The 111,852-nt window shown below is 41.7% G+C and overlaps 1 protein-coding gene across 1 annotated transcript; it reads left to right on the top strand.

Annotated features, from left to right (window-relative positions):
* The first annotated feature begins 16,895 nt into the window (after positions 1-16,895).
* Positions 16,896-99,492, top strand: tspan4a (tetraspanin 4a). The gene is made up of 7 exons (XM_079736114.1): positions 16,896-17,856; positions 60,937-61,128; positions 67,672-67,746; positions 83,447-83,548; positions 87,373-87,504; positions 98,104-98,187; positions 98,907-99,492. Exons 1-7 carry the CDS (start codon positions 17,533-17,535, stop codon positions 98,973-98,975), a joined length of 978 nt encoding a protein of 325 aa, XP_079592240.1. The 5' UTR covers positions 16,896-17,532; the 3' UTR covers positions 98,976-99,492.
* Positions 99,493-111,852: the final 12,360 nt, after the last annotated feature.

The raw sequence follows: 111,852 nt of genomic DNA, 5'->3' as shown, positions 1-111,852 counted from the left end.
TAGATTAAGTCACTGGTAAGTAATTTATCATTTGAATGCATTGTCAAAGTCAATACACACAGAAGCTTCATATCGCTCTTGCAATATTGGCTGTCATTCCCTTTGATTCAACTCTGTATAGTTAACAGGGTTTTATATTTAAATGTGTACTAAAATGTTCAGATTATTATGTTAATCATCTATCACTTGGTGTTTATCTACTGAAGTGCATATTCATGATCGGGTAGTAAATTATGTTTTGGATTATTGGACTGGAGCCCTGACACAAATAACAATTCGCTGAAATCGGCAACTACTCATTCAGAAATGTTTTCAAATGATACAACATACTATTCATATTATTAAATTGAGTAGATAAAGTGAACCAATTGTGAATGGTTCTTCGTTTGGTTCAGGGCGAGTGAACAGGGATGTTGATAAAAAAAGAAGAGAAAAACATGGAGAGCAGAATAACATTTGAAAAGTACCAAACATTCCAGTGGCTATTCCCCTCAATCCTTGGTGGGGTGGGACTGTGTGGTTCCCTGGGCCTCAGCCACTAAACCATGCCAAACGCAGTCATAGTTTACCATCTCACATGTGTCTTACTCCACAGCAGTCTCTTGAGCCATGCCTATCACACAAACACACACACACACACACACACACCCACACACACACACACACACACACACACACACACACACACACACACACACACGCCATGGTTCTCAGTATAGACCCTTTTCACAGAGGTGTCATCGAAAGGACAAACACAGGTGTCGCCCATAACACAAATTATGGGTCTTCTACTTTCTTGGCCTAGGGAACTGAGTAGCCGACTAGTGAAGATAAGTCTACTACCCATGCCCTGGTACATAAAAGGAGCATAGTCTGAGCATAGTCTGAAGGGCAACATCTGTGTTTGTTTTAGGACCTCTTTGAAAGGGGTATATTACAGAAAGCTGCACTGATCGATCACTTCAATAAAAAGGGAGTGGATGTAATTATCCAGTACAGTGAAACAATCATGTTGTTTGTTTGTCGTTTGACACGGCTCATGATCCTGCAATACTGCTCAACACAGTAGCTGGATACAGCACAGTTGTATGTTCTTGTATTGTGTAATACAAGAACACAACTTCCTTTATAAAGACCCAACACTCTTCAGAACCTCATAGACCTTCAGCAGAACCCTGGCCATTTGCAGCCGAAGCTGTACAATAGCGATATAGTCTGAAGGAAAACAAGTTTGGACTCAATGTTTCCTCCCAAGTTTTTGTTGCAAAACAACAGCAGTGCAAATGATATGGACGCATATAGAAATAGCTGTGGTCGGAGTGGTAGTGCAATTGTTTCCTTCAGCTCCTGTTAGTGGTATTTTAAAGGCAAGAACTGTGGCTGCGTTGTGTAGCTCACTCTAGGTGTGGCAGCTCCTGATAATTACGCTGAACACTGGCTCCAAAGAAAGTGGACATAAATGTACTACACAGACGAGCCTTATACTACCAGTTCCTTACTGTGTGTGTGTGTGTGTGCGTGTGTGTATTTTCCTCTGCCCATATGTTCATTTCATCCGCTGGTACTGCAGCTCTCGTCTGCCCGGGTTCCCTGTGTTTTTAACCTGCCTTTGTGAGCCTGATATTTATTCAGCCCCACGCTTCTTGGTTCTGCTGAGTGAATGCCCTATAAGGAGTGCTGGAATGAAAGGTATGTTGGCAGGAAATATGGATTTAAGGATAAACGGAGGAGAAATAGCAAAGCTTAAGATTAGGGTGGCAAGGACACTTGGATACCCCTCCTCCTTCTCATCTTCTTCATCCTCCTACTCTTCTTCCTCTGCCTACACACACACACACACACACACACACGGGCACGCACACACACATACACAATTACTCAACAGAGATAATAAAACAGTATCGTCACAGTATTTTATTACATATTGATTTGCTGTATCTGTACGACAATGTACGACATCGGTGTAGAACGTAAAAAGCATAGCTAAACTCAAACAACCCTGGTCTTGGTTTGTCTAAATGTTTAGTATATAATAATATAATAATAATATGATAGTGATGTTTAGTATATAATAATATGATAAATAATATGAACTAAGGAGGTAACAGTATCTTCAGTGCCACAGCCCTGGCATTAAATGCAGCAGCCAGCTCTCTCAGGCTACTTTCTTCATCTCCTCTTTGACACTATTTCATTTCTCCCCTCTGCTTCTGATCTTCAGTATATTGGATTATATTAGCTCAATGGCTTATCAGTCCATGTAGAATCTGTGTGAATAATAGAGACATTGCTATTTTGAGGGGCTTAGCAACTGCAAATGTAGACCCAACATGTATTTTAGAATTGTTCATGGGAATATTCATTCACATGAAGGTAATTCCCAAAAGGTCAAATATATCTATATTGTTTGCAGCCTAAAGGGGAGCTTTTATCGTGCAGTTATTCACATTTGTCTTACAATTTATCAAATCAAGTTAATTTCAAAGGTAATGCTAATTGTAAGTCTGATCTCATTGGTTATTATATCACCAAGTGCTTACTGTGGCTGATGTTAGTATCCCAGGCGTAATTAAACCTCATAATCTTTTTGGGATTGTAGTATCGTTTGCAACATTCATTCCTCCCTGGATCACACACACACACACACACACACACACACACACACACAGTATTTTTTTGTTTTTTACCAAAGCCTGAGGATTAGTTGCCATGGAAACAAAGCTTTCGGAAATCAGGATGAAAAGTTTACAGGGTACTTGAGTGCGTCTATGTCTGTTTAAGATGCATTAAGTGGAAGTTTGAAGAGCTTGAGTGATTGATGCTGCTTGGGGGTATCTCACAGTATAATCTGCGCATATTGGTGCTTTGCTCCTCCCGTAGTCCTTCTGTTTCTGATTGGGGAGGTTTGGTTGAGGCAGTTATTATTGTTGGCCTCTCATTATGGCGTATATGAAATTGTAGTGTTGCAGGAGGATACTAGTAGCCTGACATCGCCAGACAAATTATTCCATGGGGAGATATGATCTGGCGCAGAGCAAAATGCCGCTGGACGCATTTAGATAGACCTATCACCAATCGAAGCAAAGAAATATTTGATACATCAATGGCATAGGCTGTGATTGTTCCTCCAACAACACATTTCCGGAATCCCTTTTCCGATTTGACTCCTCTAAGAACAACAACACTGCGTTTCATTTTGAATTCTCCTTGTCTATTCTTTGTGTTAACTTTTGTACTTCTTTTGCACTTTGTTTATTTTGCATCTTGTTTACTTTGCACATTGTGATCGGTCGGCGAATTGCATGGCGTATCCGACATCCCGACGGAGAACTTCAAAGGCTCGAGGGGTCTCCGTGGTTACGGAGTCGGATTACGGATTGCGTAGTCGGAGTAGTATACTTTAGCCTTTACTCGGGAGCGCGCAGTGTTTAGGTTGTACTATGCATGTGCCCTGTGTTTTCCGCCGATTTGGCGATGCTGGATTGAAAAGCCGCGGTCACACCAAAAGATACATTTGTCCTCCGTTCGCGTTGTCGCCCAAGTTTTGTCGCGCAACAAATCATAATCTGTCGCTGTGCAAGTTTTATCAGGCGTATTTGTCGCGCACATCTTTTGACCGCCAACGGTGCTTCATGCCAATTCATTCTCAACCATGGCCGAGATAACCACCATTGCATGTCTTTACCTGTTGTGGATGAGGGAGAGACGTCGGAGAACCCGACGCAGTCTATTCATAATATTGTAATGACCATGGAAGAGGCAGTGAATAAAGTATTGATTAGACAGCGATTTATTAGATACCGCCGCTAATAAACCGTTGGAACGCACAAGACCGGTAACCACAGCAAAGCTGGTAACTACAACAAACCCCGCGAAGCCCAATCCCCACGAGAGCTCCCCCGCTGCGCGCACAGCTTTTTGCCATGACATATAATATAATATAATATAATATAATATAATATAATATAATATAGTATAATATAATATAATATAATATAATATAATATAATATAATATAATGTAATGTAATGTAATGTAATGTATAGAGCTTTCTCTCTCTATGCTGCGGTTCACTCCGGACTACAATGCAGGGAACGGGTGGCAGGGGACTGCAGGGAACGCTGATTGGCTGTTACGTTACGTCACTCAAGGGAGTGAACGCTGATTTGCTGTCGTCACGCGAATGTCGCGTTGCAAATCCTCATGAATGCGCTCGCCCGTGCAGGGCGAAAGTATCGCGCTACAAATCAAATCTTGTCACCCGATTCACGTCTCTACGTTGACTTTGTATGGAGTCGTGTTGCGTTTGGTGTGAAAGTACCTTAATGCTGTGGTGAGCCTTAAATAAATACTAAATAAGTTGACTCAGGACAATTATTGGAATTTAAAATGGTAGGAAAAGAGGCTACTTGCCTCCGGGTTTCAACGACGGAAAATCCTGCAAGAATTGGAATAATGAAGTCGCATTGTGGAAACGTGTTCCGGACTTGGACGAGAAAAAACAGGTAAACCTTCCTTTCACAGTCCCCTAATTACTCTGTATTTACCCTGTAGATATATGAAATATATCTGTAATATACCTGAAATACTAAGAAAAACCTCTACTATTACCAATCAACTAAACTAAGTACAGTGTAGTTGTGAAACATGTCAAGTAAAACATGACAATTTACGGAAAAGGGAATAACCAGTTGCAAATGATATGGTAATAGCCTGGTAATACCATGAAAAAAAATAAGGTTTCCTATCACGTCTCTGGTTCTTCCATTCCCTCATCAATCCGAAGTAGACTTAAACGCGACATGGAGGAGAAAGGGATTGTTACCCGCGGTTACATGCTGCCAGTCTGACATGCCTCCATTCCGACCATGCCGCCATTTCGACATGCCCCCATTCCGACACCTTTTAGTACCGCCATTCCGATAGTCTATCAGTCAGTGGCGCCGACTTCAGGTCAACATTGGGGGATCATAAATATTTCGTTCAAATGTGTAAGTAGCCATTTCAGTATTATTTATCTGTAATTAATTTGATTAATTCCAAATTTTGGTTGGGATGATGCATGAAATAACCCATTCCATCAATTGACGACTGCATTTTACAAGTGTGTAACGAGCGCGGGGCGTGCACTTATTTAACATGCCCTGGGAATGTATAAATATTCTATGAAACTTAAAACTGGACCATTTATTCGTTAGAGTTGGATTTAAACTCAGTGCAGGACCACTATTGGAGTGGATTGGACGAACATTGGAACAAAATTAATTGTTTGGAGTGCCGCGGCAGAACGAATCAAGGAATAGGCGCAGTTAACTTCATATCAGCCCAAAGGCAATACAATGCGCTTACAAAGGAGAAAGGCAAGAATATAGCCCCCCCCCCCCCCAGACCCACCCCTTTCCACTAAAATTCTCGAAGGGGATCAATAAAAATAAACCCAAAAACAGTTTTTGCCCATAGAAGGCAAATCCGTTAAACATTGACTGTTATATTCTAAAATATCCCCCAACTTTTTTTTTTACCTATAGGTTTCCACTAAAAGGGCCAGTAAATATTCCCTCGCGGGCAAGATCCGTGCGTGTGTGTGTGTGTGTGTGTGTGTGTGTGTGTGTGTGTGTGTGTGTGTGTGTGTGTGTGTGTGTGTGTGTGTGTGTGTGTGTGTGTGTGTGTGTGTGTGTGTGTGTGTAAGACGTCAACCTAGTAGAGCTTCGAAAACATGACCTCAACACAGAGACAAACGCTCTTCAAATTAGCCTACACATATTTGTAGGAGTGAATTTGCTCCAAAATTGATTTGTTTGCCGACAGCCTGCTGCTGTGGAATTGCGGACAGGTGTCATCAAAATTGGCCCGTGTGATAAGCAACGCCTTTAAGGTGGGAACGGTGCGGTTCATCTTGTCAGTTCAAGTATTGTTCATGATGGAATAAAGATCTTTTCAACGGGAGCATTAGTGCCAGCAGTGATGCCAGTAACGCGTTACTTAGTAGCGCGTTACTGGCCTCGGACCACTTTTTTTCAGTAACGAGTAATCTAACGCGTTACTATTTCCAAACCAGTAATAAGATTAAAGTTACTCATCAAAGTCACTGTGCATTACTATTTTAATTTTTTTTTACCTGATCACCGATTGGCGTTGAGAGCGATGGAGTGGTGTGTCTGTCTGTCTGTCTGTCTGTCTGTCTGTCTGTCTGCCTGCCTGTCTGTCTGTTTGTGTGAGAGCGCATGTGCATGTGAAGGTAAGTCTCCAAAGACTTCAATCTATCAGAGGCGAGTGTCGAGAGGCGACGGGGGGGTGGGCAAAGCCGGTTGTAATTTTTCATTTTGAGGTGGCGGGGGTGTTGTCGCAGCTAAATATAACAAATAAAGTAACTTGTAATCTAACTTAGTTACTTTTAAAATCAAGTAATCAGTAAAGTAACTAAGTTACTATTTTAGGGAGTAACTAGTAATCAGTAATCTGATTACTTTTTTTTAAGGTAACTGTGGCAACACTGAGTGCCAGGCAGCCCACGACAAATTATACATCTCCGGCCAGCGCTCGTCCCCCCAGTGGACGAGTGCTTTCCACTGTGCAGATTAAATCGTGCAGCATTCCACTGTGCGATTATCCCTGTTGCGTATGCCCTCTCACATTGTTGAAATCACATGCTGGATGCTTTTATCTTTCTATGTGTTTTTTTGTTAATGATCAGGCTATTTCACAGTGGATGGTGGAAACCAGGTCATTTTAGCGTCCCTATAGGCTTTTGCTGGGACTCGGGACACGCAACTCAAAATCGGGACTGTCCCAACCACCAATGACAAATGTCAGTGTAGGACACTACAGCGCATGCAACTAAGAAATAATCGTCTTAATTAATTAAAGCACAATGATGCTAGTAATGCAATATCTGTTTCAATTCCTGCCCATTCCATTACCACAATCCTTCTTCACAGCTCTCAATAGATATGTCAGACAATTTTTATGGAATTGTAAAGCACCCCGGGTATCAATGGGAAAGCTAACATGGGACTATGGCTCAGGGGGACTTCGACTACCAAATTTTAAAAACTACTACTTGGCAGCTCAAGTGAGGTCATCTCATACTTTTTTGAGGGCAGTGACACTCCTTCTTGGATAAAAATCAAACTGTACCCCCTGAAAGAAAAGGTCCACAGTGACATCGTTTGTAAGCATAATTCTAGAACTGTACACAACAAGACAGATAACCCTATATTGAGGCATCTGATAAAAGGACTTTTGTGAGGTTCACAAAAGTCTTGGATTGAAGGTGGGACTGTCAACTAAAACACCTTTAAAGCAAAATGAACTCATACCCATGACTCTTAATAATAAGATTCTGGACATATGGCATCATAAGGGAATCCAACACTTGGAGAATTGCTTCGACAAAGGACTCTTTATGTCATTTGAGCACCTGAAGAGGAAATATAACTTGCCCAATCAAACCTTTTACTGTTATCTCCAACTAAGATCCTCTCTGAGAGCTGCTTTGGGTCCTGAAATGACCCTGCCTGTCATGAATGATGTTGAAAGATTTCTTTACGATGGGAACACGCATACATTTATTTCTAAAATGTATCGCCTACTGTTTATTGAGGGCCCAAAGCCAGGTGTGCATAAGTCTAGAATGAAATGGGAGTCAGATCTCAATGTTACAATTGATGAACAGTTTTGGACAAAATTATGTCAATATAGCTTGTCAACTTTTATCAATTCCCGGTATAGATTGATTAACTATAATATTCTACATCAATTGTACCTTACCCCAGAAAAATGACATTAATTCAAATCTAACCTGTCAGAAATGTGCTTCAGACATGATACTGAAGTTGGTTCCTTTTTGCATTGTACTAGGCTGTGTGTGAAAGTTAGGCCTTTTTGGCATGATATAAGTTCCACTTTAACCAGGATCAAAGGAGTCAATGTTCCTGTAGACCCTTTGTTTATTGGGGAACTTCACAAGTATTCGTCGTTCTCTAAACAACTCATATTCATTGAAATGGCTCTATGTGTGGCTAAGAAGTGCATTGCAGTGTCATGGAAATCTGACTACTCTCTTCTGATTGACAGGTGGTCTGTTGAGATGAATAGCTGCATCCCCCTGGAAAAAAAACTTTTATTGTCTCAGAAAAAAATATAACACCTTTTAGAAAATTTGGCAGCCATATTTAGACCATATCGGTACATCTCTTACTCCAAGTACTTAATGTAATCGTTGGTATTGACCTTCACACTGACTTCTTTCCTGTTTTTTTTATTTTTATTTTATTTTATTTTATTATTATTATTTATTTATTTTTTTGGGGGGGTTATAGGGTGAGGGGGGTTTATCCTCCACTTAGTTATGTCTCTTACTGTTGGTATACTGATATGTATATACATTGCATACAAAAACTGAAAAAATATTTCTAAAAAATTAAGAACAATAAAAAATGTTGCGGGTCATGTACTTCAGGAAGTCGAAGCCAAAGTTTCTTTTCCTCAATTCCTTGTCAACCATGGCTGAGATAACCCCCACAACAGTCTCATTGTGGAAATACCAGAGACGTCAGAGAACTCGACATGTTAGGCGCCGTAACACCAACAGCAGGACGGTTATTCAAATAACAAAGAAGTGTACAGCACTTGCGTTACAGTGTGTGTATTCACACACACACATGTGGCGCTCGCAGTCATAGCTCATTTGGCAAAGCAGAGAAAGAAAAGGTAACATTTCCCCATATGATGACATGCAAGGAAAAATTTCCAATCGGCGCGTCTGAGCTTTGTTTTTTCAAAGGCAGAGCAGGATTGCTAGTGCTCGTTTTATACCTAACGCAATTTCTAGCTACGTGGGCACCAGAGGCAGGCTAGGGGAACTCATATTAAGGTCAGAAAACCTCACAAAGTGAATTTTTCATGCCATGGGACCTTTAATACAAATAAAAAGAAAATGTACAACTTACTGTATGTAGGATGTGTTTTGATTGTCTTTGTGTGCATTTCCCTGTCCTGGACTTTGGGAACACGATCCTGAAGACTGCTTGTCCTGCAGATGTTGTAGGTTGCGATCCTCACTTTTATTTCAGGTTAAAACATGATTGCCAAGTATAACCTACAATTATAGAAGGTCAAAAGTCAATGATCCATTTTGAAGCTTAGGAAAGTTGTAGTGTTCGAATATGGTATTTTGTATTTTTTAGGAATTCTCTCTTGTATTAAAAATGTGCCGTAATGATTTATAATGCCTAATAACATTACGGTAACATAACAGCTGTAATAATCATGAATCCAACTCAACACAGTAACCTTAGGGAGCAAGTTAGCCGAGGCATAATACAGCTGATGTCATGGATAAAACCCATGGTCTAATACTCAAACATCTAGTATTTGAGTATTTGAGACCTCTCGTAAAAATATTACAAACTACGAGAGGTCGAGAAGGACTAGAGTTGAATGATCAAGGCTTTATTGCGACTGCAAAGAGTAACAACATCACCTGAGTTTGTTTGCAAAATAACTGGGCTATACGGCCCGGGATTTCTGAGGTAACTACAGCTCTGTGATTTCCAAGACCAATCACAGAGCTTCTTGAACCCTTCCCAATTACTATTTATCTTTTACTTCCCACATGGACACATACATTCATACATTCAAGCATTAGATTCAAAGAGTTACATATTGTAGTTTACATATTATGCATTAGAGTTTGTGGTAACCCGCTTCCCAATGTGCCGGGTTCCAGGTACGAACCACACGTTGAAAGAGGGTTAAGCCGCACTCGGCATTATTGCAATGATCTCCGACAGGGAACACAATCACTATCTATAGGGTCTCCATGAGCCTCTAGTCGATTGTGGTCTCGAGCGCTTCCTACTTGCCACTCGCTCCCGTTCTCCCCTCTCGTCAGTTCTCGTGCTCCATTTAAGATGGCTCCCGGGCCTTTTCCTCCCTCCGGCCATGTGTCCCCTATCTCGCTGATTGGGGGGAGAGAAGTGATGCTCTCTGTCGCCGGTTATTGGGTGGCGGCAGTATACGCCTTCCAACACTAAACCTCAGACCCGCCCGGGCCGAGGTTTAAGGGGCGGGATGCCACAAGTTATATGAAGTGAGGTCTTTGATTAAAATCTATTCATTGCCTTATTTATTAACCTGATCTTAAATCACCATGGCTTACCACATGTGTATAAGAGATGAGCCCTGTGAAAGCAATATTCATTTAAACAGTAAAATATGTATTTGTAATAGTTAAGGCCACTTTATTTGTCTTTGGCATATACAGTCATAATCCTAAAGCTGGTAGTGTCTGAATTTAACGGGGGTATGAATTAGTTACCTTAACTTTAATTTAAGCTTACAGAATATACATTCCCAAACTACAGACGAGAACCCATAGGGGGTAACAGGTGTTTCTCTAAGAGGCCATTTACATAAGGCGTCGGGGGTTCATCGGAATGCAGGCATTAGTTTGACACAGGAAGGCCAGGCAATATCAATAGTGTTTAACATTTGGCTCCATTGTAAATATATTGACCTTATATTCTTGTATAATTTATACTTAAAGTTAACCTTACTTATACTTGTATCTAAGGGAACTGAGAGATAGACTGACGCCATTGACTACAGAGGGATGTCTGTCTGATCCTCTGAGGTGTTGAATAACAATGAAACGAGGTCTGGCGCCTGCCCCTCCCCCCAGGCTGGTTCATTTTTCTCCACTAATATATTTAAACATTTGGTAAATATCCTTTTAACCTTCATTATTTTCTACCACACTGACAAACCAAAACCTAAAAGCACAACAACATGAGCTAGAAAGCCGAGACCTACAGCTGATTTACCAAAACATTACACACAATGACGTCAGGTATCTTTCGCATAGCTCAGCTACAACCAACCTACGAACACTCGTTAGTAGCTACCTTCTTTGTTTTAAACAGAACAAATCCACAACTAATAAAGCATCCTAATTCCCCTTTTCCACTGACAGTACCAGCTCAACTTGCCTCAACTCGGCCCGCTTTTTTTTGCGTTTCCATCGGCAAAATGTGGTACCTGGTACTTTTTTAGTCTCACCTCCGTTGAGGTTCCATGAGAGCTAATCCAATACTTTTGTGTGACCTAAACAGGCTGCTGGCCACTGATTGGCCAGAGAGTTACGCCACTGGACGAGTGCGAAGTTCGAGCCTGACACCCGAAACCAGGTGTTGTGCCGAAAATGGAGTCTGAAATCGCAGCCCCTCTCCGCATTATAGCACTGTTTATATCATATCATCACAAGATCAGCGACTTATCGCAGAAAGCGATATGTAAGATTTCTTCTTCTGACGAAAAGAAGGTTTATAGTTTGTAGCATTGTTTATATCATCTCATCATAAGATAAGCAACTTGTCACAGAAAGCGATAACTAACCCTACATTTTATAGGCGACCCACAACCTAAGATGTCTCATTCACGATAATGAACTACGAGGGCACTAAAATATTTAATAGTTTACATGTCATACAGGTATGCATGATGTGACTCTAGAAAGCACAGACGAAATAAACGAAAGCGCGTTCACACAGAGAGGGGGTGCGATTTCAGACGGGGATTCCATTTTCGGCACGACACCGGCATCTTTAAATACTAGCATCAGCGTTCAGCAACAATATATAATATATTGATTGATTATATATATATATAATCAATCAATAGTGATTGATTATTGAACAACGCAGGATCAGCACGCAAGAACACGTCGTGGACCGTGACAGAGGTGGAGACGCTAGTGTGTAGCCCTGTCTGTTTATGTGTTGCGTAGATAGCATGCGCAGTTTCACGCATGCGTGCAATGCAACCCGCCCACGCTGAAGAGGTACTATTGTAGATGGAAACACGACGTGCCTGGAACCAAACCAGGTCACACCACGCCAAGTCGTGGCGAGTTGAGCTGGTACTGTCAAAGGAAAAGAGGCATATGAGGATGTGATCCTGAAGTTCCAGGTTGGGCCAAAAAAGTGGTAACTGCCCCGTCTGTAACAACTAATCGAGGCAAACATCCTACATCGCCTAGTTCTCAGCAATATGAAGCGAACACAATAAAAGGCTGGGGCGGTTCTGTGGAGGATGGTGGTAAAAATGTACCACTCATTATTCAAGTCGTCTTCTTTGAGAATTAGCTTTCGCATAGGGAACATCTTCTCGACATGGCGAAAATTCCAATGGCAACTAGTGTTGACTCGGTCGCGAACGAATCAGTTCGAATGAACGAATCGTTGAGACGAACGAACTGAACTGGTTCCTCTCTCTCGTTCGCCTCGTTCGTCTCGTTCGCCTCGTTCGCCTCGTTCGTTCTCAGAGTCGACTCCTCCCAGACCCACTAGTCGCTGACTCGCTGACAGCTCGTTCACTCACTGTGTGAGTGGTGAGGAGGGACTGACTGAGAGACGTCACGACTCACGAGAGCCAGCCAATCGTATGCTGTTCTAGGACTGAGTCTAGGACGCTCTCGTTGAATTTTAGTCAATGAGAGACAGAAAGCGACAGGTTTAATGGGGAAAAAACAAATGGGCTTAGTGAGCGAGCTATTTATTATTCACATTGACCATCTGTTGCATGAACGTATTTAAAGGATGCATTGTACATATTTATAATTCGAAATTCGTCCCAGCCTTTATACCACATTTTTCACAACCTACCAGCTCTCGTTGTGAAGACTACTCACCGCGCAATTCGTTTCAATGGAAATCGCGACAGTATACTTTCAACATAAAGTGTACATATTTATCATTTCAAATTCGTCCCAGCCTTTATACCAGAAACTCGAGAGTCTATAGTGTAGCGACCCTGGGACATTTAAAGAGTTTGTGTGTTATGTGTTGCATTGTATTTCGTTGTCCGTTATGCCAGTTGTTCTCTGTGCATGCATTGGATGTTCTTCTTCTCAATCAGTGTGGGGGGCGAATCATCAGGTCAGCTGGGGGAGGGCCTTGGGAGAACAGGAGGGTGGGGGCTTGCACGTTGAAGGGACCGGGTTGGGGGGTTGCCCGGGTAACCGGTTGTTGTTAGTGTGGCTTTTTGCCGTTGGTTACGGGTTTTCAGTGACCTGGTTTGTCACCGGCGAGGTCATTACAATAGCGTATAACTGCGTTGTCTGATGACAGTTTAGTGCATTTTTCACAATTAACCAGCTCTCGTTTTGAAGGCAGTGTTAATTTTGGCAGCTAGATTTAGTCTTTGGCTGCACAGGGTTCTGTTTATGGGAGCCTAAAACACCCGGGACACCCACCATCATTGCTAAATCAAGTCTATTATTTTGCTGATATGTCAAACATCCAATAATCAACTACACCCCCCATCCCGCTGCGTTTGGTTAAAGTTGTAATGTTGACGTATGAGAATGAGAACGAGGGAGGCGCTGAGTCTGAGCCGTTCATTCCATGATTCTACCGGAAACTCGACTGAACGAACGAACGAACGAACGATTCGCGAACGACTCCCCTTGGCGAACTGAATCAAGCGAACTGGTTCGCGGAAACGAATCAATAAATCCATCTCTAATGGCAACCGCCGTATACAGCTTTGTATGAGGGCGTGGCTAACAGCCGGGAGGCGGGAATTCTGCTCTTCAGCCCCTCCCACTGCAAAGTCTGACGTCAAGTGGCTAAAGGGGCAGGAGGGAGGAGAAGGTGTTTACCTTGGGGTCAAGTAGAGATCCATTACATGGCATATTCCACGTCTCAACCGCCTGCTCTAATACACTGTCAGTAATGGTGAGTAGGAGAGTACCACTTTGTTATTTTAGAGAGGGATGAATATAGTAAGGCCTGAGGGGAGGAAGGGGGCTTCACAATAAGGCCAAATAGGATTATAGCCTTAGATTGAGAGGAAAAATCGCAGATAGTAATGAATTGTAGATGGCCTTTGAGATAAAGCAGGCTAATTTACCAATCCTGCTTCAAAGGACACCCAAACAAAATCTATTCCTAAAGAATGTTCTTGCTGCTGTAGCAGGAATAACATCTGATAAATCAGACGTATCTAATTTAACTTCATAGTTTCCCCACCAAATCTCTATCCAATCCATTTCAGTAGCTCAGGCACAACCCAGGGGGAACATCATTGGCGTATTCACACCAGGGAAGTCCTTTAGTTCGCTCTCGTTGGTCCGGCCCAAAATACAATGTTTCTTTTTTGGTTTGGTGCGGTTCCTTTTCACATTGCAATTTTAGCAACATTCCCAGAATTTGTCAACAAACCCACATGTGTGCACAGATCGTTCAATCATTGGACAAAAAGGTCTGGGGTGGGGTAAAGCGGTAAAGAAAAAAAAGGGGGGGGGGAAAGTGTTGGTGAAAGTAAACAATCATGGATATTCAGCCGGCTGCACTCGTTGTGCTGATACTGATTTGTTTCATACAGTTGTGGACCGGTCCAACTCCTTCTCCCTCATCCTAGTGCTGAATGTGTTAAATACATCGTAATTTTCATGTGTGTTTTGCAGCATGCTTTTAATGTGGGCGTCTGTCCAAATATCCAACAGACGTTCCGCTCCTCTTTGCTCCATGTTGAGCCACGATTCATTTTCAATCGACGGTCCGAAATGTGCTGCTAATCTTGGATTAACCGCTAATCAAACAGTATTTCCCATAATACGCGCGGCTGAGTGGGAGCCAGTTACGTCCAAGGAGGCCTATGAATTTTAGAACTGGATCGGAGCGAGGTGCGGCGCTTTCACTTCTCAAGCGAACCGCACCAGGGTTTGTTTGAAATCGAACCGACTGTGCGACTGTTTGGTCCGCACCAGAGTTCGATGGTTTGGATTCACAACAGCCCAATAGGTCCGCACCAGCAATTTTTTTTGTAACGTTCGAACCAAACAAGGCAGGTGTGAATACACCCTATACATTGTTTTGCCAAATGTCAACCATTTTTATCTATGTGTGTGGAGCTGCAGTGGGTGTGGGGGTTGAGCCTTTTTCAGAGTACAAATTATTTTGATGAGGCCAGTTAAAGCATTAATTTAACTTGCATTGCATCTAGCCTCTCTACAATCTATGCTTTTTTTTAATTTTGGCAATCTCCAAAACACTGACTCAGAGGGTACCTTACTCGGTTACATGAAACAATAAATGAATAAACTATGTTTATACATCCCATAGCCAGCCATCTCGAAGTAAATCCCTATAGGAAGAGAAAAGGTTGACACGGGTATGAGGCAAAAACTAACTCTATATCTTTTATAAATAATAAATCAATACCATCTCCACGCTTTAAAAATACCTCAGTGAATTCATAGCCACAGACCCAGAAAGACCCATGGTCGGCTAGGAATTGCATTGGCATTTGGTAGAAATGTAAACTCGTGATAGGCTCCAAGCTATATGTTAATGCATACATATGAGCGTGCTATTGACTACATGCTGCAGAAACCAATGCTGAGTGTTGGGGGGGCTGGTGGGAGAGTTAGGGGGAGGGACTTCTGCCTCACTCCTCCTAGGGGCTCCTAGGGGACAGGAAGAAAACATGAGCAGAAAAAGCATATCGAGTGCAGCCATGTGTGTGTGCGTGTGTGTGTGTGTGTGTGTGTGGTTGTGAGCAACCTTACAATTTACAATGAGTCCCATGCAGCAGGCTGCACAGCATATATGGAGCTAGAGAGAGACGAGTAGAGGGATAGCAGGAGGGAGGGATGTAAAGACGGTACTACTCTTCACCAGGTGTGTTGTGTGTGTTGGTGTGCAGCCGAATCAGTGCATCTAGTTAGACCAGATATCTGTGTGCACGGAGGAGGATGGGCTACCAGATTGTGATTGGCTGTCCCCGGTAGTAGGGTGTGGCTTGCATATGAATGACCCCCAGCCTCTCTATCGTTTTCGGTTTTGGTGGCAGTTACCATGGAGGGATGGTGGTTGAGACTGTCCATGTTCAGTAGAGAGAGCACCATATATTGCGACGCCAAAGGAGAGTGTGTGCATGAGAGATGGAGAGAGAAAGATAGAGAGTAAGCAAGCGTGTGAGCTTGGGTGCATAAGCAGCAGAGAGAGAGAGAGAGAGAGAGAGAGAGAGAAAAAGAGGGAGAGAACAAGAGAGGGAGGGGGAATTGAGTGAGCAGCAAGCTGACGGGCTGGACTATTTCTAAAACACTGCAGTGTTTCTTCATCTCCTGTAAAGAAACTGCCTATGTATTTTCTCCCTCATATTTTCTTTTGGACACTTTGATCTTGTTGCCTACCTAGACCAGAGAAGGGAAAAGAGACGCCCGGCCGACACTTTGCCCATCTGATCAGAGTCTGGAATTCAAGGAAACGCCATCCAGCCGTGCAGACAGGAGACGACAAGAGGAGAGATTGAGCACTGATAAAACAAGAGGATCAGAGCGAAAGAGAGAGAGAAGCAGAGAGAGAGAGAGAAGCAGAGAGAATAGAGAGAAGCAGAGAGAATAGAGAGAAGCAGAGAGCGAGAGAAGCAGGGAGAAATAGACGGAGAGAGAGTGAGAAGGACAATACGGACGCATGGAGGAACCAATGCCTTTATTCCCTTGAGACTTTGAGGGACAAAAGGACAAGTTTGGACAGCACTGGAGGGGGGAACAGGGACGCGGGAACGGAGCGGACCAATACAAAGCAGAGTCAAACTCACGAGACGCTAAAAACAATTCCTGGCGCACACGTGAATGCTGCATGTTGATGCCTCGGTTGAAGCTTTCTTTTGATATGCTCCCCGACTTTGATTCAATCATGACACTGCCTTCCCGCTTTGTGCATTCCGAGCAGTCCCCTTTTTTTTAGGTGCACTTTTTATGCACGTCAGCGAAAGCGGGGGGACATTGAGACGGCCGCTGACTGTTGGGGGGGGGGGGGGGGGGGTGGGGGGTGGGGGTGCATTTGCACCTGAATGATGTGATGTATTCTCCATGTGTTGTCATATTTCTGCACGAAGAAGGAATTACGGGGAAAAATGCACCTTCTCAAGACTAGCTTATGTCACCAGGTAGGATTAAACAGTAATTTGCTCGATCTGGACGTCTCTGTAATAAAGCCGGTTTGGGTGAACTGGATTGAGTTGGGTTGATTGGGGCGGAAACAGTTTTTTGTCACAGAAGGACACCGCCAGTGCTCTAGGGATAAAGCAGAGCAAAGCTGCGTCTGTATTTTCGAATCATCATTGATGTCCTGAACACACCAGATATCCAGGTGTTGGGATTATGGAAACTCTGTAGGTTTATGTAGGATTACAGCAAAGGTTGACGGTTGACCCGCCCCCCCATCCCATCATCTTTCAAATATGAACTAGGATCTTTCTTTTTCTCTTTACCTTTTCTTTCACCGACTCACTATGGTGCATGATGGTGCGTTGTGGTCTCTCTAAGGGCCAGCGTGTTGTCTTCTAAACCAAGGAGAAAGGGGGTCTGAATCCAAGGCGTTCAACCTCCTGCAGAACATTTCAGCGGCACCTGTAGGACTCCACAGAACTCCCCCTCAGTCTCTGGTGACCGGAAGACCGCGTGCAAGTCTGAATACCATAGGGACACTTCTGAGGACTCTGCGCGTGTCGCAGCAGGCCATGAGGCGCTCGAGCACGGACGAGACGCCGTACCGGCGCAGTCCGTCCCTGGACAGCAAGGCCGGCACGCCGCCCTTCTCGTCCGGGTTCCACCGCTACAGCGGCGAGTTTGAGTACAAGCGGCCCCCGTTTGCCTTCGGCTTCCACACGGCGAAGGGGCCGCAGGGATCAAGCGACGGCCGCTACGGCCAGGGGAAGAAGTACGTGGTGTTTTACCTGGACCTTTCCTTCATCTTCCTCCTAGAGCTGCGGCGCTGCAGGATGGCCGAAGGTTGCATGATGGGCCTGCGCTACGGCATGGTCTTCTTCAATCTCCTCTTCTGGGTGAGTGCACTTCGCTCATTCTATTAATTCTCTGAGTGTGTGTGTGTGTGTTTGTGTTTGAATTTTAAATGGGAGTTTTGAGAAGCTTAGGCTTGTGTGTGAGCAGGTTCGATACAATTTTGTGTGTGCTTATTTTGAGGTTCTACTGCAACTGTCGCGAGAGAGAGAGAGAGAGGGAGAGTTTTTGATAACATGTACTAATCCCACTGTGTGTGGGTGAGCCAAGGATTTGTGTAGTTACACTATAAGCTTTGACATGTGTGTATTTTGTATCAAGTTGTATTTTTACAGTAGATGCTGGAAGTAGTCCATCAACTCCTACATCCCAGTGTTCTCTTCCCTGCCAATTATCAGTCCTTCCACCGTGTGTCAGTCCCTCTTTCTGTGTGGCCACTGGCCAAAAGTAACTTCACATTTTCCAGCGTTGAAAATGTGTGTGTGTTTGAATGTGTGTGAATAAGTCTCTGATTCATACAAATGGACAAAAATCGGATCATTCCCCATCACATACTTCAAAGCTTTTCAAGTGTGGCCCGCCGTGGCAGATACAAAGGGAGATATATAGCACCAACTCAAGCGCCTGAACTCTTTTGGGCAAGCATGACTCTCATTTTGCCAGAGCGAATCCAATTTATTATACACTCCTGCTTTCCTCCCTGGTGTTGCTGAGATAACTTGACCGTGGAAAAAGCGGTCTGTTTGTCCAGATGTATTCTCCTTGGGGTCCTGAGTGACCTTCACTCAACCCTGCGTCCACCACTCACACTGAGGGGCCATTTGTGATTAGTAGGCATAATGTGAGTGTGGGTGGGTGGGTTGTCAGGGTTTGTTGAGATTCTGTATTCTGTATTTTGTGGAATTTTACATGAGCAACTCTCTCATTTCAAAATCACAAAACGTATGTATCCTATTGAATATTGAATAATTGCTAATTCTTGTTAATCATGTGAAATGCAAACGATCCCAGAGCACATCCATCCATTTTCTTAATCCACATGTACAGATTATCGATTATTGATTTTATACATTCTAGGCAATTTATCTCTTTATTGTTTTTCTTAAAATTGCTGAAAGGCTGTTTGTATGGCTTATTTATTTAAAAAATAAGGTGAGCTAGGCAATATTTAAATATAATCAATCCTCATCTGAGCTCATTAACTCAGTCGCTAACTCAGAAACTGACATGATACCGACAACAAATATGAATATGTTTGTGAATCCTTAGCAACCATTGTTTTATGAAATATGTCAGGACACATGTGTAACACTAGAAAATGCATTTCCTGCAGAAAATGAGGTGAGTGCTGTAGTGCAAAATGAGGTTGAAAATATATTTTATTAAAACAACATTGTTTAAGACATAAAGAAATGTTAAATGGCTTAAATCAAGTGAAGGGATGTTAGCAGTCTAAATGGAGTAAACAATGTAAACATGCACACCATTTAAAACATTTGGTTGGAATGGTTGGAAACAGATAAAGTGAAGAGTTAAACAAATAGCCTATGTGATCAAGTTTGAATAAATTTTTGATAATATAGAATAGCTGAGCTTTTCTGTTGGCAATTTTCAGCACAACTGTAGACTAAAAACCGCCCAATCAACCATAAACCTGCCCAAAACGTATATTGCCAGAAATCCGATAAATTATATACTTCTGCAATGGCAAATACACAAAGACACACCTAAACGCAACCTGATTATTAACTATGATGTTATTTGGTATAGACCTCTGAAGAATAAGTCCCACCCGGAAACTAAATGGAAAAAGTGTGTCGTTCAAAACGTTACGCAACTTTTACTTCTTCGCCAACTACAGAGTTTGTTAAGTACGATCATTCAAAAACGCCATATCATTTCCCAAAGACATTTGACCGATGGAACCTGAGCCTCGGAGGCTGGACTAATTCTCATCTATCTCTCACACACAAACCTCAAAAGGTCTGTGTAAAGAACACACTGACAGTCAATACGATTACATTAATACACCACACACAAAATAGGCATGTAAAATACCAATGGTGAGCACAATAAACACCTGAATGCGATCAAAGTGACTCAAGAACTTTTACGTTACACACACGCACACGCATGTGCCCACACGCACTCCGTGTGCAGGGACACAGCCACAGAAAATGCATGTTTGGTACATGAGCAAAAATAAAACGACCTTTCAAAATAGTCATGCATAAAATTATCTTACACTTATGTAGAACTTCAACTTGAAATAATCTTACAAGAACTTAAAGAACATTAACCTAACAGTCAACGCCAGGTCGACTATGCATCATGAATCAATTCTCCTTACGACTGGCGCAGAGTTTTGAGTGACAGGTCTGATGGCCATCCTTCACCCCTAATTACTATTGGACAGGAAAGCATTGATTTTAGCATTTAGCTTCTACCTGGAGTACACCTGGATATGTAGCAAGCAGCAAGCCTTATAATAGCCATATAAACTGGGGTTCCCACTGACAAAAGCCTGATATATAACAATCATATTTCCAATCGATTAATCATTTTAGTGCCATTAACAAGGAATAACGTAACCGTTTAAGCTTGACATGGGGTTTTTAGGTTAAATATTGACTTTTTTTTAAAGTCAGTAAAAAGTCAATGGTTAGCTTTCATAGCCACCCTGGACTATCACGCTCCAGCCTCACCACCCAATCTGGCAACACTGCCTGAACGTCCTCGCATTCGAGCCTCAACGTAACTCAATGAGACCAACTGGAAATATACGAAGCGGGTAGGGAAATTAAACTTTTTTGTTTTTCATTATTATTGAAGATACAAGTATGTTGAATTGTTAAACGCTTGAATGAAGGTTAACGATAAAAAAATTACCCAGTTACGAAGTCTGAAGTAGTTGAAGTGTCAGAGAATGGGCGGACGGCTCGGCCGTCCTTCCATTGACTTCCATTGTAAAAAATAGTATTATAAAGTATTATATCTTAAAAAGTATTAAAAAAAATTGGATTCTGAAAAGAAGCGCGTAATTCCAAGCCAATCTAAACATTTGAAAATTGGAATGAAGTCTCTAGATGAAAAATTGAGGAAGGAGATAGGTCCCAAGGTTTGTAGAGAATAATAAAGAAAGAAGAAGAACAATAGTTGAGTGGAGCATGCAGCACTTACCCAATAAAGGGAGCTGTAAGTGAGAGTCAAATTACATTAAAATGTTATTTGTTTTTCAAATATTAGTTACTATAATCCTCTGTACAAATATGACTAAGACCTATCTGAAAGGATGATTGAATCAGGTAAAATCTGTTCACATTAACAGTTGCATTGCAGAAAAAATATCTACGTCAAGGATTACTACATATCTGTAGTTCTTTGTCACTAAGAATCATTTGCCAACCAGTCAAAAATACTTTTCCTCTTATTCTGCAATATGGCCATTCAATGTAAAGACAGGGATTAAATTAGCAAGGTCATGGGTAGTAAAACACTGGCTGGTTTATGTGACATCAAACACTTAGAACGATGCAAATCTGAAGTATAAAGTTTTTGACGGATGACATTTCTTTGGATTTACAATACTGGACCTTTAAATCAAATTGGTGTATCAGCTCTGCAGTACATCGTTTTAGTTAGTTTTAGTTTAGGGTTTTTTGTTCATTTTTAGGTCAGCTGCTACCAACACTATTTATTGATTTTGACACATGGGACATTGTAGCATCAAATGATGTTTTCAACTCTGAAAAATGTCAAATAGTAATTTGTCTCAGGCGTAAAAAGAAAAAATTGTAAACCACAAATTGTTATATATTGTGTTGCATTTTTCTTTCTTTCCCTCTTTTTCTCTTTCTTTCGTTAATTAATTATTTCTTTCTTTCCCTTTCTTTCTTTCTTCATTTCCTTCTTTCTTTCGTTATTTCTTCCTGCTTTCCAAGTTCAACGAGCATGGCAGCATGGCGACGGTATAATTACAGCTATATCGATGTAATGGAGAGTGCCCGGTAGTGCAGGAAGCCAGTGATCCATGGCTGTCTTTACAGCTGTAAGAGGCTGCTTAATAGAATATAAATCAGGAAATAATGAGGTCACATTGTGTGTGGTGTTGAAGTTGCAGCCAAAAGGTGGGTGTGACCCTTCGCCTGGCCAAAAGAGTGCAATGCAGCACAGCAGCCTTTCCTACTTGGTCAGCTTGATATCAATCCCACACAGCAGGGGTGTAATTCAGAAAACACAGTAGAGCTCGCCTTTGAAAAAGAGAAGACGGAGGTATAGTTCCGTGTCCTAATAGACCCTTTTCATATAGGTGTCATTGGGACACAGGTGTCGCTCATAACACAAATGATGGGTCTACTCCTATTACGTACCAGGACACATGGTTCATGGCATAATGTGTGTTCTCTTCAACTGCTACCTGTGCCCTGGAACATAAAAGGAGCAGGCCCATAGTTAGTGTTATGAGCGCCGCCGTTTGTGCCACCTAGAGACCAAGGAGCATGGCTTTAGCTTTGATCTGACACGTCCATTCGGAACACTTTGAGGAGATCTTTCCTTTGGAGAAGATCAAAGGGGCTGATCATGAGAAGTACATGCTGTCGTGGGCTCTAATGGACGTTTAGCTTTGATTTATCCAAAAGGGACAGGTTTTGTTGAACTTTTTTGGCAGGTAGGTGCCCAGGTCGCAGTGTCCCTTCATCTAGAGGGGAGTTTGTGTGTCTATGTAAAGAAAATGACTCACCATTGGTGCAGGTTCTACTGCGGTAATGGTCATTAACAGGGATTCTGTGCAATGGGTCATTCCACGTCTTTTTTGTGTGTACCGACTAAACAGTGTAGACACACGTCAGAATGGCATTAGCAACCATCCCCCACATACTATGTCACATGCACATAGTTATGGTCTTCAGCTGGCTTGTTTGTCAGTGTGTGCATGCTATTTCGAGTGTGCGTGCATGTGCGTGCATTTAATGGTTCTTCCAAGCTTGGGTGAGAACACTTCGATGGGGGAAGTTAGCTATTTATCTGCTCTGGCATGAAGTGAATGAAAGCCTACATCATAAGATGTCTACTGTTTTGATGACAACTTCAAATGTATTATTCCTGTAGAAAAAGGCTAGACACCATGAAATGAAAATTGACAAATCAACCAAAAGAAAAAATCCTCCCCTCATATAAAACACACAACTGACTAACATTTTGTTTACCACTTCCCAATGGATACAATTGCATTTATCTTACATTCTGTCCCACTCTTATTACCAGTTGTACTTCGAAATACGATCAAAGTTGTCTTTCATCTTCCCAGGTGATTAGAAGAATGTTATTTTTTTCCTTCCATTCTTGTATCATCTCTAATAATACATAACTTTACTGCCAATTATCCTTTCTCACCTACATGGAAAGCAACACATCAATTACAATTCTCCACAGGCAAGATGGTTGGCTTTATGTGTAGAATATCGGGATAGGCAGACTGAGTAATATGGAACGGATTGAAGGTGCGGGTAAATACCTGACTTGTAAAATTGCATTTGTTCGATCTGTGTTTGCTCTGTGAGGAGCAAGGCAGCGACAGGGATTTCAGATTTATCTTGTTGCTATCATTATCTCAACACAATATCTGTACAACAGGGCTATGCACATTAGTTGCCTGTTGCTCTCTCCTTTGCTGTATATCGCCGATAGCTTTCCTGTAGAGTGGTAATGTTTTGTTATTTTCTAAGTAACATCTAGTGATATCGTTAGCTGCGGTGATGTTTGTTTTAGGTGGTCTTGATTCTCGGCTGTAATAGAAAAGACTTCTCATTGCTGGCGTTTGAGAGGTGATTTATTTTTATGTTGTTATGATCACTAACTTTATGATGCAAAGAGAGAAGTTTTCAATTTCTAAACAGGTTGACACGGTTGGAGACAGATGCATACAGCTGTTGTCACATTCCCTTCCGGAGGTGGCTACATTCAATCTAGATAGACGAGAGATAGGTTAGGCGCTTTAGACGGAATCTCTCAAAGAGGTAAACAAGGGACTTGTGTAGCTTATGCAGGACAAACAGGGAGTCACTTGGGTGTTAACTGCATAAAGGATCTTAAATCAGCCACAATGGACTTCTTAAAAGTACTCATCACACGTCACACAACACAAACTAACCGCTCTGAAAAACCTAAACAATCAAAGACACCAAAACACCAGACAGCACTAGAAACTGCAGTCAGTTATTCATTAATCACATTAGCGAAAGGCTTGGCACTCTTGCACACAGTCGAATTATTGGGTTGGTCCGACTATGATTGGATCATTAAGATGCATGTATACACCTTAGTCGGATTGAAATTGTGTTTTAATTCGACGTGATGCATACATTGCACGCATTAAGGATGCATGTCTACGGTCAATCACATTGGAATTGGATTTTGCGTTCTGCACTTGCTCGAGATCTTTCCCGGGAGCGGTGAGCCAGAAGTAGAAGCAGACGGTAGGTAGTCGTGTTGTTGTCACTGTCGAACGAGAAACGGCGATTTAAAAAAATTAATTTTTTGGAGGAAGCCGGTGTCGTGCCCCCCTATAAGAAGTGTATCATCAACATGCATCCAGTAAACAACGTTTGAATTTCACCCAGGCTGAATTAAAAGTACATGTTTTTCTAAATCTTGGTCATCAACAAGGTTGTAAAGGAGTAACTTCGGGCACATCTGTCAAAATAAATGCTTTTTCTACTGTCTTTATTCATTCATTGCACCGCGGCCGAACTGACAGTGATATTCTGATATTATGAATCTTTAAGACAGCTGTCAGTTCACTTCGGGTCCATTTGCCGGAGGAGTCCGCATACGACCGAGAGGTCGGAACAATGGAGCGTCGGAGAAGTGACATGGACCCGAAGTGAACTGACAGCTGTCTACTGAAAACATCTTCCTCGAATGCCGCCCGAGTTTGTTGTTGCTGGTGATGTAAAGAGGTCAGCCGGTGCCTCTATTGCCACTAGTTGAAATGGGTACAGTGCCACCTATCATACCTGTCAAGTTATCCAGATGTTAAAAGTAATTTCAGCTCTCCCCAAACTTGAAAATGGCTTGTTCAACGCAAAATAATGCAAAGGGACAACTCTGTTCCGTTCTGGTGATTTATTTTCTTTGAGATGGATTTGATGGTTCTTGAAACATTGGATATTTATATGGAATTAGGTGAAGTAGCAGATTGATGGCACATAAGGTGGAATTTCAGGTGAAGAATAGGTTGATAACCTTCAAGATAATCAAAAAGACAAATAAAATCACATTCCACATCAGTATGCATCTAAATCATAATCATTAAACTAAACATCTCATGTTATCCAAAAGTAATTACTGCTTGGTTTACAAACTTATTCAGTATCAATTGCCAGCATTTCCATTACATTAACTTGGACTTCACATTTACATTCAAACCAGATCTAAATCAAACAGAAAACAGCAAACATGATTCCTTCAAACATAACACTTGAATTAGTCCATACCAGTTGCGTCTGTAGTTGAACTTGAGCTTTGTTTGTAGGCTGAGGAGACAAAGAGGGTTTGCTACGCTAACCCTCAACATTATATACCCATGCTTGTTAAGAGGTCATGGGTCACATCCTGTCTGTTAACCATGTCACATCCTGTCCTGTCTGTCATGTCTGGGTTAGCTCTGCCCCCTTCAGGCCTGGAGTTCCTCCACAGTTCTTCAGTCAAAATTGTTTGACGCCACACCTCCCACTTGGCCTCCTGGTTCTTGAACCCAAGGAGGTCACAGCACCTTAGTGTTGGGCAGTGTCTGTTTAAGTTTTCACTTCAGTGTTGCTCTTCAATTGGAAGTAGGACAATGATACGTCTAACATCCCTGTAATAACGGTAGCCGATATTTTGATTTTGAGTCTCTTTGCTTTCTGGTTTTGATTAAGCTTCATAGTTGGGACAGGGTAGCTAGGAAAAGTTCTGAAGTGAACATCCCAGACGAGCCCCCGAGCAGAAGGGTATTTGGGCTAATGTAGGCTATGCAGTCCCCCCGGCTCTGCACTCTGGCATCAATTGGCCTTTCATTAGCAAGATTGGCAGCCATGAACAAGAATGTCTGGAACTCACTCCATGTGAAGAGTCCGTCTCCTCCCAGGTTTTGCAAGGCCCGCTTCACAGCACGAACAGCTGCTTCTTCAGCTCCATTTCGATGAGGAGATTCTGCTGGGTGGATTTTCCAATTCCATTCAGTTCCATGCTTTGAAGCTTCATTCTCAAGCTCAGATTTCCCCAGTTGGTCCAGAAAGAGGTAGAGCTCTTTGAGGGCCGGTCTGGCTCCTACAAAGTTCTTTCCTGGATCTGACCACAGTTTCTTCGGATGCCCTCTCAGTGCTGTGAATCTCTGGTACGCCAGTAAGAAGCCTTCCGTTGACTGGTCACTGACAACATCTGTGTGCATAGCTCTGGATGCCATGCAGCAGAAGACAATTCCCCACACCTTGATGTGTGAATGACATGCTTCGGCCAATTAATCGATTTTCTCACCACCATATATAATCTGACAATTGCAGTTGTCCAATTTAGGAGCACACTCAAACTATGGCTTTAATCGGATTAAGCTGTGCATGTGAATGTACTGAGTGTGGCAGAGTGGAAGAAGGTGACGTAGCACCGCAGTACAGGGTGAGACCAGGGTGGGGGTTGGAGGGGAGAGTCTGAGAAGAAGAAACAGAGCTTCTGAGCTTTTCAGCTCAGAAGCTCTGTTTACGTCACTGTAATGTAGGCCAGAACCCAGTGGACGAGCCACGGAAAAAGATTGCTAGAGTTCTGAATGTGTTGGATCCACCCCCCCCAATATTCCTGATCGATAAGACTGCCTGCCTGCCTGAGAAGCTTCAACACACACACACACACACACACACACACACAAGTGCACACCCGCCCCACCAGTCCAGGCCCCCGTCTCCTTGGCATCCTGCAGTCCATTGGTTGAAGAAGCACTATAGGACGTGCTCGGCATGACGAATCCAGAAAAGGCGGTTCGCATTTGCTGACTTTGGCGCGTCCATGCAAGTGGCCAGCAAAACAAACAACCATGCCCCTGAAGCAGCCGTAACCGTGGAGAAGCCGGTTCCATGTTTGTGTGGAGGACTACAACTGTAACCACCGTGCAGACAATCAGCGCGGTTACACACATGCATTGTGAAGCAGACATCACTTGTGGCTGAAGTCTCAATAGTCACTAATTGGGACTCTGGTCTGCCATGGCTGTTTGTTGATGAGGGCACTTGAATTATAGGCTTAGTTTGCTCTAATATTTGTGCCAAGTTCATGGCAGTTGTTCTCCTGTGAGATGGTTGCCCTGTTTTCGTGCTTTTCATCATCCTCTATCTGGATACTCGCTGTCAAATGGAAACTAGCATTTCCATTCTTAACAGATTAGAGGGTTCTCTTTTGATGTGATCTTAAGAGAGAAAGCGATAGAGAGAGTGAGAAAATAGTTTGCATACTTAAAAATTGGAACATTAAGATTGTAGTTAGGGTACTTTACTTAAATGATAGGATATAATAATGAATAGCATTATAATTTTATGAAAGAAAAAATAACAAGTAATGCCGTTTGCAACACTCATATATTAACTGTACATATATATGTATACCAGGTGCAGGTGCAGGTTGAGACAAATCAAATTGAATTTGTTTGGTTCAGCATCTTCAGAAGAATTTGTAAAATTTGGCAAAATTACCCTTACCTTTTTTTCTAGGACCGCACAAATAATTCATAACTGGGCTAAAATGCTTGCATGCAACACCTGTATAAATGAATTAGGCTTTATTGAAAAGTTACAGTTGACAGCTTGGAGAGATAAAAACATTGAAATATTTATAAAGGACGCATCAGGAATATTTAAATAATGTAAGGCAGTTACACCATTACCTAATAAGCTTCCTTATTGCAAATGCATCTGCATTGTGGTATTGGTGATCACTTTTCTATTCATGACGGTCATCTGATACGATAAGGTGTAATAAGACATAGGGATATTAGGGAATTCACTGTAACCTTGGAGCTCCTGTGCTTAAAGCCATTCACACCTTTGTTCAAAAAGCTTTCCTCTCTTTATTTCACTTATGACAGCTTCCCCCTCAACGTAAGGACACCAGTGTTTGTTTAATGTCGTCTCAGTGATAGGAGATGAAAGTTTGGCAGGGCGAGATCTCGGGGGCATGTTGTTGTTGTTGTTGTTGTTGTTTGTCTGCCTTGTATGAAGGGCCATTTTGAAACTACTTAATGTAATAAGGGATGGGCCACCGGTGCCACGGAGTGCGATGCTGCATGGGACGGCTACCACTCAACCTCCAAGGAGGAGTCCTTCTCCCAGGAGTCTGTATCTTCCGGGAGTAGGAGATATGTGGCTTAGTGCTATCTGCGGGCTGACAGCAGTGAGGCTGCTAACCCACACCACAGCAAGAGGGAGACCTTGATTTCTGCCACTGCCTTTTGGATTCCATACCACAGATGGCTGAGAACAGAATGTGGTGGCATGCTTCTGCCTCCCCCGCCAGCGTGGCTAATGCAGAAATGGGAGAGACGAGGAGGCTGGAGGGCTGCTCCGGTGTGTCCTCATTGACAGCACCTTGTTGTGAGCCAGGGGTCCAGGCGGGGGCGCCACTAGGAATGAGTGAACAATGCCTCAGCACTTCGACCTCATCCAGAGCAGGACGCCTCCCACTTTTTTTCTGGCTGGGGGCTTTTGCCAAATCCCGAAGGGATTCAAAAGTCTTTATTCAATGACAAACACAAAGGTTCACAACAACAATAACAACCCCTTCTTTAGGGCCCACCTGTTTCACATAGGAAATGGGAGTTATTTTTTGGGAGTCACATTTCTTTTTGCTTTATAAAACCCCAAGAGGGGATTAGCCTATGTAATCCCAAATAAGAGAGACGAGCAGGGAAGGACATTGTGTGAGATCTTCAGCAACAAATCCCTTTTTACCAAGGAAACAAGCCGCGTGTGGGTAAAGAGGATAGGGGGAGAGCAGCGGCTCTGAAGCATTGTCTGATGGAACAATTCCTTTATGATCCCAAGCACTTAAGTAAGTAAATCGTTCCTGTTTAGATGTCCTTTAAAGATAGACCTAAAGAGATCTGAATTCCCATTACATTATTTTTGTCACTTTCACATATATCTCTCATATACTAGCATTAAGCTCAATCAATAGCATAGATCAATTTCATTAGTTTATGCAAACACTACCATCCCATTTTTTATTTCATACAACCTGTTTACCACCAGAAACACTGCTCTATTCTTCACCATCATTTGGCCGTGCATGCATGTCAGGACTGCAGAGAAAAGCAGCCTTCACGGTGTACAAAATGATGAAGACAAAATCCATTTGTGTGGAATGACTTTTAAATAAATCCACACTTAACGCACTTTGTGCTTGGAAGGACGTGTGCTTGTGTAATAATCATGGAGCCTTCTTATTCCCATTATTGGAAATATTCAGTTTGTCTTCCTCCCAACATTTTTACAGCAATGCTGTACCGGCAACAATTCTAAATTCTCCCTTTATGTTGCATCCTGTTTATTTCTTTGAACTATTTTGTTATTTAATTATTTGGGGAGAAATCAAATGCTGCTTCAAGTCAGTTTCCAGAAGTGGGTCAATAAGTCATGCGTAGACAGTCAGACACAAAGAGAACACTGTTGTTAGAATATGGGCTTAATGCCCTGAGTTTTTAAACTTCTTTAAAATTGTAGCTTGTCAAGCCCCTTAAGGCCATGGGGTGCACAAACAAACAATGTGAAACAACAAAACATTATAGTATAAATGTGGCCAATACTTAAATCAGTAATTCCCAATTGCTATACAGTTTCAAAATATATAGTTATTCAAAAAAAGGTGCTTGTTGAACACCAACGTATACCGAACCACATCGCCTTACTACAAGGACATTAATTTTGGGCACGGCAGGACTTTTCTAACGGGGGCACTAAATCCTGAAGCTAAAGTTTAGCAATCCTAACCAATTCAAATGCTAATCATACACATCTTGAAACAACTTCAAACAAGACATGCCTACTCCAGGTTCCCTTGACAGTCTATTCTTCATCACATTTGAAGATGTTAGAAGGCATCAGATATGCCTTATTTACAGAGAGGGTTAGTTTAAAAAAAAGCTGTATTATTTATAAAGTGCTCAGTCAGCGCAAGAGCGTGTTCCAAAGAAGTGACTCGTCGGCTATCTGCCTTCCAAGGTACTCCCTGCTACCCATGACACTGTGTTGCTTGATTTTGCTTACGTTTTTAACTACCATAATGCTTCCATAGCCATAAAGAAAGAATGACAGAGTGAGCAATCTACATCATAGATCGTCATACAGCATATATCTGAAGGCTGCTAGTACCTTCACACACAGTGTAGGCATGCCAAAGAAGCCATTCGGCTAATTGTGTTGTCATATAAATAATGGCACTTAAACCCTATATGGGTGTACGAGCCACACTGGCATGTAGTCATATTAAACCTGTAATCCCAATGTCTATATCTTCTTTGCTGCCATGCAGACTACTACAGTAAAATAATCCAGTGAATAGAAACGACACCATTGTTCTATGTGGATGACAGTTCTGGTTGTAGATATCCACACGCTATTGAATCGACAAGCGAGATTAAAGCAGGGTACTTTGAGGAATTTACATTTTTTATTCTCTAGTATTGAGCTGCCTATTTGTGAAAGAGGTTTAGCGTCAACGATGCATTACTAATAGATTGTAGTTATAAGACTTACAAAGAATTGTACATGGTTGTATTAAATATATAATGGCCATGTCGTGCTACAACAAAGAAGAAAAGATAGAACAGATTAAAATAAAATATGTTTCAATTTTCTGGGAAAAAAGGAGGTGGGTTGAACCGTTGAATCCCACGGCTTTCATGCCTATTGTTATAACAAGTATAACCATATAATTGTCACTACTCACTTGATTTGGAGGAACCATTGCCAGGGATCCTTGAGTGTAAAGAAAGAATATAATATTGACATATTTACACAATACTTATTCACAAATAAGAACAATAACAACGACCAATGACTTGAAAAAGTAAGCAGAGATAAGGAATGCGCCAATTTGTTTACAGAAAATGTTAGCGGAGACAAAAAATACAAAAAGCTTTAAACGTTGGTATCAGAATCAGAATCGGATTCAGAATCAGAATTTATTTTATTACAATCTTATTGCACAACGACACAAGAGTAAAATTCTTATGCTTGGTCCCTCAACACACACATAGCAGAAACAATACAATATAAAGTAAATAGATAGTTAAAAATAAGTGAAGATAAGTAAGAAAAATAAGTAAAAGTAAGTAACGGAAATGTAAACAGAAATGTAAAGTGTTCAAGTGGTAGTGGTACCAGCCACGGTTGATTTTAGTGCAAAATACAGAGCACTGCAAAAATGTTGTGCAATTACAGTAAGTAATGCAGTAGACATGTATTTAAATAGTCTCTTGTTGTATCGTGTGTTGGGTTGGTTTGATGGTAGTGGATTCCTCCAGGAGCCTGACTGCTTGGGGGGAAAAACCTTTCCTCATCCCTTTGGTTTGGCCCCCGAGGCTTCGGTACCGTCTCCCTGATGGCAGTAGCTCAAAGAGTTTGTGGCTGGGGTGGCTGGGGTCCTTGATGATTCTAAGCGCCTTCTTGACACACCGACACACTTGTATGTTTCCTGGACGGAGGGAAGCTCACATCCGCTGATCCTCTCAGCTGTCCGCACTACCCTTTGCAGCGCTTTGTGGCATTGAGCAGTGCAGTTCCCATACCAGGCTGTGATGCATCCTGTTAAGATGCTCTCCGTTGTGCCTCTGAAGAAGGCCCTCAGGATCTTGGGCCTCAAACCAAACTTTTTCAGCCGCCTAAGGTGAACTAGGCGTTGCTGTGCTTTTTTCACCACCTGGTTGATGTGGTCCTCCCAGGTGACTTAATGCTGTCTACCCTCTCCACAGCAGACCCATTGATGTTGATGGGGTCTTGAGTCTGTCTCTTCCTCCTGAAATCCACCAAGAGCTCTTTGGTTTTGTCAGCGTTGAGAGCGAGGTTGTTGTCCTGGCAGTACTGAAGAGCAATCCCCCGGTTAACTTGGGCCTGTTGACCTGATTAAGTTTTGAAATTAATGCTGACTATCATACCACTGTGCCACTGTGCGTGCATATAGAACAATCCTCTGTAGCTACATCTGCTCATTACTGGTCCTCTTGCTATGCTTGATAATATCTTTATTTAGATGTGTGCACACATAAAAACACATGCACACACTAACGTACACACCCAAACACACAGACATACGCACCACACTTCTCACACACACTCACTATGGCAAACAGTCAACATCGCAGGAAGTGACACAGGTTCTTGCACTTTCAGCAGGGTATAAAAAGAGGCGCTTTATTAAAAAGGGGAAATCGAGAAGGGTGGGTGTGTTTGCTGCAGCGGTGGAGCAGTTGAGTGAATGGAGATGCTTGTGGGCAAGGAAAGAGAAAGAAAGAGAGAGGGATGATTTTAGGTGGAGTGGTAATGAGAGGAAGTGAGTATCTGTATTGAGGTGAAACAAAGCAGGCAGAATACGATACGCCAGATAGACGTAGGTCAAGAGGGAAATGGCCCTGCATCGACAACAAGGAGAACATGGGAGTGAGGAACAAGAAATTGAGCCCTCCACTAGGAATACACTCAGAAGGAGGATACTGGGGGGGAGGTCAAACACCCCCACATGTCTAGCTGTCGTCTCCACAGGTAGGGTTAGGTAGGGTAATAGCAACCTAGACATGTCCAATATTCCCAGGGAGCACTGGGATTTTGTAGGAGGTCTTCAAGTCTATCAAGACACCCACTAAGGTCTTATCCCCCCATATACCTTATGACTATGCCATAGATCATTTACCAGGAACCACACTTCCCTGGGATATACCAGACGTTGGTTAAGGATGTCCTTAGGGACCTCCATGACAAAAGTGTTTATGTTTATTTAGACGACATCCTAATATTGTCCAAGAATATCACTGAGCATAAGCAGCACGTCAGGACGCCTCTTTAACGTGAAACACCGTGTTCGTCAAGGGAGAGAAAGGTGTGTTTCATGCCGTCTCTTTCTTAGGGTTCATAGTGACCAATGGACATCTCCTGATGGACCCTGCCAAGGTGAGCGCAGTGTTGGGCTGTCCTCAGTTGTCCTCGGTCATGCAGTTGGATAGTTTCTTAGGGTTTGCTAATTGCTATAGACGTTTAATTGGGAATTTTAGGCTGTACCCTTGTCAGCCCAGACGCTTAAGAGCCCGACGCTATTCGCCTGGTCCCCGGAGGCTGAGCGTGCTTTCACAGAGCAGGACTTCACCACCGCACCCATCCTAAATCACCCTGACCCTTTATAATGGAGGTAGACGCCTAAGACGTTGCCGTGTTGGCAGTTTTGTAACGTTACCCCACATATGGGAAGACTCATCCCTGTTCTTCTCATGTTGCTTGTCCCCTACTGGTGGTTAACCTGGCATTAGTGGCGATACTGGTTAGAGGGAGCCACGCATCCATTCATCGTTTGGACGGACCATAATAACCTGGCCTATATCCAGGTGGCGAAGCAGCTGAATTTGCGTTAGGCCAGGTGAGCGCTTTCCCTACCCGGTTTGAACTCACAATCTCTTTTCGGCCTGGATCAAAGAACATTAAACCCGACCGCTTGTCCAGGCAGTTTGATCCCATCAGAGTCGAGAAGCACCCTGGTTCCATCATTCCAACTGCTTTGTTTGTGGCCCCAGTTTCGTGGGGCATTGAGGCATTGGTGAGAGCGGCTCTGCGCAACGAGCCAGATCCCGAAGGAGGACCTCCTAACAGACAATTAGTTCCCAAGGCTGCACGACTACTCCTACGGGCGCACACCTCGAACCCCACTAAAGGAAGGAGATAACTGGCCAACGGTGGCCAGTTATCTCCATCCTTACCTATTCCCAAACGACCCTGGTCCCACATTGCCCCACCTTCTATATCTGCCCTCCCCCCCTCGAAGGGATGCACTGCTATTCTGGTCGTGATCGACCAGATTTCTAAATCCTCCCCTTCCCAAACTCCCGTTGGCCCAGGAGACCGCCTCCTGGGAACACATGTGGAACATGTGTTGCAGGTGCTGCAACACATGTTCCACATCCACAGCCTTCCCCAGGATGTCATGTCAGACTGAGTTCCCCAATTCGTCTCCAGGTTCTGGAAGGCGTAAGCTACCTGCCTCGGCACATTCTTCAGCCTGTTGTCTGGCTTTCACACCAAGTCAAACGGCCAAACGGAGCTCGTTAACCAGGATATTGAGGTGCTACCCTTCGAACAACCAGGCCTCAAGGAGCCAACGTCTTGCATGTGCAGAGTGTGCGCATAACACGCTGGTCAGCTCTGCCACTGGTCTCTCTCCCTTTCAGTTCCAGTATTGTAACCGGGCCCCCCTTTTTCCAGAGCAAGAATGCCAGAGACAGAGGTGCCCTCGGTTTGGGCGCAGGTTAACAGCTGTCGTCGCAAATGTGCAAATGTGTGACACATGTGCGCGACGCAGCACTCTACCCAGGAACTTACCCTTCGGACAGAGTCCACGCATTATCGGTCCTTCCAAAGCGATCCGCCGGATCACCCGACAGGATCAACAACCCAACATTCCCTGTGTCACTCCTAAACCCGGCCCCTCTAGTCTGCTGGCTTCTCCCCCGCCCCTATAGCCCGCCGCAACTCCTTGACGGTCTAACAGTATTTTACGGTGAATCGGATTCTGGCCTGACAGGGGGGGCAGGCCGGGTTTGCAGTTTTCAGGTGATTGGGGGTGTATGGTCCGGAGGATCGATCATGGGTTGCTAGGCGAAATATTATGGGCTCAACCCTCATCACCAGAGGGATCACCCTGAGGAACCACGGTGAAACGGCAGGAGCCGTTCATCGGAGGGGGGCACTGTTACACAGGGGGGCTGCAGCAACCTCTAGGCGCTCTACTTCAGCCGCACATGTTGGTATCCTTACCAAACACCATACAATCATGGACTAATCATCCACACCTGTGCTTAGGATGTCATGCCTATTTATTCCCTCTGCTCCCCTCACTCCCTGCTGTAACTTCACCAATGTTTGTCGTGTTGTATTTTGCTGGGACATGGCTCTTTGTCTGTTTTTTTGTACTGCATTTCTACTTACTTAGTTTAAGAAGTTATTTTGTTTTTACAAACGAATTTCTGCCTGCTGCCCCTCTTTACGCACTTGGATGCACTTGGATCCACACCTTACCCAGACTGTAACAGTAGTATAGCCCTTCTTCTTTTTCGTTTTCAAAGTAAACTAGTTGTTAATAAATAGTCAGCCGGAAATCTATTAGGTAAAGATTATGTGTTCACACTGAATGATGAGGTCAAATCCATCAAGGTTGCTAGTTGTTTGCTCACTGGTGAAAACACTCTTCTGCAGCGCCATCTGCCTAATGATCTCACCTATAATCGTGGCCGCTCCACGTCATCAAGCTGACGCTGGGGGACGGGGGCGGGAGGAGACTCTGCCAAACCAAATGAGACAAAATAATACGCAGGGTAACAATGAAGGACTTTGTCTTCTTTGTGTTGGTGTTGACGTGATGAACAAATTTGTCCCATTGATCTCCCAGGACCAGGCATCGCTATCTTGCTTTCCATTAGACCCGACTCCATGCTGTCAGCCTGCATAGTCAAAGCCACAGGAATCTCCCCGTTGCAAATAAAATCTTTATTTAGATGTGCACACACCAAAACAAACAAGCAAGCACGCATCCACACAAACGCACTAAAACATAGATACACATGCGTGAAAACACATGCGCAAATGCACACACCCACACACAAACCGATAAACCGGTAAACCCACACACAAACAACCCACATTTCTCACACACTCATACTATGACATAGTGTGTTCATGATATTGGTGGTTGAATTAATGTTCAATCTCCCAGAACCAGGCGTCGCTTGTGTGCTTTTCAAAAGAACCACCACGATTTCTTCCTGCTGCATTCTCGCAGCCACAGGAAACTCCCTGCTGTTCCACTGATCAAAAGTCAGTGGTGCCATATTCTGGAGATGAATATTGTAACCACATCTATTGTGGTTACAATAGATACAATACAATAAAATATGCTGTCTCTACCAGAGGCTGGTCCAAGCACCCACCGCAGGGATTGTGAACTCATCCTGGTTTGGAAAAAATGAAAGTTTGTTAACCACTTTGTTAACAGCCGAGGAGATAAATCTATCACCTGTGACCAAATGGCCTAATAAATTAAAAAAATTCCAATATAAAAAAGGCCTTTGTGTCTATCTTAATGGCCACGCGATATGCCATCCCTGAAAGGAACCACAGACGGTCTTCTAAATTGAATCCTCTGAACAGAAAGCACAATGTCTAATAAGGATAAACTATTTTCCAGAGGAAGCTGGCTGAACATGCAAACTGTATCGCAGTCATCTTTCTGCGTTTCAACAATATAACTTTTAGAGTCGGACAGAGGTAACGGTATACACAACATTTGCCCTTTGACATTTTTTCCATGAACTTTCTCATTATTGTTTTTGCCTTTACAACAGACCATTGACTTTGGCTGACCCCCCTCTGGCATCCTGTGACAGCTAACTGTGCTGGAGGAATAGTTAAAACATGTTAATGAAGCAAAGTTAGAAGTTGTCAGTGTGTCTGAGCGCAGCATTTACCCCAAAGCCTATTCCACTCACCTGCTAAGCTGCTTCAAGTAAAACAGGTCCTGTCATGAAGACGATATTACCATGCTTATCATTGAATGGATTTATCTTTTTAGTGGATTCATTCTCCATTCACTGTGAATGGAGAATTCGTGACTGAGCCTCCACGTTGTGACGGCAGCTGTGACGCTCCCATTGCGTGAACCGCAGCTGGTGATAAACCGCTTTAATCAAAGCTGTGTTTTCTCCTTACTGGCTTCAGACCAATTAAGGCAGGTTATCAACAGGCTCCATGCTGGTGCTGGGCTCCTCTGCTGGAACTGGATTACAGATGAGGAAAGCTTTCTAAATCAGGATCTCATTAGAATCCAGGGGTGTTTACAAGGCTCAATAATTATGGATCTTTTGCTAGCTTTGCTTGTTAGTCTTATTGGAAAGGAAACTTGGAATCGCCCACAGGTTTGTGTGCGTGTGTGTGTGAGTGTGTGTGTGTTTGTGTGTGTGTGCATATGTGTTTGTTTGCATATGTAAACCTGAGTGTGTGTGTGTGTGTGTGTGTGTGTTTGTATGTGTGTATGTGTGTAGTTGTAGCTGTCCGCTCTTATCTCACACCAAAGCCTGGATTTAGTTCCAGACGTCTGATTTTACATTTAGCAATAAGCTGATAAATAATTGTATTTCATAAAATAATAACATTTAAATCCAGCTGAATACCCCTGGCAATTATCACAAGTAGTACTAATCAAATGTTTTCAGTTCAAAGCTAATTTGAGCTAATGAGCAAGTCGTCAATCTGTTTCCTATCTCGCTGAAGCTGTTTAAAATCTCTAGAAACGTTTTATGACCATTTATTTTATTAATAATGTCTCATGTTCACCCAGTACACACTCTCACACACAACGACCGACTGTTTTAACTATGCAAAGCAACAACCAGCTGAATGTTGATGCCAGGGAGGGGCATGATCAAGCTTTAACAACCCATTCCGACACTAACCTGCGCTGTGAGTATTGCGTCGCGAGTTATAACAGGTAGAAACCACCTGCTCCTATACCATCACACCTCTCATAATTTTCCTTCCTGGGCTGTTGGGTTCTGTTAAAGGGATACTTCACCCAATCAGAACCTGCGTTCTATCATTATAAAATCGCTATTGTAATATATAAAAAAAAAAAAGTTCCCTCAGTCTTACCCAGTCTTCCCTTGGCCCAGCTTTCCTGATCTAATTTTCTTGTCAAATGACGCATTTGACGTCATCTCGATAAAACTTTGCTTGCCTGCTAGAAGGGCCGAGGACTACAAACCACTGGTTCCGCAAATTTGTGAGCCCACCAATAAGGAATGAGGGGGGGCGGGAGCTCGCGTACGAGATGTAAACACAATGTCCGCCATGTTTCTTCACCACTTAGCTAGAGAACAAATTTCCAATGTGAAACAGCCGAAGTGTATTTTGAAAATCTATTGTTGGATTCGGACATTCAGGGCTATTAGTACGAGCCAGAATACAGCCAGGAAGAATTGACACAACCAGAGGAGGAGGCTGCGGCTGCAGCTGAACAAGCCTTGCCTGTTGCCGAGGACGAGGAGCCGGTGTTACACCGAATTCTGCAACCCACTGAAAAGTGTGACCCAGGGGGCGGGTCTTTCTTTTCTTTATACAAACGTTAATTCTAAAGAGCATTTTACACAGTTGCCTATAATAGGAAATGCTCAAAGGTATATCAACTAATTGAACACTGACTGTAGATTTTTATGGGGAAAGAAGCAACGGTGATGGACCGTAATAAACGCCCATCCATTGTATGGGCCTGTTAAATGCTAATCAAATCAAATCTATTCATAAAGCACGTTTAATAACAAGGTGAGGGGATGGGGAGTGTATTTATGTTTTTGTTATAATGCACACCGTTTTTTCGACTTCATGCCTGTCTACTTCAAACTCGTGCTGCATGCATGTTGCAGAAAATGTGCAACATCGCAGAATTCGGTGTAACACCGGAGCAGGTCGGTTTGCTCTGTTCGCCTATAGACACTAACACAGAGTCCCTGTGCTGCAGCGAATTTCAGCGATGCCAGTTTCTTCTAGAATAAATGGCTGAATCTGGCGAGGACGGGGCCATGTGTGTAACCTCTCATGCAGGCTTTACACCTCATCTGAACAGTTGGGTATTGGATACATATTTCCGGACCCAGAAAGTGAACTGGAAATGCCAGCCAAAGCCCGCCGGGAGAAACAGACATCTAAGCATAGAGTAAGTGTTTTTTTTTTTTACTAACACATAGACTGCAATAGTTTTGAGTCCCGGGGAACGTGGCAATGTAGTTATCGTGACAATTTAGTTAACGTGACAATTTAGTTATCCGAAAGTAGCCAATCTTATTGGCAGACCATAGGCTACGTTACGTTAGCTTGAAGTCTGTGTAATGCTGTATAGGCTACTCAAGGCATAATTTATCTTGCTCTGTTAATGTTGTTCTCTTTCTTTCTTAGACAGTATCGGCTTCCAGTGTTGTCCAGGCCATCAGAGCTAATAACCCAGCACAAGATGGGCAGTACCGTGGCTACCAGGAGACAGTAGATGCTCAAGATGAGCTGTGACTATTTTGACGCTAGCAAACACACCCTACACGTTTTATTTTTGTAAATAGTTCATATTAATTCATGAATAAAACTTCAAATTCATGTTGGTTGTTGTGATTTGTTTACTAACCCAAGTGCTGTCATACTAAATTAGGCCTACTGTATACGATAAACACTTATTTTAACTGGGGAGAAAAGGTTAAGTACAAATACTTGATATGCTCTGCTACTGTAATTAGCAAATGTTTTTATGCTGTACAGTAATATACAAATGATGCGTTTGAAAAAACGAGAGCAGAAGTCTAAACTAGTCAACGTATCACAGGGATATGTTTACACAAGGTTTGCTCGCCCTCTCACTCGCGCTAGTTCATTCCCCCTCCAAATGGAAACAGGCGGGCGGAATGCACTGTGGTAGTTTGAGGATTTCTTACTTTTGAGCCAGAGAGACACTTTCTGCCTTTTCTCAGGCTAGGATGAACCAATTTCAATATATTTTGCACATTTATATTACATAGAATTATTTACTTCATATAACCTTCATATGTCCACCTGTGAAGTATCCCTTTAAGTGAGCCAAACGTTCTGTAAGCGATGTTAGACCTTCTTCCGTACTTCTTTTTTGTGTGTTGTTTCTTGCACCCTTATGGCTATTTTATTTTATCTGTCATTCACTCCTTATTTTGGCATTTTTTCTCTTTAAAATATTCATCACTTAGGTCATGCTATTACATCCATGTCCAATGTATTATAAAATATCACCCTTGCCTCCAGTAAGGAAAAAGTGTTTATGTGTGTGTGTGTGTGTGTGTGTGTGTGTGTGTGTGTGTGTGTGTGTGTGTGTGTGTGTGTGTGCGTAAACTTTTTATGTATGTGTGTGTGGGTATGAGGTGGGTATGTGTATGTATGTATGTATGTATGTATGTATGTATGTATGTATTTGTGTGAAAGTGTGTGTGTGTGTGTGTGTGTGTGTGTGTGTGTGTGTGTGTAGGTGAGCAGGCAGGGAGAGCTGAGCCTTTTATTTGACTAATCTTCTCCTTAACAGACTGTGTGGGTTCCTCAGGGCAATGTTGGCTGAATCCCTTCATGCCTCAACTCTCTCTTCAGGACCGGAGCCCCCCTCCTTTATTATGGTTGGGAAGGATGTTTTCCGGCTGGATAATAATTACAGCTGGTTGTGGTGTGGCCGGCTGGACCCACAAAAGGGATAAAGAGAGAGTGTGCACTTGCGTGTGTGCATGTGTGTGCGTGCAGGATCGGGTTTACCAGTGTTTGTGCTGGGCAGAGGTTAAAGTTCTGTAGTGTAGTAAGGATGAAGAAAGATTTGTAACCAGAGCACTAGCAATAGAGAGAAATAAATGAGAGAGAGGGGGTGGGGGTCTGTGAAGTGGTGAAGAGAGACAGGGAGGAGGTCATGGCATCAGGAGGTGGGATGCGATGCAAGTAGAGGAGGCGGGAGCAAAGTGAAGAGAAATGCAGAGAGAGAAAGAGACAAAGAGAGAGCAAGATATATTACGACAGAGAAAGAGAAAGAATACCAGAGGAGAGAAAATGGGGATGATGAGAATGTTGCAAAAAGAAGCATACAATTAAAGACCAGGAGAGTTGCCATTGTGTGTGTTTGTGTTTGTGTGTAAAAACAAAGTGGGAGCTGAGGAAATCATAAATTTTCTTACTCCAGTGAAGCTTAATCATACGCACGCACACAACACACACCCCCCTTCACACATACATACCCACACGCATACAAACACACGTGCGTGCTCACACACAAACACACACACAGACATATAGGGGGGATCCAGGGGATTGGCGAATGGTTGGGGGAGGGTATTTTAATCCATTATCAAATCATCAATACAGATTTTTACACACACACATTTATTAGCTCTGGACATTGAATGCCTCTATCAGGATGATGTGGGGTGGGTAAGTATATATATGACTGTCAATGTATAAAGATCGAACCTCGTAGGCTTAGTCCCGTGCTGGACTACATGGCGCTTAATGAACAAGCGAAGTCCATAGTCTGCACACCACCCTACCCCTCTGTTTTATTGTCCAATCACGTTTTCCGAGTTTGCAAACAATTATATTAATTTCACTGCATACTTGTTTCATCTCTCTCTCTCGCGCTCTCTCTCTCTGTCTCTGTCTCTGTCTATGTCTCTCTCTCTTGCACGCAAACAGAAACACAAGCACACACATACATACAAACACAGGCACAGATCTCTAAAAGCGCCTCACCACTAAGGAGCACAATGGCCACCAGGATTAGCATAGCATGAGGTAGAAGAGTGACACTCGCCCACAGAGTTCCCTTTGTTGGTGTAATTTGTATACATAATGCAAGTGTATATCCATGTCACACTTCTCCTGGTATTGCTGAGTGTCCCACTAAAGGTATTCAAAGGTCTGAATGCAGCACAGGAACCTCTATTTCCAGTAAGCAAATAAATTGTGAAACATGCTACGGTTGTACATCGTTACGGTATGGATATGTTTGTGTGTTTATCTGCGATAATCTGTGTGCATGTTTATCTGTACCTTGAGGTGTGTCAGCTCGTTACACTATGCTGTGTGTGTGTGCGTGTGTGTGTGTGGGTGTGCGTGTGCGTGTTTGTGTGTGTGTATCTGTCTAGCACCCAGGCTGTTATCTTCTCTATTGTTCGATTTGTTATCCAATGAGCTTTCTTAACGCTTCTTCCTGTGCTCGGCAGCAAACAGATGCCGGGCTGAGCCCAAGCTGTGCCGGAACGAGGCCAGCGTTGAAATGAGAAAACATTTTAAGGAGACCAGGCATAATTCGACTCACTCTCGATGCACTTTGAATAATGTTTCATGATTTATGAATTCAGGAGTTCCCTTCAAAATCCTGGCTTGGACTTTTCACAAATAAAAAAACCATAAGAAAGAGAGAGAGAGTGAGAATGAAAGAGAGATGGCTTACTTGGGCCGCTGAGGAACCCACGGGGACCCAGAGGAAGGCCGCTAGCTTACCATCAATCATCCGCTATTCCACACGTTGTAGAATTAGCGCTCACATCGCTGCTTCCCACGTTGGAGACGTTCAGGCGTATCTGGGGCTCTGGGGAACATCAGAGTGTGGGAGTGGGTCTCCATCTGCACTGCGACACAGCAACAGCAGAGCCCGAGGCATGTCACAACCTGGGGACCCTCTTCCAAACATCAGTCACCTCCCAGGCTTGTAGTAGAAAACACGTACTGTGTGTGTGTGTGTGTGTGTGTGTGTGTGTGTGTGTGTGTGTGTTCAGAGAAAGAAGGTGAGGAGCAAAGAGGAGAGAACGCTCAAGAGATTAGAGATTTATTGATTACCCTCTCTCTCTCTCTCTCTCTCTCTCTCGCTCTCTCTCTCTCTCTCTCCCAACATCGTCTTCTTCTCTCGTCTTTCTCTCGCCTTCTGTAGTCTCCATTGCAGCTCTGAGTTTATTTATAGTGGGATGTGAAAGGTTTTTTACATAGCCTTCCACTGTGCATCAGGGAATGCCAACCCACCTCCATTATGAAATCGTTGTAAGTGTTAACTATATGCACAACACCAGGGTAGCAGTATAGACAGGAAGCAATACGGAGAGGAAATCAATCAGAAGAGGGTCACATCATAAGCTCTGCTAATATAATCAACACCATTGTATTTATCACATCATAACCACCACCCTTATGGTCAACATTAGCCAACTACGCCTTTGCCTTCTCCCTGTCGGATTGTTTGCCTGACCAATGACTGATTTCCCATGCACTAAACAATCCTCCAGTAAAGACCATTATCTCTACTCTGAATTTTAACACACATAAATTACAACACCACTATAAACAACATTATCGTATTATCGCATCGTTACATCTGCCAATATAAACAACACCATCGTGATCATCTTACATCATTACGCCTGCCAATATAATCGCCCCTACTGTAATCACCACCACCACCACCACTTTAACCAACACTATCGTAGTTCACGCCACCATAACCATAACCACCACCACTATCACCAACACTATTATGATTATCACAACTTTACACGGCTCTTCTTAATGCTGTCGAATGCTCCATTCGCTTGAATGGGCCTTCCCAACGTTCGGCGGTCAATTATCTTTTTTATAATTGACCGTTGCTAAGCATAATTGTCCGCCGTCAAGGAAAGTAAATTTTTTGCCTCTGATTCACGTCTTTCGTACAACTACGCAAGTAGTCCGGTAACTTATCAACCCCAGCATATTCAGTTGCTAAGCGACGTCAACGTCTCTGGCAAACTATTTCTCTGCTGATGAACACTATGAATGGTAACAAATTGTAAAAAGACACATTGTGTGAAGTTATTTTTCCGCAAGTGGCTGTGTAATAAACGGGATAATGTAAAGAACGCTGGTCATTATTGAAAATAGGCTTATTTTCCTGATAATGATGAATGTGTTGTATACATTATCCCTAACATAACCACCACCACTATAACCAGCAACACTATCGTAATTATCTTCACTATAACCATAACCAAAACCAATTTAATTAAATCCAATTTAATTTGCATAGCCCTTAATCACCATACAGTCTCATGGGCTTAACAGGCCAAATATTTATGACAACCCCCTTTACCCAAGCCCCCACAAGGGCAAGACAAAACTCCCTTAAATCAGCAAGGAAGAAATCTTGAGGAGAAGGGGATCCCTTCTTCCAGGGATTGTCAGGAGTGCAATGGGTGCCATAATTGACACACAGGTAAATACATGCAAAACATATTAAATTGATGATGGGGTGCTGGCCTGTTAACCATGAGGAGAATCCAGGCATCCAGTCGCAGTCACCACAACACGCTAGAACAGACAGAATAGTGAAGTGGAAGGGAAAAGTACATAGGGAAAATGTATACTTCTATTAATTTAGTAACTGCATTAACAAAAGCATAAACAAACACGCAGTGGTCTTCACATCGCATCTGTATTGTTTTCACGACTGTAAGTTCCAAGCACAAGACTGTAGAGGTGCATTTTAAGCTTTGCTTTGAATAGTTCCACAGAGTCAGCTTCCCTGATCACCGGTGGCAGTCTATTCCATAGGAAGGGGGCTCGATAGGCAAACGCTCTCTGTCCAGCCAATTTCTTTTTTACCTTCAGTAGCAAAAGAAGGCCAGCTCCCAGATTTCTGACAGATGCACTCTGTGGGATGGCGAAGCCATCCAACCACAGTGAGACATTCTCAAATTTTCTCTGGTCCCGTTTTGACACGATAATTATAAGCTCTGTCTTCTCAGTGTTAAGCAGCAGGAAGTTCTGTGACGTCCAACTCTTCACTACAACCAGACAGGACCCAACCTTCTGGATTTGGGCCGAGTCCCTTGATTCTACAGGAATAAAGAGTTGGGTGTGATCCGCGTAGCTGTGGAAGCTAATTCCAAAGCTGCGGATAACGTTGCCCAAGGGAAGTATGTAGATTGCAATAAGCAATGGACCAAGGACCGACCCTTGTCGTACACCAAAGCGTAGTTTGCAGTGCTTAGATTCTGAACCCTTATAGAGCACAAATTGTGTGTATCTGTGAGGTAAGATTCAAGCCGGCGAAGAGCCGTTCCCCCGTCCTGAGCACTCAGGACGGGGGAGCTGGCACACAGCCCATTTAACAGGGCTCAACCTGTTCCAAACTGTTATCCAGACCTTATATTCAAATCCGGTGAAAAACACTTAAAGATCTTTTATAGTTTACAATGAAAAGCATCCAAATCAGCGCTATTGTTTCTCTTTATAATTTATTTGAAACAATCCGGAAACAATCAAACTTTCGAAGCAGCCTTCATTCTGACACTGGAATATCCTCAGTCTTAGGCATGTAAAATAGTCTTTATACTAAATTTTTCTTGCCTTAAGGATAAAGCTTTCTTTGCTTGATGATTTATGATTGGATATAAATGAACACAGACAGACACACACACACACACACACACACATGCATGTTCACAAACACAGACACACACACACACACACACACACACTCTCGGGCAATGAAGGAAGCAGTACAGGGGTCTCAAATGAAACCGTATCAACACGTAACGTGGTATCAGCCTGCCCTTGTACAAGGAAGTGGAACCAAAGTGGGATTAATGCGATAGCAGTGGTTGGGTGCTGACTGTATTCCGTTCACTGGCAATTTGTCTAAATCAAGATGAAATAGCACTCTTTACAATGTTGCTCACAGCTGTTTACTAGCCTATTGAATAAAGAAACCTCTGTCCTGTAAGGCGTTGCCTCAAACTGACTTTAAAGCTGTGTGGACTCTTACTGAGGAAAGTAGGTCAGTCAGAAGATGAGCCAGTACTTCAGATCGCTAGGTCTAAAAGAGCTGAGCTGAGATGGGATGGGAGCAGAAAGAATCAACAATCAGTGTGAGCGTGCTGTGGATATAGACCAGTGTTTCTCAACCTTTTGTCAGTCACGGTACCCTTTACATGAATGAAAAATCTCAAGGCACCCCAAACTTTCTTTCTTTCTTTTTTTTTTTTTTTAATATAGATTAACATTCAAATACATACTGTCTCTGAAGACCAACAAATGCATAACACATGTACATATGCATAACACATGCATAACAAATGCATACTACAACACGCACGCACACCCACCCACCCATCCACACACCCACCCATCCACACACCCACACCCACTTTTTACACACTTTTTACACATTTTATATTAAACAAATCGTTTTATTATGGTTATTTATACTGGTTTTAAATTAGATAAGGGAGGTGATAACAGCAGGCCAGTGCACATTTTAACTAACTATTTACATATCAAACAAAACTTTTAATCCTAAATTACACACACACACACACACACACACACACACACACAGAGGAGTGTGACTTACACTCAGTGAGAGACTTGGGCCTGCGAGGAAGCACACAACCGCTCTATTCTTGCAGGAATGGATGAGAGACACACACGTAGCTCCTGGTCCACAGCTCTCAGGCGTTCTCTGTACTTGTTCTTGATGCAAGTTAAGGTCGAAAAGCTCAGTTCACACAAGTATGTCGTGGCAAAGGGTAACAGTATGTCAACGGCGCTACTTGACAATGTTGGGTATTCCTTTTCCAAAGATATCCAAAATGTATCCAATGCCATATCTTGAAATTGCATCCGCAATGTACGATCTTCTCTCATCTCTGCCAGCTGCTCCTGTGCCTGCATTGGCAGGTCTGCTGCGCTCTCCAGAGCGCACGAATTCCAAGGGTCACGGACCCAGTCAAAACCAGCAAAGGTCTCCGCTGGAAAATACTTATTAAATCTCTCGTCAAGGGTTTGCAGATGCTGAGATATAAGGCCGGAATTTTTTTTGCTGTTTGAATGTTCATTGTACAGAGGAAACATCGCAACGTTCCCCTGTTTCACACAAGAGCGCCAGAGAGTGAGTTTTGACTTGAAGCCACGCAATTTGTCTGAGGAGCTCAGAAGATTTTCCTCTTTACCTTGCATTTTAGAATTAAGTTCATTGAGGTGCTTAAAGATATCAGCCAGGTATGCGAGTTTAGCGCACCATTGTGCATCTGCAATTAACTCTGCATATGCAGAATTCTCTCCTGATAGGAACACTCGGAGCTCTTCTCTTAACTCGTACAGCCTGTCCAAAACCTTTCCACGTGAAAGCCAGCAGACAGCCGTGTGCAACAACAAGCTGATGCTCGGCTCCCATTTCGTTACATAGGATGGAAAAAAGACATGACTTCAACGGCCGTGCCTTTATGAAATTAACTATGCCCACTGCCCCGTCCAGTACATCGGAAAGTTATTTTGGCAAAGTCTTTGCAACTAGTGCCTCTCTGTGAAGGAAACAATGCGTGGTGCGAACATGTTGGTTTTGCGCTCTGATCCTGCTGATGAAACCTTTGGCATTGCCGGTCATCGCAGCAGTGCATCGGTGCAAACGCTGTTACAATTTCTCCAACTTAGACCTCCCTGTTCAAGGTACTCTGTTGTTACACGGTATATTTCCTCTCCCGTTGTGTTGTGCGGCAAACACTTGCAAAATAAAAAATTATCACGAATTTCTCCTCCATCGATAAATCTCACAAATCCCAAAAGCTGAGCGTGGCCACTCACGTCTGTTGATTCATCAACTTGTAAAGAGAATTTACCACTTAGTCTGATTTTCTCTAAGACCACGTCTTCAATGTCTGCCGACATGTCATTAATGCGCCTTCCAATGGTAGAGTTCGAAAGTGGCACCTTTGCAATTTCTTTAGCTGCTTGTGGCCCTAACATTTTGTTAACAATAGCCGTACAGGCTGGCACTATCACTGATTCGGCGATCGTGTGAGGCTTTTTAGCCTTAGCTATTATTTCGGCTACCAGGTAGCTAGCCTCCAGTGCATTTTTTGAGACGTTAGCACTCTTGAACATCACCTGCTCCTGTCTGCTATGTTGACTTTTCAAACAACAACAAACAACAACAAAATAGTCCCTGCTTTGGTTGGCATGTGATGGGTGATTGGTCGTCAGATGTCTTTTCAACTTGCTGGGTACCATGGCCTGGTTGGACAATGTCATACCACATAGCAGGCACAGCGGTAGAGGGCATGACGAGTCGCCGGTGAAGATGAACCCGAAAGTGAGGTAACTGTCATCGTACTGTCTTTTCTTTTCTTTGGTCTTGCTGAAGGTCTCCTTCACTGAATGGCCACTGGAGGATGATGTTGAGGGCTCAGATTCAGATGGATCAGTCTCTGGAGCTTTTCTTTTCAAAAACCTATACATTGCTAAAATAACCGCGACATACACAACGGGCGTTGTGTTGAGTTGATATCGCGCGCTCCTGATATCGCGCGCTGTAAACAAAAGTAACCAATTTGTAGACGTCATACAGGCTGCGTCCCAAACACTGATTGCGGCTTCGGCGTTAGAAAATTAATTTTAACTATTTTCTCTGATGTGTGGCCTCAATTTACTTAACTACGTGTTAAAGCTAGAAGAAAGTTTTCAAAATTATGTATTTATTTCGATTTCATGTTATTAGCCAATGTCAGCCATGTTTCTGCGGCACCCCTGAGGAGGCCACACGGCACCCCAGGGTGCCGCGGCACCCCGGTTGAGAAACACTGATATAGACCATCCAGGGTCCATCATCCACCACAGAGATACTGCATGAACACCCCATGGCACACACACAAACACATACACACACGCACAAACACCCACACTTGACAGTCAGTCCCTCAGTCCAATGCTTAGATCGCTTCTACAGGGTAGAGCTCTTGAATAGCAATTATCCTCATTCTCCTCTGAAACTTGAGGTCTGATAATAATTATAATGCTTAAAATAATAAAATATTTGAGACTTCCGGGATGACGTCAGGGCGAATGGAAGCATAGTGTGAGAGCTCCCAGACTGGTCTAATATAATCCCTCAAATTAAAATAGTTATAAACTTAAAAGTTTAAAATATATAATGTCAAGGGGGGGACTTGAAAGGCGGAAGGTAAATCAATACAGATACCCGAGAACAACAAGAAAACGGCGGCAGAAAAGAAAAGCGAATGCAGCATTGACGAACACGAGGCCATGGATAGCTTGCAAGCTAACATCAGTGCGGTACATGCAGGGATAAAGGCTATCCGGTCGGATATGATGGCAGATCTACACAGCTTTCAAGACAGCTTCGCCAGAGAAATGAAGAGTGATTTGGCCAGCTTTAGAGAAGACGTCAATGGCAAGCTAAATGAAATTGCCACAGATTTAAAAGAGACCAGAAGCAGAATGGGGGAAGCGGAGGAACGAGTGGCCGACATGGAGGAACGGGCCATCGATGCTAAAGAAGCACTCTGCCACGCCATAAACATGCAAGAAAGCATTCAAGCAAAGCTGACGGATTTAGAGGCCCGCTCGCGAAGAAATAAAATTTGTTTGTACGGGACCCCTGAAGATGCTGAAGGAGAAAACTGAGCTGTCCCTTCATGATACTGAACTTGGCATTCAACGCTGCCACAGGGCTCTCTGCCCCAAACCCCCGCAGAATTCTAACCCCTGGTCAGTGGTCATCTATTTTCTCGGAATACAGAGTAAAAGAGCAGGTGCTCCGCTCCACTTGGAAAAAAAGAGAAGTTCACCTGAACGGAAATAGAGTGTATTTTGACCAAGATTACCCAACGGAGACACAGAAGAAAAGAAAGGCATATGCCCCTATCAGAAAACTTCCTAAAGAAAAGGGGCTTTGCTTCCAGACTCCGCCACCAGCAAGACTGCGGGTGTTTTTTGATGGTGGTCCCGTCACCTACAGCAGTGCGGACGAGGCGATGGCAGATCTGAAGAAGAGGGGGCTTGCAACGGATGGCGACGGAGGGGAAAGACACAATGCTCCGGCTCCAGCAGCGATAGAGGCTGAAGAAAAACTCCAGGGAGACGGTGAACGCCAAGCGCAGGAGCCAGACAGCAAGCCAAGAGAGACCGCAGAGGTTTCTCCGCGGATTTCGCCGTGATACCGGGGACACAACTTCATTTTCCTACAGGGTGAGATGAGTCACTCCCGCATGGGGGGGACGGGGTAAGAAGAATTAAAAGAATAAATTAAAAAAAATTATAAATAAAATTGCTGTAACTATTGCTATACCTATGCTCAATTTAAAATAACAGGTCGTTGTCTGGGAGTCTGCTAATATTACCCTGCGCGTGCACTGAGCTGATACTCACTGTCAGATATTTCAGTTTGCACTGAAGAGGCCCTTTGTAAACCAAAGGTTTTCCTTTTCAATTTATTTTTATGAGGAAGTCTGTTATGGTAGTCGATATTTATGAATCTATGTTATTTTTCTTTTCTGATTTCTTTGTTATAAATGTTCACGTTCTAATGTTATGGTCACCTTGGGTCTACAGTACGGTGATGAAAGTTGTTTTGGATGTTTTATGCTTCAACAAGAATATAGAATTATGACACTAAATGTTAACAGGCTACTAAATCCGATTAAAAGGGGGAAAGTCATAGCGAAGACGAAAAGAGAAAACCAACATATAATCTTTTGGCGGGAAACCCATTTGGAAAAAGGTGAACACGAAAAGCTGAAAAAGCTGGGTTTTAAAAACACATTTTATTCCTCATATACACCAGGGAGGGCAAGGGGAGTTGCACTACCCATTTCGAACAAGGTGGCCTTTCTGCTCTCCACACAGATTACAGATAAGGAGGGGCGTTATGTCCTGGTGAAAGGGTTTATAGATTCAAAAGAAGTATCATTACTTAGTGTCTACAGACCACCAGGACAGGACAAATTATTGATTAAAGAAATATTTCATTTAATTGCCTCTGAAGCCTAAGGCACCCTGATTTCTGGGGGGGATTGGAATGTAAAGTTGCACCCCAATATGGACTCTACAAATCCATCTAAACAGGTTAATTCTGAATCGTTATATGCAAGGAAAATGCTCAAAAGGATCGGTATGTTTGCCATATGGAGGGAACTCCACCCATCTGTAAAGCAGAATGCTTTTTTCTCCCACTCCCACGCTGTCTTCTCGAGAATTCAATTTTTTTTTATGTCTAACTCCAAGAGACATAGGATAGTGGAGTGCAATATTGGAGTTTGTGATATGTCTGATCGCTCTGGAGTTATTTGAGACTAAATTTGGATGCCCAGCCCAGAAACACCACCTGGAGGCCTCCTAAATGACCATCAATGTGAGGAGTTTATTAAAAAGGCAATTAAAGATTACCTAGAATCAATGGTTAATTTAAGCCGGATCCTGCCGGAACAAGATCCGGCACCTCTTAGTTTTGGCCTCCCTGTGTTCCGATACTTATTTGGGCAGATCTGGTACCGCTCATAAAAAAAATGAAAACATGTTTAAAATAAATTAATAATATGCATACATTAATTTACAGAACAAATCCCAATAATTTCATGTTTATTAATATTTAACGTCATTTGAAAGTGTTGGAGATCTGTTGACGCACTGAAAAGCTGCGGGCCAACAAACCACGCCGACACTTTTGAAAATTCGCCGCATCTAAGGAGCAAGCAGAGAGGAAAAAACGGTTACCATGCATGACCACATGCGTGTGCGCCACGCACAAGTTAAGAGAAATTATGATAAATTAAATATTCCAGAGCAGGATTGTGAACGAGGCTGCTGCTTCGCTGTCACGTCTAATAAATATAGTTGCAAGCAACCATGATGGGGTCCTACGGTATGAGGTTGGACTTGAACCATCAGACCCATGTTCATGAGTCCGACGCAATACTACTACACTACATGGACGTGTTGACTGCCAAGGGCAGATTAGAGTATATTCTTAGAAGTCTTCCGTACGTGGAGCTATGGTTGGTATGGTAATATGGCATTGGTATGCTTTAAAAATGAGTTTACCGGAAGGTAACATATAAAAACAATCAACAACCATGTTTCTAAAGCATAATGTGTCAAATCCACTGTCAAACAAAATGTTTGTGAAATTACGTGTGAACCGCTTTAAGGCCAAGCCTGCCTTGGAGAGAGGCCGCAGTTCAGAAAGGCAACTTGAAATTTGCAATACTAATGACTACAATAGGGTTCCTACGTTTTACGTAGAACCCCTAATAATAATAATACAGTAATACTAATGATTACAATAGGGTTCCTAGATTTTTCGTAGGACCCCTAAATATAGTTGCAAGAAACCATGACAAGTATGACCGTATGACCGACAGTATGACTTATGATCGACAGTATGACCGTATGACCAACAATATGACCATGTGACCGTATGGCCGACAGTTTGACCGCATGACCGACAGTATGACAGTATGACCGACAGTATGACTGACAGTATGACAATATGACCGACAGTATGACCGACAGTATGACAGTATGACAGTATGACCGACAGTATGACCGTATGACAGTATGACCGACAGTATGACCGACAGTATGACCGTATGACAGTATGACCGACAGTATGACCGACAGTCTGACCTAATGACCGACATTATAACCGTATGACCGACCATACGACCGACAGTTTGACTGTATGATCAACAGTATGACCGTATGACCGACAGTATGACCGTATGACCCCCAGTATGACTGTATTACCGACTGTATAACTGACAGTTTGACCGTAGACTGCCAAGGGCAGATTAGAGTATATTTTGAGAAATAGAAGTCTTCCGTGCGTGGAGGTAAAAAATAATAAAATAAAATAAATAAATGGGTTGTGATGTGAAAGTTGTTCATCATGCAAGATTTATAACAAGTTTCATGCATATTGCACCTTCCTAGCCTGTTAAATCCCCGAACTTCAAGGCCTTTTGTTATTCTTGATCATCTTTCGATTTCCTTACTATTTTTACGAGTTCTACAAGCCTGCCAAACTTGGAGCCAAATTTGGCTCCAAAAGTTTGGCAGGCTTGTCCAACGCGTATTATTATGTGTTTTTTAAGAAATACTTTAAATCTTTGCATTTAGCCAAACTGGATTATGTTTCTGCCGGGTTACCTTTCATCTCATGTGCGTACTTTGAAGCCACCAGAAATGCTTCTTCAAGGATACAAAGCCGAAATGAATGATTCATGTAGTTGATTCGGTTTTGTCGCACTTTCAAATTATCAATAAAATCTAAAGTCTAATACTAAATACTCTCCTGAAAAGCCATGTAGTCATTACGTTTTTGTGCTCTTGTTTCTTTACACCAATTAACACCGCATTCTCAATAAGTTCAGCATGATCCTTCTGTGTGTGTGTGTGTGTGTGTGTGTGTGTGTGTGTGTGTGTGTGTGTGTGTGTGTGTGTGTGTGTGTGAGTGAGAGTGTGAGTGTGTAGGTGCTGTAGTTTGGAGAGGGATTCTACCATCATACGGGGTACATGGGTATGGGGGCTTTGGGCACTGCTAGCCAGAGCTGGCAGCTCCACAGCTCCAGTTGGCACCAGGGCACCTTAAATGCCTCAGGCAGCCACCAAATAATAGTTCTCCCCCCTCTGAGTGGAAAATAATACACTTGAATTTACTGACCCTGAGATGTTCCCAAAGGGCCGTGTTGGGATAAAACCATCTACAGAAATTGTGCAGATTATGATCCTCGTTCCCATCCTTGAAAATATTTTATTAAATCGATTTATCTAACGTGTTTTGGATATTAAAGGTCCCATGGCACGCTACTTTATGGATGCTTTTATATAGGTGTTGGGCCCATAATACAGTATTTGAAGTTGTTCAAGAAATTCAGCCTTGGTGCAGAATAACAGCCACTACGAGCCAGTCCCACAATGAGCTTTCCACAAACGTGCAGTTTTTTAGAGGCGGGTCAAAGAGGAGGGTGGGGGTGTGGCCCTGAGCAGCTTGCGGCCACGGTAGCATGCGCTAGTGTTTACAGTCGATGTATCGCAATGGCTCGGATTTATAATATCATCTGGAGGCGCACACATCTTTTGGCCGTGTTCTGTAAATAATCTTGAACACTCCGGGTGCTCCGGCGGGAGTCCTGGAGCACCAGAGCACTAAAGACTAATGGTTAAGGGTTTGCATACTTCGGGATATTATTTGTAAGTAGGCCAAGAACCAAGTTCAAAGAGTTAGGTCAGTATATTCTGCATGCAATACTGTAGTTTATGTTGCATGTGTCTGCTATCATGTAAAACCTTAATTATATGAGATTTTTTTATTTATAAATGATGGAAATCTGGACTTTAGGCCCTTTTCTTATGTGTATATACCAAGGAAATGTTTTTACTAGGGATTTGAATTTAGCAGTAAAATATAGATCAATGGCATGGGGAAGGGATATTATATCACATTCCTATGATATAACACTCCTCTCAATCATGCATGTTCTGAGAGAAACCTTCAATAGCCTTGGATATTTTCCACCCTCATTCCCATGTACTGCTAGATATTCAGTTATAATTGCTTTGACCTCCCTACCAATGTCAATTTGTGCACTTCAAAGTTTGGTTGTTTTTTTAGTTTGAACACGGTTGCTTAATAAACAACAGGAATGCAAGAGTACCTAATTAAGCACAGGATATAGAGCAAGATATTCAAGCAGTTTGGATAATCTGCATATGTCCTAGCTCCTATGGAGTGCACATTCCTTCAAGCCATTACTCTTTTTCTCTCACTCTCTCGCTGCCTCTTTCTCTCCCTCTCCTCCATTTCAACTCAAAGGCCCAATCCCAATCCACCTATTGGACATACCCCTTAGCCCTACCCCTCGCTTTTAAGTTGTCCTCACTTTTGGGTGCCCTCGAAGCAGAGGGCCAAGTAAACGTAAACTGACGTGACGAGCTTGTTGCTGTTGGCAGTTGATTTGAGTTTTACAATACCGGCTTCAGCTGTGGTGATTTTTCTTTTGTGGGTTTTAAAAATCTTTTTGCGTCTGTCAGCGAATCTGAGAAATGTGGAAAAAAAAGACTTGTTCAACGCCGTATTCTGAGCCTGGGAATGCTGGTGGATATGGTATGTAGGTTTTTTGTAACATTTTGCTTTTATCTGTGTTTTAATCAGTGTTCAGGTCTGATAGGATAGAATACCATACACATGCATTGCATGTAACTACCAACACCAATACAAACTAATTGTACCAAAAGAGAATATATAAAACCTGATTAAACATAGAACTTATGGCAGTATGACATCAAAGTAAAAAATAAACATCATACAAACAAGAACCAGTGATATAATGGGACCAATATTTTACATTACAAAAATGCATTAACAATCACACACACAATCACATTATATCAACAACTTTTTCAAAGAGACTCTATTTCTACCAAAATAAATGCAATAACATAAAACGATATCACATTGATCAACCATTTTCCAGGCTACATAGCATTTTTAAAACAATAACTATTGCATTACTTGGCAAGTGATTATAGCTGATCTTCAAACCTGGAGTCCCTAGCCTAGAACATGGAACATATGGATATCATGGTAACATTGTTCAGATTCCAAATACAACAACTTGCAAGTTTCACACCATCGGTAGCATCTACCAGACGGCAGCAGCTGGAACAGTATGTTGCTGGGGTTATGAGGGTCTAGGTTGAGTGTAGAGGTCCTCCATGGATGGCAGCTCCGTCCTGTTGATGTGCTGGGCCGTTTTCATCACCCTCTGTAAGGGCTTAACCTTGGGGGCGGAGCAACTGCTGTACCAGGTGGTGAAGCAGCCAGTCAGGATCCTCTCTACGGTTCACCTGTAGAAGTTGCTGTGTATCCTGGAGTCCATGTTGAACCTCCTCAGCCTGCGGAGGAAAAAGAGCTGCTGTCTTGCCGTCTTTGTGATGGTGTTGGTGTGGTGAGTCCAGGTCAGTTCCTCGCTGATGTGGACCCTGAGGAACTTGAAGCTGCTGACTCTCTCTACTTTCGTCCCGTTGATGGTGATGGGGGCTTGTCCTACTCCCTGCGCTTCCTGTAATCCACAACCAGCTCCTTGGTTTTGCTGAGGTTGAGATGGAGGTTGTTTTCCCGGGAAGTCATGATTCTGACCTCCTCTCTGTACGCCGTCTCGTCGCCATCGGTGATCAGGCAGATGACAATTGTGTCGTCAGCAAACTTGATGAAGGTGTTGGAGCTGTGTGTGGCCACACAGTAATGGTTGAACAGGGAGTAGAGGAGAGGGCTGAGCGCGCAGCCCTGGGGTGCGCCGGTGTTAGGAGTCAGGATGGATGATGCAGCGTTTCCTATCCGCACTGCCTGGGGTCTGCCGTCAGGAAGCTCAGGATCCAGTCACAGAGGTCGGTGTTGAGCCCGAGGTCCCTGAGCTTCACGGCGAGCTTGGAGGGCACAATGGTGTTGAAGGCTGAACTGTAGTCAATGACCAGCATTCTCACATATGTGTTCCTCTGATCCAGCTGGGAGAGGGCAGTTTGGATGGTGAGGGCGAGGAGCTTGAGACACGGCAGCCTTCTGCGGCGCCATTTTGTCTTATGATATGTCCATACTGTCATGAACTATGATCAATGTTGTAAAGTTCTCTAGTTAGCAAGTTTGCTAACTAGAGCCATGCATACTTGATTATGCTTGTTATAAAGAAAATGTCTATACTACATTGAAACGGCATAATGATAATGCGACGGTCATCATCATTCTTTTTATGTTTATTAAAGAAGAAAAACCTTACATTTATCGTTTTCGATCCTGTCGCATCTTTCACCGCCATCTTGCCTAAGATTTTTCTAGAAATTCTAATTCACAAGGGATTGTGGGAGATTTCTCACAACCCTTGTTTATGAGTGTACCTCTCGAAAATTGTACTTTCAAGGGCTAGTTAGCCCTTTCCCCTTAGCCCTACCCTTCAATGTAACTACTTCAGGGACAGCGTACGCGTAAACTGTTTTTTTTTGCATGAAAGATTGTATGTGACAATAGCGCCTTATAACACTTAATAACTCTCTCTCTCTCTCTCTCTCTCTCTCTATTTGAATGATGCTGTTTTTCACTGATGTGTGTTTGTGTAATGCTATACTATTGTATTCTTTCTTTCTCCTTCATGCTATTGGACATTGTCATTGTCATGATAGACTTGAGCGAAGCCGTGGTTTAAATATTATGTTTCAACCACCCTGCAGGAGACCTTAACTTCTGCACTGGGGACATTGTTTCTTGCATCCTCTCCCTTCCCGTCTCCCCTGTCTAAAAGAATATCCAAATATAGATACATTTGAACACTTCTTTGGCAGTATTTCAGAGAACATTTTCTCATCCCAACATGATGTGATCGTAACGTTATTTATATTTGTATAAAAAGAGCCCCTGGCATGAAAATATAATTTTATCTGAATACATCTCATGTGGGGTCCAAAGTCCTACCCCCACAAATAAAAAAAGGCCCTAGATAGACTTAAAATGAAATCATGAAATAAAAAGTAGGAAATATGTATATACACAAAAGTATATATCTACACTTTTGTGTATATATCCTATATATATCACTTCTTGTGCTCCGTAGGATTGCCATAAAAAAACCAAATTACTTATTATATACATATATTAGAATACTACAATATGTACCATGTCATTCCCGCTTTTAGAATTCATGTTTTATTTAAGTAATTCGTAATTTTTTGTGCGTTTGTTACGTTGATAATACAATACCATTTAAATTCCACATAAAATGTTTGTCATGCATAAGGCCTTAAAATTATAAGCAATATAAATGATGAGAACACTTGAAGGCCCTTCATTTCCAAGTCATCAAACTGTTTGCCTCTTATGGCAGGGAGTTAAAGAAGACGTTGTCTTCCTGGCAACCAGGCCCAAACAATACCTCCCAGCATTGTTGATCTAGGCCCTGGCCTACTTCATGCTCATTAAAAAGGATGCAGTGTTGCGGCTGGGATAACAGAGGGATAGTGGGGGAAAACAATAATCACGTCTTTAACCATGTAATTCATATCGCCGTTGGGAGTCTTGTGGAGCGTATTTGGGTGTGTGTGTGTGTGTGTGTGTGTGCGGTGTGGTTGTGTGTGTGTGTGAGTGTGGTTGTTTTGTGTTTGTGTGTGTGTGTCTGCAAGTGTGTGTGTGTGCGTGTGAACGTGCGTGTGTGCCAGACACACCCAAAACAAACAAACATCTGCATACCGTATCTGTGTCTGCATTAAATGATGTTTATGTGCATATTATAATGCATTTGTTTGCTCTAGATGCATCTGAGAACAGTCCTGGGGGGTATTTCACCAAAGTCACTAACGAAGGCGGCGCTTAGTTGATTAAGCCCAGTTACAACTAACGCCAACTTCCACTTGAAGCTAAAGCCATTCCATCAACCCAGTTCAGCTGCGCCTTGCTCAGGTTAATTCAAACCAGGCTAACGTTATTTGTGGATTACGCGCGCTCACGAGATATGTAACCAGCCCAGAACCGTGAATGTCGAATCATGGTTAAAATGTCCGAAAAGGACCGAGCGGGATCTTTTCCAGCGGCGAACAGAAACTGCTTGTGGTGGTCTATGAGGAGTACAAGCATATAATAACTCAAAAAGGAACACCATAACCATTAATAAAAACAGGGAGGCCGCCTGGCAAAAACATTGCCGATCTGTTGAATGCATAAGTAATATTAAGCGTATCATATTTTAATTGAATATTTACCATGGTTTTGAAATCAGGGAGATGCTCTCAAGGTTATGTGTCGAACTTGTCAATCCCTACGCAACTAGTAATTTAGGAAGGATTACTGGAGAAATCAAATAACTTTTTAGGCCATTTATTTTCACTTTCTTTGAAGAGATAAGCCAAGTAAATGCAGCCAGAATTTTTTTTTTCTAAATTGACTAACCATTGTATTTATCTCAACAGAAGGCTGCCTGCCGAGAAACTCACCTGAATGGAATTAATAATTCCCAATGCAGCAGTGTCTTTGTCATTGTGACAAAGACTTCACTATCAGTAACATTAATATTAACATTAAGTTTACCATGGGTTTTTGCAAGTTATATTTGGGTTCTAAGGAAATTGTAAGACATATTTATTATATAAAAAGTAAATTGTTAGGCCTACTTTCTCTGACATAAAGGGAATTACAAAAATAAGCCAATGCCAAGAATTGTATGACATACTGTCAGGACGCGAACTCAGGCCGCCAGCACCACAGCGCCAGCGCTATACCACTCACCCAACTGCTGCTTCCCGATAACAATAGATAGCAATTAACTTAATTATTTTATTTGCATCATTTAATCATAGACCCTTAGGGAAAATAAAGGCTGTTTGTACTTCATATATGTAAATGTATGACAAAATCATGAGGACTAGGCTTGGCGGAACCTTCCTGTGGCACACTTGTTTCTGACAGATAGGCCCAATCCCAATGTCCGGACTCACGAACTTCGCTGCGCATTCTCGCAAAATTATTAAGGCTTTAGGGCTGTCCCAATGTTGAATTCCAAAGGGCGGGAGGGTTTGAGTCCACACTTACGGAGCCCTTTCCGTGAGTTCGCATCAGTGCAGACTTCACCTAAGGGAATTACCCACAGTTCAAAGCGTTGTGACGTTTACCGCGGAGACCATAGGGAAATCCGGAAATTAGGAAGGTAAACAATAAGACAACGCTAGACCAGATGGGAATTTCTGCTTCTTTTTAGTTAGCCGGATCATTTTGATCAGCTCACCAACAAGAGCCGGCTCTTTTGGCTCCCAAACGGCTCTTCATATTATTACTTATACCTTTTATAATTCAGCCAAATGTAGCCCATTCTGACTTATGATTAGTATGTGTAGGCCAATAATCACCTAAATTATTCAATACATCCTTTATACTGAAGTATTCAAAAGTAAAAAAAAAAAAGTATATTTTCTAATATCAATAAATTGCTTTAGCCGATTATTTTCAGTGCATTTACAAAAAAAAAAAACTCAAAATGAAAATTCCCAAACCGGCAAGTGTCGTGAAGTGCTGTCCCAATCCCATATATACCTATCTGAGTCCATGTGGCCTCACACACTCACTCACTTAAGTTAATTAGCACCTGAGATCAATGAAGTCTGTGAGTCCTTAGTCCTTAGTCCTCAGGGCTCACTTTGGGATCAGGCCATAGATGGCCCGATCCAGTGATGTTTTATAGATGTGGAACATCAATGGACATTTAATGGCTCACAAATATTTTCTTTAACAACCCTGTTAGTTTTACAGATGTCATACGATTCTGGGCAGTGGGTTTTAGAGAAGTGAATTCATTGAAAGCCTACAATTAAAAAAAAAAAAAAAAAGTATCAAGAAACATGCATCCACTGCAGCGACAACACAAGATTCTGCCCCTCTGTTAAAATGAATAGGCTATCCAAATATTGTAGGAGGGAAATATACAGCCTAGGTACTGTTAAGAGATCGACAGACTTCAAACATCAAAAATCCATCATTAGAACTGAGGAAACAAGACGCATCTGGCAGGGCTTGAACCGATGGCTTGAAAACAAAACTGAATCTCCGGGCGATCAAGTGCTCTAATCACTCAGCCATTTAACTCTTGCACAGAATTGCGGAGAAAAGTAATTTATTAACTTATCCATATCCTAGAGAATAGAGTAGACAAAGCAAATCTCTGACCAAATTCATTGTTTGAATTATATTTTTTCCATTAACGAAGCAACCGTTTGCAGCAACTATTGAATTGCATAGATAGTGCCTATGCGGATGAATTCGCCAGTGTCATTAAAAATTTGTGTGACGTTTTTTCCAAACAAACAATTATTTCCGAAATTGTTTCTGATGTTCATACAAAGGATAGGTAGGCTATACACAATCAAGTTGGCGAATATTAACCACAACTGTATAACAAGCATGTAGTCTAAATATCAAAGTTTGTGAGGCTTCCACCTGTAAATCATTGAATGCCTCAGAGCAATCCGAAATCCGCCATCAGAAAACATCTGTTCACTATGTATTAGCTGTTAAGTACGCAGCTAATCAACGAAGAGGTCAGCTATGTACTGCTATGTTAGCTGGAGATTTTTGGGAAACACTCGTACTTCGGCTGCTGCATAGTACAACTGGGCTTAGTAATAAGTCGGCAAAATGCTAACTTCCTAACTGTTTTGGGAAATGCACCCAAGGTTGGTCGGATAAATTGTCACGGTTACTTAGCGGAGATTCCCTTAAGTCACGTTAATGGAACGGAACTCTAACTGAAAGTATTGAGGCTAAGCAAAATAAGCCAGGCTTTGCTTTTAGCTTGTTTGATGAAATACCCCTCTGTTGGCTGTAGCCTTCCTAATGTTTTTTCTTATTGTTTTCTCTCTCCTTCTATCTATCTATCTATCTATCTATCTATCTATCTATCTATCTATCTATCTATCTATCTATCTATCTATCTATCTATCTATCTATCTATCTAACAGCTGGGAGGGTGTGGCCTACTCGGTGTAGGGGTGTGGCTCTCCGTGACTCAGGGGAACTTCGCCACCCTGTCATCGTCCCTACCCTCCCTTTCTGCGGCCAATCTGCTGATCGCAACGGGAACCATCATCATGGTGATTGGCTGCCTGGGCTGCGTTGGAGCTGTCAAAGAGAGCCGGCCCCTTCTGCTTGCGGTGGGTCACCGGCGATGGGCGAACAACGCGCTTTTTCCCCATGCCTTCATATAATGTCAGAACACCTGCCCATTAAGGTCTCCAAATACCAGGAATAATTCAACTTCATGTTATTTCAATAGCATGGTAATTGTGCTTAAAATGAAGTAATTATTTTGCTGCACAAGGCCCTTTGAGAGTTTTTCTTTTAAATTGTTTAAAGGCATAACTTTCCCTCTAAGCATAAAGGTGCAAGGCAATTAGCGCTGGCTTCAACCAAGACCTTTTCCTAAATGATTGGCAGCCGACAGAATTAACCAAGGCACTGGGTTGCCACAGTAAATGCACAGATCCAGGGACTTTAATATGATGGGTTAGCCCATCAGCAGCCTGAGCATTTGATAAATCAGCCCTTATGAGTGGTACATCAGCTCAAGCCTAATGAATGTCTCAAACGACAGCCACACCCCTCTTATTTTGGAGAACATTAGCGTAATGATAGCTGGAGGGGGTAATGAGCATAGCAGGCTTGCTTCCGAGAGCTCTTTTTCTTCTTTTTTTTTTTTTATTATTCTCACGGTTATAGAGCAGGGCTAGGCAAGGCTTTGTGTGGGTGCTTGTTATATGTGTGTGGGTGTGTGTGTGTGTGTGTGTGTGTGTGTGTGTGTGTGTGTGTGTGTGTGTGTGTGTGTGTCCATGTGTGTGTGCGTGTTGTGAGCCATGGAGTCTGACATCAAAGCATCATACTGGCAATATTGCAATTGCCGTTTTGAAATTAATCTTTTGATGTCCTGTCACTGAAATAGGGTAACATATTAGCATGTCTATGGCTGGTGGGGAAGTGTTGAAACAAAAAAAACAAAGAAATCATGAAAATCGAAAAGCAAAGGCAAAAGCAGATACACCATATTGAGCACATCAAAATTTTGCTGCAGCAGCTACATTTATATAGATGATATATACATTCATATGAAAGATATATGAATATATTACAGTACATCCACATAAAAGAGATAGGAATGTAATAGAGTACATCAATATAAAATATATATATGGATGTAATGCAGTACATTTATAAAAAATACTAAAGAACGGGGACGTAAACGTAGTGTGTTGGGCTCAAAATAGAAGCAGCTTGCCAATAACGTCTTCTCTGTTCAACCAGAGCTATTATAGAGGTATACAGGTAATGGGTCAACTTAGCGGTTGTAAGTGCTTGGTTCTATGAACATCGTTACTGTACTGACAGCAATATATTGTTTCACCTTCTTCTTACAAATGCCCTTATTGTAAGTCACTTTGGATAAAAGTGTCCCTAAATGTAAATGTAAAGTAGAGAGGGAGCTGTGCGTTGAGCGAAATGTGACATAAGTAAAGACTGCAGCACCATGCTTGAGCACCGGGGAAAGAATGCTAGACAGTGTAGAATGCATGGGGTCGATTGGAGCTAAATGCTATAAAATGAGAATCAGGCTGTGCATGGGCTATTCACTGATGGTGTTAATATACTTCAATAAAAGTGTCTTATTATCTGTCAGAAAATTACTACCATGGCACAAGCAAAAGATTATTATTTTGTCTCAAGTTGATGTTATTGAAATTGACTCACACGTCACATTTAACCTCCTACGCTCAATTGCGCCCCTGGTGTTCGCTTGAAACATTCAGCGATGAGGGGCATAGTATGTCTCAGGCAACCTTGGGGGTCCTGTTAATATATTGATCTGGGAGGAATAGAGGGGTTACCGCTAACCAGTCTGTGATAAAGTGTGTTGCCAGGGCGATGAGGCATGTGGATAGATAAAGAAGAGACAGGGCAGCTGGCTTGACAGCGTGGGAGGAAATCACAGCAGGTGGGAACACAAGCAGGAATGAATCCCGGCGTTGATGGGATTATGGTTCTCATTCTGAAATGAGTGCGAGAAATCGGTACCCGCTGAAAATGTGATACTCACAGCACGTCAGTGCAGCCAAGACAAAACATAGGTTTAGGAGTCCTCTTTCTTAAGCAAACATACATATTGTACATACAGTAACAACATATGTGCTCCCCTTCAACACAAGCACTTTGCTACCATAGGTGTCCATAATATCTTGGATACTCAATATTTTCCATAGTGTGAGCCGTATAACAGTGGATGCCAAAAGCGTTACATTTCAATAAGGCAGTAATGAAAAGGGAAAGCAGGACATTAGTTTCATTAAGTACTGTGTAATGTATAGAGGTTGTAAGTTGCATGCTTCCGTTTCCGTTACATGGGACCTTTATGATCAATTTCTCATAATGCATTTGACGACCAGATGAGAAAGATTTTCTGGTCCCGTTTGAATTGTGCCATGAATGTCAACATTCATGTTGTCTGTGAATTTTTTTACATACATTTACGTGCAAGGAATGCTACAATTTAGCAGGTGGAAGTTTGACACGGTTAGTTTTTGTGTGAGAGCACTTTGTGGACTACAACTCTTCGCTGCTCTCGACGCGTATGATTTACATCACCACTCACAAACAGATCCCGCTCGGAACACAGTCAGGTGGCATTCGGGTACAAAACATACAGGCATCTTGATCTGATAATTCCTATGGATGGCTCTGTAGACAGTGGCAGAAGACGCACCATCACCACTGTGAGTTGAGAAGTGAAGGGAATCTGTTATAAGGTGATGTCACGTAGGCGACATGTAGTCTTTCTCGTTACGTCTTTTCCACAGCCGTTAGCCGAAGAATCGTACAATATGCCTTCAAACTCTTTACGTGAACAATTATTATTTAGACACACACAACATGTGTAATCCAAGGCATTTAATGACTGGGAAAAATAAAATATTTCACTTTTTATTGACTAATTTTCCTAGCCTACAGGTCCGATGGGGGTCTAGTGGAAGGCGCCTGACTTACGAGCTCTATTGGGTTCCGTCTATTCGTCAATAGTGTGTATGGACTATGCAGTGCGGACAAATCTGAAGGTTTAGATGCTAATCTATTGATGTAGTTGTCAGCTGGCAGAACTGTAGAGAGAGGCTGCTTAATTCAGCTGTGGCGGTTCCCATCAGAAAAATATGACAATCTTTGCCCTGACAACATCAAATTCTCTATTTTTTATGCAGTAGAATAGTTTTTGGGGGGGAGGGGTCTAGAATTAGGATTTTTTGCTTTTGGCTGATTTTGTGCTGATTTGGAATACATCATCCAATGGTTTGCTATAATGATATGAACTCACTTTGAATTAACCCCAAACTTTGTTCCCTACTCATTGAATAGTTCAAGGCTCATATATACACGTTGTTTTGTGATATAAGTCCCATTGGTTCAGTGGTTCTAAGAACTTGACAGTTCGGTAAAAAAACTGTAAGCAGAATGATAGTACCATAGAGTCATGGTAGAAGGGGAGGGTTTAATATTTAATTCATTGAACTTTTCACTCTTGTATTATTTCATTTTTCTCGGAATACAGTATGTGGTGTCATGGCCCCATTATTGGTCACAACAAAAATGGAGACACATCAAGGTCTACCTTTAAAAGTAATTATCATTTATAATGATTAAAAAGTAACCAAAAATAATAATGCAAAAAATCAAATGGTGTCTGGTTCGGGAGCGAGTTGTGGGCAGACTGGTGAGCCTTATATCTGCAGCCAGCTGCCCCGATTGTGCAGCTCCACCCACCAGGAACCACCTGAGAGGAGAGAGAGACAGGGAGGAGCGAACACAATGATTGTGCAACTCCACCCACCAGGTACCACCTGAGAAGAGCGAGAGACAGGGACAAGCAAAGGGTCTTGCCCCAAGCTACACAACAACACACAAAGACAGCCGACACATCACAGGGCCGTCACAGCGGCAGTATTCTAGAAGAGTGTTTCACATTTAGAAAACTCGTCTTTTCAGAAGGAATGATTGCGAAGATTTCTTTAACAATTCAAATAAATTACTTTTCACCTCGGGTTTGACTGCTTGAACAGTTCCTTTAGCTGATTACAACACTACAGTGGCTTCAATTATTGATGCCCTGTTGACGCAAATCACACTTGTCACCCTTCCGTGTTGGTTTTACCCCTATTACCCTTTTTAGGAAATTGTAATCATCTCCATAGGGAATAATGTAGAATCAGCTTGAAGCCTTATTGCTTAAAATAAATAACCAATATTTTTGGGCCATGTCCTGCAGCTTACCAAGGGATTAGTTCCATTTCTTATTAGGAAATAGAGATGTGTATTCATGGAGCCACAGAGTGAAGTCTTTGCATGTGTTTTAGAGCAGCATCTGATTTTCCTATAATTTTCTATTCAACATAGTCCTGTAACCTCCCCTATACGTTTAATGTTCTTAAAAGATGGCCACTCGTGGCAAAACAGCAAATAACCGTTAAGGGCAGGGTAAATGTGAGGAGTGGGGATTTTAATGTGTCATATATTTTTACAATCACTTTCTATTCGCTGGGCGCAAATGGAATAGCACTATGAGTACGTACGAGGACAAACACAGACACACACATAACCAACTGACAGACAAATATCTGACTTAAAATCTGTCTTAATCTGCGAGGAATACGCACTTGAGCATCTTTTTAACACTTATCTCCCTTCGCTTCACTCACTGCATTAAACTCATGCATATGCGCACACACACATACACACAAACAAACACACACAAACATACAAACACACACACGCACACACAGTATCAGTTGAGAGTTTGTGGTAGGATTGTACTAGGAGTGGGGGTTCTTGAAGACCGAGAGGAGGGAGGATGAAAGGGAGTATAAATGTGCTGCTTCCGTGGGTTGGTGTCCCCCTTACACTCAGTGCATCGCCTTGCAGCACGCCCCCCTTGCTCACCTTCTTCCTGCCTCGTGCCTCCCTCAAATAGCGCTGAGCCATGGAGCCCTCGAGGGAAAATGACATGGCTACCTAATTCAGCCTTGTGATGTGGTTCCCTTCAGTTTTACATTAAGGAAAGGTCCCGCAAACCGGGCTGCGATGCGTCTTAATATTGGCCATTTAACATGCCTGACATACCGTCATTAAGCAATTATCAATAAGCTGATGGTTTGTATTATGAGATGGAATGCTTTTTTATTTTGGAATAGAGTTATTTTCCTGGCCTTGTAAGACGATAACATTTATTTTTATTGCATTTGTCTTGTTTTTTTTTTAGTATTATAATTTAATTGGAAAAGCATGCAGTACTCAGAAGTGCGAGTTAGATTAAGTTCTATAAAACAATATTTCGTGTACTCCCAGACAAACGTCGTATTAAACACAGCAGAGAGAACAGATAGCTGAATTCATAGGAACTGGCACCTGGAGTATATGCACGATGTGTCCCTGAGTTTTCTACAGTTAATTCATGTTGTTGTTGATTCTGCACAACTGCTGTTCAGAGCATATGCATATGCATGAACCTCTCACCCTGGGCTATGCCTGACCAGGAGAAAGCCTGTCCATTGCCATGGAGAGCCTCAGATGGAGGTGAGAGGTGAACTATATAGCCGTATGCTTTATCCAGAAAGGGTACTGTACAACCTCCTTAACACTAGCTAATGTAATTCTGCTTCTCTAGTTTCTTATGCCCACTGAAGCTTTGTTATGTTCCATGTTCCAAGAGCTACAAATCCCAGGTCCACATCCCCCCAAAACTGCTTGGTCTTTCAATACGTCATCTGCAAAATCATACCTGCATCTTGCTGACTGGTGCAGAAACTAAACCAAAACCTCTCAAATTTTTCTCTGAGACACTGTTTATTCCTTGTCCAGTTTTTTATTTTATTGCTCTTAAAATGCTGTGGCCAATCTCTCGGTGCAGACGAGCCATTGATTGCGAGTGACAGACCGTCCTGGTCGAGGCCTTGATAGATGAGCTCGTAACTCTTTTGAACGCTTGTATGGCAGCATTTGGTGGGGGAAAGATGTATCGCCAATCAAGCACGTCGTCCAGCCTGCCACAGAGCCTTTGCATTGGAACACTGTGTGTGTGTGTGTGTGTGTGTGTGTGTGTGTGTGTGTGTGTGTGTGTGTGTGTGTGTGTGTGTGTGTGTGTGTGTGTGTGTGTGTGTGTGTGTGTGTGTGTGTGTGTTTGGGTACTCAATCCTTTGTTTCGGTGCGTTTGCGTGTGTGAAGTATGGCCCCTTTAGGAAATAAAGTGAATAGTGTGATTCGGTGAATCACATATACTGACCTGTCCCAGTGGGTATGGATTTCTCTGGCTGCAGTCTCGGCCTTACACTTATATATTGAAAGGAACGATCTCTTACTCACTTGCACACAGACACACGCACGCACGGGCACACAAACACATATACACATTTCTGAACACATATCCACAAACACATACACAAATGAACACACGCACATGCCCACACACATAGACGCACGCAAACATGCACACACACACACATATATAGGCACAGACACCTCGATGTTCTTCAAGGCTGTTGTAAATTCCTTCTCCTTAGACACCGGGTGACTGGCGCTCGCCAGAAACAAAAGAAGTGAAGAAAAATGACCTTCTCACTTGGTGTGTTCTCTGTCTTTGTCTGTTCTCTCTCTTTGTGTCCCCACAGTTCTTCCTCTTGCTGCTCCTCATCTTTCTCCTGGAGATCCTTTTCATCATGCTTTTCTTCATCCATCAAGACCAGGTAAGCCACCGAGGGTGCTGATCCAAAATGGTGGATGGATTCCAGTCTGTTTACACAACCATATCAGTCAGTTGCAATTTCACCGCCAGGGGATAAGACTCATGAAAGGTTTTTTTAATATTCGTATTAATAATTATTTTGGATAATTATTTGTTTTGCTAACAGAATCATTTGTTTGAATTATTGGTGTGTTTACCCGAATAATGAATTGAAAAGGTTATGGTCTTGTTTGTCACGTTGATTGAGTGTGTGTGCCAGTAGCATGTTGTGTAGGCTACTAACAGCATATCTGCTTCATGAATGTGTCAATACATTTCTGTAACTCTGCGTTGGATGTGTTCATGTTGTAAGATAAATATATATCTGTGTGTGTGGCTGGATGTATCGGTGTGTGGGTGTGGGTATGTGTATGTGTGTGTGTGTGTGTGTGTGTGTGTGTGTGTGTGTGTGTGTGTGTGTGTGTGTGTGTGTGTATGGGGGAGTATAGTTGGTGCCACATGGTTACACAACTTTTCCTTGTTTAATTGTCCTTCATTTAATTGTGCTCAGTCCTGCTCACAAGTCACACGGTTAAGATGATCTCCACATCTGAGCTTTTACATTTTTTTGCAAGTGTAAATAACATATTTAAGGGGTTTCATCCATCTTAATCTATATTACCTAAAGCCTGATGAGGTTTGTTTGTGTGCATGTGTGTGCGCGTGTGTGTGTGTGTGTGTGTGTGTGTGTGTGTGTGTGTGTGTGTGTGTGTGTGTGTGTGTGTGTGTGTGTGTGTGGGCGTGTGTGTGTGTGTGTGTGTGTGCTTGTGTATTGATGATGCAGGGGGAGGTTTGCTGTGGTCGTAAACAGATGGTATAATGGCAGGGTAACAGCTTCCCAACAGACTATTTCCTTTGCTCAGGTTAGGGGCTCTCTACAATTTAAAATGCAATGCAAGATTTCAGGACATGTGTTGTCCCCCAATTACTTTCACAATCATGAATCTTGCAGTCGCATAAAGCATGGCCTCACTAGGCTTTGTTCAATTCCCCCTTCGCACACACTTTCTCCAAAGTTAGAAACAATGACTAACTATCCAGAATCCCTGAAACTTATAATGAAGGTTAATAGCATTACTTGGTGTCAAAAACATGCTATTTAAAGATCCTGCAGATATTGAACAACAGTGTGCTCAGTGTTTGTGATGGCTATTACAAGAAAAGCTGATGCTGTGTTTGACCAGGGTTGTAATTGTGCTGCAGTCGTTTATAAGGACATGGCTGCTGTCATGTTGTCTTTATCTGAGAATGAAATTCCCAATGAAAGAACTAAAACCAACAATCTGTTTCCTCCCACCCACTATAGCTGTCATTCTGGTTGAATCTTACCATCCGTGCCAATCCCTTTGTTGTCTCACAATCCAAGCGGCCGTTCTGTTGCCTTATCATTAGGAGGTCTCGCTATGATGTTCAAATAGTAACTTATAGAAAAAAATGATTTTATGTATTCAGTGGTACATGCAAACTATCTATGTGAATGGCACCAGAGGTAAACACCATTTCTGCCGTTAACTGACAATAAAACGACGTTGCTTTGTGTGGTTTCATAGGGGAGATGTTGGAAATGAAGATAAACATATAAACAAATAAACATGCACAATCAGGGCATTGACATTGGAAGTGCTCATAAAACAAACTGGTCAAATATTCATGAATTAATAATTTGGGTTTACCTTTTAAGTTGGTCCGATTGATGTTGCATGGAGTTCACATTCTATATTATCATCATACTCAACATTAGCATATGAAGGCCATTAAATCCACTTTCTATTCACTTTGAGCTTCAAACTCCACAGCTTTTGGGTCAATGCTTTGATCTCAATCTCAATCCAAGGCCATTTACAATGTGTAGGTTTTTGTATAGCAGCCGCATCATTCATACAAATATATAAAAATGCTGCCACCAGAAGCCGTACAATTAATTTTATTTCGTGGTGATGCTCAATCTTAGTGTAGTCTAAAAAGTAGTTTAACTATTTGTATTGCCTTATTCATGGTAGCCCAAAATATTGACTGCTTCCTCAGGGAGTTAAGAAACATGCCTTCCCTCTTTGTGATGTCTGTGTAAATTTAAGTAATACTTGATATATATTTTTTACTTTTTATTGATTTATCTATCTGCCACATTGGCACTTGGCCCTGTGTGTAGCATACACTATATTGCTTTGTAGCCATTTGTCACAGCAATCCTAATACTGGTATGATTTTTGTGTTGCCTGCTGTGCAGTATTTAAAATCGCCGTTTGTCTTTCTTGTGTAATCCTACAAGTGGGTCTGGATTGCTGCAGTTCCATGGGCTTCCTGCCAAACCACTCACTCGTTTTATGGATGTCATCTCTTGTAGGCCGTCACCTTTGTCTCGCTATCTGCATTGCCTGATGTTCAGAGCATTCACATTCGCATCATTCAGGTTCTGAATTATTCAGTTTCATCATGATCTGCTCCTGTTGTGGATAAAACCCACATTCTAATACTCGAGAAAATAAATAAATACGAGAGGTCGAGAAGGACTAAGTTTGAAAGAGGTAACGCTTTATTACAACTTGTATAAAGTAGTAACAAAACCTGAGTTGGTTTGCAAAGAACTCGCGAACAGTCTTCAGGCCCCGAGGTATGTGGCCTCCCCTACTCCTTTATCATTGGAGCAAAAGGACCAAGGGCCATGCGTGGTATGTTAATAAAATCCATATCACACCATTGGTGGTGGTGGTGGTGGTTGATGATCACGGAATCACTCAAATTGTCCGTGATGTGGCCACGGAATTTTCTCCAATGCAAGTTAATGACACTCATGTTCCGTGGCACACACACAGATCCCTGTTTCAACGACCGAGTCCCTTCTCACAGGGATCCGTGCATATATATATATATATATATATATATATATATATGCATACAATATGGGAATGGAAGCGTTTCTCTGAGTTTTTCGTCTTCCACAGAACGAAATGTGAACCCATGCATTTTGAATGGGAGCGTTTCTCTGACAGAACGAAACGAAGAGAGAGAGAGAGAGAGAGAGAGAGAGAGAGAGAGAGAGAGAGAGAGAGAGAGAGAGAGAGAGAGAGAGAGAGAGAGAGAGAGAGAGAGAGAGAGAGAGAGAGAGCGAGCTTCAGAAGGGGTGTGTATATATGGAGACCACCAGGCCTCCTCGAGGCAACGAAAATGGTCTATTATATTCAAGATTGGTGGGCAAGAATAGGGATATAGTGCCGTACCGTCAATATGAATTTAATTCATAGAATATCCGAGAGGATGGTCAATGGTCAGATACAGATCTCGTCATAGCAAGAATTTATATCGATGTAACGAGAAAGGATGTAATGATAACGCCAAAAAATTAAAGCCTACATGGTTATAAGAATTTAAATATAATTAACTTATAAAGCGTACAACGAGACAACGACACAATCTTTTTAGTTGTGGGCCAGCAGAGGCTGAATTTTAACCGAATTCAATTCAACCGAAATATACATATATCTATAGTCTAAATCTACAGACATGTCAAATGTATGATATGCTGTACGTATAGCCTAATTTTTATACTATGAATATTTGAATATTGTCTGGTTATACCTGAACCACACCCTCCATAGAGAAAGTACACCGTGTTAGTTGGTGTTACAACCTTCTTCATTGATTTGATTGGTGTAAGTGGATTGTCAATGGTCAGATCTTTTTATAATGATAATAGCTACATGGTCTAATTATAATATTTTAACTAAAGAATTGTATATATATATATTATGTATATTTTAATATTTAATTAATTCAATATTAAACCAATGCATTTCAATCTGGAGATTATTTTTGACTTCAGATGGGGGCCTGCGTCCACATCACGTGACTGTCATGGGTGTTATGGTGGTTGCCATCGACCCCCCCTTCCAACCCCCCCCCCCCAGTAATCATATATATTCATATGCACTTGCTTACGACCTATGGCCATTATTTCCTTCTGAACAAACGCTCGGACATATTGATTCTAGATTCCTGTGATAGGAGCGGGATTATGTGATGAGGAACATCAATGTATACAATGTATGCACCCTTCACAAACGACTTGCAAACGACTTCATGAGTTCAAACATAGCTCTGCTCCAAACCACCTTTACAACGTTAAGGGCGCAACTGAGCTGCCGTCAATTTTGTTGTTTTTGTCGTAAACTAGGGTCCGCTGTCTAGGAAATAGACAGATCTTCCAATGTGTCCTTCAAAAGGCACCTTGGAATATCTTAAAAGTGCTATTTATAGCACTTTTGTAGACACTCAAAGAAACTTTACAGTGAAGGTGGGACCTCACTAACCACCACCAGTGTGTAGCACCCACTTGGGTGATGCACCACAACCAATCTGCGCCGGAACGCTCACCACACACCAGGTTGAGAGTGAGGGAATTAATGAGTCAGCCAATTATACAGGGGGATGATTAGGGGTCCAGATTGAATGAGCCTGGTTGGGCCAGGACACCGGGGAAACCCCTACTCTTTGCGATAAGTGCACTGGGATCTTTTATGACCTCAGTGAGTCAGGGTTTTACGTCTCCTCTGAAGGACGGCGCCTTCCACAGCACAGTGTCCCCGTCACTGCACTGTGTCATCGGGATTGATGTTAAGGCCAGAGGGAAGAGTGCCACCTATTGGCCAACACCCGACACTACTTACAGCACCAGGCGGTCTCCCATCCAAGTACTAACCAGGTCCAACCATGCTTAGCTTCCAAGACAGGCGAGATCGGGTGTGTCCATGGTGGTAAGACCGGGGAGGGGGGACCTCTCCACGGCCGTGGTAAACTATTTGTGAAAGCAAAAAACCAAGCTCATTGATTTAATGAGGAAGGGTTATTTGAAACAATTAATTAATTTATCATGTGTGAGAGGTCATTCCTCCTCCTGAGTGTGCTTCCAATTGATGTCTCGTGTAGCCCTCCTGTCCACAAGCACTCCCCCCCCCCCCCATATGGATATGGAGAATTGTTGCCACCCCCCAGTGGTGGTAGTGTCATATCTATGAAAGAGGCCTTTCAAATATACTACAATGATGAATTAGGAGGCCGAAGCCCTAAAGGAAGTGATGCAATAGGGGACTGAGGCGAGGACATTAACAAGTAAGCTATAGACCTGGGATCTCTTTTACATCAAAAACGGTCTAAAAGGACGAAAGTCAAGTCAAATTTCAGAGCGGTAGGTCCTTCCTATCTCAAAAACGTTCTTTCCGACACATTCTGATACACTAGGTCTTGCACGCAACACTTGAGAGGCTTTGTCCAAAAAACAATCCATTTTGGACTTTTTTTCTGTAAGGCCTAGAGCTCGAAATCTCAGATATGTCGTTCTCGGGCACCCTTGGAAATGTGCCTATACATTTTGGCACCTCTAGCTATCTCGAAGAGGCGGGAAAAGGGGTGTGACCTCCAACAGTAAGGTAAATGTGCATAAGAGAGCTAAAAAGGAGCCGGCAAAAGGAGTCAAAAGGAGCCGGCACCATGCCCCTTATGAGATAACCAAAAGTTAATGAGAATTTCTTTCATAACCTTTTTGTCATTATTAAAGAGAGGCCTGATTCTCAGATATGCATGTTGGATGGCTAGGATGTAGGTCTGGGAAGAACTTCAGGCCAAAATCTTGTAAGCGAGCCGCTGGGTGAGGTGCAATGAGATGGAGCACTTGCTGAGTCATTTCTTGTAGGGCTGGAGTACCCAAGTTGATAATCGTTTGCGTCCTTTGAGACCCCCCTCAATATAAAAGAGACCCCAAGTCTATAGCTTACTTGTTACTGTCCTTGACTCACAAGTTACCTATTGCATCACTTCCTTTAGGGCTTCGGCCTCCTAATTGATCATTGTAGTATATTTGAATACCCTCTTTCATAGATATGACACTACCACCACTGGGGGGTGGCAACAATTCTCCATATATATATATGGGGAGGGGGGGTGCTTGTGGACAGTAGGGGTACACTAGACATAAATAGGAAGCTTGCAATGAGCATTTCAATCACCAGAAATAGTCAATACACACTCAGGGGAGGAATGACCTCTCACGCATGATATCTTAATGAAATCTAATAACCCTGCCTCGTTTATCAATGAGCTTGTTGTTTTTCTTTCACAAAAAGGTTATAGGCTGTGTCCAAATGTGTCTGTGCGCATTTCTCAAAGTGATGTAACTAGCCACCAGACAGTGATTAAAAAAATGAGTCAAGTTGATTACAAAAGTAACTTATAATTACAATTCTAAACTGTGGAAAATAGAAAGATATGGGGGGCAGTCGATGGCAACCACCATAGCAACCATGACAGTCATGTGATGTGGACGCAGGCCCATTGAAAAGAATAGGTAAAAAAAATGTAGGCAGGTCACATGTTTAGAGCCGTTATTATAATGCGTTTTTCCGCTGTGGGCTGTTTTACTACAATCTGGTGTGAGACTGGGTTTAGGGGACGTGGTTAGTTTCAGTTTTTGAGGGGGTCTGCTGAAAAAAATCGGATAAATCGGATTGTTGTTTTGATGAATCCTGCGCAGCCCGCCCCAATTGAAATGCATTGGTTTAATACTGAATTAATTAAATATTAAAATATATATAAAAATATACAATTATTTAGTTATAATATTATATGAAGACCATGTAGCTATTATCGTTATAACAAGATCTGTATCCAACAATTTACAATCCACTTCCACCAATCCAATCAACGAAGAGGGTTGTAATACCAACTAACACGGTGTACTTTTTCTATGGGGAGTGTGGCTCAGGTATAACCAGACAGTATTAAAATATTTATAATATAAAAACTAGGCTATACGTACAGCATATCATACATTTGAAATCTGTCTATTTCCTAGACAGCGGACCCTAGATTAACAGAAAAACAAAATTGACGGCAGCTCAGTTGCGCCCTTAACGTTGTAAAGGTGGTTTGGAGCGGAGCTATGTTTGAACTCATGAAGTCGTTTGCAATGTGAACGGTGCATACATTGTATATATTAATGTTCCTTATCACATAATCCCACTCCTATCACAGGAATCTAGAATCAATATGTCCGGGTGTTTGTTCAGAATATAACATGTACATGTATTAAATGCAGGATATATGCGTGGATGTTCCAGAAAAGGAAATAATGGCCCTAGCTCGTAAGCAAGTGAACGATTACAGGGGGGGACGATTATGTGGACGCAGGCCCCCCCTTCTGAAGTCAAAAATAATCTCCAGATTGAAATGCATTGGTTTAATATTGAATGAATTAAATATTTAAATATACATTATGTATATATAAATATACAATTATTTAGTTCAAATATTATAAGTAGACCATGTAGCTATTATCGTCTGTATCTGACCATTGACAATACACCAATATACCAATCAAATCAACGAAGAAGGTTGTAACACTTTTTCTATGGAGAGGGTTGTTCAGGTATTACTAGACAATATTAAAATATTTATATATAAAAACTAGGCTATACGTACAGCATCATATATTTGACATGTATATAGATTTAGACTATAGATATATGTATATTTCAGTTAAATTGAATTTGGTTAAAATTCAGCCTCTGCTGGCCCACAACTAAAAAGATTGTCTTGATGTCTCGTTATATGCTTTATAAGTTAATTATATTTAAATTATTATAACCATGTAGGCTTTATTTTCTTGGCGTTATCATGACATCCTTTCTCGTCACATTGATATAAATTCTTGTTATAACGAGATCTATATATAACCATTTACCATCCTATCGGAAATTCTATGAATTAAATTCATATTGACGGTATGGCACTATATCCCTATTTTCACCCAACCTTTTTCAATTTAATAGACCATTTTCATTCCTTCGAGGAAGTCTGGTGGTCTAAATATGGTCATAAATAAATAAATAAATATATATATATACATATATATATATATATATATATATATATATTCACGGATCCCTGTGAGACCAGGTTGACTCGGTTGTTAAAATAGGGATCTGTGTGTGTGCCAAGGAATATGAGTGTCCTTAACTTGCATTTGAGCAAAATCCATGGCCATATCACGGACAATGTAGGCCTGAGTGATTGCGTGAGGCCACCACGGATTTTGAGTTAAGCACCCATTGTCGATTCGGTCGTTGAAACAGAGATATGTGTGTGTGCCACGGAATATGAGTGTCATTAACTTGCATTGGAGCAGAATCCGTGGCTGCATCACGGAAATTGCAGTGATTCCGTGAGGCCACCACAGATTTTGAGTTAAGCGCCCGTGGTCTTTCACGGATTCCTGTGAGGGCAGGTTGCTGTAGCTGAGGAGGTTTTTCATTGCCAATCACCCCTAGCTGTTGACATAGAGGCTCTCACCGGGCGATTCAGCCTTGTTTGTTCAAAATACACATCCGCCAAGATACCACATGCCCTGCCAACAGGGCAATACATCAGGGAAATGATTACCATTAACACATACACACATACACATACATTCACAAGAATGCTGTGAGTCGATGATACAAGCCTAACCCCTTTCCTGCTTCACATTAACAAATGCATGCATATAAATAAAACAAAGTGTGGCTGATTGCTAGATGTAAGCATAACTAGTGAAAATGGAGCTATCTGGTTGTGAGCAAAACTGAATATTTGATTACATTTTGTATTATGGGACATAAGCAGCAGGGAATATATGGCACTTGGCAGTGCTTGGAAGTTATGACCATTTCGGAACTCAACCTAATGAAAGAAATATGGAAAGGGATGCTGTGCCTGAAGCCGGTCCCACCCCAAGAAGACCAGCAACGAGCACTGTGTCGTGCAGCATTGCATGTGCAGTAGAAAGGCCAGCCTGCATAGGAAGAATCCATTTTAGGTCTTGTTCTGTGTTTAATGTAATGTGTGGAAATGGATGCCAACGGTGATGGCGCTGTTAGTGCCACCTTGTCAGATTGTTTTATATCTGTTACTAGCTCGGCTATTCAGTTCTTTCTGACTTGTTTCTGCCTGCCTGCTTGTCCACCTAATTCTGGAATTACCTACGTTTTTTAGATTTTGCATCACCAATCGTGTGCCCTTTTTGTTTTTTGCTTTTCCTCCTTGAAGTTGATTGTTGTCAATGCTTGAGCCGATGCCTTGCTATTTTTCAACGTCCTTCTGCTTTTGGGTTCCGATTTCACATATACCTAAACATTTTTTCCATTTAGCGTACCAAATTCAAAGGATAATAAAAGGATAAATAACACACTGAAGGGAAGCACTTATAACTGATACTTTAAATCATAAAGTAGATTTCCTAAAGCATTGTTCATAAATACTCATTAGCAAGTCATAATCAGTTATAAATTATCAATAATTCAATGACATCTTGTTTTATAAGATAATTTCTTAGTGTTATTTAAGTTTTATTTAAGGATTTACAAACTATTTAAAATATGTTTATAATGCATTACAAACACTTAAAAATGCAGAAATTCATGATTGGTCTAGTAGGTAGAAAGCATTAGTTGAGTGTTTTGTTTTAGCTTATCTAAATTGAGGACTATCTAATTAGCTTAGCTTAAGCCTTTATATTCCTTTGGGAACATAGGCCATTGATACATCGTTTCCATCCTCGTCTGTCTTGGGCCCTCCTCTCCAGCTGTTTCCACATCAGTGCATTATTTTTAACATCTAGCTCTGTGCTCCTTCTCCAGGTATTTTGGGTCTCTCCCTGCTCTGTTTGCCTTCTGGGTTCCATATTAGTGCCTGTTTGGTTATTGCCGTTTAGCTTTTTCTTAGTGTGTGACCAATTCAGCTCCACTTCTCCTTATCGTCTGTAGCTCTATTGGCTCTTGTTTGTTCGATCCCACAGGTTGGTGTTGCTGATATATCATCCGCAAAGTCGAGGTCCTCTAGATGCTCTGGCAGACTCCTTTGGCAGCCAGTCTTTTTATTGTGGGTAGTTTTCTTCATGGTTCAGTCAATGCATAAGTGGAAAAGCAAAGGGGAAAGAAGGCAGCCCTGTTTCACCCCAATGAGCACCGTGAATGTTTGTTGTGCCTGTCCCTGGTCGCCCATGAGTAAGAGGAGGTCTTTTTCTTTCTGGTCTGAAGTAGATGTTGTAGCTGGTTGTAGAAATTGTCCTTGAGTTCCTCATCAGTATTGTTGGTGGGTGAATAGCATTGTATGATTTGAAGGTTGATTCTTTCATGGGTGGTTTGGAGTCTTGTAGTGATCCTTGAGTCGATGCGCTCCCAGCTGATGAGGCCCCTCTGTGCTTCTTTGAAGAGCATAAATGCCACACCCTCCGTGTGTGCTGCTTTTTTATTTATGGACTCACCAATGACCAATTTTACGCCTCCTGTCTGGAGCCATCTGGTTTTGCATAGGGCGAGGATAGAAACCTTGCATCTCTTCATCTCATCTGCGATGACTGTCGTCTTCCCTGCTGTGAACATGGTCCTGATGTTCCAGGTTGCAATGTTGGTAGGTTGTCTAGGGGATAGAAGATTCCAAAGCACCCTCTCTTCACCCTCTTTTCAGTGTGTGTCTTCATTGTCCCTTTAGCTTGTATGCTCGAAGAGTCCTTGGGCCCTATCTTGCATCTGGCGCAATTGACTTAATCACTGGCGCATGCGTCGTTGCTAGTTTGCAACTGGCGCAGAGCGTTCTTTTCCCTGCTGCGCCACGCGTCGGTAAATTAGGGAATGATCTTGCACCCCAAGGGGCGGATCGGCGAAAGGAGGAAGGCGTGTTCAGGCGCAAACGTTCCCTGGTGCTATTTTGCAGTTTCAGAAACCACTTGCGCCACAAACCAGGAAATACCTGGTTTAAAGTCAGTGGCGCGTTGTTCAGATGCTATTTTAAGGGCGTAATATTGCTTGTGCACCTCGCGCATACACTTTGCTTCTCTCATCTACCTAGCCACACATTCTTGGTAAATTATTTGGCAAAGAACAGCTGATACAGCGGTAATAAGTTGTACTTTTAAATCAATACATCTGCAAACACCGTACAGCAAACACATATATTCTTGACACAGACATCGTGTACACGCCCATACCTTTTAGGATTGATGAGTATTTGATCGTGAGAAAACATTGTTTTACCACGAGTGAGTGTTAAAAAGAATGAATGAATGCGGGCGCGCGTGTGTGTATGTGTAAAATAATTAATGAATGCAGGCGCACGTGTGGGCGTCCATCTGTTTAAACACACGCAAACTAAACACGTAACGCATAATACAGTCCATGGAAATGTATATTAACGGGGGGACACATGCATATTAGAAACACAAGTCGATAACGATAATGCATACAATACTGATAAGAAACAATGTTTATAATGTATTGCGTATTTCATTAAATAGAAACACAGTTACCGCATATCATATGTGTGTTAAGGTTTCTTTGTCGAAATTTATCTGAGGACTCAGTATTTCTGAAGTTGTGGAAGAAAACCTTATTCCATGTGTGAAATAGGCCATATTATTTGGCCATAAACTGAGCCATTTGAAGTTTAAAATTCATGTGGTCATGCATCTGTCTCATCGGAGACTGCAGACGCGCTGTCAAAATATCAACTCGTCAGATTCAAATGCGCTCATGGCTGTTAACGGGGATGGGAGCTGGCACTCTCATTGGTTTATTGCACGTTACGCCCAAACCACACCTACGGGTAATAAGGCTACTTCAGACCAACCCTTTTTAGATTTGCGCCGGGCGCAAGTCATTTTTGTGCCGGTAAACTAGCGACATCGCCATAGAACCGCCCACAAAGCTACTTGCGCTTGGCACTTCGTACCTTTATCTCCTAGGTTGTGGGGTTTCCTTTTCTTTATCAATGTTTCTGTAATCATTAGACTATCTAATTATTGCCAGATAAGGACAGAATGGCAGGTTATAGTAAGCAAGTAATCAGCCTTAAAACCCTAAATGCGCCAGTGGTGGACAGTAACGAAGTAATTTGTTACTGTACTTAAGTAACTTTTTTAGCATATCTGTATATCTGTGTTTACTTGAGTATCATTAGTTTGTGAGACTTTATACTTTTACTCGACTACATTTTGCAGGGGAAAATCTTACTTTTTACTCCACTACATTCCAAAAACCTGTCATTCCTTTCAACGTTCCTTTCCACGACATGCATGCATGACCATAGACACAGCTAACCATTGCGGACGTTGCGGAGCCTAAACAACAATGAATAATCAATTGGAAATTTGATTGTTATATATCGGGCGTTTGTCTGAGGGGACCCCCAGTTATATGGCTAGAGGCTAGGTGCTTTCTACATATCCAGGTGTACTCCCGGTAGAAGTTAATGCTAAAAACAATGCTTGCCTGTCCAATAGTAATTAGGGGCGAGGGAGGGCCATCAGATCTGACACTCAAACCTCTGCGCCAGTTTTAAGGAGATTTGATTCATGATGTTTAGTCGAGCTGGTGTTGACTGTAAGGTTGATGTTCTTAAAGTTCTTGTGTGATTATTTCAAGTTGAAGTTCTACATAAATGGAAGATCATTTTATGCATGACTATTTAAGGGTTGTTTTATTTTAGCTCATGTACAAAACATACATTTTCTGTGGCTGTGTCCCTGCACACGCGCACACACACGTGCACACACACACACACACACACTTAACATTTCTTTACATCTATGTGGCTTTACTAAAACATATTTTTTCAACCTCACTTTGCACTATGGCACTCACCGCATTTTCTGCAGGAAATGCATATCAGTATCACATATCACAAAGAGAAAACGTTTTAATTACAGTGTTGTTAGTGGGGTTTTCTTAAGCTCATTACACCAAATTACTTTACTTTTGATACTTAAGTACATTTGAAGCCAAGTACATTTATACTTTTACTCAAGTCAACATTTAAAGGGAGTACTTCCACTTTTACTGGAGTAATATTTGACACTAGGTATCTCAACTTTTACTCAAGTACATGGTCTGAGTACTTCGTCCACCACAGAAATGGGCATTGGACCCCACTCCTTCTACATTGATTGTCCAATTACTCACCCAATCGTCTGCATCACACATTCCACTACTGAGTTAATTGGAAAAAGATTGTAGGGAAAAAGTTCTTCGACCCACTGAATATCTCTAATCAATCGCAATCATCATAGGGTCAAAGTGCTTTGTCATCGCAAGAGATCATTTCATTGGAGATGGATTTAGCTCAACCTGCGGTGAGTGTCGGCCTCATCAGTTCTGATGTCATACTGCAGACCTAAAGGCAAGTTCATGGTCCTGTTGATAACGAGACGCCTCGCCAGTGATGACGCTCACGCTTACGCATGTTCCTGAAAGCGACCGTTCATGTGCGTTGCGTTGGGAATCTAAAAGTTCTTCACAGCAGGACTAAACCGAACTTAGTAGGATCAGTTTCAAGTTCGAACGCCTTTATTTTCTTGTAGCCTATAACCTACTATCCTTTTGCTTTGATTTATGAGAAGCACATTGTATTGCCACTGTATGGAAGGCTACACTTGCTCTTATCTAGAGCTGGTTTACCAGTACTCAACGTTTAAAACTGAGCAAAGTCGATGCCAACAGACGGTTACGTCAATGTATAATAAATGTGATATGATGGTTGATTCTTCAATATTGAGTAAAACTTTCATGTTCCGCCATGTTCATGCACGTCACTAGCAAACCATACGTCACCAACTGGGCATCTCTGTTATCAAAATCTGAAGGAACGGAAGTAAAATCATAAGAGCGTCTAGAGGTGTTGTTCACGAGAACTTTCCGACGTCGCAATTTTTTTATGATAGAATGACTGGAGGGAAGCTGTGATCTCCACCTCTCATCAGCCAATCAGCCAAACATTTCACAGTCATTTCTATCTTCTTTCGTAATTAGTTGAGCCGTTGAGCATGAGCATATCCGTTTTTGTTACGTTTTCATTCATTCATAGGTTATTTATTATACACTGTGTGTGCTTTCTATTTCTGTGTTCACAGAGAATTCCAGACACCACACCAGCCCCACCACCAAAGTAGACTAGCATCAAGGGCCTAAACATAATACAATCACACGCTTTTAGAAAGAAATTGCTGCAAGAAGCAAAAACAGTAGCAGTATGTTCTCTGATTAGAGAGATGCATGACACATGCATGGACTTATTTATAATCCGAACTTCCTTCTGAAATAACAACCGCAGCCTCAGGAAAATAATCAATGGTTTAGGCAGCAATCAATGTTTAGGAATCAATAATGTAAAAAACAAAGGAAATAGTTCTGGCTTTCAAAAATCCAAAAAGAAAATGTTTCATGCAACCTGGCATTTTATCGTGGAACTCTGTGTTTACAGAGAGTCATACTAGATATTAGACCAGTCATTTTCCTCTTGAATGCATCATTATGCTCAACTTTTGCTCTAGTCTAGCTTTCTGGTCTTTAATTTGTGCGTCCTTGTTCATCTTTTAAGTGGATTTTAGTATGCAGATTTCTCTCCTCAAATTCTCGGGCTCCTTTCAAGCATATCATGACTTCATCAGATGACTCTATCCTCATCAAGGTCTTTCTGTCTGATCTGGTCTCATCATTTACTTCCTCATCACTTCCTTCCCAAAGTCCCTATTTTCTTTCCTCTCTATCCCCGTCGTCTCACATCCTTATCCTTTCCGGCCTTGCTATACATTTCTTCTAATCTATCCCTGTTCCTTTCTTCGCGTGAATAATAGATGGATGGCTTGGAGTCTCTCCGCCGTAGTTTAAGGACGGCCGCAGTCCCGGAGACGACATCAATACTGGGCTAAAAGCACAGCCGGAGCCTGAGTACCGACTGGCTGCAACCGGCAAGCTCTTCCTAATGAAAGAGCTGTGTGGCCTGGACTCAGAGCACTCTGAGGGGCCTATAGCAGTCCTATAGATAAAGTTGTAAAGCCTCTCCCCCCCTGCAAATTAGACAATTCTTGTTCCTTGTTCGCTGAGAGTTGTCTTTTGAATTTGCAGCATCATTCATTTACGGGACTTCACAGATCCACGGATTTGTAATAATAAAGCATTATGATTGACTGAGATGGGTATGAGAGGGGGAGTATGAGACAATGGGGGATGATGAATACCAATGTTCACAGTCATTCACTGCCCGATGCTAAAAGCCATTTAGTCGTATTCTGTGAAGTAAATATTTAATTTAACAAATTAAAGTAGTTCTGTAGTGTGCTCGAAGCATGTTCACCCGTTCTGTTTGTTTTGAATGAGCGGGGGTAGGGAGTGGGGTAGGGAGGAGTCTAGGTGGGGAGAAGTCGAAGTGGAGAGGGGTCTAGATGGGGAGCTCAGGGCAAGGTCAACAGCAATCAATAGGATTGATGTGATGTGCTGTGCTGCATCTCCGAATTTGTAAACAAAGATAAGCTGTGTGTGTGTGTGTGTGCATGCGTGTGCGTGTGTGTGTGTGTGTGTGTGTGTGAGAATGTGTTAGGATAGAGAAATGGTGTGTTTGTGTGTGTGTGTGTGTGTGAGTGTGTTTCTGTGTGAACGCTAGATTTATATATAATCTAGAAACTGGCTGCATGGTCTTCATGCTCTGATTGCTGCATGTAATGGCTGCATTTCAAGTCCTGTCAATGCTTAGGGGAACACGCTTATCTCCTACGTGGGAACACTCCCCCTTCTTGAGCAGCAGCCATGGTTATTATGGCGTGTTTGTTTGTTTTCTGCCATAACACGTGTACACGTCTCCTCCACCAGATCGATTACTACGCCCAGAGGGATCTAAAGAGGGGCCTGCAGCTGTTTGGCACGGAGGGGAACGTTGGCCTGACCAATGCCTGGATGATCGTACAGACTGATGTAAGCCGTGTGTGTGTGTGTGTGTGTGTGTGTGTGTGTGTGTGTGTGTGTGTGTGTGTGTGTGTGTGAGAGAGAGATGTCAGCTAAGAATTAATGCTGTCAAAAAGGGATATTCTACACAAATAAAGAGGATAACATGTCAAAAGCTTGTGCTAGAAAGTGTGCAGGTCTCACCCTATCTTTTGCAGCTCCCAGGATATCTGGAATGTGTGTGTGTTGCATGTCTGTGTGGAGAGAGAGAGGGAGAGAGAGAGAGACAGACAGACAGACAGACAGAGAGAGAGAGAAATTAGTTTTTGTTTTTGTACCCTGGATTGATCTCGAAACAGTTACTTTGTGGCGCTGGATGGAGGATGGGATGTGTATTTAGATGCATACCACACCTGTTATCCTCAGTGCTGTCGCAGTCAGAACTGGCCTCAGTTTTAAAGGGTGAATGTGTCCAGGGTGATGCTGAGTTGTGTGATTGAGCTGTGGATAGGGGCGAAGGAGGGACACCGCTGCTGGCTCTGGGTTCCCTGGAACCGCCTTGATGTTGTTCAAGATTATATCAAATTATGACTGAACAAACATCACATAAACCACACAGAAATATACACAGCTTCTTGCTTTTGGAAAAGTTATTTGATGTTTTCTTAAGATGATATTTAGGTGTTAATTGAATACTTATCCCATAAACAACATCAAAAAAATGTTATACAGTTGCTGTAATCAATACACATTTCTTTGTGTAAGGTAAGCTAGGCAGAATACTTTCTAGGGAAAATGTACTATGTCTTGCTTGTTTTCATAAACACATTTTTTTAACAAAATCAAAGCTTTTTTTAACACTGGATAATCCTCCTCCTGATCCACAAATGTCATGCATCCTCATTGCAGAAAACTTTGACAGCACGACAGCTCCTGAATTTCACATGAAAGACATTATGGTCTTGATATCAAGTGTTAATATATTATTATATATATGTATATTGTATCAGTAATTTCTGAATTTTCTTCCTAATTTAAATTTTTATCATGCTATGGATAAATTCTTGGTGAGTTTTCTCAAGTCAATCGTTTTTTACAGTTATGTTTTTCCAATGTTCTGGCCAAGTTCTCTGCCGCCATTCTGCGATGAGGGTGTGTATATTCTCTATTAAAGCTCCAGATCACATGACTTGCACTAATCAGGAAGCTTTCTTGTTAGGGACCTACTTTGTAAAAATGGTTCACAAAGTAAACCATAGGGGTATTCCATCAACCAAGCTAAAGGCAAAGCCGGGCTTATTTTGCTTAGCCTTGCTTCTTTCAGTTAGAGTTCCGTTCCATTAACATGACTTAAGGGAATCTCCGCTAAGTAACCATGCCAATTTATCCGACCAAACTAAGCTGGTCGGTAGCAGGCTAACTGTCAGGCTTACTTGATTGGTGTTTCAGACAGGTCGATCTGTCGGAAACAAGTGTATCATCAGAAGGCCAAGCCTAGTCCTCACGATTTTGTCATATATTTACATATATGAAGTACAAACAGCCTATATCTTCACTAACGGTCTAAGCTTAAATTATGCTAATAAAATAATAAAATTAATTGCTATCTATTGTTATCGTGGATATTTTCTCAAAATATTTTTATAGAAATATATGTATTCTACAGTAATCGGGAACCAGCAGTTGGGTATAGCGCTGCAGCTGTGGTGCGGGCCCTGTTGTTAATGTTAATATTAATGTTACTGATGGTGAAGTCTTGGTCACAATGACAAAGACACTGCTGCATGGGAAATTGTCAGCCATATAAATTCCACTCAGGTGAGTTTCTCGGCAGGCAGCCGAGACCACTTCTGTTGAGATAAATACTATGGTTAGTCAATTTAGAATAATTCAACAGATCCGCAATTTCCTTGCCTGCCGGCCTCCCTGTTTTTTATTAATAGTTACATTGTTCCCATTTTGAGTTATAAAAAATATATATGCTTGTACTCCTCATAGACCTCCACAAGCAGCTTCTGTTCGCCGCTGGAAAAGATCCCGCTTGGTCCTTTTCGGACATTTTAACCATGATTCGGCATTCATGGTTCTGGGCTGGTTACATATATATATATATATATATATATATATATATATATATATACGTGAGCGAGCGTAATACACGATAACATTAGCCTGGTTTGAACTAACCTGAGCAAGGCGCGGCTGAACTGGGTTGATGGAATGGCTTAAGCCTCAAGTGGAAGTTGGCATTAGTTCTAACTGGGCTTAATCAACTAAGCGCCGCCTTCGTTACCGACTTTGATACCCCTCATGTATCCTAACCATGTATCATCGCAAGTGCAAAAACATCACATTGGACGTACTTCTTATAATTATTATCGGCTTAGCTGGTGGGCGATTTTCGGTTGCTTTCAAATCAAATAACTAAGTAAAAGAAACACAAAGGTGGTCAAATACACTGATTGAAACACACTGTAATTTTGCCAATGTGTTTATGTAAAAGATGAAAGGGAACACTTATGTTGGAAATTGTGCTGCATGGTGTTATGGGATATCCTACAGCAACCAAGGCATAGGAACCACCCCAGGAAGCATCATGCAATTGAGAAACAAACAGCCCATTGTACACTGGCTACAACTAGCTTCAGTGTTTCTTATCGCTATACATGTTTAAGGAGATTTAAATCAATAGTTGATTGATCACAATTTTGCAACTCTTAGGCATCAACAAAATGGGCTTGACATGTTTCTTTTGTTTTAAATTTGATTAGATTGAAATTGGAAAATTGAGTTGCTAAAAGATGTCACATACGAGTCAATCATATGCTTCACGCACCACATTCCCCGGCTTTCTCTTTGATATGCTCTGGATTTTTAATTTATACTATTTTATAATACCAAAAAAGATATAACATTAGGAGAACCCAATGTGCAGGAAGGACATTTTGGAAGAGAGAAGTGCAGGGTGGAGGGAGTAGGGGGGTGTGTGTCGAGTTTTGGTGACATCAAATGATGGATCCAGAATCCAAGATCTTTGGACGTCCTTCAGACTAACATTTTGGTGTGAGCATGGCAGCTGGTAGTTAGGGTCCCATTAGCAATACCATTTTGCCAGACTCCCTCTCTCAAACGAATGTTTGTCAGCTTTGCACTTTGTGTGTATTTAGCTCTTGTGTGCTGGCTGACTGTGTTGTATCGTGTTCTGCTGCGTGTGTTGGAGCTTTCTCTGCTTGTATGCATGTAATGTCTGAGAGGCATAGGATTCGCTTTCCCTCTGGCAGGATCCCAATAATGACATCAATTGATAACTTGGGTGGCAAAAACATGCTGATATGGAAATTAACGTATGCAGATGAGGGTGTGTTTGTGTGAGTGTGGGCTCGTGTTAATGTCAAATGTAGGTTGAAAAAGTGCTTTGAGTGACATGATGGTGAATTAAGGTGGAGGGGGACAGCCCCCCATATTGTGAAAAACATTTGCCCAAAACATTTCACAATTGAACGTAATTTTCCAGCTCAATATAAATCTGATACCTCAAATAAGGTACGCATGCATGCAATCAAATTTCGTCCGAAGTATTTTCACTCAAACATTTTATTTTAAAAGTGAGGTGTGGGGATTTCTAAAATTCCTTTCCCCCCCCCCCATCTCTACACCTATGCCCATGCATATAAATAAACCGCTATGTTTTAATATAATGATTTGTCGCCAATTGATGTTAAGTCACAGCCCATCTTGACAGCATTTATATATATTGAGATAAGGCTATAAGAACAATCACCATTGATTTATGATTGAGCTGCATCGTGTTGTGTTGGAGGCTTGCCTCTCCTGATTATTTCCCCCTGCTGTAGTTTCGCTGCTGTGGGGTGACAAACCACACAGATTGGTTTGACGTTTACAACACCACCCGTGTGCCCGACTCCTGCTGCCTGGAATACAGCGACAACTGCGGCCTGGACAACCCAGGGACATGGTGGACGGCGGTAAGAACCAGCTAGGGGGAAACACACAGCAAAATGCTATGTGGTGGATCTGTCTCCTGCACACAGTCAGGCAAAAAAAAGAAATCAAATGCTTCCCAATGCAGGAAAAGATCTATTCTCTGTTGAGAATAACTCAGTATAATATCATTTCCCTTATGAGTATGCAAACCCGCTACTGGCGGCTTCATGTTGTAAATCATCGCCTCGCTGCATTTACTGTTACGTATAATATGATACCACATCGTTCTCAATTAGACGTTGTGGGGGAAGGACATTTTTTGGACTCCACAATGGTTCCGTGGTGGCTTTAGACTCCTGCAGGGGTTCAGAGTTGGTGCGAGTGGAATCATTGTCATGCATTAATAATACCATTGTGCTAGCTTTAATCACTTTGTCTGTTGTTTTTTACATTTTCCCCCAAAGATGTATAAGAGTGATATAATTTGGGACCATGTATGCTTGCCAAAGTTATTGGTTTGAAAAACCATTTCAGCATGTCGCCTAGTAACAGTTTTTCCATGTTATACATTACATTTGTCTCTGCTGTACTGTAATTTATAGTCAACAATACAAAAGTAGCTTTTCACTTACACATAGGGATTGTTAATCTTAACAAACTGTGAACATTGGCAGTGGCTCGGAGGGAGATCAGATGACCTCAGACTGTAAGGTTGCTTTTATTACAATCTATCCCCTTGTGGCAACTACGTCTGTAACCCTCAGAGTAAATCTCTGCAGTATGTATGAATTATACATACTGCAGGTTAGAATAGTGAGACTGGATCATTAAGAGAAGCATGTCTTGGTACACAGTTTGAATAGCTCCATCGGCTGCAGGCCCATACCTCAGAGCAGTGGCTGGGCACAGCAGTCCCTCCTCTATGGTCTGTTGCTTTTTTTTTTGTTGCTTTTTTTTGGTTAAAACCAAGGCAACAGCATCTCGGTCATGGGGAAGTGTCAATACCACAATATTAATACAATACCAGCAATTGCATAATTCATATGCATTAAAGAAATAATGATACAAAGTGGATTGACTCTATATCAGGGCTGCCCAATTTGGGGCCCGCGCCTTACCCACTGTATATATTATTGTTTTCCGCCATCAGCGCTCGGAATCTGCGCTCGCTCTCATTGAACATTATTTATTGGTGCACTTCCATTCCTGACCCTAGAATAACATTGTGATACATTGATGGTAGGGTGGGGCTGTTGAGCTCCTATCCTGTTCAGCCGCCTCCCACATATTTGACTAAATATACTGAAAAATTTAGATTTTGGCCCACGAGCCTCCCCACGATTACATTTTGACTGGGAAGAATTTGGGCCCCCCTGCTCTATATCATATGTTTATAAATATCTCCCTTACCCCCCATTTAGATTTTGCCGTCCAAAGATATTTGATGATGTATCAGCAGATGGGTCATTTGTTCACCAGGTTTTCTGATCAATTGCAATGCTGAATATCTTTTGGCAATGACATGAGACATCATACAGCAAAATTGTCTCTTGTCTCTTTTAATAGTAACACTAATATAATAGGGAGCTTACTTCATCAATTGAGAGTTATACTGTGCCTTCTACGGGGCGATTGTTGCCCGGGATTGTGGGTGTGTATACTTACACACAATCACACGTGGCGCTCGCACGGTCGTAGCTCATTTTCTCATTGGTGGGCCAAATTCTCTGGGTGGGCAAAGCAGAGAAAGGGGAGGTAACCTGGCCCCTCATGACGACATATGGGGCCAAATTCCATATCGGCGCGTCTGAGCTTTCATTTTTCAAAGGCGGAGCTGGATACCTATTGCTCGTTTTACACCTAACGTAATTTCTAGCCAATGGGGGACAAAAGGCAAGCTAGAGGAACTCATATTAATGTTAGAAAACCTCATAAAGTGAAATTTTCATGCCATGGGAGTCCGGGACCTTAAAGAATAGGCAGTCAATTCACAATGTACTTCTCTGACTGGTACAGAGGACTGTGATATGTTGACCTTCCCAGCAACTCAGCCATTGTAACCTTAGTAGATTAAAGTCATTCTAAGCTGTTTTCATTCTGTTGCACAAACTGGATTGTATCGGTATATATATCATATATGTATTGCTTATGTTACTTCTGGTACCACGTCATGAATCCAGTAAGTATGTTCAATCTCTATATTCCGAGAGTAATATAAATTAAATACATTTAAATTACAAGCTGAATATAATTGTATGATTGTTTTTTAAAGTGATGGACAACAGAAATCTGTAATTTACTTTTGCTTTAATTATTTTATTAAGGGTTATTGAGGTGTTCATTAAGCATAAGATATCCTATCAAACCTAATGATTTAACCCTAACCTAATTATATTCTTTCAATAAAAAATGTGTGGATGCTGGCCAATTGGATGACCAATGACCGTACACTCACTTGGCCATGGCTGTGACAAATGATCAAATACTCACCTTATGGCGATGGTGCAGCTGAATAATTTTTTTTAGGACTTTGAGGAAATACAAATTAAACAAAAAGGGGAGTGGCGATGATCAGACTACTTCCCTATGCTGAGTCTTCCCAAGGCCATTAGCTGACTTCATGATGTATATCTCAAATATGCATATATATATTTTTACATTTACCTGAAAATAGATTGTTGAGTGTGTGGTGGAAACCTCAAGCTGTGATATTTAATGGGTATTTATATCTATTTATATATATACCCATTTATATGGGTATATATATATCTATTTTGTTATCTGTCGTCAAGCACTTTAAATATAGGAAAGATGGGTTACATAGTGTATTAAAGGTTAGCCGATAAAAGGAATGAGTCAAGCATACCTGCTTTTTATTATTCTCAATTAATTGACATCTATTGGACATAAATTATTGAGGTTTGCATGCCTTTAGGTCAGGGGCGCCAGTTTGGTTTGAAATGTGCTGGGGACAGAGACGCATTCGGAGGTGCATATTCAGAAGTGCTTGGTACAATGAGGATGCACTCTTTTTTCTCTCTTTAGTGCCAGTAATGAAAGGTTCTGAAAGACGGCATATCCATGTAGCTAATTACTAAGGCATAAAATGTATACAAAATCTGTCTGGCACGTTTTTATGAAGAAAACGTTTCCAAAAAGCATCGGACATATGACCCACTATGTTCTGCTCCATGTATCCAATGTTGACAACGTGACATGACATGGCTAAGCTAACAACATAAACAAGAGGAGCTAGGAAAGGAAATTAACTGCATGTTTAAGTTCAGAAGGGCCAAACGTGTGGCTACACACAGCACTACAAAAGTCGTCAAGATTGAAAAAGAAAAAAATATTTGTTGCACAGCTGAACGCTGTATCACATCATGAGCTGGCTGTTCACAATTCACAACACGCATTCCATCAAAACTAGCCTACATCAGGCATTCTGACCAAAACTCATGCACTCCCCCCACAATTATTCCAGAATTCAAGCAAAGAATGACCAAAAGTCACTTTGTGTCAACAAGAGATTGACTCCACCGACTATCAATTGCAAGTTAAAACAGCAGACCACTTGAGTGCAAAAACCACAAAAGACCTCGCCACAGCACCAGCAAATCTTAAGCAATAAATATCGCGTCTTACCTTTATTTATGTGGCAGAGGTCTGCAGATGCATCCCGTGGTGTAGCCTACCACATCCATTTAGTATAACAGGTTATCGTTCTCCTACTGTCCATGGTACTAGCAACCTGCTCCGGTGCTTTTTACCTATGTATTCAGGCTAAAATGACTTGATTGTCTGATGCCTCATCATCCCAGCCAAAGAGTATTGGTATTATTAGTAATGGCTACTTGCCAAATCGAAAAAAATAACTTCACACAGTGTGTCTTTTTCCAATGTATTTGTTGTCATTCGTAGCGTTGATCAGCAGAGAAATAGTTCGCCAAAGTCGTTGACGGTGCTTAGCAACCGAATACGCTAGGGTTGATAAGTTACCAGACTGCGGAGTATGGGGTCAGAACAGTCTCATTAATAATGAATTCACAGAGAAGGATTCACAAATGTATTTTGTGATTTATATATAAACTACTCTCTTCTCACAAATACATTTCAGTGCATACACACATGGATATCGGTATGTATAAATGTAAAATAAATCCATAAACAAAAATAAGTTTCACAAACACATTTCTGATCCACACACAAATGTGTCTTGTTTTAAATAAATGTTATATAAATCCATAAATATATGAATTAAAAAATATTTGCAATTTTTTTCAAAATGTATTTGGATATTGTTACATTTATATACAAACTGTTAAATTTGAATTTACAAGCCGCTTTTCATTTGTGTGTGAACTGGTCTGTATTTATATGTGCTTTTTTGAGACTCCTGACGTGGCTGGATTCACAAATGCATTTTTTTCAACAAGGAACTATCTGTAGTCAATCAGATGCCTTCCTCGTTTTCAGCCAATCACATGACTGCAGTGACTGGGTTTTTAGATTGTCGGTGCCGTTTACTACTTTAACGGTAACGACAATCCCAAACCCAGTCGAAACTAGATGGAAAAAGTGTGTAGTTCAAAACGTGACGCAGCTTTTACTTCTTCGCCACTTAGAGATTGTCATGTACGATCATTCAAAAAAAACGGATTTCCCATAGACATTTGACCGAGGGAACCGGGAGGCTCGGAGGCTGGACTTCTTCTACAGAGGTCGGGACTGCAGTCATTTGATTGGCTACAGAGAGTTCCTTGTTGGAAAAAATGCATTTGTGAATCCAGCCACGTCAGGAGTCTCAAAAATCCACATATAAATACAGACCAGTTCACACACAAATGCAAACAAGTTCACAAATGAAAAGTGGCTTGTTAATTCAAGTTGAACAGTTTGTAAAAACAACCAAATACATTTTTTATGAAAATTGCATTTTTTTCTTTATTAATGTATTTGTGAGAAGAGAGCCATTTATATATAAATCACAAAATATATTTGTGAATCCTTCTCTGTGCATTCATTATTAATGAGACTGTTCTGACCCCATAGCTGAGTGATACAGATGACGTGTATCAGAGGCAAAAAGAAACACTTTCCTTGACAGCGGTCAAATATGCTGGACGTGAGCATTCCACTGCATTGAGAAGAGTCGTGTAATAAACCAAAATAATTGACAGCTGAACGTTAGGAAGGCCCATGCAAGTGAATGGAGCAGTCTACAGCATTGAGAAGAGCCGTGTAATAAGTAAGGGATAATGTATAGAACTCCGGTCATTATCGGAAAATAAGCCTTGATAGGGGCTTACTGAAGGGCCTTATTTTCGATAATGACCGGCGACGTTCTAAACATTATCCCGCTTATTACATGGCTACTTGCTAAAATGAAAAAATAACTTCACATGGTGTGTCTTTTTACAATTTATTTGTTACCAGCATTCGTAGTGTTGATCAGCAGAGAAATAGTCCGCCAAAGACGTTGACGTCGCTTAGCAACCGAAGACGCTGGGGTTGAAAAGTTACCGGACTACTTGAGGAGTGATACCAAAGACGTCATTAGAGGCAAAAAGTCCTTTGTTTTCCTTGACAGCGGTCAATTACACTTAGCAACGGTGAATTATCAAATATAATGATCAAATATAATTCACCGCCGGATGTTGTGAAGAGCCCATGCAAGTGAACGGAGCGTTCCACGGCATTGAGAAGACCCGTGTAATAATCCATAATTAATCAACCGATTTTATTTTTTTGACGTCTTAACACAATGTCAATGTTTTTAAATTTGTGTGGTGTAGCACAGAATAAATAAAAACACTTTTGTTCATAGAGTGAAAGGTTTTTGTTGCAAACAATGTTGTCATTCCAAGGGATACCATCTTATTACCAATATAATTAGGGAAGTAGTGAACTTGAACAATACGTTTCAATGCATACATTTCAAGGGAAAAGTAAACGTTGCAGTACTGTACCGCTAGCACCATAACATCGTTCTCATATACATTTAATTTCAAAGTTTGGTGCAGAGAAATACAACTTCCTCCTATTTATTTATGACTTTGAGAGACCAAAATATTGCTTGTGTTATGCCTGGCAAAATCACCTAGACTTACATTTTTAAGGAGATCTAGGATATCGTACTACTATAATAGCAGGCCTGTCGCACCTGTTACTCAAGTTACTCATGTGCGCATGTGCCAAGCAGCCTGCAGCTCACACACATATACAGCACGCGTGAACGCATACATACACCGCAAGCACGCACATACACACTGCATACACACACTGCACACACACGCACATGCGTACAAACATACATGGAAACACACACACACACACACAAACGCACGTGGACACACCGTACGTCAAGACAAAGGCAGCGACACACTCGCCGAGCTAAGACGTTATGTTTTTAAACATAAAGGCTCCGCCATCGACTCACACGCAGGTAAGAACACACACATATACGCACACACATGCGCACACACCGCGGCGACACTCGCCCAGGTAAGACGTTGGGCCCTATTTTAACAGTCTGAAACACAAGTGAGAAGCGCCAAACGCAAGTAGCTTTGTGGGCGGTTCTATGGCGATGTTGCTATTATACCGGCGGATAAATGACTATTGCACCCGACGCAAATCTAAAAAGGGTTGCCCTGAAGTAGCCTGATTATTCGTAGGTGTGGTTTGGGCGTAACTTGCAATAAACTTATGAGTGTGCCATCTCCCATCCCCTTTTAGAGCTATTAGCGCATTTGAATCTGCGAGTTGATATTTTGACAGCGCGTCTACAGTCTCCGATGAGACAGATGCATGACCACATGAATTTTAAAATTCAAATCAGTTTATGGCCAAATAATCTGGCCTAATTCGCACATGGAATAGCGTTTTCTTCCACAACTTCAGAAATACTGAGTCCTCAAATAAATTTTGGCAAAGAAAACTTAACACACATATATATGTCATTGTTTCTTCAGTATTGGTATCAGTATTGTATGCATTATCGTTATCGACTTGTGTTCCTAATATGCATGTGTCACCCCATTAATATACATTGCAATGGACTGTATTATGCGTTACGTGTTTAGTTTGCGTGTGTTTAAACAGATGGACGCCCACACGCCCGCCCGCATTCATTCATTCTTTTACACATACACACGCGCGCCCGCAATCATTCATTCTTTTTAACACTCACTCGCAGTAAAACAATGTTTTCTCACGATCAAATACTCATCAATCCTAAAAGTTATGGGCTTGTACACAATGTCTGTGTCAAGAAAATATGTGTTTGCTGTATGGTGTTTGCAGATGCATTGATTTAAAAGTAAAACTTGTTACTGCTGTATCAGCTGTTCTTTCCCAAATAATTTACCAAGAATGTGTGGCTAGGTAGTAGAGATAGGCGATATGACCTAAAATCCATATTGCGATATACATTGCAGCCTCTTGCGATAACGATATATATCACGATATAAAATCATAAAATAACCTTTTCAGAACAGGTTACATAGACCCTAAGGAAAGCCAAACTGCTAAATGTATTTTAAAAAAAAGAGAAATATAGTATGTCATTTCGAGAACATTTATTGTGAAACACTGTAATCATACAACATAATGTTGCAGATAAATAAAATTAGTATTGGGTTTCTTTCCTTTAGTGCAAACCATTCTAAAAGGCACTACACACAAGTCCTTGGTTCTTAAATGCCACCCAAGATGCAGAGAACAGGAAAAACGGGTGTCTTTCTAGATAAGGAACAGACACTGTACTGACAATTAGGGATGGGCATGATTAATTGATGATCGATCATTGATTGTTAAGATTTTTGTCGATTACGTGATATTTTTAACCATCAAAAGGAGGTTGACCCAGCCGGAGAGGTGGTCTCGGAGACATTGCTCAACATGGAGCAAAGAGGAGACGGAACGTCTTTTGGATATTTGGGTCCGATATCCAAAAGACATTCCGTCTCCTCTTTGCTCCATGTTGAGCCACCACCCGACGGTCCGACAAAAGCAAGTAAAAAGTATGCTGGAAAACATAACTTAAAAATGCCGATGCATTTAACACATTCCGAGTCAGGATGAGGGAGAAGGAGTTGGACCAGTCCGCAGATCAATGTATATCACGCTGGATATCCATGATTGTTTACTTTCACCGGTGCTTCCCCCCCCCCTTTTTCTTTAACGCTTTACAACGCCCCAGACCTTTTTGTCCAATGATTTAACCCATTCAGACCGGATCACGCCTCTGTGCGTGTTTACCTTTAAGACCGGATTGCGCATCAATGCGTGTTTACCATTAAACCATTTGTACCGGCTGCGCGGAGCAACATTGTATCTACTAGATACAATGTTGCGCCGCACAGCAGCCGGTACAAATGGGTTAACGTTCTTTGCCCACATGAAGGTTTGTTGACGAATTCTGGCACTGTTGCGAAAATTGCAATGTGAAAAGGAATTGCACCAAAGCAAAAATTAAACATTGTATTTTGCGTCATCAACATGCATTATCGCGATAGAGCGATATAATTAAAATCTCTATCGTAGGCCATGTTTTTATCGTATATATCGTATATCGTTTATATCGCGCATTACTACTAGGTAGATGAGAGAAGCAAAGTGTATGCGCGAGGTGCACAAGCAACATTATGCATGCAGCCTTAAAATAGCATCTGAACAACGCGCCTCTGACTTTAAACCAGGTATTTCCTGGTTTGTGGCGGAATTGTTTTCTGAAACTGCAAAATAGCACCAGGGAACGTTTGCACCAGAACACGCCTCCTCCTTTCGCCGAACCTAAAGAATGTCTTTCCCCAAATGTCTTGTGATATTGACATCCCTCCCTCCCCCCTGCGGACTGTTTTAGTTGTTTTATTTTTCTTATGTTTTGCGTGTATGCTATGTGCGACTCTAGGCTATTGCTGCCTGTCTTGGCCAGGACAATGGAAGAGATGTTTAATCTCAATGATGATCATTATTTTCAACTAACAAATAGTAGTTGCCGTGCATTATAAAATGTCAATGCACTTTTCAGCCCTGAATAACAGTAAAAGCTATTTAATTATTGATTTGCATACATAGTACAATACACTAATTATAATTACTAATAATAATTTTATAATGTAATCAAATGCTCACACACTAGCTGCTTTCAGACACACGTGTAAATCCTGATATTCTCCTGATGGGCCGTATGTGTGAACAACATATCCTGACATTTGTACCCTGAAAATCTCCTGAATAATACTACCCCTGAGGTAGTATTTTCTCCGTAGGAAATGTAAATTACCTTATATGTGAAAGAGGAGTAGAAAGTCGATATTTCTCACACCACCTCAGTTGGCCTGTTGATGACGCTTCTGCATGTCATTGAGTGGCCCCCTAAATGATAATCAGCCTGTTGCCTTTTGTTCTCTGAATGGTTGAGAAATATTTAAATGTTGGCACTGCTTTTAAGAGTCATTTGTGGTGAACGAATGTTATACGTTGTAAAATTATAGGCAAAATGTTATATTATGCGCTCAGAAATTTGTTACATTATCGACTGGGGTTTCCACATTATTGTTATGGGTTTAATTACAACTAGAGGTTGAGCGTGCGCAACCCGCGCAAAAACTCTAGCTATAATAATAATGGCAAAAATGACATTAACATTTTTAATTAGGCTATATAATTATATGAATGGACAAATAATAATGAGTCAGGCAGTTGAGAACTCCATTCTGCGCATATGGTGATGCCTGTCCAGCAAAACACACAGACTATTGTATTGAGTTTTATGTTATGGTTTATCGTTTCATTCGATTATTTGGTTTCAGAGACATTTTATATATTTCATTGTTTCCAACAGACGGAACCCACACATTTATAGCAGTGGTGATGAAGGAATATCAGTTAATAATAAATTAAGTTTGAGAGGTATTTATATGTTTGGTAAAGGTATAATTCATATATTGTGGGCTACATAGAATAGATACAGACCTAAAACACAGTAATATTTTTGACTCCTCTTTGTCTATCTGGAGAAGCTGGGTCTGAATGGTGGTTCTGCTGACAGCAATAGTCTTCGGGGGCCTGTCCTCTCACGTCTTTAAAATCTCTCACAGATTGGGGCTTGCATCTTTTCATCTAGCACAGATGGGAGCTTGAATCCTTTTTCCTGCAAATCCTTTTTTCGCACGCCATCCAAAACCTCCTAAAACCGTTTTTTTACAATGTCCGACATCAAAAATGCAATAGCTTCTCTTGTTCAAATGAAACGGCTAGTGGTTTTCCAAGTGCCGCATGCACTTTGTTCTCAGGCCTGTTTGTTATTCTTAAGTGAGACAAGGACGGTGGGGATTAGGTTTATGAAAGCCTCCCCAGTGAACATTGGATCACACCAGGCAACAAGGAATATCTTGTTCAAAATTGAGCGGAACAGAGAAGATGTCACACCCCGTTTTCCAAACATGATCACACTCAAGCCCATTCGACAGCATCTGCATTACAGATATAAAATATATGATGACTAAGAAATGTGGATAGGCTGGGTTTGGGTTTAATACAGTATATGTGTGTGTGTGTGTGTGTGTTTGTGTGTGTGTGTGTGTGTGTGTGTGTGTGTGTGTGTGTGTGTGTGTGTGTGTGTGTCTCTACAGCCATGCTATGAGCGTGTGAAGGACTGGCTGAACGAGAACCTGGTGGCCCTGTGGATATTCGCCCTGTGCATGGCCCTTACTCAGGTAACCGTGACAACACACCTGAATTATAACCTCACCTGTGAGAATATCTGTTTCCAGTTGACTGCTCTCTCTCTCTACAACTCTTGAAACTTACCTACAGCTGTTTTATGTCCATTTGTACATTGCAGCCAAACATATTGTGCTACATTAGTGTCTACTCAAGTGTGCCAGTGTATGTCAACTTCCCTAATCATCACCTTTAAATACTAACTAATATTACGTTAAATGCCGTACTAACTGGGCTAGGCAAATGTAGCATCTAGGTCTGGCTTTTTCTCTGCCACGTGAAATGAATCAATTTGTATAATCCAAAAGGTGGTGTTGTATGTTTTTGTCTCTTGTATTTTATTGTATGCTGCTGCTCTCTTGGTCAGATCTCTCTTGTAAAACAAAGGATGATTCATCTCAAAGAGACCAACCTGGTTAAATAAATTAATTCATAATAAAAATAGTAAAATAAAATAATGAATAAATAAAATGACTTCACAAAAATATTTCAGGCATGGTATCGGCTTGTGATATCCAAGGATTTCATCACCAGTATGATATATTATTTATTAAAGGGAGTCTGTTGGCACTGCATTTGTACTGTTTGTTTATGATATCTTTTATGCCTAGTTAAATCTAGACGACTGCAGCAGCAGCAGCAGCAGCGATAAACCGTTCTATTCAGCGGTCCTGGCGTTGTGTGTGACCACGTCTTGTCTCTTACTCTGCAGATACTGGGCCTGGTGTTTTCCATGACGATGTTCTGTCAGGCGGTGAAAGTTGAGACCTTCTTTGCCTAGCACTGGGAGCAAACAACTGGCACAGCAAAAGACTCTCACCACTGTCCTTTGTTTTTTTAATCAGAGCGAGAAAGAGATGCACACGAGACAGAGCTCCCTTCCCACATCGAAGGACCGTCCTCTTTGTCTCCGTCCGACCCCTTGAAGCAGACCCATGGTTGTGTTTGTTAACATGACATCTCGCCTTCTTCAGCTAACGATCCAAGAGCACGGTGTCAGTGCAATACCTGAATAGTTGTTGTTTTTTACGATTTGGCTCTACGCCATGTGTGCGCACATCGCTGATAAACATGAAAAATGAATTATGGACGAACTCTGAGAAACGTTAACCTTTTTCTTTCTTCCTTTTAGTCTCTATATTCTAAATGTGTAAATTATTTCCCGGTTTGTAAATGTGATTTTCAAATGAGAGCACAGTATACAAAATATGCAGAATGCTGGTGCAGCATTGATAAAAATAGGTGGGGTAATGCGTTGGGGAAGTGCCCTGAATGCATGACTCCTATGTTGACAAGTATTAAATGTTTTGACTCATCTAAACTGCTACTTCTCATGTTGTCCTTCCTCCGAACTAACAAATGGGTCCAAAAGGGAAATTCTGACAGAAATGTATTCATAAATTCATAGTTATTCTGTGAAGTGAAATTCTTATGATAATAAAAGGGCTATCTATGATATATATATATATATATACAATTAAATAAAATAGCAAAGGTAATTATTCATATGAAAAGATATTGCGATCTGAATATTGAATCAAAAAGTCATAGGTTTCTAATTGGTGTCTGTGTGTCTAATAACTAATGAGGAGGAATCTGCAACAAATAACAAGCGGTGTACTTCACTGGATAACCCCCCTCGACTAGCCCTCTGCACCACGAAACATGCAGCCGTTTAAGGTTAGCGTTTTCTCCTCATCTACCCTCTCCTTCAAGACCACAACCTTCCACACTGAGAGTAAAAAAAAGACTCAAGTATGGGGATCCCCCTGGAGAAGATCAGGGCATTCTCGCCCCCCACCGTCCCCACCGTGTTCTCATCAATCCCCCCGTCCACTGAAATCCCTTTCTCTTTGAAGATCCACCCTGGCCTTGGAGACACTCCCTTAAGCCTCTCGTTCCCCATTCCGACACAGCCGTTTGAACCAGCCACTCTGATGGGGGTAACACCAGAGACTGCATGTCTTCCCTAAGGATACCTTGTTCCGGGGCTTATTTGCTTGTACCCTTGTGGGTAGGTTGGTGTTCAACAGAAATGGAACCGGAATATATACAAAATGTATGGATGATTTTTTTTCTTTCTGGATCATTTATGTATCGATAGATAATCAAAATAACTAGTCTACTTTTTTACAGTTGGCATTAGACGGCGCCTCTGTGTGCTATGTAAATTGGGCAAAAAGTAGCACTGCCTGTATTTTTTCCCATGTGTTGTTTAAGCACATAAGTGTTGTTCTAGCGCATAATTTATGCATTGGAAATTGTATTGCTGAGCTGTTAGTTGTTTATGTACGTTGTAAAGAAATTCTTCTTCTGCATCTCAGTCGGTTGTACCAAACCACAAGTAGATTTTGCATTGTTGTTTGTTGCTTTAGGGGAACTTACACACACAAAAAATAACTCCAAGCAGACACAAAACCAAAAATGGGTCAGTCAGGTTTTCAAATCTGTATCACTGACATCTTCAAGGCCATTGGAAGGCACCGTATCCACCACAGCTGCCCCAAAATATATTTATCAAAATGGACAGACTGCAAAAAGACCCAAATCAAATTGAAAACGGCCAGGTCTAAAAGGGGTAAACATCCATCTATATAGCACAGAACTGGAAACCAAATGAAGGCTGGTGGTTGTGTTGACTTTCCAAAAGAAGAATGAGGGACCCTTCAGTTACGCCCTATGTATTACAGACAGGCAGGGAACTAGGGTACCTGATTTCACAGGCTCGAGGATCACTGCTTGCACTGACTAAGCGCATCAAATCAAACTGGAAATAGGAGTAAAATATCAATCTAAACCATAAACTCTTTCCCACAAGGTCTTGCATTGGCTCTCACTGCGTCAATGGTTCTAATGCTCTCTATCTCTCCCTTCTCTTTGATGCATTATTCATTCCACGTGTTTTCGGCTTTCTCCCATTGTGCGCGTGATCAATAAAACATACCTGTGTGCTCGCTCTCTCACCTTCTCACATCCCTTCTGGTCCCGTTCCCAAACCTAAACCCCTGAGCACTCACCAAGGTGATATAACAGCATAGAGGATGGAGGATGGTTTTGCCAAAGAGAGAGGGGGCTTTGAGTCATCATCGGGCTGTGTGTACTGTGTCTAATCAGAGGATATATACAGCACAGACCCAGCGTGATTCAACGTGCAGCACAATGGATTTATGCTCCTTTAAAATAATGAGCGCTTAGTTCGTACCTTCTCCTTAAAACATAACCTCATTAGAGTGCTAAACTCGCATCCCACTGGAACTGTATTAAGTTCCCTTTTGACATAGCCTAAAGACAGATGCAATTTTAGTTCAAGTGCAGGTCCCCCCGACTTCCAATCCTGACACATAAAGAGGCATCTTTGCATGAATAATTAACTTAAAGGGGACATATTATGAAAACAACACTTTTCCTGGGATTTGTGTTGTTTTGGGTCTCTGGTGTTCCAACACGCATGCAAACTTTGAAGAAAGTCTGTACATGATTTTTCGAGTGAGATATGCATTTCTGAAAGTACCCCGCCTACAGTGACCAAACGAGCGAATCAGTTTCAGCGCCCCCTCCTATGTAGGAAGGGGGCACAGTTGAATATTACCTCCCATTTTCCCGCTCCCCTCCAATCAGAGCATAGCTAAGATTTTTTTTGACCAGTGGACGAGCAGCTACAATCAGAGAGTTCAGAGAGTCAAGGCCAAAGTTCCTTTCCCCAAATTCTTCTCAACCATGGGCAAGATATCCCCCACTACTAGTCTTTACTTGTTGTGGAAGTGCCAGAGACGTCAGACGCAGTCTTTATGATTCATAATATCATCCGAGGCGCACATAGCTTTTGGCCATGATATTAGATATAATATTATATAAATACTAGGGCTGTCAAATTAACACATTAATTTCGATTAATTAATCACAGAAAAATGAACGCGTTCAAAAAATTAACGCAGATTAATCGCACTTCTATAGTGCCCTTTGACCCGTTGCGTCATTTGCGTTGAAACTAAATGGAGGCAGACGAGAAGACGATGCTCTGCCCCGTGAATCGAAAATTCAGGTTTAAACAACTCCCAGACGGAACTGTAGATAGGAACACCGTTATCTGCAATCTCTGTTGTAAGGAATTTTCCTATCACCAGAGTTCATCAACCCTTAAATATCACCTCAACACAAAACATTTGGTAGCAAGCTCGCAGGTACGAGCTGCCACAGCCCCTGAAGCTGGCGCTAGCAGCCAGCCTCGTCAAGCCGCACTCGACCAGGCGTTCAAACGAGTGAGATGGAAATGTTATTAATTTGATCTAAAAATGCACCGTGTGTTAATGACAGACATGTTTTAAATAAAAGAGACATTGAACTTTGAAGTCTATTATGTATATTATTCATTGAATCACTCATCTGCCATAATTTACTACTTGAATTAAATTATTTTGAAATACTTTCTCGGAAAAATGTAAGTATGCGATTAATTTAGATTAATTAATCACAGAGCCTGTAATTAATTAGATTAATTTTTTTAATCGCTTGACAGCCCTAATAAATACCCATATATAATATTATTATTATTATATTATATTATATAGATATAGAGCTCCAGGAGTCCGCATACGGCAACAATCCCTTCTCCTCCATGCTGTGGTTCAGTCTGACAGCTCATTGGTCAATGGGCAGCAGCTCATTTGCATTAAAGCTACAGACACCAGAAACTTCTGAAGCGACTGAAACAGAGGGGAATAGATTTTTTTTCCTAAAAGCTATATCCAGCAAACAGCTCCAAAAACATGTTTTCTGGAACTCAAGTACTATGTTTACTTGTTGTGAAAACGCCATAATATGTCACCTTTAAGGCGATTGGGTTTTAGAAATCCAATATTTGTTCAACTTCACTGTAGCCAAACAGTTGAAGATTCCATTAAAATTTGTAATATCTGATGTAGCTATATACATATATATATATATATATATGTATGCTGTCTGTCGCATTGCTGGCTGTTCAGTGTTATTTCTACCTTTGAAATACATTTAAATCCATTTGTTTTATACTTTGCACGCCTGACTGGCACTTGTCCGTTTGGGTTGTTAAATAATTTTCTTGTTACTGGCCAGAACCCAGCAGTTTTCAGGTATAAATAGACCGCTTGCCTTACAACAATTGATCTGTGTTGACATTTGCAAAATTAAATGGCAATTGTCATCATGAACCAAACAATCTCCATTACTAAAGAATGTCTGTATATCAAGAGATGATTATTTTTTTAGATGGGTGAAATCTCATTCATTAATTTATTTAGCATTTTTTGAATTGGTTGTGGAATATGATGATTGATTCAGCCACAATTAATTACTAATATAGTTTGTATTGAAAAAAGCAGGAGTTCTGAAATGTGTGACCACATATTTTGATTGTAGAACATTCAGATTACATATTTTAAACGCCCATTAAAAAAAAAAGAAAAGGTGAACCACAATCGACTAAAGTGAAAAACTGATCTAACATCTTATATAAATTGCAAATGCAGCATTCTGCATTCAAAGGGATATATTTCAGATGGCACATTCAGTATGTCCATCCCATATCTGAAAAGGAATAGCCCATCCAAATGTATTCGCAGACAGATTATTTTTACTCTGGCTGTCAAAAATCTCTGGTAGAGATCTTTGGTCCCAGAATGTGATTTTTCACACTTTATTTTGGGCGAAAGCAAAGCGGGGGGTTGAAGGAGAGAGGACAGGCTTCTGCTGTACCAGAAGAATCCAGTAGGGACCATAGCCAGGGTCAACCGTAATAGCCCCCCAGGCTAAAGCTTAAATTGAATCCTCATTGTCAACAACATTAAGCTCCCCTAGGGCTTGCTAGAACAATGATTCTTTATAAGGTTGAATAATTCTACCGCACTGCTAAAGTCGGTAGAATGTTCCTTCCAGATAGAAATACAACCCTACTTCATTCCTCCAATACATACGTCATAATACGTTCATATAAAAATTCATACAAGTACCAGTACAGGGAGTACAGTGGAATGGTGCATTGTGTTACGTGGCCATATATTGACTTGGACCTAGATGCCCCCCTTGTGTGTAGTTAATGATAGTGACTCCAGTTCATAGAGAGAGACAGTATATTATCGCTCACTAACACCAGACTCACCTTTGACATCTGGAAATGACATACGCCAGTGGACCACAGTGTGTCCATCTATTGTATCATCTAGAGATGGATTACATTGTTATTTGTCACCTGTGTCCCCGATCAAATTTTATATTTCCTGGTTGCAAATTATTCCTATTGCTACATTTGTAACATGTTGTCAGTGAGTGTTAAAATAACTGTTCAATTATTTTTTAAGATTGAACGTTCAGGGTTTTATTTCAGTGTGTTCTCTGCTGTCTGGGGGATTATCAACATGTTCTATACCTCTATGGTCCATGATGAAGTAGTTGCCGTTGTCCATCTCAACAGGATGTTTGGGCAATGGGAAGAAAGTCTCAGTGTGTTTAAGGATTTTTGTGTGTATTTGTCCAACCTGTGAACAACCTGTCGAAACAAAAAATCGTAACCCCTGTCTGTGGTTTGAGAGACCATTTTGAAATACTTGAAATTTAATTCAGGACAGAAACATTTGTGTGCCTAAAGACGTACCATTATCATTCCTTTTAGAATTAGAGCTCAAATCGTGCTAGTAACTTCTTGTTATTAATCCTTAGAATGCTTCCAGATTATAACATTTTTTACATTGAACTTTGAAGACATTAATTCCAGGGTCCAAATAAAAGCAAATCGAAATGTTTAATGTGATTCGCAAGTGGCGAATGTGGGGTTCAAGCCGACATAGGACTATTCCAATATCCTAGCAACATGCGTGAACATATAACATCTTAAACACTAACTAGGGCTCAAACTGATGAGCCGGTAACAAAAATGTTGTACTAAATGTGAACCTGAATTCCATTACTCAACCTGTGATATAGCCAACACTTATTTAAACCGAATGATACGACGTGGGCGCAGCTAGAACATTATGGGGATATCCAATAGAAACCAACCAGACACATAAGTGTCTTCTTTTTGGGTCTAGTTTTGACAAATAATAGATCTAAAGTTGTCACTAAGCCAAGCTAAGGCCAACGCTCATATATAATCACATTTCACAGTGTCTGTCAGTGTCAACAGTAAACTACTGGGACGAAAGTGAGACAGGAAGGCACCTGCACTAAATATTAATAAAAGTGTAAACTCACTGAGAAAAGGGCTATGGAATCAGAAGAATAACAGTATTTGATGAAACAATTCTCAATTATATGCATAATCTGTTATTATCTGAAGAACTAAGGTCTGGTGTGTTCCTCTTTTACACTCCTGGCTTGCTCACCAAATTAAGAAGTTTGAGATCCAGAACTCGTGAACTTGTCATTAACGGTATAAACATTTCATAAATGTTTATGACTTCTGTCATTAAGTGTCATTAGGTTTTTGTTGTTGTCGACTTTGTTTGGGTTGTCTTGATTATGAAAAGTTGACATTAATCAAAGTGACATTACCAGAAGTTGTCTTGGTCATGACAAGTTGACATTCAATTTATTTGGGATGTCTTTATAATGACAACTTGACATTAACCAGGATGGCATTAACAGAGGATGTCTTTGTAATGACAACTTTATTTATTTATAATTATGATAATTAGATGTGCAAGGTTACAGACCAATTCTAGCACTTCAGATAGATGTGCGACAGGACATTTTGCAAAACTGGTTGTCTTGACTAAATTGTCAGACCTCAAGTAAAGTGGTACCATTTTGATTTTTCATTAAGATGTCATGAAGGATAGACTGGCTGTCGAGACACCATTATGACAGTGTAACGAATAAATTATTTTGATTCAAGTAAAGTGGTACCATTTTGATTTGTCATTAAGATATCATGAAGGATAGACTGGCTGTCATGACATCATTATGACAGTGTAACGAATAAACTGGTCTGCGCTGTGCGGAAGAAGGACTGGACCACAATGGAGGCTGGCTGTTCACATTTATTTAGATCTTCATGAGCTGTGTTGCTGGGTTGCGCTGTGCGGAAGAAGGACTGGACCACAATGGAGGCTGGCTGTTCACATTTATTTAGATCTGCATTAGCCAAAAGAAAAGTGTCAGTGAGCATCTATTACCCCATATATGGGTCAGCGTTCCCCTCCTCAGTTAGGTTGGTGAAGACCGCTAATATATAGAAATATATATTTAACAAATAAATATGAAAATAAATAAAACTTAATGATACTTACTTAATGAAATTTGCTGCATTCCAACAAATGTAAATATGACCAGCATTGATATTACATATAGAACAGATAAAACATTAATACCTGCGTGACATGTCACTCTTATGTAGATACGTTATAAAAGGGTAATAAAGGGTTACCGCGCATTGTATCGGTTGCTCTCTGATCGCTGTCTAAATTACAGCAGGATTCTTGCAATGTGCAGAGAGTTTAAATTTGAATTCTCATGACATTTTTACATTGTCATGTCATTGTCAACAGTAAAAGGTTTCCATGGAGAAAACCCACCCCTTAATTGAATAACGATCCCTAGATTTGATAACCAATAGCTCTCTTGACCACGCCAATTAATGCATTTTTAATTCACATTACAAGCGAAAGCGAGTAGTGTAACAGCACCAATCTAAGAAGTAAACTTTTAATTGCATTGTTAACCCACCAAGAAAATTCATAGAGTCAAACGTCACAGACAGACCCACTTTAAACACTGTGGAGGCCATTCTATAAGTCTCGGCATGGATGGCAAAGTGTTCTCAACGCGTAGTCAAAATAATCCAAGGTCCAGGCATCAGCTGTCTTTCGTTGGTGTTCCCATTTATTATAAAAGTAGAAAGGCTATTTGATATAAAATGGTACTTCACCAGTGTTGGTAATAAAGTTATGTTGTGCTAATTAATAAATTGCTGTGGCGTGCTGTCGGTGGAGTGGGTGCTCACGGCTACGGTAAGAACTTTGCGTTCCAGACCATCCACATCTTTGCCCAATTGATCAGCACCCCTGTAAATATACCTAATTCCCAGTGACATGCCACACCCAGTGCAATACTCCCCCAAGTGGCTAAAATAATAGCTAAATTAACCTAGCTAAATGGTGGCGATAAATGGCTCCAACAAACACAAAACCAATTTCTTTAACTTCCAGCTGGAATGCCTGATTACCATATCCTCAAAGAAACATTTAGATTTAGTTAAAAACCCATTAATGTGTTGGCCTATGTCAAAAAATGGAGCCATGCTATGAAACACCAACAAATTGCAGTTAAGGTCTTAAACTTTAAATCTGAAACTTGGATCAGGACAGTGTTCCCCAATTTGGATGGAATCTAAATGTAAATAAAATTAAAAAAAACAATAATGGTCAACTCCCACCTGTTAAAGGTCAATGTGCAGCATCCCAACAAAGTCATGAAGATATACGCAATACTGTGACATTTCATTAGCTTTCCTTGTTTGAATTATTCACAAAGTGGAAATGTCTTGCAACAGATCCCAATTACACAAATAAAGACCTTCATTATGTATTTTGTTCAACGGTAATATATCAACACAAGATCATAGAACATAATATAATTCTTTATTGTCATTGCAAACGACATTGGATGGCAATCCTCATGGTGCTTTTTAAATAAAGTTATAAAAAGAATATACAATATAAAACGATACAAATATAATGTCCAGCTATTCTAAGACAACCCCCCTATACCCTCCCACATCCCCACATCCTCACACACACATACATTCACATACATTCTCCAGTGCATGCTTAAAGTGACAATGAGGTAGCATAGAAAAAGTGCATACAGTACGTACAGTCCTCAGAGGGGCTTAACCTTACATTCACACTACATGCGTCCGTCGAGGGATCTCATTGACTTTTCATGGGGCGCTCTCAAAATGCATTGTGGGTCCGTCCATTCTGTCGGCTCCGTGGCCTGCGTCCAAAGTTCAGAAATGTTAAACTTTTCGGGCAGCGACGGATCGGTCGGCCAATCAGATAGCGTTATGGAAATATATACGCAAATACACTGTCCAATGAAATTGCCTTTGTAATACAACCCAGGAGAATACATGGATACATCTAAAAGCCCTCATCCGTCGACGGACGGAGGTAGTGTGACTGTAGGATAATGAGGCTGGTTTTTAGTCCGTAAAGTGCTGTACGTAGACACGGAGAGCCTTCTCCGTCATCAGAGTGCCTGTCTGAGACCCTCTCCATAGAGGAAATAGTAAGATGGAAATAGTATTTAAGTATGTAGCTGTATGACAGATCCTGCAACCATATACTTATTTCTGTAGACCTTCTTGCTCTGTATGCAAACTGGTGTGGATCGAAGTTGGGTGGGAGGCTGGCTAGGATATGCTGCTGGATCAGCCGTTCATAACACTTGACAGTGATCACTGGTGTAAGTCACACTGGGCAGTAGTCATTTAAGCTGTTTGTGGTAGGTTTTTTGGGCAGGGGAATTATTGTAGCAGATTAGAGGCATAGTGGAATAATGGCTTTGGACAGGTTGTGAAGATATTTGAGAGCTGTGGCTCACATTCTTTCAGTACCCTAACCTGTGATGCCGTCTGGACCAGCAGCTTTTCTTGGGATTTACTCTACTGAGCATACGCCTCACCACATGCTCCTGCACAGTGAGTGTATGGCTGTTATTGCAAACAGGGGAGGGTGTGATGGTCCCGACATTGGTATTGCTCACCTCATAGCGGGCAGAGAAACAGTTGAGTTGCTCTGCCAGTGACGTGTCACCATCTGCAACGGTGCTCCTGTTGCCTCTGTAACTGGTGATCTGCTGAATGCTCTGCCACGCCGTCCGTGACTTGTTGTTGTTGAAGTGGTCCCAATCTTCCTCTTGTGAGCTGCTGTGGCATCTCTGATGCCTCTCTTCAGACTGGCTCTTACAGCCGCGGTGTACAGTCTCCGGAGCTGAAGGCGGCATTGCGTTCTTGAGGAGAGTCTTTGCGGACCACTCCTGTACACCAGGGCTTTTGGTTGGGCAACAGACAAACCTGTTTGCTGAATATGATGCTGTCAGTGCAGGTGTTGAGTGAGGAGAGTAACGTGGTGGTCAAAGCCTCCATGTCCTCGTCCTCGAAGATGTCCCAGATGGTTCTTTAGCAGCAATCCTGCAGCTGTGATGAGGCTCCCTCAGGCCAAGTCTTTACCGTCTTTGAGGTGACTAGAGTTTTTCTTCTGAGGGGGGTATATGCTGGGTTGAGGAGTATAGATAGCTGGTCTGACTGGCCTAAATGTGGTAGTGGTGTGGACTTGAAGCCTTTATTGATGTTAGAGTAGGCTTTGTCAAGTGTTTTAACTCCCCTTGTAGCACATTTAATGTGTTGTGTGAACTTGGGGAGGATTTAAGATCTGCGTGGATAAAATCCCCTGTTATAATGTGGGCCACACCAAGGTGTTTATTGATAGTGCCATGTGGCCTAAAGCAGTGTTTGAATTAGCATCTGGTGGTATGTAAACAGCGGTGACCATTACTGCAGGGAACTCCCATGGGAGATAGAACGGCCTGCATTTATTTGTAAGATACTACGATTTAATTGTAAGATAGTGCACCAGCTATTGTGGACGTAAATACATAACCCCCTCCTTTCCTCTCACCGGTACTTTGTATTTCTGTCCCAGCTAAATAACGTGCGGCTTGTTAGCTCCAAGGGACTAGTGAGTGCAGCCTCTCGGTAATCACCAGAATGCAGATATGCATGCCATAAAACCAAACCGTGTAGGTCCTATCTGTTTACATGTACGTCTTAAAAGCCTCCTTGTACAATCTACTTGTTTCCATGTTAAAATTGTCTATCAGAGGTTAGGTAAACAAAGGGTAAACAAAATGTAATATTTCATGTAGTGTAGGCAAGTGCCCCAACAATAAGGTGGGAAGAAATATCAATATCATACTCCCAAAATGAATACTTTGGTATCCCAGCCGATAATAGAGCCACGGTTATGTGAAATCTGTAGAAAGTGTCAAATTCAACGACTTGGAAAGAGATTGCTGGCATCCCTTACGACAACCCAAGGCCCTAACTTTCTTTATAAAATTAACCATCACTTATTTCATTCAGTAACACTATCTACTATCTCTCCAGTGATATTGGATTGTGCATATCTTATATATCTTTTAACACACTCTTGGATGTTTAGATGTTCAAGCTGGAGGAAAGATAGAGAATAATAGTATGTAACTGCTACGGTGTTTTTGAGGAGGCTTATTTTTCACTATCAAATATTTCATATTTAAGTAACTAGTAGGCCTAATATTGATTATTTGATATTTATCTACTAGTTTTTTTATCTGGTCACACACATACGATAAAATAAAAAAAATCAGAGACGCATTTCATGACGTAGAAACTGGAGCAACATGTTTTTTTTATTTCAACAGTGGAATTAACAAACCTCACTGTACTGTGAAGTGTTTTAACCCCCCTCTTTACCACCTTGCCGACACAGAGCGAGAGAGGCAAGAACTAATTTCGTGCCAGGGAAATGGGAGCTCCTGCCAAGGGGATGATGCAGAGTGCATCAGCCATGTGGCTGTTGTGTCCCGGCCATTCCCCAAGGGCAGGGCCTGCGACAGACACTTCAGAATTTCATTGTCTTGCACAACCAGCGACATCCATGACATGTTAACCAGGGAAAACACTGCTAGACCTACAACCAAACCCTTTTACTGTTAACCTGTAGGACCTTCCAGTCTAGGGGATAGAGGGGGTAACATAAAGCCAACTCCAACTCACATGTTAACAAAAGGATTTATTGTAAGGAATATCAATTCCAAAATAAGTTATATGTCAGGGTGAGCCTGGGCCAAAACAACAAACTTAAAAGTCTTGCTGTAAACAAAAATAGTATTTTTAATTATAACAAAAATACAAAGGGTAAGCCTACCTTCATAAAAACTGGAGAAAGGACACCAAACAAAAGGCCACTCATCCTTACCAGCACCTAGGCCATCAAAACGTGATCAATGGCCACAGTGGCAACAAACAGCACTAAACCATACTACAAAACACAAGAAGGGCATGTAAGAAACAAGCATTCAACTTGAGGAAGCGTTCCAGCGACCAGGTGGAACTGATGAGGCCTTTTAACCGGTGGCTTGGCCCTTGTTGCCAAGCCTCCACCAATCAATTCAGTCCGGACCTCAGAACGGCCATATTTTTTGTCCTAAAAATATAGGACAGGGAGAGGAAAAAACAAGGGGGAAAACCAAAACCCCACAAATACATTGGAACGTAACAGCTGGTTACTCACACATACATAGATAGTGGCACAAACCCATGAGATGAGAACATTCAATGTACTTTTTTATCAAAACTGATTTTGGATTTTTAGGGTAGCGGCCATAAAGGCCACACACGGACACATTTAAAGAAGCTTAATGCAAAATGTGTGTCTCTTTTCTCTGGAATAATAACTAGGTTACCTGTCTGCTCTTAAGTCAGTTTTTGAATACACAAAAATGAAAACTATTTGGAGATTTGACCCCTTAAACTACCAAATTGACGATTCCAGGACATGTTTCTATTGATTGAATAATGTGTTATTAGTGCAAGTTGACAAAATCAGATCCCAATTTTTCTCCCAGCCCTTACCAGAGAT

Source organism: Pollachius pollachius (genome assembly GCF_949987615.1).
Source record: "Pollachius pollachius genome assembly, chromosome: 5".
Taxonomy (NCBI): Eukaryota; Metazoa; Chordata; class Actinopteri; order Gadiformes; family Gadidae; genus Pollachius; species Pollachius pollachius.
Note: the sequence above shows the minus strand (reverse complement) of the source record. Positions and strands in the feature narration are given on the sequence as shown.

Excerpts from the sequence above, each read along its gene's own strand:
- tspan4a (XM_079736114.1), top strand. The coding sequence starts at position 17,533 with ATGAGGCGCTCGAGCACGGACGAGACGCCGTACCGGCGCAGTCCGTCC. Across the intron at positions 67,747-83,446 it reads TCTTCATCCATCAAGACCAG|ATCGATTACTACGCCCAGAG; the intron begins GTAAGCCACCGA and ends CTCCTCCACCAG. Across the intron at positions 87,505-98,103 it reads CAGGGACATGGTGGACGGCG|CCATGCTATGAGCGTGTGAA; the intron begins GTAAGAACCAGC and ends GTGTCTCTACAG.